Source organism: Hesperophylax consimilis, chromosome 10, assembly GCF_061612785.1.
Source record: "Hesperophylax consimilis isolate HC1 chromosome 10, BYU_Hcon_1.0, whole genome shotgun sequence".
Classification (NCBI taxonomy): Eukaryota; Metazoa; Arthropoda; class Insecta; order Trichoptera; family Limnephilidae; genus Hesperophylax; species Hesperophylax consimilis.
In genome coordinates this window covers 10,683,900-10,828,078 of record NC_142845.1, presented here as the reverse complement: position 1 = coordinate 10,828,078, position 144,179 = coordinate 10,683,900, and the positions used below count along the sequence as shown (strand labels likewise).

General features: G+C 35.6%; 3 protein-coding genes across 3 annotated transcripts; 1 reads left to right on the top strand and 2 right to left on the bottom strand.

The window, feature by feature from the left end:
* Positions 1-32,077: 32,077 nt before the first annotated feature.
* LOC149420271 (uncharacterized) lies at positions 32,078-39,028 on the bottom strand. The gene is made up of 5 exons (XM_089636334.1): positions 38,688-39,028; positions 37,709-37,924; positions 37,201-37,429; positions 36,130-37,150; positions 32,078-36,027 (listed from the first exon to the last, which is right to left on the bottom strand). The coding sequence occupies exons 1-5, from the start codon at positions 39,026-39,028 to the stop codon at positions 32,078-32,080; spliced, it is 5,757 nt and encodes a 1,918-aa protein (XP_089492460.1).
* Positions 39,029-53,537: 14,509 nt separating this feature from the next.
* Positions 53,538-54,185, bottom strand: LOC149420270 (uncharacterized). Its single transcript, XM_089636333.1, has one exon. It carries the CDS (start codon positions 54,183-54,185, stop codon positions 53,538-53,540), a length of 648 nt encoding a protein of 215 aa, XP_089492459.1.
* Positions 54,186-56,269: 2,084 nt separating this feature from the next.
* On the top strand, positions 56,270-116,216 carry LOC149420269 (uncharacterized). The gene is made up of 3 exons (XM_089636066.1): positions 56,270-56,650; positions 91,278-91,386; positions 114,991-116,216. Exons 1-3 carry the CDS (start codon positions 56,324-56,326, stop codon positions 116,214-116,216), a joined length of 1,662 nt encoding a protein of 553 aa, XP_089492192.1. The 5' UTR covers positions 56,270-56,323.
* The last annotated feature ends 27,963 nt before the right edge of the window (positions 116,217-144,179 follow it).

Sequence of the window (144,179 nt, the reverse complement as noted above, 5' to 3'; positions counted from 1 at the left end):
AGGATGGAAAAGAAACCGACAAATTATAAATGTTCACAGATGGTTGAATTATATACAACTGAGTATATAGTGAATGTAGACTAAAACATAAAAAAAACATGACAAAGTAATTAGTAACTTATCTCATCAAGGTTCTCGTCATATATTTCAATATGTTATAATAAGCCATATTCTAAAACTTCCGATAATTGTTTGGTTTCGGTTGCCTCCTTATTAGTATACCTTTTTAAAATGTCTGCTGAGAAGATTCTCATTTTTGAGCACAAACTGCCTCCTATTTTAAATTATGTTTTAGTTTTAATTTTCTTGTTTATTCCTGTCCTGCTGTGATTGTTATTCTAAGTTTTGTCATCACTTTGTGTAAACATTATATTAAGTGTTATAATATTAGATCTGTATTGGGTAAGGCACACTGTAGGAATACTTTTAAGAACATGACCACTAATACTGAATTACCGTTTTTAAGTTTGTTATAGTTAAGCGCACTTGAAGTGAAATGACACAAAACTGCGCTATATAAATGCCATGTTATTATTATTATTATTATTATATAGTTAACAAAACTATTCAAATGTTGTTGGTGGTTGGTTAGTATTAAGTAATAACTTATAACTACTAATAGTTAACCAATGAAGAAGCAGGGCTTTTAATTAAGAACCAGTTAAATTTTAATTGAACTAATTTAATAAACGACCAACTTGTAGTTTGAATGCCAATAAATGTTACTAGCAACATAAATCTGGAAAAGATGTATTTCTCCCGTGGCTGTTATATATGCATACCTTATAATACCTAGCATTAATAGGCTATCATACTCTGCAAGCTAAAATGACAACACAATTATATTATCATGGTTTGTTTCCGAAACTCTTTACGTCATTCGATTTCACACAAGTTAAACTATTATATACCTAGTCCTGATTAGATATTCCGTAGAGTCGTAGATAGTAGAGAGTAGTCAGATATTCCTTATTAGATAGTCCTGCGAGTCGCAAATAGGTTTAGCAAAACTATTTGCTGGTAAGCATGGAATTATCATAATTAAAAACCATGACGTAAATAATATTTTTCTGTATCCGGTAATTAATTTAAAATACTGTTTTATTTCAGAGTTCAAGGTTAATGATATTCTCAAATTGTATATGTGCTCATTATATTTGAGATTAATTATCTTAGACGGATTCTTCCGAAGCGAAGCGAAGCTAGCTGTCCACAATGGAGAGCTGGTACCTACCTGATGTGTGGTAAAGGCAGAGAACTGGCAGAGAAAGGATGAAAGTAGACTGAATGCTGTATAAATGAAATCCCTGAGGCGTATTTGTGGTAGAATCATGTATGAAGGTGTGAAAATTTGGAGATTTGCAAAGAATGCAAGGCTGATGTAAGCGTAATGAGGGCATGAATGAAGAGAGGAGTTCAGGGAGAATATATTACGCGAATGTGAAGGGTACAAGACGTAGGAGGGACATGGCACGATCAAGTGAACCGATTCTTGAGTCGGGTCTTATCAAGAATCAGAATAACGTTAGAGCATGTATTAAAATTAGACTGCAATATCTTTGATATTAGTATAAGAGCTCACCCATAGATTGCACTAGATATTAAACTGTCGAGTAATTTGGATCCCGACCGACCTACCAAGGAGGTGTTGTATCTCCGGATTTTCTCACAAACTTACTTCTTAAATAAAACTCCGGCTCAGCAAAACACTTGAACTTCAATGTGATTGGAATAATATGCATCGCGATCTGGAGGTTCCCACCTTGTTTATTATATTTCTCAGTCTCTACAATACTCGACAGCTAAAGGCCATCTACGGGTAACATAATATACTAATATCTACTGCCATTTATGGGTGAGCTCTTTCACTAATATTAAAGACATTACAAGACGATGTGTGAACGGCGTGATGGTTAGTTATTTAGTTTAGTTAGATTCTTCCGAGTAACAGATCAGTGGTCGATTCGGTAAAAAATATAACGAAAACTCACCTCAAGTTAGCTATATCGCCTTATCTTAAGCACCCACGAGGTGATCTTTCACAACAATAGAGATGCATAAATAAGTGACATTACCATACGTTTACTATTGAGGAGTGCACCTAAAATTACTACGACAGCGGAGAAAAAAGCGGAGCGAAGTAAACATATGCACAAACTCGTAGATACAAAAAAAGAAACAAAATACAGCAACGAGAAAAAGTGCTGAAGCATGTAAACTTTAGTTAACATTTTTCGGTCACAACATCGTGTCACTTCACATCAGATAAATCATAATTATATCACGTCATATTAGATAACTCATCATCGTATGACGTTATATCAGATAAATCATCATTGTATCATGTCAAATTAGATAAATCATCATCGTATCACGTCATATTGGTAAATCATATTAAATAATTCATCAACGTATGACATATTTGATAAATCATCATCGTATCACATCATATAAGATAAATCATTACATACTCACGTCATTTTAGATAAAGCATTATCGTATCACGTCATATTAGATAAACATGATAGAATCACGTCATTTTAGATAAAGCATTATCGTATCACGTCATATTAGATAAATCATGATAGAATCACGTCATTTTAGATAAATCATCATCGTATCACGTCATATTAGATAAATCATGATAGAATCATTTCATTTTAGATAAATCATCATAGTATCACGTCATTTTAGATAAATCATCACAGTGTCACGTTATATTAGATAAATTACACACTGATCCTAAAAAAAACTATTAATTTATTTTTATTTCAAAAAAATATTTATTTTATATATTACACACTTCACAAATATTAAGCAAAAAAGTCCCGATAACTTTTCCAGATACTTTTTAGCAGTTTGTCTAACGGGTTCTTAACATTATAAATCTTATTATAGTGACTTTACAGTTAATTTTTTAATTAAAATGATATTAAAAAAATGAAGGAATACATATCGAAGGGTATAAATCATTTTACGTTAAGTGTTAATATGAATTATGTTCAACGAGGTGACCGGATAAATCATCACAATGATAATTCATCACATCTTTAAAAAGTTATATAAAGTCATGGAAAGTGATGAAACAAAAACTTTATTAACTGGGTTAAGTAGGTTAGGTTAAAAAAAAAATCATGGTTTCTAATGACTATAATCACTTTTTAAAAGTGTGTTGAATTGTCATTGTGTTGAGTTATCATGGAACCGTTCAACAAATAATAGTCGAATAAAGGTTTCTTCCTAACAAGAAATTGTAGCCGAAAAGCTGCGACATCACATGGTCGAAAGATTTGGTGAAAAACGAATTAAGTCTTGTATTTGTAATTGATTATATTAAAGTGATCGGTGTTATCTGTTTATGGCAAAGGTAAAAAAAACTGAAAAACAAATTATTATTTTAGTCTGATTGTGGATATTGTTACAAACAAACTATCTACAGCGAGCTTTGAAGTGCAGCTTTTAGCTTTTACGAATTAAATTACAGTAAGAAATTTACTAAGCGAATTATGCGAAAAAAACAGTTAAACGACTGAGTTGTTGATTTTTATTTTTAGCAGCACATAACATTTCTAGAATACCGTTGGCTTCAATGATGTCACTACTTGTTAACAACTACGTTAATAGCTGTAAGGCTGTGTGCGGAAACACGTAATCTTAAATCCATTTGTCAACATGAAAGTACGACTATATAACATATTAGAAATATATTTTTACTACAGGGTTTTCCAATAAGAGGTGTTATTTTGAATAGCCCGCTATTTCGATAGATGTTACTTTTGAAGTTGTCATTTTTTAACATTTGACAAGTAGAAATTACGCCATTGATAAAAATTGGAATGATACACGCTTCAACAAAGCATTGAAATAATTAAAATTCACAAATGCAAATCATCTTGAGTGATGACGCCCATTTCCACCTCGGTGGCTTCGTCAACATGCAAAATTGTCGCATCTGGGGGTCGGAAAACCCAAGAGTTGTTGTTGAAAAGCCTCTCTATCCTCAACGTGTGACTGTTTGGTGCAGTTTATGGTCCGGCGGAGTCATTGGACATTACTTTTTCGAAAATGAGGCTGGAGCAACAGTTACGGTGAATGGATTGCGCTATCGAGAGATGATTAATGATTTTTTATGGCCGGAATTGGATGGTATTGATCTGGACAACGTTAAATAATAAACGACACACAAGCAACGAAACCATTGATCTTTTACGATTGAATATCAAAATAACACCTCTTATTGGAAAACCCTGTATTTATAAATGATTAGGTGACGTATACCCGGCGTTGCTCGGAGACTTATACATATTTTATGGTAAAGTTTTGAGGTCGTGAATTCTAGAGTACCTGACAAAGGAGTGCATTTAAAGTTGGAGATAATATTATTGTATTGTAGTAAGTATTTGTATTTGCTTCATTTGATCGTGCTATGTCTTCCTCGTTCGTCCTCAACTCACTAAACCATTCACTTCCAAGTCATCTTACACTATTTACTTCGTTTATCGTACGCCTAATTTTACCACTCTTTTTCGGGCGTTCCGCCTTTTTTTACTATTTACTTCACGTAGTATCACGAAATCCACATTGTTACTGTTAACATATTACATTATGAAGTCTCATTAAGTCTCAGTTAAGTCTTCCTCGGACGTCCCCGACATCTTCTATCATATAAAAGACTCTCTAAACACCCCTGACACTAATAAGAAAAAACTTTAAAATTTCCACTTGAAACCGGCCCAATAGGGTTTGAGTATAGTAGTAGGGGAAAAAAAACATTTTAGGTACTTATATTAATAAATAAAAATCACGTATCACTGTGTTCGTACACTCTAATCTCTGAAACCGCCAAACCGATTTCAATGAAATTTTGTGAATGTGTATGGTTGGTTCCAACTTGAAATAAAGGATAGTTTTGGACCCGATTTTAGACAAAAAATTTTTCAGATTTCTCATCCAAAAATAAATACATTCACAAATTTTAACTCACATAGAAGGCGGTCTGTGGCAGGATAACTTCTGCCCGGGCTCACTAGTATACATACAGATGAAACAACAGACCAAAATGACTGCGTGACGCCATTATATTTCGTAAAACGAACAATGCTGTGTTTTACCCGGTAATTTGTCAAAGTGTATAGCATTAGGAGAAGCAGGTACCTGCCTACTTAAATTTCACAAGCAAAACAAAACGTCTTGAATATTTGCAGGTGAAATATTGCTTTAGCGCAAGGGTCAAAGCGAATACATGGCTCATTACTCTTGTAAAAATAGCAAAATTTGATTACACTAGGACTAGGCCATTATAATAAATTATAATGCTTTGTTTCAGGCTCGCAAAACATCCATGACCATTAGAGGAAATTACATAAACAAATTTAATTCTTGTAATCATAAACATAATGTTCCTTAATAACTTTATAGGTACCTGCAGTAAAAATACACACGTATCTGTCTACGTCTAAAAGACACACGGTTGGTATTTATCAGTCTGCCGCGTCGTCCTGCATTTGTTGACTAATGTACCTATTTTTAAAAATATTATGAAATAATTGTACTTTGAATCGATGTTTAGATTATTGATCTACGTTCGTTAATGTAATTGACAATTAGATAGTGCAAGTGGATGGTAAAAATACACCTACTTGCTTTTAAAATTTTGTTTAAAGTTATGATATTTCTACATTTTTATTTAAAGTTACGATATTTCGACATTTTTGTTTAAAGTTACGATTTTTCTACATTTTTGTTTAATGTTACGATTTTTCTACATTTTTGTTTAAAGCTACGATTTTTCTAAATTTTTGTTTAATGTTACGATATATCTACTTACATTTTTGATTAAAGTTACGATATACACGGTGTCCGGAAACTCGTAGTACAAGCGGGAAACTGGAGAATCTACACCACATGGGGAACCCAAAAAAACATAAAGTTTTTTGATTTGAGCATTTTCACAAAAAAAAAAAAAAAAAACAAAAAAAAATATTTTTCATCTATTTTAGGGTTAAAGTTTTTTCTGGTGTTTAGGGTTAAACAACAGATGTTTTAACCCTGCAGAGCAGAAATATTTTATGATTACACCGGATTAAATGAAGGGTGATTTCAAAATAATGCTTCAAATCCGAGTTTCTTCATTTGTTTTACTTTCAAATAGTTTTAATTAGTTGGGTACTTTGATCTTCAGTAATAATGTATAAGAATTTGATTAAAAAAATAAAAAAAATAAATCAACTTCTAACTCGATTTACTCGATAACGAAAGCTCAAATCAAAAAAAAATCGACTCCAAATGTGATGTAGATTCACCAGTTTCCCGCTTGTACTACGAGTTTCCGGACACCCTGTATATACATTTTTGTTTAAAGTTACGATATTTCTACATTTTTGTTTTGTTTAAAGTTATGATTTTTCTACATTTTTGTTTAATGTTACGATATATCTACATTATTGATTAAAGTTACGATATATATACATTTTTGTTTAAAGTTACTATATTTCTACATTTTTGTTTAAAATAACGATTTTTATAAATTTTGGTTTAATGTTACGATATATCTACATTTTTGTTTAAAGTTACGACATTTCTAAATTTTTGTTGAAAGTTAGTTAGTAAGTTAAGTTAGTCAGGGGTGAAATGATTTTATCTGCATTCTGGTAAAGGGTACATTAGAGTTAGGTCTAATAATAATTTTCTAATCATATGACGTAACACTATGTAAGTTATTCTATATTCATATACCCACAAGTAGGATAGTATATATTTTTTTTTTACAACCCACGAACAATAATAATTATAACCCTAAAGCCAATCATTTGATAATCCCAATACGGGCAATAATTCCAAGACACCTTTGCGATGGCATTAGCGTTAGCTTGTTCCACTTGTGGTCAGCAGCGGGATCTTATTTGTTACCAGATCATTTACCATGTAGAAATGGGATTGAACTATTTTACTGATGCTGTTTAACAACCATTGTAGTATAAAAAACACGATGATCATCACACCTGAGCTATTTCCCTGGGCGAAATTCCTTTCAAATGGTTGTAACGGAAATAATTCATGTTACTAATGGTTGGTGTATGATATTAAGATTGGTCTCAGCAGTAAGAAATTTAATAACTCCATATCATAAGGTCATAAATAAGACTTCGATTGCGGAATGGGTTTGTTGTAAATCATTCTTTCCCATATTGTTTTTGTATTATGCAAATAGATGAAATCGCGCAAATTTGTCCCCAGTTAAATATACGCTTGAAATTCAATGTTATAATTTATAAAACACTGAAAATTTGAACAATTTCTGCTTTCTGTTTCCTGGTAATTGTCGCTGTGCGCTATAGAAAAAGAGATAGTAGAAGTATGTTATTAAATAATTAATTTGTTGGACAATTTGTATAGCGTCGCTTTTGTGAGATATCACCTCAGGGGCGCTTCACAATTGATGCAGGTATTACAAAAAATATAAATATTACAAAAATAAAGTTAAGTTAAGTAAAATGAAGAACAGGAACAGGTGATATGAAGATAGAAGATGGAGACTGTGCAGCAAGAATCCTAGGTGGTGAAGAAACTAGACCAGCTGCTGCAGCGAGAGGATCCACCAAGGTTTGTCATCCGTCCAGGTATGTGTCTGCTGCTAATAAAGCGCTGACACAATATCCTCAGATTCCTCAACAGACCTTGGCAGCACCGCTGTTACGTTCGACGAGTCCATCATATCTAGCCTGAATTAATAATAATATTTGGATGATTTATGTAGCGCCGTTTTTGTGCAAAATCACCTCATCTCTCCTAGTCAACAAAATGCCATTTGGTGCATCTTCTCGACCCTTTTAGGATTCAGAAATTCAAACAAACTGTGATGCAGAATATTCGTGTGCTGAAGGAATTTTAAGTAGCTAATTTCTTGAACAGCGTCACGAAAATTGCACATTTTTTTCTGTCTGCTATATACTAAGGAAAATGCAAAGTTTTTTACAAACAGAAAAAAAAGATAATATTCGCAACTGGGGATCGAACCCATGACCTTTGTCTTACCGGGACAACGCTCTAACGTCTAAGTCGGTCCGACTTGCAGAACCCGATATTTATTTATTTATTAATCTTAAGTTAGCTCACATCTTCGTGTTCTAATAGTTTTATAAACATATAAACACGTACATTGTTTGGCAAACATAATCTTTCTTTAAATATTTCAATAAAGTCACAAAAAAGAAACATTAATAATTGAGATAGACATATTTTCTTAATTAATTTTTGAACTTATTAATATTTTCTATCACAGCAATTTCCTTCGAGATTTTGTTATAGAGTTGAACGGCCTGGTACATCAGAGATTTTTGGGTGCTTGTTTTTTTTCTTGTTGGCAATCTAATTTGCTTAGAATTTCTCGTCCCGTGTCCGTGTATCTCGTTATTGTAATTTATTTTTCTTTTCAGTTCCTTAGACATCATCCCTATGTTAATTTTATGTATAAAAATAACTACATTCAAATACACAGTTTGCTTCACCGTCAAAATATTCAGCTCCTTTAACATGTCTCTTATCCGTGTGTATATGTTGCGCTTAAGTATTATTATTATAAGTATTATTCGCATTGCTTTATTTTGCAGTATTTGCATTTTTTAAATTTTCTCTTTATGCAGAGAAAAAGAATTTGTATAGCGATATGTCAAATCGCCGACCGAATTATTATTATCCGACGGCTCGACAAGGGAATTCACAATAACAAATAATGCGAAAGTTGCATCTAAAATTCTGGAAGATTGATTTCTTTAATGGTCTTTATTGTGTAAAAAATTAAAATACAAATAAATAACATCCGTAAAAGATTTTAAAACATTCTGATTTTTTTTTTTATTATTCAGTATTTAGTTGAGTAATTTGGTCTCAAATCCTAAAATAAGTTTTTTATTAATTCATCTATCCGTGTTAATAATAAAGCATATAATATATTTTCATTGCCCGCTATACAGCAATTTTTAATGTAGCTATACACAAGCATCCCAAATTCCCTAATGTCAGGATGCTGAAGAAAGTGGGGGAAAGTTGGGATATATTTTATTTTTATTTATTTATTTATTTATCGCCTAGAAGGCTTTTACAAGTAGGTGGTAAAATTTTAATGACAGTTTTGAAACATAAGAAAGAAATAATAAAATATAAATATAAGAAATTAAAAAATAATATATAATTAGTGAATAGTAATAGGAATAGTGTTGAAATAAGTCTTTTACGTGATTCACAAAATTCGCAAAGTTAATATTAAATACATCGACATCACCTAAGTATTAATTTCCCATAGGGTGAAACCGTTGTATTGGGGAGTTCGCAATGTAATTGCGCTTTTGTGTATTGCAGTGGAATAGTGTATTTTGTCGTGTTGTTATTGTAGGTATTCGTAAGTTCACGAGTTGCAGAAGTTCGCAACAGTCGAATTATAGGTATTTTTGTTATTTGTTTTTGGGGTGTTATGCCGTGTTGCGCTAACTCCTTCTTTAGCCAACGTTTCGGACAGCATTGCAGTGTCAGTGATGATGGACACTGCAATGCTGTCCGAAACGTTGGCTAAAGAAGAAGTTAGCGCCTCACGGCATAACACCCCAAAAACAAATAACAAAAATACTTTTGGCCGTGAAAATCTTAAATCATATTTGGATTATAGGTAGTTATAGATATAGGTAGTTTCTTGTATTCTAGTTCCGAGAAGTGGTTACAAATTACCTACATAATAATTTATCGTAAGGAATTTAAGTCATTTACAAATAAGTCGTATTAGCTACGTATAATAAACTCGAAACCGTTATATTGAAACAAATATAAGTCAATCATACGGAGATTTTAAAAAAGAACCATCAAGAACAAACTTTTTTGTGAACATCAGATTTACAGTATTTTAGATTTTTTGCTATTTATCTTCTTTTCCACGCTTTGCTTCTTCGCATTGGATACTTAAACTTTTTTCCAAATTACACTATAACAGAGATGAAATGCGTCAATATTTTTCGTCCATTCTAACATTCGTAGGATTACAATAACACGCTCTTTAACCGGAGCGAAGTCGTGATTTTAGTTTAACACTAAACTTTATAATAATTACTGCGTTTATCTTCAGAACGAAGCTTTGATATTGAATGCACAAGATAACTAGTGACAGAATAGCTCAATAGCTCAAGACAAAGTCTGAAAACTATTTCTGTTCCTTGTGAGAGGTGTTACACAATGTGCGTGAAATTAAATACATTGCGCGACTTTGTTGTATCAATTAACCGTGTATTTATGCATAGAAAATAATGTTAGAACTTCAGTGAATAATATTGTGTTTCAGGCTAATTACTATTGCTTATAATTATTTGTTATCCTTTGTGCTTTGCATAGAAGTGTTGTAAACATAATTTTACCTTTAATTAAAAAATAATAATATTTGACAAGTCAAAATATTTCATCATTAAATGAAGATATCTCGACGCCACCTAGTAAGAAGATTAGTATTTAACAATACCTTTCCTACAAACATAAAGTTGGTTATTTTCAAGGGAAAAAAATCAAAAAAGCCAAAGTTCTTGAATAAAATACTAGTATTTATTGAGTGATTTGGCGCTTAGAAATAAGCTGACGTTACACAGTGGTTCCGTGCTTTAAAACCTGACCGGCAATCAGAAGGTGCAGGTTCAATTCCTGGGGCATTTTTTTTTTCGGAAATTTTTTACAATTTGGCTAATAATGTTTGCATATAATAGTGTGTAATCTTTTGTGCTTTGTATAAAACCTTATCTTGTAAACATAAGTTTACCTTTAATGAAAAATAATAATATATTTTGTCTGAACATTTTGTTATATCGTTTTAGTTATTATTATTGTCCTGTGCGCTGTTAATGTTGATTTTTGTTCTCTTGTCATTGCTTTGTATACAGGGTGTATCGGCACGTACCCGACTAACTTTAACCAGCTATTCCTAAGCACATTTGGAGTAAAAAATGTAATGGGCGCTTTGCTGTCCGGTAACATTTTTTTTCCATTAAAAACAAAAAATAAATAAAAAATTCACACTCCGTCACTGTCATTTGCATTGTTTCTCGTGTTCAACAGCAAATGTGTCAAAAAGTGTCCTCGCTCTTTCGTACACACTAAATAATAATAGTTAAAAATGAGACGAATGGTGCCGTGCCATTTCGTTGTGATTGTAAAAGCGCGCCAACGTAGGTAAGTACGTACATTATTCAACGAAATTCGAACAAAATATTGCCAGATGGGTTTTCAAACTTTGACAAAGGATAAAACATTGGTGACATGTGGTGAAAATATAAATAATAATTTTTTTATTAAAAAAAATGTTACCGGGCGGCAAAGCGCCCATAACATTTTTTACTCCAAATGTGCTAAGGAATAGCTGGTTAAAGTTTGTCGGGTACGTGCCGATACACCCTATATATACTGTTAATTTTGTGTTTTATTATTTTATGTATATTACATATGTAAAGCGCACGGTAGGGGAAATTTTAGGACCACTGAACACAATTTTTTTACTTTTAATATTTAATTATTGAAGATAATACTGGCGATTCATAAACAAATATTAGAAACAGAAAATTCAGAAAAAGATACGGTCGCATCTAGGATCTAGGACTTGATCCTAGGACCCTTGCCTTGCCGGGGAACCGCTCTATCAACTGAGCTAATGGGACCCTGTCTCCTTCAGTCATATTTAAATGTATAATGTTTCGAATAAGAAGTTTATTGGCTGCTATCTTTTTGCATGATCGTATATTTTTACCGTATCCTTTTCTGTTTCAAATTTACGTTTTAGAATTGCTAATATTGTCTTCAATCATTGAATAATACAATTTGAGGTTTCACTCATTAAGTTATTCTAAAAATAACTATATTTATTTGTAATTTTATGTAGTAAAGTGCAATTGAAATAAAATAACACAAAACTGCGCTAAATAAATGTAATTATTAATTATTATTAAAACTAAAATTTTATAAGAAACTATTCAAAATATAGCGCATTTAAAAATATCATGTAGGTATTAGTGTTATTTTAATTCAAGTGCGCATTGATACCTAAACTTAAGAATCATATGTTTTTATTCAATTGCCATGTTCTTAAAATTGCTCCTACCTACTGTCTATTTAGGGCCATTATATTGTTTTTACACCTAACGTATAGCGTATAGCTTACGTAATATAATAACTTATCCTCGACGCAGAGTATTGTGTTCACACTTGACGTATTTCAGCTTATACTTGACGCACAATATTGTGTTCACACCTGACATATTTCAGCTAATCCTCGACGCTCAATATTGTGTTTACTCCTGAAGTATTGCAGCTTATCCTCGACGCACAATGTTGTGTTCACACCAAACGTATTACAGCATATCCTCGACGCACAATGTTGTGTTCACACCAGACGTATTACAGCATATCCTCGACACACAATATTGTGTTCACACCAGACGTATTACAGCATATCCTCGGCGCACAATGTTGTGTTCACACCAGACGTATTACAGCATATCCTCGTCGCACAATATTGTGTTCACACCTGACGTATTTCACCTTATCCTCGACACACAATATTGTGTTCACACCTGATGTATTCTAGCTTATCCTCGACGCACAATATAGGTTTTATGTTTGATATATGTCCATTATCCACTGTGCATATTTTGATACACTATTGCATTATTTGGCTAAAATCTGAAAAATCTGATAATTTTATTGCATCAAATGTATTCAACAATTAAATAATTAAATGCCGATTCTGAAAACAAGTTTTATTGATTCCACGGAAACTCGGGACAATGGCAATTCAACACACTTTCGAAAAGTGATTAAAATAAAACTTGGCATGTATACCTAACCTAACGTAACCTATTTAAGCTATTTTTTTATAACTTTATCTTCTTTCTCAATAGTGTGTTGAGTTGCCACTGTTGCCATGGAAGCGTTTTGGTATGTCGTTTTTGTTTTGATATTGAAAATGTATATTCTAAGTTCTGGGAAAATCGAAACGCGATTTCAAAGCGTTTCTATAATATTTATAGAAAATAGTCGATGAACAAAAAAAATACATGATAGAAATTAGATTAATTCATGGTTAAACCAAAACAAAACACCGAATTTATGATAATCTGTTTTAAATGTTATGGAGTTGTTGATTGTTTCAATATTTAACAACTTTGGAAATTTTAAGAGATATTCTTCAGACAAGAAACAACCGACTCTACTTTTTGAAAGCTCCCAGTCTGGCACGATTTTATATAAGTTAAGCTATCTCATTTTGAAATTACTGTGAAAAATATGATTTAAACAGTGTTAGAAAGAGAATACGACGCGTTCGGAATAAAAAATACCATAAACCCTCCCACTTCTTTGACATAATTATAAGAAAAAAAAATTGCATCTGAAAAATATTTTTGGAACAAATTTAATTTTTTTTTTTTTATATTAAACGAAAAATGAAAAAAAAACGAGAGATGTGAACACAGCTTTTATAATACTAATTGAATGTGTTTTTTAGTTTGGCGTAAAGCAAGTAATTACAGTTTACACGATAAAAACCATCGGTAAGAACATTAAAAACTCTCTATTTGTTTGCGTTAAAAAATTTCATATTTTTAATTGCACATTGAAATCTGATTCAGTCCTTATAATTGTATTTTATTTTGAAATAGTTAAAATATAGCAAATTTATCTGGAATCAAATGTAATACAAAAATATTTTCCGCGGAATTTATTTTCTGACGGTTCTCCTAAGGGAAGTGTACCTTGCAAAATGTTGAGACTTTAGGGGTGTTAACAGGAGGAGAGAAACTCTTTTATTCTATTTTAGTCAGGTTTAGTCATGCAGGGACCACCTAGAATAATATACTTCAACGGTAAGAAGACATTAGACACATTTATCATTTAGTGATTTTTTATTCTTTGATTTGCTGTCTGAACCGCGAATCGTGTTTTCGTGAATTTCTCATTAGGAAAGTTCCAGAACATCTAATACAGCCCATTGAGTCTATGGGCATTAGCCCCCCTGGAAAAAGCTCATCAAATTTGATCTCTAAAGGATGGTGATTAATTGTGACATTGCCCTTGTTTAACACTTTATGGCCTTTTGATTGATTCTAGCGGTTTTGGTTTAATGTTACAAAAAACAAATAAATGAAGCGTCTCGGATGAAAAGCGCACATGTAACTTTAAGAGAAAAATATTCCAGAGTCCCAGTTGCTCCTAACCGACTGGAGCTAGTGAGACTATGGGATCCCCAATTGGGGTATGTTGTGAGGTTGAAGGTAGTGGGGAGGAGACGGATATTCAGATCTGGTCACCAAACACGGCTAAACACATTTAGAGCAACGTTTAAATTCTTAATGGTGGTCTTACACCGCGGCGATACTGAGAGTATCTTCCACTCTGGAGAACGTGCCTTAAATATACCTTATATTATTTTAAACTAATAATTTGTGAAATAATAATTTACTTGCGCACGCCGGGATTTGAACTCGTGGTCTCTGGATTGCTAGACGAGAGCTTTACTCCTCGACCACGAAGGCCGTTAGGATATTAAATACGTATATGAAGATAAGCTCCTGGGCCCGTTATACCGTCTCATAAACCTTTGCAAATAGAAGGAAAAAACCTACGAATTTCAGATAGTGAAAAATACCTGGGACTTCATATCGATAAACACTTATCTTTTAAACACCACATACAAAAAGTAAAAGAAAAAATTATCCCACTAATTGGTGAATTTGGAGGAATAGCCCATCTTCTACCAATACAAGTAGAGAGGGGATTATAATTTAGTTTAATTCAATCCCATCTAAATTATCTCATAGAAATATGGGGAAACACAAACATCACATATCTAAACGAAATTCAAATAATACAAAATAAAGTTATAAAAAAACTTTTTAACTATAGACCAGATACCCCCACCAAAAGAGTATACCAAGAAACTAACTTACTTAAAATTAGAAAACTTTACGAATACAAAATAAGCCTATTAATTCACAAAATCCAAAATGGCCTCATACACACAAATACTTCATTTATGAAAACATCACAAGTACATGACCAATGACCACCACACAAGACAACATAATAAATTATACACAAATTCAGCAAAGACAGAGTGTGGTAAAAGAAACATAGGCCATGAGGGTGTACACATATATAATCACCTTCCTGATAGCCTGACAAACGTAAATAGAATAAATATATTTAAGAAAAAACTGTTTGCCCTCAAGATCAATGAGCAAAACCAAAATGCTCTTACTTAAGAAAAATATGTTACTTAGGTAGTAAACCATAATTATTAATAAATATATTATTTTTGTTTTAATCAATGTACACTTAAATTAACAAAGCAAAATATGTATTTCTTTTAACTTAATAAATAACTAAAAAAAGACCCAGAGGTCGTGTGTTCAAAATAAGACTCTCTCTCGAAAATTGGACTCTTTGTATCTTGAAACGTTTTTCACTATATTTAAATACAAAATAACTGTTATCCTATATTTTATATTAATTTCCACTGGCTTTAAATACTGAATCAGGAATATCATCGTTTCACTAGATCCGGGTATTTTGGACTTTGGTATGGTCATATAAAATATAATTTTAAGCGTTAAAATTGCTATTGGTATATAGATTTTATTAATTAAATCACTCGTCAAATTTCACGACCGACAATAAAATAGCTGAATTTAAATCACTATATGTGAAATATACATAAAAACTTGTGAACAAAATTGACGTGAATTAATTATGTCGTTTATCAAAGAAATATAAGCCCCCAATAAAAATGGAAAATAAACATTGATATGTTATTTTATTCATAAATCAAGAAATGAACTATCTAATTCTCCAATAGACAAAATTAGCTACTGGTTTTTGGCAATTTATTTTTATCACTCAATCACAAAAAAAATTGTAACTTGTTAGTTTTTGAAGCGTGTGCAGCTTTAAAACTAGACGCTTCAAATAGTGGGCTAAGATCAATTTACACGAAATTGAATATCACGTTAAACACGAAACGGATAAAACCGTTAATTTTATTTTTATTTTCAGATTGATCAACCAATTAAAAAGTAACCAAGTACCAATTTTATTTTTATATGACATATTTTAATTGACTGCAGACTTGTTAAAATCTGTACCCTATGACAGTTGGTAAATGTTAAATTCGAACTTCACAGAAATCCTTTTAATTTTGAGAACATTTTTTTACATATTTTGGATTTTAAATTGCATAGGCTGGATAGTGTTATCACACCTTCGAAAAAGTTTCGATTTTGACCTGCAAAAGTTGAAAACAGGCGGAGGTCCGTATAAAAGAATTGCATAAATTTTATTTTACCACTAAGTCTAATACGCCCAGCCACGATGGTGCCACATAACCAAATTGCCAATCGCCTAGCTGTCGCTCAGTTTGATTGGTGAAACCGACCCGCGACCGTGAGAAACTTATCAATTGAACCTTACCAGTGGCGGCTTGTAATTAGAAAATGGATTGTGGGCTAAAAACATTGTCAGTATGTCCACTGTACTCCTACGCCGGGTACAGAATACTGGTAATTCAGAAACCTAGACCGACTTGCTGGAATTAACCGAATGCAAACTGTGAACTATAGTGGTGCCATCTCGGCACGCCAAATAAATGTATCATGTCTTGGGGTATTTATTCATTGTTTTTCTTTATTTTAAATTTTTTTATTGAAATCAAATTTAATAATATAATTATTAAGTTTTGCAAGTATTTTTGGATTTTTTATTGTTACTGCTGTTTCTGCTTTCAAGTTAAACTGATTTAACCGGTAATAAATCATTTTAAATTGGGAAGGGATAAAATAGAATCATATAAATAAGTCGTCTAAACGTGGTTAAAACCACAGTTTGAAAATGGCCTTGAAAGCCGATACAGCTGTAACAATAAAAAAAAAAAAAATACTTGCAGAACTTAATAATTATATTATTGTATGTATCGATGTTGCCGGGCGACATTTTTTGGTGAGCGATATGGAATGCGCTCGCACCACGTGACTTATGGACACGTGATATAAAGAACTAAAATTCGAGCCGGTTTAATTACTTAATGATATTTGCTTTGATTTTTCGTGGTATTATTATTGGTTGGTAGTTATTATTTTTAGATTGACCGAAATTTACGGAGTGCTTAGCTCCAAGGCTCCTTGGTACGAGCCTCCACTGTAATTTACACCATTGAATATTAATTAATTACTGCAGTGTTTCATTATTCACATCTCTTCTCGCCGCCTCCTTTCATCTCCCAATAAATCGACGAAACGGAATAATGATTTCCCTGCCAATTGCACGTGTATATTGTTTCCATCTAAATGAGATCATACCAAAGCGATAGCACCTATCGCTACGTGGACTCAGTACGAGTTTAATTAAAACGAACTTTACATGGTTATTAAAAGATAATTAATATTATCAGACCACCAACCGAACTACAACACTGTTTATTGCGTGGGGTAATTAGGTTCAGCCATTTCAATACTTAGATGTTTTTATTTTCGTATCATTAGATCTTTTATAGGTAAGTAGATACAGAATAGATGGTATCTTGTAAACAAGGTGGAAATCATTTATTTATTAGGTACGTCTATATAAGTAGGGTTTACATATATTTTTTACTGTACCTATCTCACTAGGGATACTTTCTGTCGAAATAGGCTAGTTAACAAATATTTTTTTATAGCAGTAAGTACATTTGTCGATAAGGTTAATTTCGGTATGTACATTTTTTGTTAAATTGGAAGCAAAAATATTTGACAGACTTAAATCTGATTGGTACTGGTATCAATAAAGATATTAGAAAACTTCAAATTTTGATTTGGGCGAGGTGACTAATTATTGCACGACCTTTGTTGATGATTCAATGTTAAGTCAAGTTTTTTTTTAATTTGTTAAGGTTTTTTTTTAATTGTCTTGTTTTGTCGGGTAGATCTTTGTATATTTTAGTCGCAGTGTATTTGATATTTCTCTGTCCAAATGTTTATTTTAGGTATTTGTAAGAGTTCGTTCGCTTTAAGCAGTGTGTTTCATTTATTTGTTTTAAGTATTTGTAAAAGTCCGTTCGTTTTAAGCAGTGTGTTTCATGTGTTTGTTTTAGGTATTTGTAAAAGTCCGTTCGTTTTAAGCAATGTGTTTCATGTGTTTGTTTTAGGTATTTGTAAAAGTCTGTTCGCTGTAAGCAGTGTGTTTCATGCGTTTGTTCTAGGGATTTGTATGAGGTCGTTCGCTTTAAGCAGTGTGTTTCATGTATTTGTTCTAGGTATTTGTAAGAGGTCGTTCGCTTTAAGCAGTGTGTTTCATGTGTTTTGTAAAATTTACTTGTTTTGTTTTTAAAGAGATGAATTAAAATTGTTTTTGTGTAAATTTGTCGAACCTCTAGTACTTGAAATTAGTTAAATATAACAACTATAGTATTTGTTACTGTGGGGATTTTGATTATCTAAATCTTTAACGATTAATTTGTTATCCTTTGATAATGAATCTACGACTGATAGTGTTGCACCTCCCCAAAAAAGATATTCAGAATGAAAACTGTGTGAACTTGGAGAATTACAACATCTGTCAAAACTTTAAACAAAAAATACACATTTCAAACAAAGAATTACTAATTAATAAAATATTTTTTGTACCTACTTTATCGCATGTCTGAAACATTCCGACATTGAGTTTGAATTTTGAAAATCAGAACAAATCTCAATTCTAGATGCCATTGAACCGGAATTACACAGACACACCACCGAAATTATTATTTTTAATGGTAAGAAAGATAACTATTGATGAATTGTTTGCAAGAAATGTCTAGGCGATGAAAAGTTCAATAATTAACAAACTGAGTAGAAATAGTAAAAAAAACCATTACAAAATTACTTGACTTGACGATGAAATTTTTACTGAATATTTTTTTTACTATAAGGCAGAATACCATCCACGCCTCGTTCCATCAAAAGAAGTAAATTTTTTTGAGAGATGGATTTTTAAATACCGCGAACAAAAATCAATTTGATATAATTTATGAAGCTTTTGAACTTGTATGGACTCATCCCTTTAATCTTCATTCAATCATTAAAAGTTAATCCATCACAGGTTCACTTTAATGTGGTTGATATCATAGGTACAGTATTACCACACTTTACTCAGTGGTGTATTATAAAATACTAGAGTGGTCCGTGGCAAATATGAAAATCCATTACAGTTCCACTAAATTACCAAACTTTTGGGGCACCTGCTGTGTTTTATTATTTTATTGAAAAGTTTTATTTATGATATGTAAACTTATTTCTCATTCCTGTTTTGAAAGCTAGATGGAAATATCCCCTATTTTTTTGCAACTACAAATAACTGTGGATGTAATAATCTGCATTGTATAGTATTATTTTTTTATAATACGAGTAGTATAAAATAACTAACCCCTTTTAAACAACTCAAAGATGCAAGACTTGGGTTCGGACTTTGGAAGCCGTTTTGTCAAGTTCTAATGCGCCACAACAGAATGAATTTGTGGAACCGTACTAAGAATTATGGTCTCTAACTCAATCAATAACAAATCTGCAAAAAGTAATATTTGTAAAAAAATCATAACGCTTACGTGCACAAATGCAGGACTTCGAACTTCGAACTTTGATAGCCGTTTTCTTGGCTCTATAGCCCCGAACGCACTGACATTTCGGAATCGTACTTTGAAATGTGGTCTGTAGCGATATCAATAAAAAAGCCCCTTTCTCAGGCTTGATGGCGCGGAATGCTAGTAAATCTGATATTAAAATTCCAATGTTCAGTATTGTAAAAGTGTATATGTCAAACTGACAACAATTGACAGTTTGAAGCAAAAAACTGACATCAGCCCGCGCAGACCGGTGGGAATGGCGCCTTAAACTTTTAAATGAATAAAAATTTTCAAATACTACCTTCATATTTGTGGATATTGATAGAATACGAAGTAGATGAGGCCATTCCCAGAACTTAACAACTTATTCAGTACTTGTATGAGAGTAGTCGCGGTTTTTCGCAGTTGCAGATATGAGTTTTTTCGGACTGCAGTCTGCACTATCTGCAGGGTGGAGAAAGCTTTACTCCGATTGCAGAAGGGTCGATAGTAGGGCGCTCGAATAGCAATCGGATTGGGAGCGATCGATACTCACAGTGTCTTGTTTGAAAAAGTTGGAATATAATTTACAGCTCATAAAGTCTTTTTAAAATTTTGTGAGTACCGCACAAGCGTCCCAACTGCTCCCAACCATCTGAAACCAGAAGCAACGCCATCCCCAGTTGGAGTGTGTGTAAGGCTGAAGGTAATGGGGAGGAGATGGAGATAGGAAAGGTGGGAAAGTGTCTTTCTATTCATATCTGGTCACCAAACCCGATCAAAGCCTTTTAAAGCAATGAATGGTTCTTTTTCTCATTTACCACACCGCATTTCTGCATCTACGAGTCTACTGCAGAACAGTGAAATTTATTTTATTTATTTTTTAAATAGGTTGAAAAATATATATTTTTTTAAATTCGTTGGTATAAATAATATGTCAGATCAACGACACAAATAATAATTAGAGATTTAATTTATTTTCTGCGAAAGGAAATTCACGTCGTCTTTTATATAATGAAATACATATGTCCAAACTATTAAAATAAAATCGTTATATCAATCCAATATTTTACGGAGAGACCGTTCAATAACCTTTAGCGCCTATCGTAATCAAATCATAGAGAATTCATTAGCAGCGTATTAATTTAAACGAGTTTAGTTTAATGTGCCTGCTATCACGTTAATCCCAAAGGATTCTTTCGCCACCCAAAATATCAGGACCTAACTTATGGCTATCGAGATAAATGATGAACAAACAACTATTGATTGTTGCAAATGTTCCCAGCGTTTTAGATTTCTTTTGCAACAGTAGTTTGGATATATTAAAAAATGTGGTAATGACCATAGTAGATATTATTACATAATAGTTCCGTTTTTCTATATACGCATCGCATTGTATTTGACTTAAATAATGTTTGTAACCAATTAAAAAAAAAAATAATAAAAAAGGGAAGTTTTAAACACCTACGACTTGAGCCCTTATTTAGGTTAATGATAGATGAAGCGCAACATGGCATAATACCCCAAAATATATCACGATAATACTTTTAGTCGTGAATTTCTAAATCATAAGTATCAAAGTAATTTTTTCGATTTGTATAAGTAATTATTGGATTTTTGGATAAAGAAAATGTAGCATCACGTACAAAAATACACAATTCTCCGAAGAAAATCAACGAAACGAGTCGTTCCATTAGGAACCAGCTAGAACCTTTCAATTACAGGACGAATTTATATATCAAATGTCCGGTCAGTGGCTGGGTTGGCATCAATTCCTCGGCTAGCTAAGTCCTCCATCACAATACAAGCAACATTTTTCGCTTACTGTGGTGGTAGTAGGAGATTTTCAAATTTTGTCAGTTTATTCGTAACCTGGGAATGTTTAAATGCTTAAGGAAAAAAAAATTGAAATTAAAGCGTTGCCACTTTGTAATCCTCAGCATATAAAAATGCAATCAGTTTACACTGTACCATTCTAAAGGCGTCAAGCGGTTAATGGTTATCGCTTAGCGATACTTAAATACATTGCTTTGTGATCCTATAGTTTGAATTCAGTGTTTCGTAGTTCGAAACGTTCGAAATCAGTGCGGTATATGTGTGATAAAATCAAATGTGATCATGTGAGAAATAAGTACATTTGCAAAAAAAACAAAGGCTTGATGTAAGCGTAATGAGTAAGATTAAGAAAGGAATGTTTAAATAGTTTGGCCATATAAAGCGAATGGACGAAAGGAAGAAAGGAGTGTAAAGATAATATATAACGCGAGTCGAATGGTAGAAATCGGGGAAGCCCAAGGAAGATATGGCATGATCAAGTAAACCAAATACTTGAGTCGAGGCCACATAGTAAGAGTTCACAGATGGTTTTGAAGGGAGATTTGTAAATACGAATGTTAGAAGGTGTAATAGCGAAAATGGTGAAAATATTTAATAAAATACTACTAGTTTGACATAGAGCCAAAACCTCTCGACAAATTCTTTGGCTGAATTTAAAGATACACTTTGAATTTTTTCATGCCTATAACGTATTAAATAACAGAACAAAACGTGTTTTAAATAATTTTCGGAGCTTACTTTACGATTTTTTTATCGAGGGTATTTCATATAATTGACATTTCGGCATAACAAATATATGGATATTATCTTCAAAAATAGCATATTATTTTGGAACTTAAAAACTCAACGAGAAACTTGTCATAAATCCGTATAAATTGGGTATGCGGGGCTTAAGAGTCAGAATAACAGAAGTGTATGTATGAAACAATGTATGAATGCGAGTGAAGCAGGAAGTGTGTGCCAAGACCGAGTTGTTTGGCGGTCTGTCCTTTCTACCTACCCCTGCGGTGAAACGGCGAGACAACAATTTTTAAAAGTGAATTTAAATATTTTGATGAATTTAAAATTTCCGTTATCATCCGAGAACATCGTGTTAATTACAGTATATTGGTTATTATTCCGCCATCCCAACATCAAAATAGATCTTAAATGTGAAATGGCATTTTGCAAAAGATATTTCATTTAATGAAGCACCTTCCTCTAACAGGTCGCTGTTTCTTCCCACTTGAAAAAATCAAGTTTTGTCAATTAATTGTCGCGCTTAATATCACATAAAATTCCTGCGCTGATTAAGGAAGAAACTAGTTTCATAAAAAAGCTCGATGAATAAAAATCAGATTATGTTAGAAATAAAAGCTATTTCTAATAAATATTATTAATCCTAAAGTAGACTAAGAAACTCGTAACTTTGTAATTTTTTATTTTCACCTTTATAATTAATATTTTAATGTGAATTATTTATGGGTTTCTTTAGGCAGCTCAGCGATATAATTTGGTTTCTTATAAAATGGTCACTTCTCGCCGATCAATTACAAATTTACGAGTTTTTCTTCTTTATAACGGTAAACGTTCTCCGGTGCTAAATCTGTTTGGTGTAATTTAATGCAGTGACATTTCATGGGGCATCACTCATGTCATATCATTTTTCTTAAACGGACATTATAATAATACTAGCTGATGTTTACCCGGCGTCGCTCGAGGTTGTGAGGCCTTTTTAAGATATATAATTCCGCAGTACATTATTTTGACGTACCTCATCCAGCGTTAGCAATGTAAACATCCGAACATATTTTTTTACGACTTGATTACAAAACATCTACATTTAAAACCCTATCAAAATCCGTTGCGTCGTTTTACAGAACTAAGCGTACAAACAGACAGACGCGAATAGTGACTTTGTTTTATACTGTAGGCAGACTGATGGAACCTAAGCGCAAGCTTAATACTAAGTTTTGTGATCGCGCTTTCGGAGCATCTTGGCCAGAGGCGGATTTGCCCTTAGGCCTATGTAGGCCCGGGCCTAGGGCGGCCAGATATTAGGGGCGGCCAATCGTGACAAAAAAGTCACAGATGATAACAAGAAATTACTTCCTAAGTACCTAAATATTTTACGTACGAAATAGCGATATGCAAGAGCGTGTTCACACACAGCACACAGCGCGCCCCCACGCCCCGCAGCCGCCCTCGCCAGACCTATCATGCTCCGTCGCTCGCCCGCTCGCGTATTTCCAATCCCTACCGTGATTCAGTAGCGCTAGTGACTGAACCGCGTTAGGTATTGTTATGCATAATAGCGTGTTCACACACAGAGCTATAATATGCGTGGGATGGCGTATTTCAGCATATCGCTCGCCATACTTCCCAATTTGGAATGTACGGCGAGCGATATGATGCGATATGAATGTAGGTGATGCTGTGTGGAGGGTCTTTTTAAGGAAGGGAAGGATAGGAAGTTCTGAAAAGGAAAATGTATGAGTGGTGGGTAGGAATCTGGGGATTAGTGTGTCCAGGAGTGACATAAGTATGAATACATCCCTCCAACTGCGGTGCAAGGCGATGGGTCAAGATAGTCCGGCTGGAAAGGTCAAAAGGCCTCCCTCACCAATTCTCTCTCGATCCGGCCCGCCACGCAGCAGGTGGGCAGACGAATCCGCCACCAAGACCTGGACAAATCTCACCCCATGAACCATGAATGATAATGGCAGGAAAATTAAAACGGTTTTGACCCTAGGAACTTACTGAAAAGTTTGGATACTCCTGGTCAATATGATGGGTACTGAGAAAGGGGCGGCTACATGGTCTGGAGCCTAGTGCGGCCAAGACTGCAAATCCGCCTCTGATCTTGGCCGAAGGCTTGGAATAAACTCCCTCCGGAACTAAGATCCATAACAAGTCCAACAGTTTTCATGGCGAACATTAAAAACTTACCTTTTTAAGCTCATACCCTTAAATTAAATATATCATTCCTGAGAGAAAGTTCAATTATATACAATTTTACAATTATGTCCTAAATCCTATAACTAAATTTCGCCAATAAACAATTAGTTAATGTTAATTAAGTGTTAATCTCAAGTGACCTATCAGGTAAGTATTGTACTGTATATGATCTCCATATATAGTTTGTAGATCATTGTATAAGTGTATTATATATTTGTACAACGCCCTTCAGGTGATTTTGCACAAAAACGGCGCTATACAAATCATTCAAATATATTATTATTATTCAGAGATTATATCAACGTTTTACCGTATTATGATTTCACGCTTACCTTTCTTGTATTTCGTTAAAAATGCTTTATTATAAGTACCCAAATAGATGCAAGTTTATTGAAATATTTAGATAGTAAGTACCTATTGATTATCTTGTTGTACTTTCATCAATTATTGTCCAACAAACAATTCAGAAAATATGCAGGGGCTGTGCCAGGTATTATATCTGCCTTACTTTGCAGATTTAAGTATTGGGAACTCTTTGTTAAAAAGTAAAAGGTTCTACTTATAATTGTGTTTATTTACGTTACAAATAATAGGTCTGGATTTAGCTACACCGTTCATTACCCGAGGGTTGGTAATTCTCTGGTTCGAGAAGCTTGTTCCCTGTCAATCACATCTCACAAGTAATTGTTACACTCTAGCGACATCTGTCGGACTCTGGAGTAAGCTTTATTACTAGCGCCATCTATCGCTTAAATACTCAACTTATTACCATACATCACACATTCCACTAATGAATAAAAGTAAAGTGAAATTTTTATGTAATATTCATATTTTTTATTCTTAATTAAATTGCCAAAGCAGTTCATTAACATGTCAATTTGTCAAGGATAAATAATATCATATGAAAAAAAATTAAGTAAAAAAATAACAGGCAGGGATATTATTCATACAAACATGATTAATTAATGTGTTGGTAAATATGCAAAATAAAAAATCATTTATTGAGAATATTTGCTACCTAAGTGAGTACCTAATTTAAATCATCGTGTGATAATATGAACTTCGCAGTTAACGGTTTCTGTTTATTGGGATGCACATAAGTTCATCCAAGTCCGTTAGATATGGAAAATTTATAATACAAACCACCTCTTAACCTACATAAGGACAATGGAATTTACCACTCTGGTCAGTGTGGTTACGCCGAGATCAACAACAAAGCATTACGAGCACGCTTCCCAAACCAGATCAAATCACAAATAAATTATTCAAATTAGATCACACACAATTTATTAGTTTTTGCAGTCGCCGGGACTCGGACGCGTGACCCCGTGGCACAACCGCAAGAGCACGCCATTGGGACCGCCAATAACTTACACCAAATGCCAAATCGATACACGGGCCACCTAGATTCTTCTTGCTAGCTACTCGTTGGAAGAGTTTTTCGTAATCAGCGGTGTTGTGTTTTAAAAGGTTAATGAAATATGAAACGTTTTTGCAGGGATGATAACAGAGTTTCTCAAACTTTTCCACGAGAAATTAGTCGATTGGACCTAACGTTTAGAAAATGTAATGTGAATTGAATGTATTTTTATTGATATGGCTCCTACAAAAAAGCAATTGGTGCAGACTTTATGGTTTCCGGTAGCGCGTTGTAATATAATATGTATTACTTTGTACAGTTAACTATTTCGTGTATTGGCTTTGTCCTTTTTGGTAGCTTAATTTTGTTGAAAGTTTGTATATTATGTACATAAATGTTCTTGTTGGTTTTATAGTGATTTGTTTTTGGGGATTTTTTTTTTTTTTTTCATTTTCTAGATTCTTATATTCCATGAAGTGGTGAATCATTTAAATTTACTGAATTTAAAGTTAATGTTCTTTATACAAATAGAACGGCGTCATATGCGCCTCACAATTTTTACCTCATATGGGTTTATTTAAATATTACCTGGCTTTTATAGACTTAGAGGCCTTGTATTTTCTCGGTAGGGAAAAAATTTGTTACCTAAAAACCCTACTAAAATTGCATGTATCATCATCCAGCATCAGCACCAGCGGCGACCTACAGCGGCCATATACTACATACGTGTCTGTTTGTGTTGTGTTGGGAATGGGGAGGAAATTTTGGCTGCGCCCTTTTGTTGGAGTCCTTCCGCATTTGCCGTTGGGAGTAAGGAAAATCGCAGAAAACCTTACCCAGGAAGGAGCGGCCGAACGTCAACTTGAAACGTTTGCGGCCTTCAGTAACATCGGTATATGATGTCCTGCATTTTTGAGATGTGTGTGTGTGTGTCTGTTTTTATGTTAATATATACTCATGGGAAGATAGAAAATAAACATTCATATACATACAAATTATAAAATATTATATAAATATATAAATAGATATATAAACATTATTTATTTGGGAAGAAGGTCGGGAGTTTAGGAAATACCTACTGCTCGCTATTCGTCCGCGTCTAGTTCTGGTATGTGCCATATGTGGTCATGGTCCATGAGGATGTGTTTTGGTAGTCTATGTGTGTATCTGAATGTCAGGTCGCTCGGAGCATTGTATTGTCCTATGTCTCGTATTAGTGGATTTTTACTAAGTGTGAGTGATTTGTAAAAGCGTTCAGTCAGTCTGTGTGTGAATTCGTATAGAGTTGGAATTTGTTCTCGTTCGTGTAATCTCTTCAAGTTTGTTCTGAGTCTCGTGTTGTATGTGATTTTAATGCAGAGATTTTGAAGTGTCTGTAGATTCTTGTGGTCTGTGTGTGAGATGCTGCTCCATACAGGAATCGCATAAGAGAGTACCGGACGAATGAGCGAGTAGTAGACGAGGAGTTTGGTTTTGGGAAGTAACGGACTCCGTCTATTGAAAATTGGCTTCATCATGCCGATCGCTTGTCGCGTGCGCGTGTGCATCTTCGCTTGGTGAGATTTCCAGTTGAGGCGGGAGTCCATGGTCAGGCCCAGATATGTCACTTCATCTTTCCATTCTATGCTGTGTCCTCCCATTTCGATGTTGAAGTCAGGTGTTCTATTTACACGTTTTCTCGTGAACATGATGGCTTCAGTTTTCGCCTCGTTCAGTTTCAGGCGCCATTTTTTGTAGTACTCTACGAGCGCGTCGAGCGCCCTCTGTAGGTAAATAGCGGCCATATTCGCTTTCAGCGAGGAAACGTATAGTTTGACGTCATCTGCGTAGATAGACAGATTGCATCTCTCGTCTCGGGGGATGTCGTAGGTGAACAGAATGAAGAGAAATGGTCCAAGTAAACTTCCTTGCGGCACGCCTTTTCAAATTTTTCGACGGAATCTCACGCATTGAAGATAGCACGTTCCTTATGAACACTCTGAACGATCTATTCTTTAGGTATTCCTGTATCAGTCTCGTTAGGTATATGGGCGTGTTAGTGCGGTGCAGCTTATGCACGAGCCCGTCTATCCATACGGTGTCGAATGCCTTCTCTAGGTCGATGAGCGCAGCAGCGGTGAAGCGATGTTCGTTAAATTTTCTTGCGATGTATTCCGCTACTCTGGTGAGTTGATGGGTCGTGGAGTGCCTCTTTCTGAAGCCGAACTGCTCGTCTGGCAACGTTTTGTTGTCGTCGTGGTGTGGGACAAGCCTGTTGAGTATAATTTGTTCAAATACCTTGCTCAGCGTAGATAATAGGCTAATCGGCCGGTAGCTTGTCGGCTGCGTTCTATCTTTATTTGGCTTTGCGAAAGGCAGCACGGTCGCCGATTTCCAAATCTGGGGAAAATGCCCGGTCATGAGGCAGGCATTGAACAATTTTTTTGTGTAGATGATGGCTTTTTGAGGGAGATGTTTGAGTAAAATGTTGTGAATTTGATCGCTTCCCGGCGCCTTGTTTGTTCTCAATCGCCTGATTGTGACAGCAATCTCGCTTGGCGTAGCAAAGTGAATATCTTCAGCGAGAGTCAGCTACGATCCGGTCCGTAGCCGGGTCGGAAAGGCCGTCTGTAGCGGCGTAGGATCTCTCGAACCCGTCGGCGAGTGTTTCAGCTTTTTCTTGTAGCGAAAGCGCCGTCCCGGGGCCGTTCAATTTCTGTAGCGGGGGGATTGTGAAATCTTTATGTCTAAGCGCGCTAGCCATTTTCCATAGGGAATTATCCTTCGGCGTGAGTGATGCGACTTTTTTGTCCCAAAGTTCGCGCTTGAGTTCTGCGATTTCGGTCTTGATTTCCCTCTGTAGGCAGTTGTACGCTGTCTTGAAATATTCGTCGCGTGTGCGGTGAAACATGCGTCGCAGGCGATTTTTCTCCTTGATGAGCGATAGAACGTACTCGGGAAGCTTGATCGTGTATGGGTGTATTTCTTTTAGAGGAATGTGTGTATTTTGTGCTGTTTGAAGAATCTCTGTGAGAGTGCTTGTAGCTGCGTCGATTTCTTGTGGCGAGCGCAGAGTTCCCGAAGTGAGATGAATTCGTTCGTTGACTTCTTTTTTGAATCCTTCCCAGTTCGCATCCTTGTAATTGCGCTGTTTTCTGGGGGTCCTTGAAGTTGTGCCGCCTATAGTAAAGCTCACGGGCAGGTGGTCCGATGACAGCTCGTCTAATGTGCGCAGTGGAGATATTGTCTTAACATTTTTCTCGAGTACTATATCCAATGTACTCGGATATCTAGATAGTTGCGAGTAGTACGTAGGTCTGTCGGGCGCCATTATCGAATAGGTATTTGTCTGCATGTGTGTAAAGAGCGTATTTCCGTTCGCATTTCCTCTGTAGTTATTCCAATAGTTGTGTTTGGCGTTCAAATCGCCTCCCATCACAACAATTGGTCCCAGATTGAGCAATTTATTGAGATCTTCTCTCACTAGGTTACGTTGGGTGCAGTATACGGAGATGATGGTGTGCGCTCTTCCCTCTATGGTGACTTCGATAATCGTGGCTTCGGCGTACTTCAACTTCGGAGTGGGGATTCTTGTGGACGTCATAGATTGCCGAACGAATATTGCGGTTCCTCCGCCTGATCTTTCCTTTCGATCGTCTCAATAAATCTCGAAGCCTTGCACTCTCAGCGGTACACTTGCACGGCAGGCCCTTGATCACGGCCTTTTTCATTTTTTCGGCTTCGGCCGTGAATGTGTGGAAGCCGCGAGCCTCCGCTCGCAGTCCATTGGTGACCGCAGCTGTGATCTGCACGTGTGTCATGTTCCCCAGGGTCATCACAACCGGGGGAACACGGTCTCTCCTGCCGGTACCTGCGGGGGAGAAAGTATAATTAGTATTGGCACGCTTGTTACGCGGCGCGCCGGCGCCTTCGCTTACCTCGGGCAACTCTTCAAATCGGTCGCCACACTGGAGCGGTTGTGGTCCCCGTGGGGACATGGGTCGCTTCACAGGGTTGGACGGCCTCGTCCAGCCTCCATCCTGGGGGGCAGCCGTCTCCATCGGCTGCTGCGGTTTTGGGGGCGCCACGTAGGCCAACGCTGGGCCTATCGGGGGGCGCGTGGGGGCAGGACTGGGTCCTGTTGCCCGAGAGGGGCCTGCTACGGGCTCCGTCATCTCGGTGGCGTCGGGCGTCGTGGGAGCCGTGGTGGTGGATGGTCTCCGGGTCCTTGGGTCCTCGGGGCGGGGCTGTGGTGCGGGGATCGTAAGGCGCACGGTCCCTGTCTTCCTTCGAAGCGCTATTTGATGTGCGCCGGGCGGTACCACGACCAGGGAGTCCTCGTGGTCAATGGGGAGCATCCGGGTCGGGAACATGGTCATCTGTGAAGATCTGTGACTCCTCTTAAAAAGAGAGCACGTCTCGGGTGCTTGCGGGCGGTTTGTGGGGGCCAGCGTGGATCTGCGTTATTTGAGTGTTTTGCGTGAAAGGTTGCCTTAATAAAGGCAGTTGGGTGGGCGCGGGCGCCTGCTCGGTGGGCCGGCGGGATTCCTCCGGCCGGCAAAAGAAACGGGGCCTGGCTGATTACTCAAGCCAGACAAGAACGCTTTTGTGGTTGTATCACAAACCACAAATAAACTCCAACTAATCTCTTTCACCTATCTCATATGTAATCTAAGGTTGACATGAAATGTGTGTTTATGTATGAAGTTGCGATACCGTGTTGCTAGCTCCAAGCCTCCAAGAGCAGACATTAACGTTCTTGTTGGTTGTTTATTATTTTGTGTATAAATATTATCGTATTCAAGGTATCTGTTTCATTGTATGGCTATTAATAAGTACCTATATATTCTTGAGACGATGCATTACTTATAAAACATGTAATTGGATGTACTCGATGAAACTTTAACCAGCGATTCCTCAGATATTCGGAGTAAATTATGCAAAAAAATTGTCTGTTTCTAGTCGGAAAAAAATTTGAATTTAGACAAAAATGAGATTACGTTATATCTAGAGAAAAAACTTATATTAGTGGTTTTCTTATTGACGTTGTCGCCACCTCCCTTCTCCTCAATGGCCCCACCGTTCCGGGGATCTCTTCAGGGCCCCCAGGGGCGAATTCACCCTCTTTGACAATCACTGATTTAAAGTAAGCGTGTAGTTGCCTTCACCATTTTTATAGAAATATGGGTAAGTACTATCATCAGGTACTGTACGGGACGGCACTGTAGTCGCCGGCCGCACAGACGATATAGCGGGAGTGGCCGGCTGGCCGCTTCGACGCCTTGGAAGGGAAGGTCGAGAAAAAGTAGGGAGAATGTTGAAAAAATGGAAAAAATGGGGAAAAATTATGAAAGGGAAAAATGGGGAAAATGTTGGGGAAAAATGGGAAAAAATATAGGGAAGGGAGAAATGGGGAAAATGTGGGAGAAAGGTATAAGGCAGGGGGGAGGAAGGTAGGGGGGAACCTGCGCCCTGACTAGGGACGCTTCGACTATTGTGACAGTTTCTTCTTGATGAACACCAGGGAGCCGGGAGAAAGAAGAAGGCCAGGTTGCAGTGAAGGTCCAGGGCAGAAGAGGCTTGAAGGCAGTCAGGGCAGTCCAGGAGAGGTGTTGATCGTTCGATGGTTGCTGGCTCTCTGCCGAATTGCACAAGTTGTCCGCCTTTTAAAGGACCAACGGGCCTAGCTCTCCCTTTGTTAGCGACAAATTCCGAGAATTATTTTTGGGTTCCCGGAATTTGTCACAGGAGAGAGCGCCGTTGTTGCGTAACTTGGAAGGGGACGATTTTGACTAGGTCCTGACTGTTCTTCAAACCACTTTGCCCGTGTCATTTTTATTCAATTATATTTTGTGAGTTTGCACATATTACAGAGAGAAAATATTTTTTACAAGGCAGCTTTGCACAATATTTAATTTGTGCAAATTTACATATTTAAGAGAGAAAACATATATTTAAAAGGGGAAGATTTGCACAATATTCAATTTTGTGCAAACGGCAAGTTTTGTAAAGGAAACTGCGTTTGCACAATTTCAAAATTTTATGCAAATCTTCCATGTTTTGTACAGATGATAGGTATTTAATTTATAAGAGGGTGTTGGGGGGTCAAGCCTTTGTTTTTTGTCTATAATGATGACTGCTTGACCCCGTGGTTTTATTTATTAATCAACAGATAAGATTACAGATTTTATAGAGAGAATTTTGTTGCATAAATTCGAATATGCGCAGAGGTGAGTTTGTAAAGGAACTGCCTCTGCGTAAATTCAGATTTGTTAAAATTAATTTAAGTCGGTGGAGGTACGTCCGGTACAATTCTCCCCCCGGTGCAGTCACGGCTGCGCCTAGCGGTCCGGACGTGTAGGTCGGCGGCGTCCTCGACGTCCGGTTCCCCTGGGCCGCTGGGGGTTGTGGCTCCCATGCGGCATCCGTGGTCCGGGTGCTGTAGAGGGCGGCGCTGGTGCTGGTGCCGGTGCGGGCGCTGGTGCTGGTGCGGGGAGGATGAGGGCGAGTTTGACAGCAGGGCGAGTGTACGTTCCTGTGGCTGTTTGGACCCGGGCCGTCCTCACTTGGCCGTCGGCAGCTGGGATGGCCTCAACGATACGTCCGCGCGGCCAGCTGTTGCGTGGCAGCGCGGGGTCTAAGATGACCACCAAGTCTCCAGCTTTGAGGGGGTCAGTCGGGTGGTGCCACTTCTGTCGGGCGCCCAGGGTGGGGAGGTACTCACGGAGCCACCGCCTCCAGAACATATCGGCGAGCTGTTGGCTGATACGCCACTGGCGACGGAGACATACCTCCTCCTCCTTGCTGTCGTAGAGTGACAGATGTGGGCGGTTCCCGGCAGACCCCATGAGGAAATGATTCGGGGTGAGGGGCTCTTCGTCCCGCGGGTCGACAGAGACATGAGTTAGTGGCCGATTGTTGACCACAAACTCAGCCTCTGCCAATGCTGTGCGCAGGGTTTCCTCCCTTGGCGCCCTCTCCTTTAAGGTGGCGCTCAGGGCTCGTTTTACCGAGCGCACCAACCTTTCCCAGGCTCCCCCCATGTGGGGACTTAGGGGGGTGATGAAGCGCCACTCGATGCCCTTGGTAGCCATGGCGTCCGTCATCCTGTCATCCTGCTGCAGGGCTGCCGTGGCATCTCGAATTTCCGCGTCCGCACCACGGAAGTTTGTCCCGTTGTCTGAGTACAACACCTTGGGCTGACCTCTTCGGGCGGTCATCCGTTGTAGGGCCATAATGGCCGAGTCGGCAGACAGCGAGACCGCTAGCTCCAGATGGATGGCGCGGGTGGAGAGGCAGGTAAATAGGGCTCCATAGCGCTTCTCCCGATGTCTGCCGACGGTGACCTCCATTGGCCCGAAGTAGTCCAGTCCGCAGTGTGTAAAGGGGCGGACGTGGTGAGCCAGGCGGGTCGGCGGGAGAACCCCCATCAGTGGAGGAGAGGGCTTGCTCCGTCGTAAGCGGCAGGTGGGACATTCATGGCTGATTTTTCTGCTGATGGTACGGAGGCGCAGGATGAAGAAGCTGCACCGGATCTCGGCCACAGTTTTCTCCGTGCTTGGATGGTCCGCCTTTTCATGGTAGTGGCGGATCAGCAGTCGGGCGTACGGATCGGAGCCATCCAAGATCACGGGGGTCTTCGCCACGCTCGTGCTTCCAGTGAGCTCCCTCAGCCGTGAGCCCATCCGCAAAACGTCATCAGGTCCGAGGAAGGGGGCCAAACTGACGAGACGACTGGCGGCAGGTAGCGCCTGGCTGCGACGAATGGTGTGTAGGTCAGTGGAGAAGGCGTCTTCTTGGGACCTTCTCACCCATCTGCGCTCAGCCTCCGTCAGCTCGTCTGCTCGTAAGGAGCCTTCAGGGGGTCGGCTTGGGCCCGTCCGACAGCGCCTGATGAAGCGTAGCACCCACGCTGTAGCCCGGATCAGCCGTTGCCATGACGAGAACCTCTCGACCAGAGGTAGGGCCTCTCCGGCTGTGGTGATGTGCCCGACGTAGTGTCGGGGCCGGGTCTCGAGGGTCTGGTCGTCTGGCTTTGTGAGGGTGCGCTCCTTTGGCCAGTCGCTCTCCGGTGTGGTGAGGAAGGCGGGGCCGTTGAACCATCTTCCTTGGAGTGACAGGTCGGGCAGCTCCAAGTCCCGTGTGCCGATGTCGGCCGGGTTCTGCTTGGTGGGAACCCACCTCCAATTGGCTATGGAGGTGAGTTCATCTATTTCGCCCAACCTGTTGGACACGAACGCAGAGTACGTGCGCGGATCGGTGCGTAACCAGCACAGCACTGTGGTCGAGTCCGTCCAGAAGATGGTTGAAGCTATCCTCGCTTGGCTCTCCAACCGGATGGTTCTGGCCAATCTGGCCGCCATGAGTGCGGACTGCAGCTCAAGGCGGGGTATGGATAGCGGCTTGAGAGGTGCCACCTTACATTTGCTGGCAATGAAGGTGGCTTTTAGGGTGCCCTGCACTTCCTCCACGAAGTAGGCGACGGCACAGCAAGCTTGCTCCGAGGCGTCGCAGAAGAGGTGCAGGGTCACGCTGCTTGACCTCTGTCGGAGCGACCGTCGTGGGATGGAGACGCTGCTTTCCTGGAGCAGGCTCATCCAGTCCCTCCAGCGTTCAGCGTGCTCCGAGGTGATGTGGTCGTCCCATCCAACGCTCGAACGCCACACGGCTTGCAGTAGGATCTTCGACCGTATGGTGAGGCAGGAGACGAAGCCCACCGGGTCGAAGATCTTCATTACGATGGAGAGGAGCTGCCGCTTTGTAGGCCGTGTGGCTTCCTCTAGACTGGCCGCTTCCAGGAAAGTGTAAATGAAGCGGTCGGTAGATGGGTCCCACACCAGTCCCAGGACCCTCTCGGTCTCGCTGCTCCCGCTGCTGATAGCTACCGTGGAGGTGGCGCGGTCTTCAGGGGGTACATCGGCGATGGCGTCCAGGCTGTTTGAGGCCCAGTTCGTAAGGTGGAACCCTCCCTTTGCAAGGAGGGCCCTTACGTCTCGGACTAGGGCAGCAGCCTCGTCAGGGTTGTCCACTGCGTCCAGGTAATCGTCCATGTAAAACCGTGAACGAATGGCTGCTGCGGCGGCCGGGTACTGGTGCTCGTACTGACCGGCCACCCTGTCCCGCACGTACTGGGCACTGCTGGGCGAGCAGGTAGCCCCAAACATCATGGACGCCAGCTGGTAGGTGTCCGGCTGTTGCCGGTCCGGCGACCTCCACAGGTAAAGTTGCGAAGACTGGTCCTCTTTCCTGATTTGGATCCTCAGGAACATCTCCTGGATGTCGGCGGCGATGGCTATACCGCCTTCCCGGAATCGGAGGATGTTCCCCAGGAGAGAGGACAGCAGGTCAGGGCCAGTGAGCAGTTGGTCGTTAAGTGACGTCCCTCGGCATCGGCTGGCGGCGTCGAATACAACCCTTATCTTCCCTGGCTTGTTCGGGTTGGTGACGGCGAAGTGGGGAAGATACCACTTCCGTGGGGCAGGGAGCGACGCCTCATTGGGGGAGAGGCGTCTGGCGTAGCCTTTGGCGACAAGCTGCGTCATTTTATCATTGTACGCCGCTGCCAGGGTTGCGTCCGCTGCGAGCTTTTTCTCGAGGGACTGGAGCCGCTTCAGCGCACACTGCCGGTTGTCGGGTAGTGTGGCGTCAGGGTGTCTCCACAGGAGGCCAGTTTCCCACCGCCCAGAAGGTAGGGGGCGGGTGGTTTCTGCCATTAATGCCATGGCCTTTGTGTCCATGGCATTGACTCTCGCCGCAGACGTGACGCCGAGGGAGTCGACGGCAAAGTTGGATGTTACCAACTCCCTCAGGCGGGCATCTGCAGCGGTCTCCGACTGGAGGGCCAGTGTGGTAGCTGGCCCGTCATTGCTGAGGCTCGAGCCTCCGTGGGCGATCCACCCCAAAGCGGTCCGTGACACTATTCGAGTAGTGCTATTCTCACGGACCTCTCTTGACACGATAAGGTGGGCATTATCCTGCCCGATCAAGAGTTTTGGGGTGACGCGTCTTCCAGGAACGCGCTGCTCCGGCAGGCTCAGGTCAGCTACTGTGTGGGCGGTGATGGTGAAGGTGGGCTCCAATCCAGCGCCCCGGATCGTCAGCTTCACGCGTTGGGAGCGGGCGTCGGAGGTACACATCCCCTTCGCCCCGTGCAGCCGCAGACTGTGGACTGGGCCGCGTGCGCCGATCTGCGTTGCGGTGTCAGCGTCGATGAGGGTGATGGTGGATCCCTCATCCAGAAGAGCGAATGTTGACACTTCCCCGTCCGTGGGGCCCCGCAACACAACCGGCACTATTTTTAACAGCACGCGGCTGTCCACTGTCTGGCGTCAAAGGTTTACCTCCGCGACCGTCTCCCGGTGGAGCAGCCGATGATGCGGGTAGCGGCACTCACCCACACCACACCACACTGTCTCCTTGCAGTCCCTGGAGTGGTGCGCCTCCAGGCACTTGCGGCACAGATTGTTAGTACGCACTGTCTCCCACCGGAGGGAAAGCGATTTCGCAATGAATTCGCGACACTCCCGGGTTCTGTGTGGCTCACCGCACTGAGCGCACGCACTTTTCACTTTGTTTTTGTTTATTGTTCTCACTACGGGTGGTGGTGGGCGGTTGGCCTTCCCCTCTGGCGGTGTGGCCACAGCGTTGGCCAGCACATGTTCCCGGCGCCCTTTGCCGGATCTCAAGGGATCCACCATCCCGCTGACCGGGATCACGCCGGCGACGCCCCTCAGAAATGCTGCCAACTGGAGGATGGTGGACTGAGTTGTTTGCCCCAGCATCCGCAGCTCCAGCAGCCAGGCCATCCTTAATGTGCATGGCATCTTGGCAGTGATGTCGGCCAGCAGGGCGGGGTTGGTGAGGTAGCCTCCCGTCCTCAAGTCCCGCAGGGAAGCCACCAGGTTCTGGATTGTCCCGGAGAAGTCAGCAATCTCCTCCAAGGTGGCTTCGGCAGACAGGAAGGGCAGCTTCCTCACCTTGTCCAGCATCAGGTTCGCTATCGAACCCGATCCGCCGTACCGCTCCTCCAGGGTCGAAATGATTTCGGGCACGCGGTCCGGGTTCAGTAGGAGCGAGTATACGTTTTCCCTCGCCTTCCCCTTAAGCGCACGCTGCAATCTTATAAGATTCTCGCTCAGCGTGAGCTTGCAGGTCGAGGTGGATTGCTCGTACTGCGCAATCCAGGCCGGCCATTCGAGGGGGTCGCCTGAGAATATGGGGAGGTCCTTGGCGGTGGACTGCCGGGCAATGAGGGCGGTCATCCGAAGGTCCTCCTCTACTGAGGGACGAGGGCTGTCCTGGGCACGCGTGGAGCGGATGGCGTCAGCCAGCAGGGTGCTCAGCTGTGCCAGGAACGGGTCGGCGCCTTGTCGGACCCACTCGCTGGTGTGATGGGCAGTCTCATCGGCGGTCGGCTGCGGGGGAAACAGCGGCGAGAAGCTCTGAGATGAGGCGCCAGGGTAACCGGCAGGTGGTGCGCCAGGGTAGGCACCAGGATGCGCTGCAGCGGGCGCAGCAGGGGGCCCGCCCCCAGGGTAGGCGCCAGGATGCGCAGCAGCGGGCGCAGCAGGGGGCCCGCCAGGGTGCACGGCAGGGTAGGCGGCGGGATGAGCACCAAGGGGCGCGCCAGGGTGCTCGCCAGGGCAGGCACCAGGATGTGCAGCAGCGGGCGCAGCAGGGGGTCCGCCAGGGCGCTCAGCAGGGTAGGCAGCGGGATGCGCACCAGGGGGCGCGCCGGGGTGCTCGCCAGGGCAGGCGCCAGGATGCGCAGCAGCGGGCGCAGCAGGGGGCCCGCCAGGGTAGGCGGCAGGGTGCGCACCAGGGGCCGCACCAGGGTAGGCGGCAGGGTGCGCACCAGGGGCTGCGCCAGGGTGCTCGCCAGGGCAGGCGCCAGGATGCGCAGCAGCGGGCGCAGCAGGGGGCCCGCCAGGGTAGGCGGCAGGGTGCGCACCAGGGGGCGCACCAGGGTAGGCGGCAGGGTGCGCACCAGGATGCGCTGCAGCGGGCGCAGCAGGGGGCCCGCCCCCAGGGTAGGCGCCAGGATGCGCAGCAGCGGGCGCAGCAGGGGGCCCGCCAGGGTGCACGGCAGGGTAGGCGGCGGGATGAGCACCAGGGGGCGCGCCAGGGTGCTCGCCAGGGCAGGCACCAGGATGTGCAGCAGCGGGCGCAGCAGGGGGTCCGCCAGGGCGCTCAGCAGGGTAGGCAGCGGGATGCGCACCAGGGGGCGCGCCGGGGTGCTCGCCAGGGCAGGCGCCAGGATGCGCAGCAGCGGGCGCAGCAGGGGGCCCGCCAGGGTAGGCGGCAGGGTGCGCACCAGGGGCCGCACCAGGGTAGGCGGCAGGGTGCGCACCAGGGGCTGCGCCAGGGTGCTCGCCAGGGCAGGCGCCAGGATGCGCAGCAGCGGGCGCAGCAGGGGGCCCGCCAGGGTAGGCGGCAGGGTGCGCACCAGGGGGCGCACCAGGGTAGGCGGCAGGGTGCGCACCAGGGGCCGCACCAGGGTAGGCGGCAGGGTGCGCACCAGGGGCCGCACCAGGGTAGGCGGCAGGATGCGCACCAGGGGCCGCACCAGGGTAGGCGGCAGGGTGCGCACCAGGGGCCGCACCAGGGTAGGCGGCAGGATGCGCACCAGGGGCCGCACCAGGGTAGGCGGCAGGGTGCGCACCAGGGGCCGCACCAGGATAGGCGGCAGGATGCGCACCAGGGGCCGCACCAGGGTAGGCGGGAGGGTGCGCACCAGGGGCCGCACCAGGGTAGGCGGCAGGGTGCGCACCAGGGTAGGCGGCAGGGTGCGCACCAGGGTAGGCGGCAGGATGCGCACCAGGGGCCGCACCAGGGTAGGCGGCAGGATGCGCACCAGGGGCCGCACCAGGGTAGGCGGCAGGATGCGCACCAGGGGCCGCACCAGGGTAGGCGCCCAGGTGGGTGCCAGGGGGGTCCGCCCCTGGCAGGTACTGCGTCGCGGTGGGGAGGGCTGCGAGCAGCACAGCGAGCTGCCTGCTCATTGTCCGGTTCGCCTTCCGGAGCTGCCTGACCGTGTCCTCTGTTGTGATTGAATCCTCCTCTGCATCGGAGGACGGTGCGCTGTCAGGGCCGGCAAAGTGAGTGTCAGCAGGGCTGGCAGCGCGTGGGGCGGCAGGTCCGGCAGGGTCAGGGCCGGCAGGGCCGGCAGGGTGAGGACCGGCAGGGTGAGGGCCGGCAGGGCCGGCGGGGTGAGGGCCTGTCACCAGCTCCACGTCGGGTTGTGAATCTGGGGTGGAGGCTGAAGCCTCGCGGCCACTCCGCAGGGACGGCATCTTGGGACGTCACTGGAAGGCGTGAAGGAGTGAAGGCGTGAAGAGGCCATGTACGGGACGGGACGGCACTGTAGTCGCCGGCCGCACAGACGATATAGCGGGAGTGGCCGGCTGGCCGCTTCGACGCCTTGGAAGGGAAGGTCGGGAAAAAGTAGGGAGAATGTTGAAAAAATGGAAAAAATGGGGAAAAATTATGAAAGGGAAAAATGGGGAAAATGTTGGGGAAAAATGGGAAAAAATATAGGGAAGGGAGAAATGGGGAAAATGTGGGAGAAAGGTATAAGGCAGGGGGGAGGAAGGTAGGGGGGAACCTGCGCCCTGACTAGGGACGCTTCGACTATTGTGACAGTTTCTTCTTGATGAACACCAGGGAGCCGGGAGAAAGAAGAAGGCCAGGTTGCAGTGAAGGTCCAGGGCAGAAGAGGCTTGAAGGCAGTCAGGGCAGTCCTGGAGAGGTGTTGATCGTTCGATGGTTGCTGGCTCTCTGCCGAATTGCACAAGTTGTCCGCCTTTTAAAGGACCAACGGGCCTAGCTCTCCCTTTGTTAGCGACAAATTCCGAGAATTATTTTTGGGTTCCCGGAATTTGTCACAGGAGAGAGCGCCGTTGTTGCGTAACTAGGAAGGGGACGATTTTGACTAGGTCCTGACTGTTCTTCAAACCACTTTGCCCGTGTCATTTTTATTCAATTATATTTTGTGAGTTTGCACATATTACAGAGAGAAAATATTTTTTACAAGGCAGCTTTGCACAATATTTAATTTGTGCAAATTTACATATTTAAGAGAGAAAACATATATTTAAAAGGGGAAGATTTGCACAATATTCAATTTTGTGCAAACGGCAAGTTTTGTAAAGGAAACTGCGTTTGCACAATTTCAAAATTTTATGCAAATCTTCCATGTTTTGTACAGATGATAGGTATTTAATTTATAAGAGGGTGTTGGGGGGTCAAGCCTTTGTTTTTTGTCTATAATGATGACTGCTTGACCCCGTGGTTTTATTTATTAATCAACAGATAAGATTACAGATTTTATAGAGAGAATTTTGTTGCATAAATTCGAATATGCGCAGAGGTGAGTTTGTAAAGGAACTGCCTCTGCGTAAATTCAGATTTGTTAAAATTAATTTAAGTCGGTGGAGGTACGTCCGGTACAATTACATAGCTACAGATGTAAAAATTAAAAACACATATAATAACTTTAAGGCACTTGGAAGCAATTCACCTCAAATATCGACATATTTAATATAAGTATGTATATCATTATACAAGACGTGTTTGAAAAACATAAAAAATATAGCGTTATATTATTACTTGGGAGTATCGCGTAGAAGAGATTACATTTTTTTCTTAATATTCGTCTTATTGTAAATTACTTTTACTTAATTATTATCAACCAGTATTATTATTTTTATGCCATCTGCTCTTTTAAAACTGGTTAATTGATTTTTTATCCTTTCTTACATTATGTACATTTAAATGGAAAATTATATGTACTATGTTTAAGTTAATTTTTTTTTGTTATTTAAGGCTGGCCGCATACATACGTTTTCCGTATTCGATTTTCGAATTCGTTTTCCGTATTCGGAATTCCGTGAGACTAGCGCAAACGTTCGTTTTTCTTCATCCCCCCCCCCCCATGAAATTTATTTTTCTGGGGACAAATTTTATATTTTCTTGAAATTCTCTAGCCACCCTCCCCATGAATTTTTTTTTATTTTCTGGGGACAAATTTTATTTTTTTGAAATTCTCTAGCCCCCCCCCCACGAAATTTTTATTTTCACGTTAAAACATCAATTTTAAACATGTCCCACCTAACAGCAAATTCGGCTACTTTACGCTACCTTATGTATGAGAAACGGCGATATTAGGTCAAGATCCGTTTGCAACACTGTATTACGAACGGAAAGTTCCGTACGTTTGCGTCGGCACAAACAAACTGTATGCAATAGCTGCGTTCCACATGACGTCATTAGGTTTTTTCCATTCGTTTTCTCCGAACGCGCCGGCTCGCATTCGGAACGTGCGTAAGGAATTTGTTCCGTTCCGAACTAAAACGAACGTGTGCGGCAGTTAATGTATTTTCTACTGATTCCGTGCATTCGGATGTCCGAATACGGAAAACGAATTCGGAAATCGAATACGAAAAACGTATGTATGCGGCCAGCCTAAACATTAAAAAACTTTTGACGTTACTGTATTATGCAGTAAACTTTGTAAAATATATATAATGTAAAAGCCCATCATATAATATAAAATAATAATTTAGCTATCATAAAAAAAATATTCTGTGATGCCATTGCGTCACCGTAATTTGGGTCAGAAAAAGGCGTTTTCCTTTCTCTGTTACAGGAAACTTGTAATCGCCAGATTTCTGCACTTAACCAGGTTGGTGATTTTTTGGTTTGATGTCCAACAGGGCCCGCACTTGGGAAGAACGTTCGATTAATCTCAAGTAGTATTTTTCACATGAGCTAATGAACACAATCGGCGAGCATGTGCTACGAATAATGAGAGCAAAACGGTGGTTTTTCTCTTCGGTCTTTTGTCGATGACGGTTGGATTGTTACTTGCCGCACTTTTCTTAGTGCGGCCTGTCATGTACAAAAATCAAGAGCGTCATTTTAATTCCTGCTCTATGGTTGGTGGGAGCAGAACAAAGCTGATAGTGCCAGAAAAATGACAAACGTCATAACGAAACATGTACAGGGTTTTCCAATAAGAGGTGTTATTTTGATATTCAATCGTAAAAGATCAATGGTTTCGTTGCTTGTGTGACACGTAGCACCATCTTGTTGAAAGTAAACGTTGTCCAGATCAATACCATCTAATTCCAGCCATAAAATCTCATTAATCGATAGCGCAATCCATTCACCGCAACTGTTGCTCCAGCCTCATTTTCAAAAAAGTAAGGTCCAATGACTCCGCCGGACCACAAACCGCACCAAACAGTCACATGTTGAAGATAAAAAGGCTTTTCAACAATAACTCTTGGGTTTTTTGAGCCCCAGATGCGACAATTTTGCTTGTTGACGAAGCCACCGAGGTGGAAATGGGCCTCATCACTCAAAATGATTTGCATTTGATTCACTCAAGTGAATTTTAATAATTTCAATGCGTTGTTGAAGCGTGTATCGTTCCATTTTTATAAATGACGTAGTTTCTACTTGTCAAATGTCAAAAAATGACAGCTTCAAAAGTAACATCTACCGAAATAGCGGGCTATTCAAAATAACACCTCTTATTGGAAAACCATATATAATAAATAAATAAAGAAGAACACAAGAGATGCGCTTTGGGAGTGTTTCGCAATCCATAAGTCTGAAAATTCTTTGCTTAAATTTAAGATAAAGAACTGTGTTTCTTGGGTTCATCATCATTAAGTCAGTGGCGATAATGGTTTCCTTTCAAATCTACATGGAAGGCATCTCTAGTGGATATTATTTATTCAGTGTAAAAACAGTAACGACCAAATAAAAAGCTTGCATCATTTCGTTTCGCACCTCCTGCATCGCAGGATTAATGAGCTCTAGACACGCTTTACTAAACTACTTTTTACAACTTGATTCATTATCCCCAGTCCGAGGAAGAGAATCATGTATTGAATAGATTTTGAATAGCGTAGAGTGGAAGTCACCCTCAATATCTCCCTTGAGAGAAGCATTTCCCATTAAACCTGGCTTAATATGGGTAAAGCCATGTTTTATCTGCATAGTCAGTTACTTTTGAACCTTCCCGTCTTCTCATATCTTTTCTCTTCCCCGTGTCATACGAGTATAACATTTCCTTTTGGGAAAAGGTATAGACTATAATGTATTGTTATAATTGTTCACAAAAAATACCGTGGAAGGAGCAAACCGAATTGGTGGACTCCTTTTAGAATTTTAATATATTTCTTTCCTTGGAGACCGATAATTTTTATCCTTCGTACCGGATATCATATTTGTTTTTTGAGAGGCGAGAATTCTTTAAAGAATTTCTAAGACGTCCTAAAACTATATAAAAATTAATTTAAATACATGTTTTATTTTTTATCTTTTATTTTTTATTTTTATATTTTTTTTATATATCTTATTTTTTCTAAGTTTAATAACTATTATATTATTTAAGTTATATTTTTCTTATTTTCTTAATTATATAGTGTTATCAAATTTATCATCTAGTTTTATAGCTATTTGTTAATTTTTAGGTACATCAACTAGTGAAATTTTACAACCTATAAACCATAATGACTCACAACACTCCCCAACTCAAACACTAGAAATAATTTCTCAATTGAGTTGGGCAATTTTTTGTTAAAAATTTCTAATTTTTTCGCAATCAGCCTCGAAATATCTACATTTGTAAATTATTGTAATGTGTTTATATATTCAATAAAAAAAAATGTATATTGTATCTTCACATTTTTTAACACTCTTTATTATTATTTTTGTTTTTTTTTTTTCCATTTTATGATTTGTATGGCTACCATAAAACAGGCATTAGCCTAGTTTGGTATTTGAAAATTGTAATCTTTAAAAATCTGTAAAAGAAAAGATCACCTAATCTAAGAAACTCTAAGGACGTGTTGTTTCATAGAATTTGAATATTTCATTAAATTTGAAAGTTAAAATTTAAGTTCTGTGAAAAATTTGTTATTATTACGTAATGGGGTCGTTTTCTTCATGGTACTTTTAATATACAATTTGAATATGAATTTCACATAACTAGAATAACATCTTTGAAATTTGATGAATTATTCAAATTCTGTGTAACCCGTCCTAAGATTCATTGAAAACCATTCAACTGTGTTCTCATTTTTTTTAAATGTCACTATCGATGTATTTACTTTCTGCGAACTGATATTATTTACACGGATGATATTATCACAACGGACGGATATTATTTCCATTTCGCTAAATTAGAATAAGAAGCATAGCTACTTTACAATTTAAAAAAACTGTTTTGCAACATGACACCTTGTGAAATAATTTTAGATAAACAATATTTTTGCCAATCCCGTTAATACTTGTTCGTCCAGTTTGTCGTTCAAACCGTTGACCTAATGGTATCATAATGTCTTCATTTAATATTCTCTTAATATTGCAACTGGAACTTCATTTTCTGGTTTTGCAATACTAAAAACTTACCATGGTATGCGTCTTGGTTTCACAGTTGTCAAGAAATAAAGATAAAGTCTGTATATTATCGCAAAATAACAATTCAGATATATTACCCTTCACCAGGACGATACTAAAAGCACGGAGATGTCAGGTATTCATTAATTATAAATATAATGATGTCTAAATTGCGCATTGATGTATTATATTTAGATGAGATATGAAGCGAAAAAATAGGTTCTGATTTTTTTTACCTCTAACTGACCTCCAACTCTCCCAACGCTCTAACTAAAACTACCGAATTGGGTCTACTTGCACCGCTTATCGCGTTCTAATAGTGGAACAGGTTAAGACGAGATATTAATTCCAAAAATTCTCTAATTCAATTTTTTTTCCAAAGTTGTCAATCTCCTGTCACGGTGTTCAGTAAAATAATAATTTCAGAAGGCGTAACAGCTATCATACGTTAAAAAAAATTATTTAAGAAAGTTAAAATTTATTCAAGATTCTAAACTCTAAATTCGACTGTTGCGAACTTCTGCAACTCATAAACTTACGAATACCTACAATAACAACACGACAAAATACACTATTCCAATGCAACACACATAAGCGCAATTACATTGCGAACTCCCCAATACAACGGTTTCACACTATTGGAAACCAATACTTAGATGATATCGATATATTTAATATTAACTTTGCGAATTTTGTGGATGACGTAAAAGACTTATTTAAACACTATTCCTAAATGGGAGTTATATTTTTGTAAGCCATTCAAATCGCTGTATTTTTTTAATTTATGTTCTTTTATTTTCAATATTTCTTTCTCATGTTTCAAAACTGTCATTAAAATTGTACCACCTACACGTAAAAGCCCTCTGGGCGTTAAATAAATGAATAAAAACACTACATAAATTCGAATTTTATATAGATTTCATTCTGAAATGGCACCAACGGTAATAATAAATCGGTACAAAAAAAGTGGAACATAAATCTAACCTGAAAAAGTACGCGGACATTCGATACGTCTTTCAATAGAAATAATATACACAAATAGGTAGCAATTAATTCGATAAATGGAATTTTTATAACACAATATTTTGATTTTTTTTTTCTGGCGGGTTCACTAATTTGACGCCATCAAGTGGACAGGTACGATGCAATAAGAAGTACATCAGTTCGATTAGGTAGATACCGATAATAATCATGTCGTAAGAATTTAATACACGGAGTCCGGAAATTCCTGGTCCGGAGTTTGGACGAATGCTTTATTGATGTATCTCCGGGTTTTCTTACAAACTATCTTATTAAATAAAACTCCGGCTCAACAAAACTCTTGGACTTTTAACTTGATTGACAGTGGGCTCTGATATCTTATTTAGCAGGCGGATTGAATAATGTGGACCCCGACCTTGAGGTTCCCACCTTATTTATTATACACTCTATCTCTACAATGCTCAGCAACTAACACCATTTATGGTTAAGCTAATAGACTAATATCTATCTATGGGAGAGCTCTTACACTGATATCTAGGATGCTACATTTATCTTCATAGGAAAAATGAAAATTATCCGCTTTGAGGATATCACTGGAAGGTACTTACTTATTTTATTACCCGGTTCACCCAACATTTTAGAGCTATTTAATGACTAATGTGTAATAGTATTTATTTTATAAAAATAAATAAGTATAATCAACGCTTCCCAGCTCATGATTGAAATTAAATTACGAATCAAAATTATTGCGTTAATCAAATATTGAGAGGGTGTGATGATTTTTATACCAATTTCTCAGTTCACAGTTTAATGAAAATTGGGGGCTTTGTGTGAGCTCTGAGCGTCAAAAGAGTATTTTTACTTTTTTTAATTCTAAAATTAGGAAATTGGATACGAATATGCATCTATTTTTATGTTAAAGAATAAATTTTCTATGGCGATTTAAAATGTGCCATTTTCGATTTGCCGCCAAAACGAAAGGTTCGATTTTATTCGCGAATTCGGCGGCGTTGACGTCACGCCGGGCGACAACCCTCTGCCAAACATTGGCATTTTCCATATCATAATGTAGTTGTAGCCAGTTAGAACCGTTTCGAAATGTGTGATTTTTCCAATCAATAATTATGAATGAAAATATTAAAATTACACGTTTGAATAGTGATCAGATTTTAAAAAAATCACCTTATAACTTAACGGTATGGTGTTTGAAAATAACCCATGATTTTCAACTATGTTGTATTGGGATTGTGCACTTGAGGAAAAAAATTTCTTCGCGATGTTCAAATTCGATTGGTAAAGTTGCTTGATGATAACTCCATCTGAAACGCAAATTATTCGCCATACCAAGCCATTTAAAACTTAGAGAATCCATTACAGGGATAATTATTATTTAAAGCTCTCCAGAGAAGCGTCATCTGTACACTCAGTACATAATTTTTCACCTAAGCTCAAGTAATTCTTCGCTGATTTGTTTTCGAGTTTCCGGACACTGTGTATTGCGCCACAGTTGTTACTCGTATATTTAAGGTAAGCTGTACATCTTAGTAATAAATTGTTCAAGATGTTTAGATAATAATATATTTAGAGGCCCCACTAGACGAAGGTGTGCATAAATCTCAGGCATGCCACTCCGGACTGCTTTAATTAGAGATGCCGAGTGGCACGACCTTCTGATGGACATAAAACCGTCTCGGGCCTGGGAGTTATTGGTGCTAAATATATAATTAACTTGATTTAACGTATTAATCGTATTTTAGGTTCATAAAGCCATACATCAACATGATTATGTTATCTTCGGTGGCTGGTTACCATATCAAAACTTGCAGGAAAAATTGCAAGACTGTCAGTTAGGCAATGAATTAACTAACAATTAGAAACATTTTAATATTTATTTTGTTACTTGTTTTTGGGGTGTTATGCCGTGATCAATTTTTATAATCAAATATGATTAATGTAGAAGTAAAAATTAATGTAGAAGTCTTCTGTTTTTCCTAATCTTTCTTGATCAATTTTTATAATCAAATATGATTTAAGATTTTCACGGCCAAAAGTATTTTTTTAATTTGTTTTTGGGGTGTTATGCCGTGTTGCGCCAACTCCTTCTTTAGCCAACGTTTCGGACAGCATTGCAGTGTCCATCATCAGGGCAGATGTGTTATTATTTTAGCCTTATTTAGTGTTAATAACACATCTGCCCTGATGATGGACACTGCAATGCTGTCCGAAACGCTGGCTAAAGAAGGAGTTAGCGCAACACGGCATAACACCCCAAAAACAAATAAAAAAAATACTTTTGGCCGTGAAAATCTTATATCATATTTGATTATAAAAATTGATCAAGAAAGATTAGGAAAAACAGAAGACTTCTACATTAATTTTGTTTCTTCCCCTACAAATGATAAGAAAGATTAGGAAAAACAGAAAACGTACACTTTAATTCTGTTTCTTCCTCATCTAAAAATGATGAGAAAGATTAGGAAAAAAAGAAAACTTCGGCCATAAAATTCTGTTTCTTCCCCTAAAAATGGTAAGAACAAGAAGATGAGGACTTTTTTTAATGATTTTCTACCCCAATTTCAAGAAGACTTATTTTTAACATGTATTAATTTGTGTTATTAAATTACACATTAAAAATAACATATAGTAAATTTACGGCATGTTCCAGAGTGGATAATACTCTCAGTATCACCCTGGTGTAAGACCACCATTCAGATTAGAAACGTTGTTTGAAATGGCTTTGGCCGTGTTTGGTGACCATATCTAAATATCTAGGTATTTCCCCACTTCTCTCTTTCATATCTCCTTCCCCCCCCATTACCTTCAGCCTCACAACATACCCCGATTGGGGATGCTGTATTCTCACTGGATCCAGCTTGTGTGGCCTCACATACAAAATAAAAAAATAAATGTTATTCCGATTTCTCAATTCATATATTGGGTGCTTCATTGTGAGAGAACGCATAAAAGTTGTTATCAAGTTTAATTTGTAGAGTTTTTTAATAATAGCTTACCACGCGAATTTTTATTATATTTTAAAAAGATATTCGCACAACACTAGTCATAGTCATAAAAATATATTCATAGTTGATTTTCTACCTCTGTTTCATGTACAAAATAATGTAACATTGCCTTGATTTTATGAAAAGATTAAGATATCTTTAAGTAGCTTCCACTTACAGCATAATAATGTATAATGCAAAATTTTATATGAGAATAAATTGTTTTCTGCGTAATCTGATTAATTGGTCTATAAGATTTAAAATCAGTGCTTCTTCTGACGTGCTCAGTCTTCTTTTAATAATGGATAGTTATTTGCAAAAAGCTAATTAATCTACATAAAACCTATTTGTTTATCAAACTAATAAATTAATAATTGTCTGTTTTCACAACCAAACTAAGTTTATAAAAAAACACTAGGATTGACTGAAATTGTATTGCCGAAGTCATTTAAAAATTTTAAAAATTTTACCACATCGATTAAAAATAAAAAAAATGCGGTAACTTTATGGGCGCGCCAACCGAATGACGATTATTTTGGTAAAATAGGAATCCTTTATTAATTGTGTCAAACAACACTGTTGATAAAGACGTGATTTATTGATTGCCTTGTCGATAACTGAATATTATAATAATCTCGTATAAATTTATAGTCAAACGACAACATTAAAACTATCCGTTTATTGTTATGTTGCACATACCTACCAGCAAATTAGTTATATATTCAATAATTTTTTTAAAATCATTTATTTATACATGATGAATTAAATCACCATACTAGGCAACTGCCTGTTTAATGGTGACCAATGGAATATACGAGTAACATAAAATAATTCAAATAACAAATCTTTGTAATAATATACAAAGTACATAGAATAAACAAATGATATAAAGTACAGCTTATATTATGTACATTTCATTTCTTACAGTCAACCCAAATAACAATAACTAAGGCACATATTATAAAAATATTATTTGTGAACATTATATTATAGTGTAAATATTTCTACCTAAGAGACACACAGAGAACAAAAAAGAATAAGGATGGGTTGTTTCGGAGAATTTGAACAATTCATCAAATTTCAACCTTCATTTTCGGGTTCTGTGAACGTCCTATTCAAGTTCTGTTATTATATCATTATAGGCTAATTGCTTGACAGAACTAAAACCATAATAGAACTTCAAAAAAGAACTTGAAAATTAACTTTAAAAGATTTGAAGAATTGTTCAAATTCTCCAAAACCACCCGTCATAAGATATGTTAAATTTATGTGAAGTATTCGTTAATGAAGTGACATTTGATTATTTAAATATTTTTTAGATAAAATATAATTATTACAAATGATTTTTGCCTGATGTTTTTTGTAATTTCAACGATACAGATATAGATATATAAATAAGAGTAATACTAAGGTTAAATACAGTAATACTTCTTAATAGTTCTTAATCCACCTAGTATGAAAAATTTTAGCTTATATGTGCAAAACAAATATACTCTTGGGAGATCCCATGACCTTTTTTATGGTCTGAATGCGAGGACTTCTGTTTATCCGAACGCGCCAATCGACCTGCATTGTAAGTTTAATTCTGTAAATGCGAACCATAATAAAAAATGACAAACAAAAGATGTAATAAATTGGAAATAAGTTTATTTATTTATTTATTTATTTATTTGGAAAAGTTGACAGCAAATCTGTAATTATATAATGATACAATAATAATATTATTAATTATGCCAATTATGAACTTTCCACTGATGAATAGTTAATGGTGTTACAATGGTGTACAATGGCATAGAGATGTTCTCTTAAATTAATTTCTTGTTTAGTTAGGAAATATTAAAAATATTAAAATAAAGGAGGGTGGGGGGGAGGAGGGGGAAATATAGGATAAGGATTAAGAGGCAAAGGACGGGAATATATAGGAATTGAACTAGTTTGAGTTTTGTTGATTATTGAGTTTTTGTTTTATGTCGCGTAAAGTCGAGTTAAATATGTCAATATGGTTATAATTTAAGTTAAAAAAGTGTGTGGATCTGTAGATAAATGAGTTTTGTTTGGAATTTGTCTTACAATGAGGGAGATTAAAAGTAAGCGACTGTCTGCTGTTGCGATTGGGAACATGGAATAATAGGCGTTGAAGAAGATCAGGACTATCGATTAAATTGTGTGTAATTTTGAATAACATTACCAAATCTGCTACATTTCTTCGGAAAGTTAACGTCTGTATATTGAAGAACTTTGCAGAGTCTTCATTACTGATATGAGATCGAAAAGAGCGGAAATTAAGGTACCTTAAAAATCTATTTTGAACACTTTCAATTCTATTTTTATGTATTGCATAGCCTGGGTTCCACACTTGTGATGCGTATTCAAGGATACTACGAGCGTATGAGAAATACAGTGTTTTGAAAGTAGCAATGTCTTTGAATTGTTTACAGGAACGGATTATGAAACCCAGCATAGAAGATGCGTTAGTGACTACGTGGTCAATATGTTTATTGAAATTCAGTTTACTATCAAGTATAACCCCAAGGTCCTTAATTTCTGATTTGGTAGATAAAGGTTGATGATTAATTGAGTATTCGTGTATAAATATGTTTTTGTTTCTAGTAAAGCGTACGATGAAGCATTTGGATATATTTAATTCCAGACAATGGGCATTAACATACGCGTTTAAACGTTGTAAATCCTTTTGCAGCTTGTGACAGTCTTCGATTGATTTTATAGGTGAGAAGATTTTCATGTCATCTGCATATAGGATGGTCTGCGAGTGTAAAAAGCAGTGACCAATATCATTGATATAGATATTAAATAGTAACGGTCCTAACAGGCTGCCTTGAGGAACTCCCGATGTTACAGCAACAGAGTCGGATTTAAATCCAGCAACCACTACTATTTGACTACGGTTGGAGATATAAGAAGAGAGCCAACGATAAAGATTGCCGTGAATACCAATCTTTAAAAGCTTGTTCAACAAGGTTGAATGATAGACCTTGTCAAACGCCTTACTATAGTCGGTATAGACAGTGTCCACTTGTATTCTGTTATCCAAATTATCCTGCAGGTACTCTGTGAAGGTTAAAAGATTTGTGGTTGTAGATTTACCACTAATGAAACCGTGTTGGGTCGTATTCAGGCTGGGCTTAAGAGCAGAATATAGTTGGTCATAGACTATTTTTTCAAAAATTTTGTTAAATATACAAAGTTTGGAGATTGGCCTGTAGTTTTTAACGTCTGTTTTTTTGCCATTTTTGAAAATAGGAGACACATAAGCAGATTTCCATATAACAGGGACAGTGCAATCGGTTAGGGAACGATTGAAAATTAAAGAAAGGGGTAAGGCTAGATTGTGTGCACATTGTTTGATAAAGATTGAAGGTATTTCGTCAGGACCGGCACCTTTGCGAATATCAATTTCCTTAAGGTATTTTAAGACGATTTCTCGTGTCACCTCAATATTGCTTATATTGGATGTATGGTTCCCGACGTCAGTTGGATCAAGGGTAAGTGGATCGGAGGGTTTACTGAAAACTGAACTGAAATATTTTGAAAATAAATTTGCAATTTCCGTTCCATTAATGGCTTTCAGCTCTCCAAAATACATACATTTTGGGACACCTTGGGATGCGTTAGAAGATTTGACGTGGCTCCAGAAGTTTTTAGGGTTTGAGGAAATATTGTTTTCAATATTACTCAAGAAACGGGCTTTGCTTTTCCGACATAAGTCTTTGTGCCGTTTACGAAGCAGGGAAAATGCGTCATAGTCAGCCTGGTTCTTGTGTTTTTTATATTTGCTAAAGTATTTTGATTTTTCCTTAGTTACCTTAATAAGGGCAGCACTGTACCAAGGAGGATATTTCGAGTTCCACGAAAGTTTATGAGGAATATGAAGATTTATGAGGTATTTCAAAAACGTATAGAAACCGTCAAGCGCTGGTTCTATTTGAGAGGTAGAAAAAATGGAAGCCCAGTCAGCTTGTTCAAGGGCGAAATTAATTGAATCGTAGTCTCCACGATTATATAGAAAAACTTTTCTTTTCGCATTTGTCAATGAAGGAGTTTCCTGAAATGGCACACTAATGGATAGAGCTTTATGATGTTCATCTTCGGGAACTAGCGGGTCGTCATTAGATTCGACGGAGATTAGTAGATTTGACAGAATCAGATCTAGGATATGGCCGCTTGAGTTTAGTTCACCGTTATATTGAGAGAGGTTCAGAAAATGCATACAGTCTACGAAGTAATTACTAACGTGAGTAGAGTAATTACTAGCTGCATAGTGAGCAGATGGCGTAGTTTGGATCCATGAAATTTCAGGAAGATTAAAGTCACCTAAGATAATAAAAGAATCATTGGGGTTATTTGATACTACGTCTGATAACATGTTCAGGAAATTTTCGATTAAATATTGATGTTGAGTCCCTCCGGGGATGTACACGCAACATATATGGACCAAACTGTGAGGTGTAGTATTGGTGCGAATGGTGACCCAAATGTCTTCAACACAAGAAGTCCATTCTGGTCTGGCGACGCTGATCAGCTCCTGTTTAATAGCTATCACTACACCACCGCCAAGACGCTGACCGGTGGAAGCGTAATCGCGGTCTCTACGATATACATAGTATCGAGGATCGAAAAGTTCTTCGTCTCTGATACCTTTGGTGAGCCATGATTCTGTGAGGGCAATTAAATCGTAATCGTTTGAAAAGGTATTTTGAAGGATCGTCGTAGTCTTGGTACGAAGACCTCTACAGTTCTGGTGATATATTGCTAAAGACATGGGGAGTATTCGAATAAATATTAGTGAGTAGGCGGTAAGTTATACATATAAATGATAACTTCAATAAGTGAGTTCGTTTATAGTGGTCATGCAGTTTTACAAAGTAAGTACATCTAACACAATAATTTCTTGGTATGGGTGCATAAAGTAGTTTAAAATAATAATGGTATAAAAATCTTGTAATACGCATCTCTGGCTCGGCTAGTGATAATATTATTCTGATGTTGATATAATTAGATGGAGGTAGATATCCATATTTGAGGTAAGAGCGGTTAATAATACTATTCAGTTTATATTTGAGTGAAATATTTGTTGACAAATGAGTATACGGTAATTTGCTTACCACGGCGGAGAATATAATTAGTGTGTGTGAGACCGCGATTGTCCGTCGAGTAGGTCTGATTGTCGGGAGTGCAGGGGGTCGCCAACATGCGGTAAAATGTATTCCAGGTTGGTTCTTGAGAAGTGTTGACTGATTTAGAAAAGAATTAGAAAGTTTGTGGGAGAGGGTGAAATGGTAGAGGGAGGGTGAGTGTAATAGGAGTGGATAAAAGGAGGGGGGAAATGTATGGGGAGACACATGAGTATATGAAAAATCCATTTTACGACGCGAAGAGATTGCAGATCGACTCAGGCTATTTTCTTTAGGTCCTCTTCCTTGAAAATTGGTATGGGAGGCGAAGTGGGATTTTTTCTCACAAATATCCTGGTGTTTTTTATCCACGTGAACTGGAATCCCTTCTCCTTGGCAATACCCTTGGCCCGAAAAAGGAGGTTTTTGTTAGAACTAGTCAGATGGTCGTTGACATAGATTTTTCTATCGTCACCAGGGTAATTCAGGTCCTTCGTGCTTATTCCTTTCCTTCGTCGAATTTCGGTGATGAATTCATTTTTACGCGAGCGGGTGGTAAATTTAACAATTATTGGTTTGATTAATTTGGAATGAAGTGGGTCTTTCGCCGAGACTCTGGTGGCGAACTCAATTTCGTTAGTTTTAAAGTTGTGTAAGCCAAGTTTGTTTGCCATCTCTGATAGAATGTTTGGAATGTTTTCATTGTTATCTTGAGGTATTCCTTTTATTTCGACATTCTGTAGTCTCATCCATTGCTCCCTTTTGTTGGAATCTTCTTGTATTTGTTTGATGGTCGATTTAAGGGAGGAAACTTCTTGTTCCAAAAAGTCTACTTTGCTCATTGACTGTTCGAAAGCTTGGAATCTATTGGAAAAGTCATCCAATTTTGAGTTGTTGAAGTCCACAGATTTTTTCAGTTCTGACATGTCTTCCTTGACTTGCTTATTAAGTGTTTTGAGAGAGGCAAGTTCAGAAGATATTTTTTTTATTTCTACCATTACATCTTCTATTGGGTTGGTTGACGTAGCGGATGATTGGAGTGAAGTTTTGCATGCAGTGCAGCGCCAGCTTCTTCTTTTCTCGTTATTAGCCTTTCTGAATGTAGTTTCAGATGTTCCTCCGCATTCGTAATGAAACTGCTTACTGCAGGAGTAACACGTGATGCCGTCGGTAATAGTTAGTTGGCACTTAGAACAGTTCATGTTGAAAAGGTTGGGCACCTCTGGATTGTCGGGCACCGGCGATGAAGTGGATATATAGCTGAGTATGTATGTCTGTCAGAGCACGCACGGCACTGCACTGCCTCTAGTAGGTAGTATTAAATATGGCTACGCGGAACTGCACCTTACTGGACTTTATAATATTGGTTTCACAGCAAATTAACATCAACATTGTAGAGATTATATGAGAGTCAATTTTATGTGAGTTCACTGAAAAATTTTAGTTTTAAGATACAGTATTAATAGGTGTACATCTATTAGAAGTAAAGTTATATTATTGCAGAATTGTGTAAATACCCACTCGATCATATAAATATGTATAGTTAAAAGTAGTAGTTGTAAATCACTAGACATTAAATTTAGTTGTAAATCACTAGTTATAAATTATAAGCCTAAGTGATAGGAATAGATTAAATGCATAAATTAAGTTGTTAAGCTCACTTGAGGTGATTTTCTCACGAAAACGGCGCTATAAAAATAATCCAATAATTGTTATTATTATGCAAACTAATATTCACACCTAAGTATAAGTTTAACGGTAGCTTGCAATAGTTATAGGTAACATGATCGTAAACAAAATAATCGTAATCAAATGATTATAACTCTCGAATGATCTTTAGAAAAATGATCGCAGGCAAATAATACGATGCGCCCTTGAGGTGTCAGCGCCCTTGAGGTGTTTTTGCACAAAAACGGCGCTATAAAAGTCATCCAAGTATTATTATTATTATTATTAAATGCTAATTTGGGATCATTTAAGATCAAATGCGCTTACGATCAAATGATAATTACGATATTTTTGCATACGATATTTTGGCTTACGATCATTTAATTACGACCAAAACGTCGGTTACCGTTTGCAATAATAGGACCACCTATTTGAACAATACAATTCTTTAATTCAAAAGTTTAAAAGGAATGTTTTAGGGACGTTTAAATTGGAGTACATTATTTGTTTTCCCAAACTTCCTCTATCTTCTCTTCTCTACTTAATCCACCCACCTCACAACAGTGTTCCCCATAGATACACTGGTTGAGTACAAATAAATTCAATTATCACTGACGTATCTCCGTGTATATTAGCATTACTTTCTCACATGTTCATTTCCCACAACGCATTCTAATAAATTGTTTACAAGTCTAATCAATCTTCAAAGGCAATTAGTAATTCCAACAATACCCTCTTACAGGAGAAATACGCGAGAGACTTTACTTTCCGAGCACAATGTAAAGATTTCCCTGATGATATTACAAATAGGAAAAGTTAAACACTACGCGAAGGCCCAGTTATCTGACGAGAATATCTATAAAAGGCTATACATATTTATAGAGGGTAGGTCAACTGACGTAATATGCGACCAGTGCTTGCTCTTGGCGGTAAGTACCTGACTACTTTCTTCTAGCCGCCTGCGAACTATACAGCCTTATGTTATTACATTACGCCAGTCGATGTTTTGTACTTGGAGAGAGAGGTCGCGCATACCTTCTGCGCACTCGCGGGAAATTGCTCGCGCGTGTTTCAAATAGAAATTAAATATTTGAAGTTTTTGATTTCAAATTTAAACAATTGGTTTGATCTGCCTAAAAAATAATATTGCCACTAAACAAAATTATGATTTATTGGTAATGAGATAAGGTACCCACTCAGATTTTTATGTGAATACAAAATGTTTAGTTGATTTTTTCTATTGTTGACACTTTTGTGATAAAATAATGAAAATTTTGTGTTTTAAAATTAATGATAAAATTATGTGAAGTGCTCTGTGATATTTGGACAATGGACACTGGAATATTGGAGTCGCATCTTCATTATTTAAAAAAATAATAAATGTGCAAATTCAAATATGGATTTGAATGGGTCCCACCGAAAATGGCCGACTGCCGGCCGAAGATGTCCCAGTTTCGAGCAGATATTTCTATTGTTTGCTTCGATGAGCATCTTCAGTATAATGATGCTCATCAACGTTGATGTTTCGAAGGGCGGGAGCGGTATTCTGTGGGCGGGGGAATTGAGTCTGGAGCAGAACCCCCGCCTCCCAGCCATAAGGCAGATGGCCATGCCCGCCATGAAGACCATAGTGGCCTATTCTCCGGAGAAGCAGGCGGAAATGGACCGGAAGTTTCCCATCTTTTGCGATGTCCCGCCAAAACCCCCGACTGCACTGAAAAAGGTAAAATTTTACCTGTTACCCAAACTATTTTTCTGTACAAAATAAAAAAAAACATAATATAATTAGAATACACAGAATTTAATATTATATTATTTTCCATTTAAAGCAATAACAGTAAGTACATGTATATTATAATTATATCATATAATACGGCCATGATACAAAAAAAAATTATGAAAATATTTTTTTTATGTATTATAAATATCTAGAAAGTATCATGAATGTATTATTAATTTATTATGATGGATGTATTATGAATGGATTTCAAGCGTTTTATAAATACATTAAACTTTCAAAATAAATTATATTTATATGTATTCATGTGACATAAAAATAATATTTTGATACTGCATTCTTAATAAGTTCATTTGATTAAAAATTAATAAAATACTTCGTTTTAACCACTTTTATTGTTTATTACCAACATGTTTCATGAGCAACGCTCACTTCTTCAGGGTTTTTGATAAAACTAATTATAAATAATAGACATAAACAATGGTGTCAATAGATAAATAATATACATAGACAATGGTGTCATTAAAAAATAATAGACAAAAACAATGACAACAATGAAAAGATGTTGGTAATAAACAATAAAAGTGGTTAAAACGAAGTATTTTATTAATTTTTAATTAAAATGGTGCCACAAAATAAGTTTGCTGAGTTAGAAGAAGTTCATTTGAATTATAATTTCATGACACATTTACGATATACCCTAAAAAAATAATGTTAATACCTAACTATTTATAATACAATTATAATAAACGTTGAAAAAATGAATAAAAGGAACAAAAATCAGATTTACAGCTCTAAAGTTACGATTCATTATTTGATAGGTTACCTTTTCCTGTTTATTGAATGAAACTATTCGGAAATCTCTTTACGCTTATAGTACAATACGTCAGATAAAGTTAGAATGTATCAAATCACTCGTTCATATTTTTATTTGTTCGTTGGTCCGTCGTTCATCTTTTTCAATCCATGCACTTTTTTGCAAGTAAACACCCTTTGTATATTTTTTGCACTAGCATAACAGACGCCAATGAATTGGCGAAAACATAATTTCAATTATTCTTCTCTTTTGACTTCCACATTTTTATTTTATTCACCAAAGTTATAAACAGTCTTTGAAAATACACATTCTACGGTTTTAAGTATATCTTTGGCCAATAAAATAACGATATTTAAAATTGAAGACTATCGACGGGTTGTTTCGGAGAATTTGAACGATTCATCAAATTTCATCTTCATTTTCAGGTTCTGTGAAAGTCCTATTCAAGTTCTGTTATTATATCATTATATATTATTATTGCTTGGGAGAACTGAACTTATAACAGAACTTGAAAAAATCGTTCAAAGATCTTGAAAATTTACTTTGAAATTTGAAGAATTGTCCAAATTCTCCGAAACAATCCGTACTAGATAAAAACTGAGAATTTACTAATTTCCATTGTGGGTCTGCCTGTGAGTGATTGTAACTCTGGTTCAATAAACTCGAATGTGTGTCGTTTTCAAAATTGGAACTGATGTGCCAAGAATTCATACAAGCGATAAAGTTCCTACCTACCTATAATAAAACATTTTATTAGAAAGTTAATTAAAAATTGTATTTCTTTGTTTAAATTTCATTGGGCAATGAACAAGTAAATTCAGATTTCGCTTTTTACATTTTGAAAAACGCGATATTTACTTGCTAATTAGATTTTCTAACATACTGTCGCGTGATTTTGATAATAATATGTCCACAATGGCAAATAAACAAACAAAACAAAATCTTATAAATTTTCAGGATAAGTCTGTTGATTTTGGAGGAATTACACTTTGAAACCTTTATTTTGGACGTTTGTTGGAAATGTATTGTTTAGTATGTTTGCATAGAATGTATCTGTACATAGTTTAATAATAAAATTTTATTACAGAATGTATGCAGGGGTAGTGCAATGCAATACATTCCATATTTAAAAATAACAGACAAGTAATAAGAATACACAGATAGGCAGAGCAGAATTTTTTCTACTACTTTTTAAAACCGCTCGCAATCCTCTCTTACTCCGCAAATGCTCAAAGATACTAGGTGCCGAGCAACGCATCAATTTCGTTTAAATTTTGATTCGTGATTCAATTCAACAATATGATTATATATGTAAATGTTTTTATTTAATTTTTAAGCTTCTTAAAAAAAACTCTTTTTTTCATCTATCCAGTAATCCACTATAAAACCAAGTGTTTCTTTAAATTGATTACCTGCATTAGGTATGACCGGATAAATCATTACAATGATAATTCATCATATCTTTAAAAAGTTATATAAACTCATGGAAAGTGATGAAACAAAAACTTTATTAACTAGGTTAAGTAGGTTAGGTTAGGTTAGGTTTAAAAAAAATTTTTTTTCTTCGTTTCTAATGACTTTATATCACTTTTTAAAAGTGTGTTGAATTGTCACTGTGTTGAGTTATCTCGGAACTATAGAGTTATTGTAAAAAAACGTAGTTATCGCGTTTTTTTAGATATTTTATCATTTATCACTATATGAAATGATATTTATTCTATAATTCGTACATGTAAAATAACGTAAGTTTTATACTTATGGACTTAACGTAGCTATCTAACTTTTCAGCAGATTTTTTGTGTATTTACAGATGTACTTTTTTAATCTGAGGTTAAAACAATCTAAATGTTTAAAGATGTCATAATATTTAAGCTTTGCTACTGTTCCGCATACTTTTTTTTCATGTTTAGAGGCCAACGCACTGCAATTTTGCATCATCAATGAATTAATTAACTAAACATCGTTTTATCTCATGTTAATGAGGTCGTGATTCTCGCCATGATGAATGATCTCTGATGGAGAGATTGCACTTTGCAGGTCTTGTTGCAGTTAGCAAGATATCCCGCAACTACTAATTTATTAATGAACACATGGCCAACTAAAAAAGAACAACCGTGGAACTAGATTCTTCCTTTCCTTCCTGCATCATTGGAAATGTTACCGCTTATGAATACCTGTATTATGATACGTTTTTTGTACTATAACGAGTTCCACTTGATTTATACAACATAACATGATATATAACAGTAACATAGGTTAGAATGAATTCTGTAAAGCATTTTAAAACACCTTAGAATTTATTTTTGGAAACACAAAACTTCGATTGGTGTTTGTTGTGTTCCCACAAACAGTTCTCCAACTCGTCGTAGAAGGAGATTATAAATAATTGGTTATTTGTGATAAATAAATAGTTGGTTATTAATACTTTGAGTATTGCAGTGGTGACTCGATAGTCGACCTAACTAGAAGCTGGCTAATTGAGATCTGAAACAGTAAGTTTTTTCTGGGAGCATTCTCACTGGCCCTGGCGACTACTGGCCACTAGCTGCCATCTTGCGGACTTCCACGCAAGCTCTATGCTCTGCCCTCTATGAGTGCATCTGTGAAGCTCTTACTTCCCAACAGTGTTCTAGATCTGAAATATAATACTAAAATGTGAATGTAAAAATCTGAACAAGCCAAGACTTACACGGTGAGCTACGGGGTATTGAAATGTGTGTAGGTTTTTAGGTTTTCGCAAATATTACACATTGTAAAAAGTTTCATGAATATTAAGGCGCTTCATAGCTCATGATGGAAATAACGATGCATGCTGAAAATGATAATGTTTAAAATTTCAGAAAACAGAATATTTAATTTCATGACGCGAAAGCTCACTGTTGTTATTTTTGTTTTATACACACAGATTTTTTTCTTCATAAGTAACCTTGTAATATCCTTGGGTATTTTCGCAAACTATGAATATCGGTAAAAATGTGTGGAATTATAAAGTTTATTTTTGTTTAATGTTGATTTGAAAAACGGTATAAAACCGCATGTTCCCAAATGGTTCCAATTGGCAACAACGTTATTGAGACATAAAAAACGCCAATGTCTAGTAAGACGGCTGTCACATTATCTTTGGCTATCATAAACATCGTTCAACGTGACGTCAACGCCGCGTTTTATACTAATTTATTTATTAGCGGCCTCCGTGGTTGAGGGGTAAGGCTCTCGACTAGCGAGCTGCAGGTCGCGGGTTCAAATCGCAATTAATTAAAATAATATGTAGTATATTTGCGGCACGTTCCAGAGTAGAATATATTCTCGGTATCGCCCTGGTGTAAGACCACCATTCAGAATTGAAACTTTGCTTGAAATAGCCAGATACTTTCGTCTTTCCCATCTTTATCCCCTCCCTACTACCTACATCCTCACAACATACCCCGATTGGGGATGCCATAGTCTCACTGGCTCCTAACGGTTGGGACTCTTGTGCGGTTTCACATAAAATATATATTTTGTAGCTTCGTTGACGTAAGTATGCGTTTATAAATCTATGTAAGGTATTCATTTACTCTTGAATAAAACATACATTTTATAGCTTCGTTGACCGAGATGTTAATGTACACTCGTAAGTGTGCGTTTATAAATCTACGTTAGATATTCTTGAATAAAACATATATTTTGTAGCTTCATTGACCGAGATGTTAATGTACACTCGTAAGTGTGCGTTTATAAATCTACGTTAGATATTCTTGAATAAAACATATATTTTGTAGCTTCATTGACCGAGATGTTAATGTACACTCGTAAGTGTGCGTTTATAAATCTACGTTAGATATTCTTGAATAAAACATATATTTTGTAACTTCATTGACCGAGATGTTAATGTACACCCGTAAGTGTGCGTTTATAAATCTACGTTAGATATTCTTGATTAAAACTTATATTTTGTAGCTTCAATGACCGAGATGTTAATGTACACTTGTAAGTGTGCGATTATAAATCTATGTTAGGTATTCATTTACCCTTGAATAATGCAGAAGTGAAGTGATTCCGACAATCTTCGTGATTTCAAGGAAAAAAACTTATTCAGGTTTTAGAGATGATAATCTTTATTATTTCACCGTCACGCTATATCAACTTCAAATAGCTTAACGTTCAAGTTGAAGAGAATGAACACACAAACATATTTACTCAACTAATATTAATTAATCATTGAAGATAATATTAACAACGCTCAAACCAAAAATTTGAGATATAAAAGAAAAAAAAATGGTAGGATTTAGGATTCGAACCCAAGACCTCAGCCTTGCCGGGGATTTTCTCTAACAACTAACGAGCTAATCTGACCCTATCACCTTTGGCCACATTTAACTATATCATACATCGATTAAGAATTACAAATATTTTTTTAGTTTTGGAATAACTTAATAACTTCAAATTGTAATACTTAATCATGGAAAACAATAAAACTCTCAAACGAAAATTTGAAACAGAAAAATTAGAAAAATTTTCGGTCACATCTGTAAATTGAACCCAGGGCATCAGACTTGCCGAGGCTTTGCTCTAACAACTGAGCTAATCTGATTCTACTCCATTTAGCCATATTTAACTGTATCAAACATAGATTAAGAATTACCAACAATATCATTTTTGTACGCATATTTTTTGGCTGGTATCTTTTGTAAGGTTGCTGCTGTCTTGGATAAATATATTTATGCGACATCTATTGACTTTATTACAAGTCTTGGGTGAATATTCAATACTTTTATGGTGGATATAACTTATTGAGTAAAATCTCAAATTGTAATATTTAATCATTGAAGATAGTATTAACAACTCTCTCAAACGAAATATTTAAAATAGAAAAGTAAAGAAACCCAGGACCTCAGCCTTGCCAATATTAATTGAAGACATAGTAGAGAAAGGCACAGCATTTCATGGCTTCAACATCTGCGTGACTGTTACGAGTTCAAGTCCTAAGGGTGATAATTGAAAAACCTCCGATTGTAGAGGGCACTAGAAGAAAATATTTAATTATAATCAAATTTATTTTTATGAAAAATTATATTGTATGATTAAGTACTCGGGTTCAAAGGTTTTAACAATATTCACTGAATATACAATCACGTAGTTAGATACCTAATATTCACTGAATATACAATCTACCTAATGAAAATAAATTTTAACAGATCACAAAAAACAAACCAAGCTAACGCCAAAGTTTTGATTAATGTTGTGCTTGTCAAAAACTTCAATAGCAAAAATTACTCCCGCCAGATTTTGAACCTGCGACCCGAGGTCCTGGTCGAGCGCGTATCCTTGGCTCGGACCTGAAAGCGATCCGCTGATATATAATACTCAAGAGAGGTTTTTGGGCTACCAGCTACCATACAACTTACAACTTATAACACATATTCTGTCATGTAACGCAATTATTAATTATAGTTTTATTTATTAGAAGATGTCATCATTAGAGATCTGAATATTTTTAACTAAATCCTAAAGGTGAACGGATACGTGAACTCTGCCAGTTCCATGCCTCACTTCCATACATCAGGATGGGTACCAGCACTCCATTGTGGACTGCTAACTTCGCTTTTTGGACAATTTCTTGTTAGCGCCAACTGCGTTTAGTCCTCCATTAATGAAACAAAATCTAGGTTAAATAGGTTACGTAGGTTGGGTTTATAAGTTTTTTCCTCGCCTTTATTGAATTTTATCAATTTTTAAAGGTGTGTTGAATTGTTATTGGGTTGAGTTATCATGGAACCGGGGAGGTACCTGATTATTCAGATATTGTCACCAAACACGGCGAAAGCCATTTCAAGCGATGCTTCAATTCTAATAGTGTGAATGGTGGTCTTAAAAGCAGGGCGATCCTAGTTTAAAAAACGAGGTTTTTGCTTTCTCTGAAAATATGACATAAAGTACATTCTGCAGGCCGGAGAAAACATAATTTCTCTAATAAAGGCAAAAAACATTGAAAGGTTAGGCAATTTTTACATGGGTTTTTAAACTTATTGTGTGCCAAAAACAAAAAAGTTTGGTAAGTCCTCCGACTAATTCGTACACTATCATTATTGAGGGTTCTTCTAGTTTTCTTTGCTCAGATTCTAGATTTTCGTATTACGGTTGGGGTCATTCGTACATTTTACAATCAAATAGCACAGTAGGTATATAAAATACATCTGTTATTGTCCGTATTTTTCTGTGTGAGAACTGTGAGATCACTTTATTTTAATCGGCGTTATAAAATTAATCTAAATTTGCAATTAGAATAATCTTTTGTACTTACTGAAAGAATCAGAACTATAATAAAATGGCCTAGTAATTTAATTGAAATTACACTAATGAAGATTTATGGTGTAATTTTTTTGAACTCTTCCGAATTTAAGTCTTTACAATGGGTGAGTAGAAAGTAGGTACCTACCAAAATTTTTATTAATTGTTACATATGGACTATAAACTATAAATAAGGTCCTATGTCTGATGATATTTTTATGGTGAGAAAGGGCAAACTTTGGTATTGTAGACTTTTGCTTCCAGAGCAAGAAAAATACATTTTTAATATTATTCTGACGTTTATTTTTTCATCAATACTGTGATGAAATGTAAAATATCTAGGAATGCCTTTCTGTTATTAATTATGTCTTGATAAAAAGCATCTGTAATCTCGCTCCAAAGCCATTCTATTAAAGGAAGCTACAAGCCAAAATGTGTATATTCTTGGTATATATTATATTGTAGGTAATAGGTATTAAAATCGCTTGACAAACGGAGTCAAGAAACGTTCGATTTCAAGCAAAAAATTTGTTTTTATTTATTTTGTAAATATTTTTTTAAGAAGGCAAAAAAGTTAAATAAATGAAACTGTCACAGAAAATCTTAGCTATAATACTGTATTTTTTTAAGTTGTTACTTTTACGCGTTCATACATTTCTATTGAAAAAATTTTTTTTTTAGTAGTTTACATTTATATTTTTTATTGAGTAGGTAATTTTTTATTTTATTTGTATTTTACTCAAGCGAAATGATAGGAAAACCTTCAATTTATCTAAATCATATTTTTTGGTATTCATAATGTATACCAATTCCTTACAAAGATTAATTAAAATAGTGATTTAGCATTAAGATTCGCCTTAACTACGATTCCATCATGAGTGTTCAAATAAAAAAAGAGTATTACTGAAGATGGTTTAAAAGAAAGTATTTCAATTTAAAAAACAGTGGGAGAATGCTAATATTAAAAAAAACATATTATTAATAGACGTAAGTGACTGTTGTGAAAATAGTGAAAAAAATACTTATTTAAAATCGAGTAAAAATATCTTGATACGTGATTTAACTACGATTTAAATAAACACATTTTTTTCATACCTGTCTTAATGTTAAATAGCAGAATGTGTTTATATAATTTTCGGAATTTCATATAAATATTACTTTTTCAACTCGGCATCTGAATATAGATAATCTTAAATAATAACATATTTATTTTTAACCACTCGAGCGTTTATATACATTTATCGATATATATACATTAATCATATTATTTAATAAATAATATCATTCCTCAAAATAATAATATTGAAATATACAAACTGTTTACTGCGGTTTATCCCATATTTGAAGGTTTTATAAATATGGCACATTATGACAAGCGATTGCTCAAAACTTTTTTGTAAACTTGGCATAATATGCCAAAAATCGCTTGAATGGATGAGATTTTCAAAGTGTTCAAGGAAAGTTTGTTATATATGTCGGTAGAATTTCGGAATGCGGAATCTTGAAAGAGTCATAAAAACGATTCGTTTCAAAACAATGTTAACACGCTTGCGATACCGTCAAAGTGTCGTTAGAAATTCCATTGCAATAATCGAAGGATTAAACGGTCATTAAAACCCTTCTGTCGATTAATTTTCACGAAGTGTGAATGATGTATTCTTGTAATGTAATGACCATGGATAATTTCGACGCACGACCGATTGCACTTAGCACTTCCTACAACATGCTGATATCGCCCATTGTCCACGTTCTTGGGGTCGTAACACTCGAACCGGACTTAACCTACCCAGTAGAAAACCATACAAAGGATTCGTATTTTTTACGGAATACGTAATTATTTGAGTGGTTTTTACTAGTAGTTAGTACAGGTAAAATAAGGTTTCATAAATGACAAAATTCATACACACATAATTCTTTGCTAAAAAGCTGTCTTATCTCACCAAATATTACTATTCATTGGTTTCATTCGTTTTAAAACGAATGAAAGCTTGGTGAATGATTCACTCGACTTAGTTTGTAAAAATGTATTTTTCAAAAATCCTCACTCCCACTTCCCCGTAGAGGGGTGTTCCAACACATTTTTGGGCGAATTCTGCAGATCCAAGCAGAATTTATGAGCTATGTTTCTCGAATGCACGAATTTAGTAATTTATTTTGTGCTATTTGGATGACTTCTTTATAACTTTACCTGTATTAACTATAAATACCTATACCTTCAAATTATTAATAAAACGTATACGTATATATATAAACACGAGAAAGAGTATGTAAGTGTTTCTTTTACTCTAAATGCTCAAATTTATACTGCAAATATTCTATTCACGGTCAATTCAATTTGGGTAAGCTAGGAACCTCTATAAAACGCTGTGAGTAATGAATATATTAATCCACTTATATTGAAAGAGGTTAACGTGCCTAACAAGTATATTCGGTGAAGATCCCATGTACTTTTTTTTACTCTGAATGTGAGGACTTCTGCCTCTCAGAATGCGCCAATCAACAGAGCGACTCAAGTACTTCATAAGTCTGCATTGACCATTGACATTTTTAACGTCACTTACAGACAGAACATCAACCATCTATTGATGTATGTCCTAATATAGTAAAATTGCCCGATGTATTTTCACACTTACAAAAACCTCAAATTAATATAATAGTAATTTATAAGAGTAAAAAAAATATGGAGATGTACTAAATTAACTAGACATACTAATTGAAGACCAAACATTTCTTAGGTGAGGTAGAGCGGTGTAATGGTCCCTGCAAACATATTAATTATAATATGTCATAATAATTTGACTATGTTTTGTAAAAGGTTTCGAGATTTTAGCTGTCGCTACAGTTGTACTAACTGACAGCAAATGCCGCTGAGGTCTAAAGGTCCAAATTTGACCTTTTGATCCTAAAGTAACTGGATCAAATCAACAAGCATACTGACAAGAAAAATCGTGTTTATTGAGCCAAACAAATATGTTTGCATATTCTAGGTGTTGTAGGTTGCAGCTTGTAGCCTGTCTCTAACTGTTATTTGTCTATTTCCTTGCAAAATAGGTTTACAGCTATCGCGAGAAACGAGTGTTTGCTAAATAAATTTGCTGAAGTTAAATAATTGATAGAACGGTTTCTCGGGGAACTGCTTGGTTCCGAGTATTCACGGTTTTGTCGCGTAACTAATTGGTCAAGTCTCTTCATAGTTCACAGGTCTATCAATCTTATATTTGACAAATTATATTAACAGTTCGTAAAAATGTCTATAAAAATATTCCTAACTAAAGTAACATCTATTTAAATCAATTCTCAAATTTAATTAAATGAATATATTTAATAAATTATTATTTATGCAAATTTGGTTTTATGTCTTCATATTTTGTGACAGCTCGTTTTAACAGTATTTTAATGTATGAGTATTTTCGTTAACACCCATTTCCCACATATTAATGTCAAAAAGATCCCATTTTAATTGTGATTGAACGATTATGATTCCGATGAAACAACAGTTATAATAATCTTTCGATTGGTTACAATAATGTAGCAGCTACCATCTGTGGGATTTTTCTAAAATACATTTTAAAAGAGTCGAGGTCTTTGATTTTGTTAACGTCTGCCCCACTAAATAGTGGGCCCATAGATGTGTGATCAATATTTGTAAGAAAACCGATTTCGCCAATTTAAATAAGACCTAAGACATAAGACCAGAATTTTATAGACCTTAGATAGGTCAATAAAATTGTTCAAGAAAGGATATCGATAGCGAAAAATGTATGATCGTTTTTACCAGAAGTAAGGAAAAATAGAGCTTTATTTTTTAATAATAAACTAACGTTTATAAGACAAGGTTTTATGCATAGCATAAAGGATAACAAATAATTATAAGGCTATAATTAGTCATCCGAAATACTAATACACATTGAAAATATCTCCCGAGTAAAAATAAATGCCGCCAACGGGAATTGAACCCGTGCCTTCTGATGTCCGGTCAGGTGCTCTGTATCCATTGAGCTATGTCGGCTTATTTCCAACCCGCCAAATGATTCAATATGTACTAGTACCTCAATCAACAATTACTGCTTATTATATTTTTTCACCCGTAAACAACCAACTTTATTTTTGTAAGAAAGGCTTTGTTAGTGCTAAATTTCTCACTAGATGTCGTCGAGACATATGATATCTTCATTTATTGGTGAAATATTTTTTGACTTGTCAAATGTTATTATTTTTTAATGATAAACTAACATTTATAAGACAAGGTTTTATGCATAGCATAAAGGATAACAAATAATTATAAGCTATAATTAGTCATCAGAAATACCAATACACATTAAAAATATCTCCCGAGTAAAAATAAATGCCGCCACACGGACAATTGAACAAGCCCACATCGTATCTCTACGTGATTGAAACATTAGGAAAATTGTTACAAAGACAGATTTTAGCATTTGTCTTAGTAACCATATGGTCACAAAAATTAAGATTTTTTAAGTCGGTAGGTACCTTTTAACAAAGAAACAACATTTTCAATCAATTCACTTTTTATTAATTGTTTGAAAAGTGTTTAAAGAAGCTTTTATCGTATTCTCCAGTGGGTATACGTACCTAGGTGCTTCAAGAAAATACAAATATATATATGATGATATTAATTTTATGCGATGACCGTAGAACAGAGAGACGTGGGCGGAAATAAATGCATTTTAGTATATCACCTTAACGGCTCCAAACGGGATTTCTATTTACGTTTCGTCGATGGCCTGAAATTATTTTAACGCCGCTATAAATTCAGATAACGCGGCGCTTGTTTACCCATCGTGGGTGAAAGTGTCAAAATACGTGATAAATCAACTAGTACCTACCTTATGATAATTATGTCATATAAACAGCAGCGGCTCAGTTTTTAGATGCTAAGGGGTAATGTAGAGAAAAGAATAAAATAAAAAGTGGGTGTGTCAAGCCTACGCAAGACAGAAGTGAAACTTCTAGTATTCCTCTCTCTCTATTTTCATTTCATCAAAAATTAAATGAATTAATTAAATGAACTACAACTATAAATGTAAATGTAAACGCAACACAAAACGCGAACACAACTTATCACAGCGGGAGCACGCTGCTAACTGATTCACTGGCCGTGGTGGGCGTGGCCGCGCAAGTGCGCTACCGGCCGACCTGCTAAACCGAACTCGTATCTCGCTCGTAACTCAAAGCAAAACGTTCGTGAGCGGCTCCCCCACCTCAACAAGCGCATATGGTGAGAGAGGGACAGTGAACGGTGAGCGGTGGTGGGGGTACCCGCATTTTCGTGTCGATCCTGACTCGGTTTTACTCCGTCCCCGAATTACGCGCCTAAAGAAGTTTCACTTCAAAAATTATGTCGGTATGGAGTTTAGGACACCATAGGATTTAATGACATTTTTTTATGAATCGTTAAACTGTCAACATACTATTGATAGATAGATGCCGTTAATGAAAATACATATTTTGAAAAATTATGCTAATATTAAGATGAATTATTTGTTTGCGCCCGTACAGTTTGGTGCTTATAAAAACTCAATTCCTTAGTTCCAGTTTATAGCAAAAATAATAACAAGGATGAAAGGGGATGCTGACTAGAAGTTGAACGACTCTTGTTTACAGAATGTAGTGATCGAGCATAAGGGCTAATTGAGGAAATGACACGATATTGCTGTGTTACCCAACTCAGCACCAATGTCGAGGAGATCAATGAATAAAGCACTTAAAGAATTATTTTAAAATACAGGTAAAAGAGAAACAACATAAACAAATAATGTCAATACTATAAAATATAGCGTTCGGAATTCAATTAAAGGAAAATACATTTACGAACACCAAGGAAATGTTGAAGGAGAAATAGCATGCTTAAAATAATTAATAATCTGGCCTTTCATAGATGGCGGTAATCAATTCTTTCAAGAAAGGTATAAAAATACATAATTGGGTTGAATCACCCATACAATAAGTGTTTTTTTCCTAAAATAATTAAATTAGCACCATCTATGAAAGAGCAGATTATGAATTCCTCAAGTACTTATACCTTTACAAATCATTTACCACAATACTTTATAATTATTTTTATGTATAAAATAATGAATGGCTATACGTCAACTGAATTTCTTAGAAAAAATAGAAAACCTGCAACAGTGACTAGGAAAAGAAATCAAATAAGACTTCACTTAAGAAAAAAAAGTCAAAAGTCGTTGCCGTACAGAGCAATGAAGATATTTGGCAGATTATCTGAGGCAATTAAATTAGATGAAAAAAAACCAAAGTCGAAAGTCGTTGACGTACGGAGCAATGAAGATATTTGGCAGATTATCTGAGGAAATTAAATTAGATGAAAATATAAACAATTCAAAAGTCGTTGACGTATGGAGCAATGAAGATATTTGGCAGATTATCTGAAGAAAATTAAATTAGATGAAAATATAAACAATTCAAACGAAACCCCAAAATAATGTAACCCATAATGATATACCAGTTACATTATTATCAGTTACATTAACCTGCAACTGACCTTTGGGTGACTTTTTGTGATGACTCGACCCACAAAAGCACCTAACACACGAAATAACTTTTTTACACGAGTTTATGTAAATTATTTGTTAGTCACATTAATAGATAAATAAATCACTGTTAATTATTGTTTGGAAGGTTGATGATTTACTGCTTATTAGTTTAGGAAATTGAAGAAGATAATAAACTTTCGTTTTATTTTGATTGTACGCATTGGAACGCATAATGAAACGATTCAAATTTAAGCAAGAAAATTAATATACGTTGTAAAATGTTTCTAATTTCGAGAAATTAAGATATTAATTGCATATTGATTTCTAGTTCTCGCTTTAAAATTCCAAGTTTGAAATGTTGACTATCTAATGGGGTATAATCATATATATTCAGATACAGGTTCCAATCAATACATTTCATTAGATACTAATCATTTTTATATTTTCACAGGCCATCAAAATCGTATTTTAACGATTCCTAAATACCGTTTTTATGATCCGCGATTTGAATACAATCAAGCTAATAAACTTGCCATAATTTAACTTTTTATATTCCCTTTTTAATTGTTTTTTTAATCCTATGTTATATCAACCTGAATGATACCTCCAGCAACTTTGTGACTATGGTGTGGTAAAAAATCTTGGCACCTCTATGGCACAATAATATTAAAATTTTAAATAATAAAGAATTCCAAAGAAAAGTGTTAAGATTTAAAAAAATATGTTTTTCCAAAGATTCTCAAATTTATTTTATTCATCGCCTATTTACGAAGTTATTTTTTTATGGTCCACCACAGCCCCCGGTGTCGATATTGCACAACTTTGAGAATTGCAGACATATACATCAAAAAGTACCGAATCTGAATAAATAAGTTTTATTACATACAAATTTATAATGTTCTTGAGAAATGTATTAATTTTATATGAAAAATTAATTAATATAAATAAAATTTTACACAACTGATTAACCACAATTGATGTATCATAGTAAATGGTTGTATATCAGTTGGGTAAAATTTAAAACACGTTTATTAGTAGCTTGAGAAATATATTTATAATTACAATATATTTCTAGCTCCAGTTTTATGCAGTGTTTTTCGAAAACAGATGCAGACAGTCATTTTCTCCTTATTTTATAAAGGTCGAAGTGTACGTGATGAAGAAATATCAATGTTCTTCTTTAAGGGATGGGAAAAGAGGGTAGGAGTGGGGGTTGTTCATTGAAATTTCACGTGGACAGTAATTTTCCCACAGTTTTGAAATTCCGTCAGTATCTGAATAAAACTATAGATTTGTATGAAAAACAAACCACACCACCACATACACTCTTTTTTATCAATATAATATATCCTTCAGATATATAAAAGATTCTTATTTATTTATTAACATATCTAAACGCTCCGAATGCGTTCTAATGACGTCATAAAACACGCCACTAACCACGTCACTGAGAATGACAACTGATTTAAATACATGTGACGTCACTTACCTCTTCAAATATATAATTTGTCAGTTTTTACGTTGCATTGCGGAATGCTTGCATTCTGTTTGCCATGTTTCTAATTTAGATTGTTATTAATTATTATATAATAATAACTACGAACAAAAAGCTCATTCCACTGAATCATAGCTTCATTAATTTTACTCTCATTTTTCATTAATAATATAAAATTGGTTGTTCATGTAGACCAAGGCTGCCCAACCCCAGGCCCGCGGGCCACAATGTGGCCCGCGAACGAATTATAAGTGGCCCGCGTGAACCATTTTCAAATGAAATTGGATTCGAAAAATTGTTCTGGGGAATCACATGTGATGTTTTTGGGTGCGCGGAATTTTTTCTCAGCGAAGTTCTGTAACAACCCCCCCCCCCCCATGGATTTCAAATATTTTGTGGGGAGCACTCATTTTGAATTTTTTTGTGGGGAATTGTGTTTTATAGAAATTCTCTAACAACCCCCCCCTCCCATGGAAATAGGAACCGCCAGGTATTCAGTGGCCCGCCAGTGATTCAAAATCGTCAATTTCGCCCAACTGTTAAAAAGGTTGGGCAGCCTTGATGTAGACATTAGTTTCTCGAGATTGTCCGTACGTGAGAGAAGCATTACTGATTACAATAATCGGCACATCCAAGCGAGAATTGTTCGATTATGTACCATATTTCGCTCCTTAGCCGTACCCAGTAATTTTATATTTTAACAAGCAAAAAGATGTCTGAAGGTGTTATGTTGCTAATTTTGTTTCGCATCTCGTCTGATAATACACTTTTGCTTTCTGATAGTTATTTTATAAACTTAAAAAAATATATGATTGATGATCAAATAAATAATTCTTCTTTTGGGAGGTTCCATCATTGTGTTAAAATATAACTTTATGTTCAACAGTTTTATTACTAGTTTCGAATACAACTGTAATACTATGAAGCATAAACAGAATATGAATACTATTTTATTTTTTATTTAAACGGTTATGTATCACAAAGTGTCTTTTTTTCTTTTCAATTGAAGTATACCTTTTTTTTGTTATTTGTTTTTGGGGTGTTATGCCGTGTTGCGCTAACTCCTTCTTTAGCCAACGTTTCGGACAGCATTGCAGTGTCCATCATCAGGTCAGATGTGTTATTTAATAACATCTGCCCTGATGATGGACACTGCAATGCTATCCGAAACGTTGGCTAAAGAAGGAGTTAGCGCAACACGGCATAACACCAACGTTTCGGACAGCATTGCAGTGTCGATCATCAGGTCAGGTGTGTTATTTAATAACATCTGCCCTGATGATGGACACTGCAATGCTGTCCGAAACGTTGGCTAAAGAAGGAGTTAGCGCAACACGGCATAACACCCCAAAAACAAATAACAAAAATACGTTTGGCCGTGAAAATCTTAAATCATATTTGAAGTATACCTATCCGGCTTTCAAATAAAGATTTATTTTGAAAAAGCTAATAATATTCAAATACGATTTTGTAAAGCGCCTCTGACCTGATAAATATCGTTGAATTTACCGAGGAAGTTAACACATGTGTACATAACTTATGAATAATAATTCATCTATATTTTATTTGAATTGCAGGCTGTCACAGGTACTTCAACATTCATTGATTTATGTTGAACTGTTTTCCAGCAAATGTGAGAAGTTATATTAAAAACAAAAGTACTGAAGCGTGATGTTTAGCAAACATTCGAAATGGACTTGAACAAACATTGACATTTCCCGATAAGTCAAGTTCTGTTAACTTGTCTCCTGCTAATGAGCCGACGCAGGTCCGAGCCACGTACCTACACTACGCACAGTTGTACACTGTGTACTGAACAGTACCCACAAAAAAAAAATACCTGCTTGACACGACACTTTTTTCATACCGATCCCCGTATCAGGACCCATACAAAAATATTCGTTTTACATGATCATTATTTTCATACTTACGATATCATACAGATATGAGTAGTTGCCATTAGAGAAGAAATAGTATTGTGATACGGTACTAAATAGTCAAAAAATGGCAACACCTTGACCGTAAACATATATCACAACCATGAAAGCATCTGTCAATGTCATTTGCGAGCTGTGTCACGTGCCATTGTGAGTCATTATCTGATTGATGTTTTTGTTTACCCGTTCGTCTTTGAACCGTTATCATAATGATTTTTATAGGTTTACCGTATCTTGCTCTTGATCACCATATTTTGATAGGTACGATATTCGTATAATAAATGAGGTAAAACTACCAAAATGCAGATATCAGATCAGCCCAGATGCCAAAGCGATAGCTTTCACAATCCTGCATCCATTAATTAATTAAAAAGTATGTTACAATATAAAGTTAATACACATAGAAATTCTTTATTCTGCGAGTTAACAGTACGTATGTAGTTCTTGTGTATTATTTAATTAATTAATTAAATTAGTTCTTTATTAATGTTTTAAATATAAAACTGAAAAAATTCAACGTTTTTGCGATGTTAAATAATGTCCGCCATCTTAAACTTTACGAAAATCAGTAATACCAACACACGTCACTCATGGCACCAACTACCGAAATAGAACACTTATCTTTTTTCATCCCGATTATACAATCTGGATGAAAAAAGGTATCGTATAAAATGGGTACCTGTAAGTAAATGCCTCGGCACGTTGTGTCCCTTCTCCTCTATGCAAGCGCGTGTCTGCCAACCTGCGTGTTAAGTGTGTGCAAGCAATACCCTTTCATTGTAATATCTATTATGTTTAAGCAAATAACCTAGATTAATAATAATACGACCAACTCCAGTAAATTACTGGCAGTATTTACAAAACGCTGGCCCCATGCTGACATTTCTTCCAGATAAGGGCGCAAACTAATTGAATTTATATAGAACTTGGTAGAAATGTTTTGCTTACAACTATTAATACTAGTAATTCTGTGAACAGAAATTTCCTCTGAAATCATTAGGTTTGTAAGTAGGTACTTAATTACCTATCTATTTAATTAAACATATGAACGGCCACCAACTTGAAACCGGAACCGCAATGCAACGAACCTATTCACAGATGGATGAAATGCTCAACGTTCGAGTTAAAATAGGACATAAGCATGATAGCCGCTTTAATATTTTTATAAGCAAAAAAGCTTGTATGTAGGATACCTGATATTTTTTGGAATTTTGAATTCTCTAAGGCTCTCTGTCATCTCAGGGGAGTGTGGGGAGGGTATTTTTAATAAGGGACGTAGTTGACTTTCATTTTACAGTTGAACTGTTAATTGCATGAAAACGATCCAATCTTGCGTGAAAATAGTAATCCCATAAAAATGATTTAAGAAAACTATTAAAAAAGAAAAATCAACTCTGCAGGTTTAGCAAGGACGATAGACAAAGCCCTAAAAGTCAGTACGAAATTGACCACATTCGTCATCTTTAGTCAGTTAGCTATATTTGCTAAGTACTTGTTAGCCATAGTATCAGATAAGCTTCGGTTCGCGGTTAATATACAAATTTTTTTAAAAGTGTTTTTCGCGAGTTAAATGACGCTACATTGTTTCAGGATTGCATAAACAAAATTAGTTCACATAACAAGTTGTGAATAGACCTCATTAACTAATTAACTCCCTTTTAGTGCCAAAAAATGCAGACTTCCAATGCATTTATGTCAGCATTTCAATACAATGTTGCTAATTTATTAATATTATTAAGTAATTGCATGACGTTTGACACTATGAAATGTCAATTCATAGATAATACCTTTAGTGTTGCCAGCGTATATCGGTTTCTTATTTGTTGCGTTATCAATATCGTTCTCGCATTAGCTCATCAACAGCGCGACCGTGCTCGGAAAATTGGTACAAAATCATCGGTAGTTACTACATATCGAACCGACATCGTAAAGTTATCGATTTCACTGCGCTAGACCCTCTGAATAAGGAAAATAATAAACATCTTGTAATTATTAGTCATAAACATAATGTTATACAGACATAGATAATAGTAGGAAAAACCAAATCAGGACAACGAGTAACAAGTAAAACAGGATATGTAAAAGCAGGGGTAGTAAATGATGCCAATTTCTTATTAAAAAATAATATATGCATATATTTATGGTTTAGATTTCTGATTTTGAAGTAAGTGGATCCTTATCATGAGTTTTTTTGTGTGCTATAATATATATACCACTTAACTGCTAAGTGGTGAATGGCTCATTTAATAAACGATCCTAAATTGGTGACCCCTCGTGATTATCATAGCGGTAACCGAACTAGACACATAATTAAACAACATTACTTGTTTTCGTGTCTTTAAATAAACTGTAATTTGGCATTTCTATAAAAAGGTAGTTTATCTTTAAAAAAAAACTCATTGCAAATTAAATGTAATGGATCTCGTTGAAGTTTAGGAAACAATTAACATTTTAAGCTTAGTAACAGCGATAGTCGTATAAAAAAATTATATTATCAATATTTTATTGCGTTTAGGAATTGATTAACCTTAAATACCCATTGCTTAACATCGCGTGAAAACACACGATATACGTTCGATTTCAAAACGATTTAACGCGTTCATATTATATCGAGGATTGAAGAACGTAAAACATCCTCAAATCAGAATCAGGTCTAAACTAAAAACTTACCTTTTTAAGCTGTCGTACCCTTAGATTAAATATACCATTCCTAAGAGAAAGTCCAGTTATATTCAATTTTTCAATTAAGTCCTAAATCCTGTATCTAAATTTCGCTACCAAACAATTAGATAATGTTAATTAAGTGTTAATCTCAAGTGACCTACCAGGTAAGTATTGTACTGTATATTTTCTCCATAAATAGTTAAGTAATAACATAGATCACTGTAGAAATGTATTATAAGTTTGTACAGCGCCCTTGAGGTGATTTTGCACAAAAACGGCGCTATACAAGTCATCAAATTATTATTATTATTAAATCAAATACAATAATTAAATTATAAATAATATGCAGTCTGATCAATGCGTGCATCGTTAAATATCTAAAAATGTCATCATTAGTTTGAGGTTAACCCCTCAGCAACGTAAGCAGATATATGCGTTAAAAATACGACAGCAGTCAAGTACAATAAGCGTGTTTACACGTCAACGCGTGTCTCTCCATAGAAATCGTTCTTACTCCGTTATTATTTTAGTTACATCCCTCAAACAAAAACTAAAAGGTCGATTATAGATCAAGCTACACATCACTACCAAGTTGTCTATGGAAATACAAAACAGGAATCTGCTGACAGTCGCATAATTGACACAAAATTTTTATCCGCGCAAAATGTCTGCCGGTAGCGCCGCGCGCTTCACATATTAAATTTTTATAAAATATTTTTATATGAAATGATAAAAAAATGAGGTGATAAAAGTGTTTATTACACATATATACAATAGAATAAATATTTTTGTTTACATAATCTGTGATTTTAGTACCATTTTAACCTAAAAACATGACGTGAGTCATTTTTAACCTATTTTTCATGTTTCCATTCTAAATTTAAATATTTACAAATGTTAATATTTATTTATGATACAACAATTTGAAAGCCTATTTTGTAACCTTTCTAAAACAGTTTTTACTATTCGGCTCCGTTCAGTAATGTTTCATTTATAGAGCTTTGATTGTGAGGCGGTAATAAGACAACGTTTTCGTGAAATTGACATTTCGGTTAAGACATCTTAGCTTCAAGTTCGCGAAATGTCGGAGGGGTTAAACAGTTTAACCTTCATACCGGAACCTAGATTGGTAGTATTGACTGAACTGAATATTTTGCTCCTAATAAATTAATAGTGATACGTTGTGCTGAACCGGAATGGTTTTGCAACAACTGTATAAATTACAAATTCTAAAATTAAAATACTTTTAAAAATTAACCAAAAAAGTTTTTATTTTATTTTTATATTAACTCCACACAGGAGGCCCTGAAGAAAATAATTTCCCTGAGGGCCTATGTCATCTTTGGGGATGCTGTGTGGAGGGTCTTTTTGTGGAGAGGAAGGAGTGAACATGGGTCTTGAAGAGTCCCATGTTGTAGGAGGGAGGAAACACAGAGGCCGGCAGTTCGTTCCACAGCCGAGCTGTTGAACTTAAGAACGAATCGTAGAAGCGACCCGTTCTCATGTGACAAATGTCAACTGTGTACAAATGTTGGGCGCGCGTTTGGCGTGTATCCCGACTACGCACCGGTGCCGAAGGGATCAATGACGCTAGTTCCTCAGAGCATCTTCCATTGTAATACCGATAGAACAAGGACAGCATACCTACCTGACGCCTGTGCTCTAAAGATTGCAGTCCGTTTGTTAAGATTGGAGAATCTATCAAACGGACCGCCCGTTTTTGCACAGAGTAAAGGGTTTTTTTCAGGTATTTAGGGGCTCCGGACCAGAGATGGCTGCCAAATTCGACAGTAGGGCGCACTTGCGATTTGTACAGGGTCAGCAGTTGTGTACTATTAAAGTATCTGCGGGCCCTGTACAGTACGCCCAGCTTCTGAGAGGCCAACTTTACTCTGGGTTCGATGGAGCCCCCGTACCTGAGCTGGTCACTTATAGTTACACCAAGCATATCAATGGAAGGCCTGTTCGGAAGATTGCTTCCGTTGAAGGAGACTAGATTATCATTTGGATCCCTTTTAGACGTAATCAGACAGGATTGTTTTTACCCCAGGAGGAAATACTCTCGAGATAACCGTCCATTCTCTGCTTCAAAGCCCTCCGAGCCGTTGGAGTTTGTGTGCCCTTTGGGGGCTTGTCAAACAAAAAGCTATCATGAACTGTACTGTCATCCGCGTAGCAATGAATCGGTGCACATGTCAAAAGGTCATTGATGTGCAGCAAAAACAAAGTAAAAAAGTATTGCCTAATGAATTTTCCAAAATGATTGGTCAAGTGGTAACGAAAAAATTCTGATGAAAAAAAGATAATCAAAAGCAAATAATAGAGGAAAGATAATGTGGGGGAGAGAGGGGAGAACCACAACGAGATACCATTCATGTAAAGTAATTAAGTTGAGTTATTTAATTAATACACGGGACAAAATGAAAATTGTGAATGTATTGAATCATCTTTAAATTATTGGTAATTGCAGTTAAAAACGGGATTGCAGGCCTCACGAATGAATTAACATGTTTTCTGAAAAACTTTTAGTAAATTACGAATGGTTCCATGCTAACTCAACACAGTGACTGTTCAACACACTTTTGAAAAATGATATAAAGTAAATAAAAACAATGAACATTTTTTTTAACCTAACCGATTTAAGCAAGTTAATAAAGTTTTTGTTTCATCACTTTCCATGACTTTATATAACTTTTTGAAGATGTGATGAAGTATCATTTTGATGATTTACCCGGTCACCATTACAAATATATTATCATGATGCCAAAACACGCGCATGGAAATCCGAATACTTTTGCATTACAACTAAAAAAAATTGTTTCGTCATGATATAAAGGCAAAACATTCTTAAACTGATGTTTTATTAATAAAGCTTATTGATTATAAATATCGTGAGGGCAAAAATCAATTTCTCTCCGTGTATGGGTTAAGTTAAGTAATCAAAATGGGTTAAGTTTATTAATCAATATGGGTTAAGTTAAGTAATCAATATGGGTTAAGGTTATACTTATTTTGAGTGATTTGTTTTAGTGTTTTAACAAGGAGCGCTTCAGATGTTTTCATAATTATATTTTTTGATATGGGTGAATTTTTCAAAAGTGAAACAGCTGTCACAGGTAAAATTAATTTTCGTAGGAGATATCTGTAATAAGGATCCATAGTAAGCATTCAAAAAGACGAAGAATAAGACGGTTTGAAAGGAAGATATTGTGTAAATACGAATGATAGAAGGAGCGCGCTAATATTGAAAAAAAAACGATCATAATTATTGTGAATATATTTAATAAAGCGTGAATTATTTAAAATAGAGCAAAACTCTTTCGACATGTCTTATGTGGAATAATATAGTATAGTAATATAAAATAGTGGCATTCAAAGAAACCCTGTGATTGTTTTGATATCTTTATCAAATTTCATATATTTACTTTTTCAACTCGGCAAATGTAACGAGATTTTCTCCAAAAATAACATTCAAGTGTTCAAGGGAAGTATGTTAAAATTGGGTAGAAATTCGGAATGGGTTGTCTTAAATCGATTTTGATATGTAAATAATATTGATAATTATTTTTAATATGTAGAGACTAAAACAAAAACAAAAAAAAACAAAATATCTTGAGTACCTACATTCCTCAAAACCAGGTCAAAATAAATCGTGTAACACTTTAAACCTGAAACGCCGTAACTACGCCAACAATGTTCTTCGTGTTGTAAATTATCCATAATAAGGAGGCAGACTTCCATTGTAATGCCTATTATAGAGCATTCTAACTGCTGAACAATGTTTAAATTGGAATCTTTCCATGGCGCGTGGTAACCCACAAGGCAAGTGTAAGCACCGCATACTTTACCCAGCACCGAACACATTCTCTGTTCACCGGGTACCCGATACCCCGGCTTCCCGGGCAGCCCATGTTACCCGGGACCATTCCCTGCCTCAAGCTGTTATGGTAACTAACATTCATCTGGTAATACCAATCATTAGTCGTAATGGTCAGTTACGAGAGAATTTGTGCTTAGACCAAATTACATACGAGGTTTAATTATTGCAACACGGATTTGTGGCACTATAATAAGAGTTTATCGCGAAGTGGCCCATAAACCATATTGCGAAAGGTTCTCCCTTTCTAAGGATTCGTATAAAATTTTACTAACGTGAAATAAACGCATCCTATATTATGACCTTTAATAAGGTTTATAAAGAAATGAGTTAATGACTGTTAATTATTGTAGAATTGGTGAATCTGAATAATTAGGTAGACGAATAGAATTTTATCTTAGTTTTTTTTATTTATTTCAGATGATACACATCCACTTCACTTTGATTTTGGTTCAAGATTTTGTTTATGATAGCCCTCTAAGTCTGGGACAGAGGTATGAAATCGTGGACCACGACACAATGGAAGAAATTCTAATTTTTAATTTCTTTGTTAGTTTTTTAATTTTATTTAGGTATTAGAGCCAGGAAAGGGTCTAAAAGGGTCGAGAAGATGCACTTAGTGGCATGAATAGCTAAGAAGTGACTAGAAGAGACTAAAATAGACTAGGAGAGATGAGGAGATTTTGCACAAGAGCAGCGCTGTATAAATCGTCCAAATATTATAATTATTATTATTAAGACTCTCTCCCTGCAGCAGCTGGTCCAGTTTCTTTACCACCTAGGATTCTTGCTGCAGAGTCTCCATCTTCTATCTTCGTCGAACGTCACAGCGGTGCTGCCAAGGTCTGTTATCTATGTGAGGATATTGTGTCAGCGCTTTATTAGCAGCAGACACATACCTGGACGGATGACGAACCTCGTGCTGGCACTATTGGTGGACTCTCTCGCTGCAGCAGCTGGTCCAGTTTTTTCACCACCTAGGATTCTTGCTGCAAAGTGTCCATCTTTTATATTCATGTCGTCTGTTCCTGTTCTTCATTTTACTTAACTTAACTTCACTTTATTTTTGTAATATTTATATTATTTGTAATACCTGCATCATCTCACAAAAGCCACTCTATACAAATTGTCCAATATTATTATTATTATTATTATATTAAAGATCGTTAGATATTGATTCAGATTCAGACGGATTTAAATCGGTCAAAAATTTAAACGGAAGAAATACAAATTTTAAATATTAAATTAAATCATGATGGTGCCTTCTTTATCACTTGGTTCCCATAATCAGTTACAATTTTGAAAATTAACAGTGAATTATTTTACGCATCATTACATTCCGCAGGAATATTTTAGATCACGCACATCATCACAAAAAGCCGAAATTAGTATTGTTGATGATGATTAATTATTTTAAACAAATCATTGAAAAAAAGTACGCGATAAAGATAACCGTAGCTATTATGTTAAACTGTTATCTATAAAATAAAACACGTGAAAAATATTGCACACTTAATTAATAAATAAAGAAAATATTGCAAGACCTGTAAGTAAAATGTTAACTTTACTAATCAAAATAGTTATTACTATTAGTTTGTTATTATGCTCACGAAATCAATTTGTCTCTATTCGGAGCACAACCCGTGGTCGTTAAATTTATATGATTGCAGATTCACATTTTACAGTTTGTACAGTATGGCGTTACACCTGTCCATAATTTGATTATATTTCTGCCCTCTGGCTTCTATAACGTCAATGTAATATGAGCTGTCCAAGACATAATGACCATCATTTGGTGAATTATAGAGTATCTAGCACAAGATGGCCAGTTTAATAGTTACCAGAATTTAAAATACCGAAGTCAGAGTATTCAGTATCTACAGAACTATGGTATTTGCAATAATCTTTTGGTACGAAATTTTGCGGATTTGATTATGTCGCGTCGTCTAGTTATCATTTAAAGTAGGTATAAGTACGCAGATTCTTCTACGCTCTAAAAATTCATGCTTAATGACGTCAATTGTTTTGTATAACGATTTTACAAACATTGAATCGAGTATTATGTAATCGGTATCAAAATACGTTTTTTAGAACAAATATTACCAACACATGGTATTTTATGGAAAGGGCAAAAAATCCAAAATGTAACACTACAGGAGATGCTGTTTTGTAAATCTCTTGAGTTGTCAATCAACATTTAAAAATTAGAAGTTCTGCGAACGGTAGCCCTCGGGCTCATAAATTATGTTTCTAATTTTCCCCTATTCAATAAATCATAACCACAAATTCCTATGAAATCATACAAATTGTAAGTGAGCACATAAACACTTAGTATTTAATTAATAAATACGACGATTTAAAGATCGGTTGCTTTTGAAAAAATAATATTACTGAACGATTAAAACGGCCAACATCTTTAGCCGGAACCGGAACGTAACGAAAAAAATTGTAGAAAGACGAAATGCAAAACGTTCGAGTAGTCAGAGTGAAAACAGGACTAAATTAATTACAGATTCATGCCGTGTGCATAAAGTCAAAAGGACTGATTTGATGACATTATGAAGTATTTAAAAAAAATTCTGAATAATTTTCAGCCTCGCTTTAAGCTGTGTACAAAATACAAGTTGGTGTAATATTTTTCAGTCTCGCTTTATGACAACATTGTGTACAAAATGCAAGTTGGTGTTATAAATTTGCAATCTAAGCCCCGGCATTCCCAATTTCTGCCGATTTACAGTAAGTTTCTCTTTAACTTTGTTGTGTAAGTATCTGCGGGCCCTGTACAGTACGCCCAGCTTCTGAGAGGCGAACTTTACTTTGGCTTCGATGGAGCCCCCGTACCTGAGTTGGTCACTTATAGTTACACCAAGAATATCAATGGAAGGCCTGTTCGGAAGATTGCTTCCGTTGAAGGAGACTAGATTATCATTTGGATCCCTTTTAGACGTAATCAGACAGTCTTTGAAACATTAAATTCGATGAGATTATTTTTACCCCAGGAGGAAATACTCTCGAGATAACCGTCCATTCTTTGCTTCAAAGCCCTCCGAGCCGTTGGAGTTTGTGTGCCCTTTGGGGGCTTGTCAAACAAAAAACTATCATGAACTGTACTGTCATCCGCGTAACAATGAATCGGTGCACATGTCAAAAGGTCATTGATGTGCAACAAAAACAAAGTCGGAGACAGAACCGATCCCTGTGGGACGCCAGCATTTATGGAGTGTGAGGAAGAGGTGAAACCGTCAGCAACCGCCTGAATCGACCTATCCCTTAAAAAGTCAGCAATCCACGTACACAGGGATGCGGGAAGTCCGTAAGAAGGCAATTTGTTGACAAGTCCTCGGTGCCAGACCCGGTCAAAGGCCTTGGATATGTTTAGTGCGACCGTTTGGGTCTCACCGTGACGTTCCAGGCACTGCTCCCAAACATGCGTCACATACGCGAGAAGATCACCGCACGAGCGGTTTCGCCGGAACCCGTATTGACGGTCGTTGATAATTTTGTTCTTCTCGAGGTATGTGAGCAGTTTGTCGTTGATCACACGTTCCGTCACTTTGGACAGAACTGATGTGATTGCTATGGGGCAGTAGTTGGCCGGGTTGGAGCGGTCACCTTTCTTGGGAATAGGGTGAATGAATGCTTTTTTCCAACGAGAGGGTACAGTGCCACACTTCAGGGACATTTTGAAGAGCTTTGTCAAAACTGGAACTATTTCCGCAGCACACCTCTGCAATACCAGGGCAGGTATTCCATCAGGTCCACTAGCTTTGTTAACATCGAGCCCCCGTATGACGTGGAGTACATCCCGATGCCGGATCCTCAGCTTTTTCATATAGAAGCCGCAGTGAGGAACCGACGGCGGAACAGCACCTCCGTCCTCGAGGGTCGAGTTACCCGCATAATTTTCGGATAATTGAGAAGTTATAGTTATTGGTCTGTAGTTGTCTGTTTTGAATTGAGATCCGGATTTATGTATTGGAATGATGTGAGAGAGTTTGAAATCATTGGGGTAAATGCTATGTCTGATGCAGTTGTTGAAAATACTCGTATGATGTATTGGAATGATTATATGCTTTTTAATTGATTTAATTGTGGTATTGCTAATGTTATCTGGGCCATTTGCACACTTCTCTTTAAGGTTGTCAATTTGTTTTGAGATTTCAAGTTTTGTTATTTTTTTTAATGTAGATAGTTCATATGTAGTGACATTAGAATATGAAAGGCCGGGAGGAATTTGATTCGAGTGAATGCTAAGACTGGGATTATCATCTATAAGTGTTGAGGCGATGTTTGTAAAGAAGTGATTGAAATTGTTTGCAATGCTCTCAGCGTCTTCGATGGTTGTGTTATTGTCAGTAATGATTTTTTGAGGAATTTTATGAACTTTTTCGTTCCTGTTTGAGATTTCGTTTATGACGTACCATGTTTTTTTGGAGTCGTTGTGAGCATTATGTTGTTGTGTAGAGTAGTATTGTTGTTTTTGTTTTTTTATGATTGAGTTTAGGTAGTTTCTAAATAAAATGTATTCGTTTCGTTTGGTGTGGTTCTGTGCTTCGTTTTTGGATATGCAATATTTTTCGTGATTTTTATAGATCTTAAAAAGTTTGTTTCTGTGTTGTATTGAGATTATTAGTCCGCGCGTAATCCACGGTTTTATGTGTTTGTGCTTACTTTTTGGCGGTGCTATTGTTTTTTGACGTTTTTTAATATAATTTTGAAGTATTTCATAGAAGGTATTTTAAAGCTAAATTCGTATTTACATTTCTCCCTTTTAAACCATCTTTAACGCTTACTACGGGGCCTCAAGACAAAATTGTGTACAAAATACAAGTTTGTATAATAATTTGCAGTCTTGCTTTAAGACAACACTGTATACAAAATGCAAGTTGGATTAATTAATTTTAATGTTGACCTTTATTTTTTGTTTACTTATTAACATATGATATATATTTTTAATGAAGAGTACCCTACTGTTTTTTTTTCATCGTTGGCAACTTATTCTACGGATGTCATGATATGTTCTTCATATATTCTGGGTTACGCTATATTTTTCATATGATTTCTGCACAACAAGAACTTTTAGACATTTGCTGACTACTCTAACTTGTAACAGAACTTGAAGCATGACAACACTTACATCAAACAATGTTTATTCAAATATACATCCGGCTTTGTCACACAAAACAAAGAACAATCTATTATCTTCTTAGTAAATTTGTAAGACGCGCCTTTGTATACAAATTACACACATCTCGTATTCAAATACAGCGTTTAAGTTGTACAACAACATGTCATCTTCCTGCTCACAGCCTCTTGTTGAGATCGGGTGATTATATGTTACAGAGAATATCTACCTCCCCTCACTGGTTCCACTGTGATTAAATATAATATACAGGGTGTATCGGCACGTGTCCGACAAACTTTAACCAGCTATTCCTTAGCACATTTGGAGTAAAAAATGTTATGGGCACTTTGCTGTCCGGTAACATTTTTTTTTAATAAAAAATTTATTATTCCTATTTTCACCACATGTCACCAATATTTTATCCTTTGTCAAAGTTTGAAAACCCGTCTGGCAATATTTTGTTCGAGTTTCGTTGAATAATGTACGTACGTACCTACGTTGGCGCGCTTTTACAATCACAACGAAATGGCACGGCACCATTCGTCTCATTTTTAACTATTATTATTTAGTGTAACAGCTGTTGAACACGAGAAACAGTGCAAATGACAGTGACGGAGTGTGGATTTTTATTAATTTTTTGTTTTCAATAAAAAAAAATGTTACCAGACAGCAAAGCGCCCATAACATTTTTTACTCCAAATGTGCTAAGGAATAGCTGGTTAAAGTTTGTCGGGTTAGTGCCGATACACCCTGTATATAGATTTACATGATTAGGTTTAAGTGTGCATTGCAGATATGGGCTTTTTATGCGCTTGAAGATAAAATCTAATCATGAAGCAGCAATTTTGCCTGTTTATTCTGAATCAGTAGAATCTTCCAAACGGTCATAATATTTTTCTATCTAGGTCATTGCAACTATTTTTTAGCTCGAAACGACATAACGTTCTTGAGTTATGGACCTTTAAAAAATCCATTCAATTTAACTGTAGTAAAATAATGTAAATATGTGAGAAATAGTTAAGATGCTGGCAATTTCTCCAGTTAAGGCGAAGCGCTATGTAGTAATGCAAAATCATGTGTGTTTGGTTTGAAAATTTGACCTCTCTTTTAAATTTCAATATCTCATACTTACGAACCTAACGAAACAAACGTATAATGTGGCAAATTAAGTTTTTTAGAAAATGATCGTAAAACATTGAAATATTTGTGCCTGAACCTCGTAAATTAATTACCCTTTTCGCCGACGTTTTTGCTTCGCGTAATAGAGGCGGCTCGTGTTAAGCGGGAATTGAAATCTTATTGCCATCTACATAAGGAGTGTTATTGTTAACGGCTTGATTTAAAATGCTTTACATTAAAATTTTGGTTTTTACAGTAAAAAAGGCAATATAAATTATTTTAAAGAAGACGGAAAAATTTGAAACCAATTATATAAATACAAGGTTTTCCAATAAGAGGTGTTATTTTGATATTCAATCATAAAAGATCAATGGTTTCGTTGCTTGCTTGGCACGCAACGCCGTCTTGTTGAAAGTAAACGTTGTCCAGATCAATACCATCCAATTCCGGCAATAAAAAATCACTAATCATCTCTCGATAGCGCAATCCATTCACCGTAACTGTAACTCCAGCCTCATTTTCGAAACAGTAAGGTCCAATGACTCCGCCGGACCATAAACCGCAGTCACACATTGAAGATTTTTCAACAATAACTCTTGGGTTTTCCGAACCCCAGATGTGACAATTTTGCTTGTTGACGAAGCCACCGAGGTGGAAATGGGCCTCATCACTCAAGATGATTTGCATTTGATTCACTCAAGTGAAATTTAATAATTTTAATGCGTTGTTGAAGCGTGTATCGTTCCATTTTTATTAATGGCGTAGTTTTTACTTGTCAAATGACAAAAAATGACAGCTTCAAAACATACAGTAACATCTACCGAAATAGCGGGCTATTTAATATAACACCTCTTATTGGAAAACCCTGTATATTGAGACAGTGATGACTTACGTTGCTTCGGCTATACTCTTCTTAAAAGTAATGTACTAATAAATGAACTAGCTAAATAAAATTAAAAACTTTTTGTAAAGAAGTTTTGAGGATAGTCAAGAGTTAAAACAATTTATAAATACACCCACCATCTTTTTTAGAATGATGAACAGTGAAATTTATCTAACTGAATTAATTTAATGCATCGGTGATGGAAGTAATTGTATGCACCGATAAAATATTAGTCCCATTACCACCATCGCGAGACTTATCCGCTAAGCCCCTCCGTGGCTTACAATACTTCATCAAATCCTAAGTAGACGGTGGATGCACTGCGGCATTTTTATACCTGCAAGTCTTACGTATTACAGCGAGCTGGTTCGGAACGAGATTAGCAATACGTAATCGTTAATAGTTCGTGGACATTAATCATCGGCCGTATCGGACATCTTGATTGTAACTTTATAACTTCAACCGTCTGTTCTCTGCGCTCCTGATGAATGAGACACGATAATCGCCGATTGAAAAATTTATCGACAGTCGCTGATTGGATTGAAATGAATCGACAACTGAAAAAATGCTATGTGATTTTACCAAAGTTTACAATGTTATTAAAGATATAAAGATATCGACTGTCATGTGGTAAAACGTGTCAAGCCGCAAAATGAAAATTTTATGGAAGCTTGAATATTTAATTTAATTGGAATAACCTAGCAAAGTTATACATCATTGAATACGAAGAAAACACAAATAAAAAATACCGAAACATGGAAATAAGAAAAAATTAAAAGTACATAATATTTTTAATTCTGAATTTGAAAATGAGATCGACAAAAATGACGTAAAATAGTTAACTTGGTATTAAGAGGCAGCTACAAGCCAAAAATGTGTATAATCTTGGTATACCTTATATTGTAGGTAATAGGCATTAAAATCGCTTGACAAACGGAGACTATAAACGTTCAATTTCAAGCACAAAACTGGTTTTTATTTATTTTGTAAATAATTTTATAAGAAAGCAAAAAAGTTAATCAAGTGAAACTGTTAAAGATAATCTTAGCTGTAATACTGTATTTTTTAAAGTTGTTTCCTTTATGCGTTCATACATTTATATTGAAAAAATATATTGTTAGTAGTTTACATTTATATTTTTTATTGAGTAAACCATCAATTTATCTGAATCATATTTTTTGGTATTCATAATGTACACCAATTCGTTATAAAAATTAATCAAAATATCGATTTGGTATTAAGCTTTGCCTTAAGAGGTGTTGTGTACCGAATGATTAGTACTTGCTTTCTTCGAATAAGAACTTAGGGTAATAGAACAAAACAAGTGAAAAGGCAATTTAGGTAGGAACTGGATTGTTAGGATAACTATAAGAGCGTTTTAATATTAAATGAGGCGTTAAATCTTCAAATATGTTTTTTTTTAATAAAAAAATGTTGACCATTTAATTAAAGTAAAATATTCAAATGAATTTAATTACCACGAGTGAAGCCGGATGGTAAAACTATGTTTTAACTAATTAAATGACACAAAATCAACAGTAAATATTCACAATATACTTGACCAATCTAATACCCTAAATCACAGCACACTATTTGTATTCCACCAAAATATTTAATTTCTGTGAAATACATCCACCGCTTTGGTGTTCAGTGAAGTTAACCTGTTCATAAAAGCTCATCAGATATGTATCTTATAATTAAATGAATTACCTGACTATTATGAAACACGTTACGAATGATATATCGGTATTGCTACAATCTGCACATATTAATATGGGATTTGTGATAATTAATCGATATATCAAATTTTATTCCTCGATTATCGTGAATCAAACTGCCTTGATTGCTCTGGTATTTTTTTCAGATCAAACTAAATTAGTTTTATACTTGAGAGGATATTAATATGCAAATGAGACAAACCAGAAAGAACATAAAGACAACGTGTAAGATGTTATCCCTACGAAGTTTATTTAGTTTTTTTTTGTTTTTGCCGACAGATGCGCATTTTTTGTAGGTTGTGAAAGAGGGATTCTTGAACTTAAGTAGGCTGCTTCTATCTGCAAGTTTATTATGCCTCATGCTTGCCGTAGTGCCCGTAGTACCAGCCCAGAATTGAAACACTCATTGATAAAATAATTCATTATATATTTCGTCACAGGCAGAGATGAAGGTGACGTCAGATGAGAGATTTTTTGAGAAATGTGTGGGATTTTCTCTTTTAAATAATATCTCCTCACTGACGTAAAATACATCGTCATAATATTATTATGAAAGGATTTTTCCTTTTGAATATCTCTTCACTGACATAAAATTCGTCAATGTAATAATTTTATGGAAATAATCATCAAACGTTTATGTAAACGACATGATCCTATTCCATTTGTAATCAACTAATCTTCTGAAATTAAATATCTCGGTGTGATCATTGATCAAAACTTGAAGTTGAACAGCCACATTACAAAACTAGCAAAGAGAATAAGGACGTGAAATAAATATTTTTTTGTCAGGTTAAAAAATATTTTAAATGCGAAAACACTCAAAAATGTGTTCTATGCCCTTGTTCACCCTTTTTATATACGGAATTATAGGTTTGGAAGAATCATACAAAAACAATCTCAACTAAGTAAAAGTTTCGCAAAGAATCATCGTAAAAATAATACTTTAAAACAATTCTATCTGTTTCCAGTATCAAATCTCAATGTTATATTTCAGCAAATTTCAATTGTTCAAGTTTCAAAATATCGACAGCTAACTGACACCTTTAAGCTACCTGACAGCTAACTGGAGCCGGTACCTACCGCGATTTTCTTCTAAGTGGCTAGGTATATTTTTAAATTTTCAAGGAACCTCAGAACGCGTGATTCTTTACAAAAATCAAATATTTAACACGTAATTATGGATAATTTTTATTGTAATGTTTATTACATTACAATAAAAATTATAAATCCAATCGATTATAACTTTAAAAACATATTTTCTTCGATATTATCCAGAAGTTACATGAGCAGAAGAAATCTCGTATTACATGAGGCGATCCAAAAAATAGTACATTTCCTATCGGTATTACGGCAAAAAAAAATTTGAATATGTTTTTTGTAGGAAAGTTTCCTTGTCAAAACTTTTTCTGGTGATCCTGCCGCTTGGAAATATAACTACGGCGGAATTTCTTCGGTAAATTATGATAGATTCCAGTTTTGGTCGCCGTGGGGTGGCAGGTAAATTTTGTAACAGTATTTTAGTATGAAATGGGGTCTTACATTTTTGGGTCCGGTCGCCTGCAAACCGAAATGAACCTTACGGTCGGTTAAAATTGAGTGGCAGAGTGGTCGTTTTTTACCTGCAGACCCCCGATTTATTTTTTTTTGCGCGAAAGCTATGCGGAATTTACCCGAAACATACGATTTGAATTTGACCAATCAGAGGGCCGAAAACGTCGAGACGATAGCATAATAATATTATCAGATAGGAATCATCAAATGGTTTTCCCTTTAAAATATCTCCTCACTGACGTAAAATACGTATATGTATATAATATACTAAAAAGGAAATTATCAAGTAGTTTGCAAAACGTCACGACTGATGGGTTTACATGGGAAAAACCGATGGCTCTGTTATATTTTTTAATTGGCGCCTAATGCAATTCATTTCATGTCCTTGTAGGGACAATTTGGCATTAAACGGTGATGGAATACATCCCTGTTAATAACTGGAAATGAATTATGACTACGGCTTATAATATAATCCTGCCAGTTAGAGCTCCGTTTCAATCTCTCTTTCTACTACGTGCGTCTTCTAAGAGAAAGAAGGATAAAATTATGACTGATCTACAAGCGAAATTCCTATAAACGTTAAGCTTTTGATTTATAATATAATAAAGTATCTAACGTGTCTTGTTGGTTTGTTTTTTCAGGATGGCGTATGGCAGGACATCACCAACACGGGGATCTCGCTGTATTCCGGTTACTATGACGACAGGACTCCGGAGCAGCCCTTCATCCGGATCCTGGCGGTTACCAACGGTAATAAATCTCTATTATTTCTTTATTTGTCATCGATCGAGCAATCAACAATCAGCGGATCAAGTGATCGCTCGAACAAATCTCTGGGACTTCAGTTGTTGTAATGGGGAAATATGTCATTATAATTAAATTTATTATAATTATTAGATACCTTTACATGTAAACAAGTTGAATTGGTTTAACAAAATATATATTATTAACACTAGTTAATTTAGACAGGTGTAATATTACAATTTGGCTTTACCCTTTAGTACTTTCAACACTTTTGTTCGGTTTGCAATATTTTCTGTGTATTTAAAATGCGCTATACAGGGTGTATCGGCACTAACCCGACAAACTTTAACCAGCTATTCCTTAGCACATTTGGAGTAAAAAATGTTATGGGCACTTTGCTGTCCGGTAACATTTTTTTTTCAATTAAAAACAAAAAAATTAAAAATTTCCACACTACATCACTGTCATTGGCATTGCTTTTCGTGTACAACAGCTGTTATAAGCAAGTATGTCGAAAAGCGTCTTCGCTCTTTCGCACACACTAAATAATAATAGTTAAAAATGAGACGAATGGTGCCGTGCCATTTCGTTGTGATTGTAAAGTGCGCCAATAAAGGTACACACGTGCATTATTCAATGGAATTCGAATAAAATATTGTCAGATGGGTTTTCAAACTTTGACAAAGGATAAAACAGTGGTGACATGTGGTGAAAATATGAATAATAAATTTATTATTAAGAAAAAACGTTACCGGACAGCAAAGTGCACATAAGATTTATTACTCCAAATATGCTAAGGAATAGCTGGTTAAAGTTTGTCGGGTACGTGCCGATACACCCTGTATATATCTTCTTTATATATAACTCATTGAAATCCGTAGAAAAAAATTGTGTTAGAAACTAGATAAATTTTGCTTTGCGGTGTACGTATTCAAAATAAACATTAATCACTGAATAATACAATTATAACATCAAACGTGGAAAATGTTGTCAAAAATACTGACCACATTTTTACCAAATTTTTTACTAAAATCGTAGAAAAATGGAGAGAACTCGATATTTCGAATGTAGATACTTTCGTTTGTGTGGGGAATTTGTAAGAAAACTGTATGTTCACCTTTATCTAGTTCATATAATAAAAAAATAAGAAATAAATTTTAAAGTCAAACCAATTCTTACGATAGCGACGCAAAATATGAATATTTTGGTTATTTTTAGGATTTTATTAATGGCTTCCAGTATAAATATTTGAGGCAAACTGGAAAGAGTTAATATTTCTCTTTCGAACGTCAAAAATTAAGTATTTCTGCATGATAGAAAAAAAGATAAAAAATACTGATATAAAATATGGACGCCATTTACTCTGTTCATCATGGTCTATGAAGTAAGTATAATTGACAGTTCGTAACGCTCATGCGAACTCTGGCGGAATAAAAGATTACAAACCAACACGGCTACCACCTTGACAGGATTGACCGGACTCGGTACACGCGAACAAATTTACAGACAGACGAAAACTAACTATTTAATTAATATTTTAACTAAAAAAGACATTTTTAAATAATTTTTCTTTTTCACGTTCATGATAATTTGATTGACTGAATGAACGCGCGCTACTCATGCCTTAGAAAAGCAAAAAACCGATATTTTTATAAATTGATTTCCTAATCTAGACGCTGTTCGTTACTACAATACCAGTATAGAATCTTGTACTTCTGTGTTCATGTCTCCGAGAAGATCCGGTACAGTGCTTGCTACTGGCTACTGGCTTCTAGCGACGTGACAACATTCGTGATCTCATGTTTGATCTGCTGCCATCATTCCTGCTGCAAAACTACGAGAATGTCTAACAAGTTGCCGTGTCTTTCTCTGCTTATCATCAAGTAATGTGGAATCTGCGAACTATGCGCAACAGGGCCGTATTTAGACCTACACAAACCAGGCTCATGCCTCGGGCGGAAATTTTATTGGGGCGGCATTTTGCGAAATTCAAAATACCATAGGTTTCATATTTTACCCAAACTGATTCCAATTGAAAAATATTAAGAAGTTTATCACAAAATGCGGTCATAAGGTATAACCTCTTGCTAACATTGCTCTTGGTACTCATGCCAATGTTGTCGCTTATGTTATAAATCAGTGTGGAGACCTTATATTCGATATTATCCTATTGACTTTCTATTATGATCTTTACTTATTCATTATTATTTACTTTATTCACGTATTATTATTATTTTTTACATAATAATTATCTACGTAATGAACGTATTAATATCAATTTAATTTACTTGTTATTATCTACTTATATTATGCACGTAAATTTTATATTTTTTCAGATTTTATGTCCGGGTTAAATCTTTCCCCATAGGAAAAACTAAACCCTTCCACACACATTTCCACAAATGATCATTTAGTCAATCAACATTATGCAAGTGCATTATATAAGCAAAATAAATACAAAACAATACAAGAACAACACGTCAACTCACCAGAGATCAAATGGGAAAATAATTCACCGACTCCAGATATTTTCATATCAGAGGGTTCGGCTCGGTAGAACTCCTAACAGGGCCTATAAATCCTACTGATCCCTCAAAATAAATATTTAAAAAAATCTTTCGTTATCCTACATGTATTTAAAATGACTGATTTTTGTATTTTTATATATATTTTTTTTGATAGATCTAATACGCCTACATTTTTAATGAGAGAGCTAGGTATAATGCCAGTAGCCGAAATAACGAATGGTAATATTTTTATAGTCTGAGAATGCCAAATTCTTTTTATCTCATTTTAATATGCTTATAATTAGTTTCTTTTTAGTATATTTATTTACTTTCTATTATTTAGTTATTTTTACTTACCTGTCTAGAATAATATTACATTTACCTTTTTTATTTTAATTTATTTACTGCTATATTTTGAAAATAATTATTCATTCTATCCCTTTTGTTATTGTCAGTATGGTAATCCAATGATTGCGACTGATAAGCCAACACTGTTACTTTGTAATACTTATTTAGTTAGTACAATGTAATTGTTGCCAACTTTAAATACACTGTCCAACTGTAATTTTAGTTTGAATTACTGCAGTATTTTTATGAAACACATCACAATAGCGTCTGAAATATATCGGAACCTGATTTATTAATGCGAGTCTTGAAGAAGCCAGGATTATATGAAGGAGCAAAATCAGATGCCGGTAGCAACGGTAGGTACGAGCCGACTTCTAAAATAACAAGTCTTAGAAACGAACCCTTCTGATGAGCAAGGCAAGTGAGATTTAATCATCTTGTCGAATATGTACAATTTAAAAATAGTTTTTCTTTTAAATGTTCAATATTTTTGCCAAGGGCGGACCAAAACCTTAACACAGCCCTGTTCACAAAGTACTAACAACTTTACTTCTGTAAAGAAGGCAGTTAGTTTGGACAGCTAGAAGAATCCCGACTATTCAGACCTCGCTACTAACTGACATGGAAAGGCCATTAGTTCAATGTCTCCATTATGCAATTCCATCGTTTTATAACAATATATCTGAGCTTTCTCAGCTTGTGTATTTACATGCAATATTGTGGAATTTCTAATCTTTAGAATTATATGTATACACCAGGTATAGTAAGTAGAATTCATATCAATAAAAACGGTTGCTTTCTTCAAGGAAATGTCGGGGAATGCGAGGTTAACATTTTTTACAAATCGTTAACTAAATGCCAATAAATAAGTCAAAGAAAACACATTATTGGCAGAATGAAAAGAATTTGTAAAAATATGTTTGTTTATAACACGGAATGTATCTATGATGTTTATTTATAAAGTTCAGATTTTGACTAAGTTGTCGGTATGAATATTTAATAATTAATCACGGAAACAAATGTAAATAATTAATTTATTCTTACTCCTGTTGACACTGGATCCCAGTGTTTTAACAACGGACATATGAGGCACCAAAAAAACAGATTTTAACTTTTAATGAAAACAATAATATTTTTCTGATACCTCTTGTTTTTTGTTAAGCATAATGATATTATTTATGATACATAGTATAGTATAATTATATCTCAATTATGGTTTATTAAAATCTATGACTAAACTCCTAGGACCAGGACCCCTGCATTTGCAGTGTTGAAGAATTGTGCCGACGCACGGTATGAAGCACTGCAATTGTAGTGTCGAAATTGTATGGTCATTTTGCTATCGAATATTACCTCTACTAGGTGAATTTCAGATACAAATAAAATGTATCTTTACAACGTACGGTATTGTACAAGTCTTGACTTTATCAAACATATATTTTAATTGATTGGAGTTTCGTGTCGACCTATACGGTCATCGCTCTAAAACCACGCTGGTAAAATATTATAATACCAAAAAGATAAAAATTTTTTAGAGGCTTTGAAAAGCATGTGGGGTTTTTTAGTTTACCTTTTATGCCGTTTTTTTTTAAATTTATTTCATATGTGATATCTCACACGAGCGCCCCCGTTTGTACAGTGTAAAGGCAGGGGAACTATGTCGCCACCCGGTTGGGCAGCGTTGTAAAGCGGGTTAAGGTGGAGGTTAAGATAGTGCCCAGGATTATATATGCATTCCTTTTTTTTTTACTTCGCTCCTCACAGGAGGCCCTGAGAAAAAAAAAACCTCAATGTCATCCAAATGATTTTATATGAAGGAGGAGAAGCAGATCCCGGTAGCTTGTTCCACATACGAGCCGTCTTACACAAAAACGAGTCCATAAAGCAGCCCGTTCTCGTGAAGCCAACACCAACTGTGAATGGGTGTTCTGCTAGTTCCTTCGAGCACGCTCCATTAAAATACTAGTAGAACACACTCAGCATGCCCACATTGCGTCTGTGCATTAGAGATGGCAATAGGTCTTTTAACGATGGATTGTCAATCAGACGAACCGCCCTCCTATGCACAGATTCAAGTATTGTGGGGCTCCAGCCCAGAGGTGCCTCCCAAAATCGATTGGGCGTACTGGAGATTTGTATAGGATTAGTTACTATTAAAAATCTTCTAGCCCTATACAATACGCCGTTTGCAAGCGTACTTTCCTATTATAATAGAGGATTCTTCCTAATTAGTGTGGACTTATAATAACGAAAACTATAAACCACCAATGAATGCACAATATTTCATGTTGCTTGCTGATTTATTTCATCGTTGATTCATTTAATGAGAAAACATTTTCCTTTATTTAGAGTTAATGCGACCGACCGGAGACAATCGCACGCATTGAACTGTCCCCTTAATATGTAAATCCAGGAATTGAGATACGTCCATTTTGGGATCAGCGGAGCCTGTCAAATAATATCGGAGCAACGTCTGTCTAACGTCCGAGCAGGTAACCGACAGGTGATGCAGATAAATAGACTGCTCCACACGTGGATGCCCATATTCATACAATGGCCATATTCGTCCTGACAGTTTTGGCCTTAAGATGTCAACTTCACAAAGAACAACAGAGATATCTGAATAATTTATGGAATACAATGTGAGGTCTTTTTTACATTGGGTTAAGAGACATACGCTACCCTATTACTTCGTCTTTGTCTAGTCAGTTATTAAAATAAATAAATAATAAATTCTTGGTAACTCCTGTTCTGTGTGGCTTTAGTAGACAGAACAAACTAATAGATGATATATCAGCACCATTACTAAGTTAGTTTTTTTTAAATCGACAACTTAACACGCTTAAGTTTCATGGTTTCGATTGAACTTTAAAAGGCGATCGACTAAAATGCGAACTACTCGTGAATATTTTTACTTATTTAAATAATGTGCTTACTTGTGGAAGTTATGGTAGTGGTATGTAGTATTGCATTTATAAAACTAATTAATCTACAATAATAAAGGTAAGTAGATTGAGGATTAGCTGCAATTAATTGATAGCTAACGTCTGATTAATCGATTTACAAACACTTAAAGTTTTACGCCATCAGTAGGTACTGTTTTCTCTCTTATATATTCATGTTTTAGAGAAAATCTAGGTAAAAAACATCTCTTGTTTGAACGGATATACCTACATATATAGTTATTACACATGTTTCATTTTTAATAATGGCCGGTAAATGAGAGTTGTTTGTGTACATATTTAGAAATTTATCATTGGAAAAAAACTATTTGCCTTTTTTCCAATCTTAACATATATTTCGAAAAAATATTTTATCTAATTTATTTCACAAGTTGATCAATTATTTATATTTTAAGACGATTGCTTTAAGCTGGATTCACAACATATTGAGGAGTATGGAAATAATTTACGACTTCCGGATGATTAATGGGATTACCCTTTTAATTCACGATACGAAACAAGTTTTTTTTTATCGTCCAGTTTTGTTAATTGAATAAGAACCATATTTTTTCATTCATTGTTGTTAATTAAACAATTTGTACTAGTAACTTACTACCTAGGTGTATAAATAAGTAGGATTTGATAGTTGATGTTGTTTCTACATCTACAAAGGAGCACTCGTATACGTTCAGTATTCTAATAGATATAGTTGGGTATTAGCTATCCTTATTGTTTATTGGCAAGACAATCGCGATGTAGCCTGCGTGTCTTTCTTTCTTCCTCTCAATAAACACGCAGCACTGTTCGTTTCACTTTCAAGATCGATAAATAGCAAAGGAAGAAATTAATTGCGGCAGCAAACAGCTAAGGAACGGGCAGAAGTGAGAGCGCGACCATTAAATTGCACATTTAAATAACGACTTCGGCGAAATTTATAGACGATTCATTGGGAATCGTGAGCGGAGATCACAATTAGAAAGAGGATTAAGAGATGAGATGAGAGTTCACGAGGTAGTAAAGCAGGAACTTTTCAGGCCACTTTGTCTTCTTATTCACGAGCCTTGGAAATCGGTCTCTCTCAAATGTCACCAGTTTTGACGATTCTCAACACCACCAAAGTATTCAAAACTTTTTTTATCCCATCCCCTCTATAGTAGTATTGTAGGTCACTTATTTTTTTATCTTTCTCATTATTTATGGTCCTTCATATTGGACATCCAGCAGTCATGAGATGTGTTAGCCGTGTTTATGACCATGTATTATATTATTTTGCACTTCGCTTCAATTAAAATCTGACGATTAGCTTTGTTCTCTCTTTCTGACTAAATATTTGTCAAAAATGTAAAAAGGCGATACAAGACTCTAATAACGGGGGTTTGCCCGAGAATCACATTTTATCAATTTCGACGAATTCAAAAATAATAATACAAATAGTTTATACCGATCCCTAAGGATACAAGTTGTTTAAAATTAATATTAATAAAAACAATACCTTACCATTAAAATCTTTTATATAAAAACGAAATTGGCGGTAAGTACCAAATTTTCTTATTTTTTACAATTAATTAGTAATTTTCCGAGGATTTCCTCTAGAAATAACTGAAATTTTGTCATCATCATGGTTCATCAGAAAGAATTACAATGATCCCCAGGCCTGCCAGAGCAAATTCGGCCGTAAGTCCGTTCATTACGCCGGGCCGCGCGCCAATATTTTTACACGACTTCATCACTTATGTCGTTAAGATTCCCACCTTTGTAATACAACATCCTCTGAAGTTTTGTACATCGATCGTGAGGTGCAAGAAGAGTTAGCAGCGCTTTTTGTTCCGTTTTGCCTTTGCCGCGGTCCATCGGGGTTTCTGATCACTGAACTTTGCATACGTTACTCACGAAGCGCGGTCAAAGCATCAACACGACGCACGGGACAGGACCCGGTAAGGTGACACGGACGAACGTATAATATAAGAGAGTTACCGCTGATAGATCCGCCATAACCCATAGAATAAAGAAGAACACAAGAATTGCAACGTGGGCTTTAAATTTTTAATAAACAACTGTTCTTTATCAACATTATTAAATTAAAATAGGATAAAGATATACGATGTCAGGCAAGTGTAGGAGAGACGAACGCATGCTTAATGGGGTAGAACCAAAATGTATTACGTCAGTGGTGACATTGGTTACAATTAAAATCTACATGGAAGGATTTTCTAATGTGTGTTATCTATTCAATGCCCTCCTATTTCATAACTGAATCATTTAATAAAAATGGGGTTTAAGAAGTTGCAAGCCCGAACTTAATGTCATATTGTATCCACGGATTCTTCTAACAATAACAGACAGGTTCGGAAAGGGACGAACAACTTACGTCACATATGTTGAGTTATCGAGTAATGAAGCTTAGTGTACCGGCTACCGAGGTTATATGCAACGTGATTGGTTACAAAGGAAAAAATGTTACATTTGGCGTCATGCACAAAGGTTAAAATGTCAATAAAATATATGTTTATCTGCGTCTCTAAGAAAATTATTGATTCCTCACGATATCACGCTTTTTAATTGAAACATTACCTCGTTAAACCGAGGTTAACAACAGACTACACCAAAGGATGTATTATTTTTTAATGATAAACTAATGTTTATAAGACAAGGTTTTATGCATAGCATAAAGGATAACAAATAATTATAAGCAATAATTAGTTGCCTGAAATATTAATACAAATTGAAAATATATATAAAATAAATTCCCGTTATAAGCCATGATTATTTGTTACCAAAGGATGTAATAAATTTGGTTACTTACGAGTGTTTTATATGAAAATAACATATGGCAGAGATATTTTATTGGATACAGGATGGGTTTAGGCTGATAAAGGTCCAGGGTTTTTTGACACTATTCAAGAAGATTATTACTATTATTTAAACATACGATATTTTTCTTTACCAACATATATAATTATAACAGAATCAAAAATTTTGTTGTTCTCACGAAACCAACGTAGTTTCTTGCTCGAAATAATAAATGCGAACAGTAGGTATTTGCGCAGTACAACAGTAGTTCATATTGATGGCACCACGTTAAAAAAACCTACCATCCTTTCAAACGCGCACGGTCTGACGTCGTGAAACCTCCTTTATTATTTTTTGGTGAATAGAAAATGAGTTGTGAGAATGGATTTTTTCAATGACAACTTAATTGGTGTAAAAAACCAGTGGCAATCAAATCGTACACATTGGTTAGTTGCATATTGTGAAAGACGTGAGCAAATATTAAACAGATCAATAAAAAAGTATAATAATTACACAATACAAATCAGATCATAATATGGTGGTGCTGAACAATAAGAACGGGTAGTCAAAATGTTTTGTAATTTTTTTGCCCATGAGATAACTGGGTTTTTAACAAGACGATGAATGGCTATAATACAACCCATACTTGCTTCATCATCATATCTCGAAGTTCATTAAACTTGAATATTGAAAAAAAAACTTAGCGCATTAAAGGTATGAAATCCTTTTTATCCTGCCTCTTTGTTAATATGTAAGGATAATTAGAGATGACGAAGCATTCATGTCGCATACATCATAAAACATATAGTGTTCTGCTCCTACATGAGTTTTGTAACTTCACTGACAAGGTGACTTTTCGGTGAAAAAAATGCTTTACTGTGTCACATAACTGGTATTTGAAGAATGTATTACTACAGGAAGATGCCCCTCTTGATGGTTTCAAAACATACGTGGTACGAGTGCAGTTCTGAGTTTTTCAGACTACAGCCTGCAGAAAGAAGTTTGCCATGATGATAGCCAACATAGCGAGGTGAGTGGAAACCCGAAAAAGATTAATTTTGATAAGGACAGTTCACGTCTCTAGCTAGAGAACAATCATTTTTCTTATTCAAACTAATAATTAAAATTCTATCTTTCAATCAAAAATCAATCCAGTATGGGTAGGTGTCCCACAAAAAGATAATTTCCCAAAGTAAAAGTTAAAACATGAATCGAAATTAAAAACCGGGCCCAAGCCTTTAGGAAACGTCACAATTTATGAGTATTTACCCAAACCTACATTTAATTGGAAATTCCAGGTTATTAAATTAACACATTTGATCGATGAAAGCAAATAATTTGTGGCTTGACATTATGAAGAACTTCATGTTACTTTTTTAATTTGTATATAATTGAATACAATGTGGTCTACTCAACTCACAGCGTTTAACATATTCAGTAGTTTGAATTGACCTGAACTCACCGTATATTATCAATCGCAGCTTTTGAAGATTCTTTAAAAATCTTCAAGTTACGATATTGCGACTTCATATCGCGATGGTTGGAAAATGCTACTATACTTAGCTATGGTTTATAGCTTCCATCTTTACTCTTTGGTCCATGATCCTTAATGTTCCGGGGTTCGGTCTTCTGTTGTCTGTAATGTACTACACCACAGGATTGTAAGATGATTTAGTAGATGGCTATCAGAGTGCACCATTTGAACCCTTTGAGTTTATGTTGCACCTATCTATACTTGGGTTTCAACTAAGGATGTTGTATCTAGTAGTTTCCTCTGAAATCAAAGGATTTGTAAGTAGGTACTTAAATACCTACCTACTTAATTAATAAACACAACGAATCGACGATCGATCATATATTTGAAAATAAAATATTTACTGAAGCATTGTCCCGTCGAGTCCTAACGTTAAATTATCCCGGCACGTAGGCTGATTCTTTTTTCGTAATGTTTTTTGCTAAATGATATCTTTGTAAATTGTACCGTCATACCAGATAATATTTTCCCCAGAATAGCGACTTATATGCAGAGAATTGTCGGCTACTACGGTGCACGACAGGTTAAAACGGCCACCATCTTTATCCGGAACCGGAACCGGAACGTAACAAACATATTTACAGAAAGACGAAATGCCAAAAAACGCCCGAGTACATAGTCCATAAAACAGAACTTCGCTACGCCCAGTTAATTACATAGATATTTGGATATCAACAAAATATATTTTATGGCGTGGTTTTGTCTTAGGAATACATTCTAACAAACACGTCTCATATCTAAAATAGTACTACAGATGACGAAATAAACATAGAAATTTGCCAAAACTACCTACCTAATCATTCCCGACATTTAACATTTCCGACAGGTGAAGAGGGTAGAACGTCATATACGCGTCAAGAGTCGAGACATCACCCGGCTTAAGCATTTAATTGACTTTTCCATCCACTTGCACGCCATATATTTTCCGTACTTCAACAGTGAATATATCATACATTATTTAATAAGAGTTGCTTTCAACTGTCTTCCTTTTTAGATTACTTGAATTTTGTTCAGCTCTTTCACTTTCATTGGCATTTCATTTCAATCTGGCATTGCGAGATACGAAACAATGGAGTCTTCAGTTTGCAGCTTGCACGAGCACACGGTACGCTGTACGCCTGTGCCTGTACATTGGCTGTACAGAGACAACAGATAGTTTTTTCAGAGAATAGGCACGGTGCTGTACAAACTTCAGACTACAGTCCCGAGGTTGAAAAGCGCAGTTCGTGCCTAGTCTTTAAATAGCTGCACGTGACAGCCATATATTCTCGTGAAGTATAAATTCTGAACGGGCCGTGTAGAGCGACGCCGCAAGGGCCAGAGGAGATTCCCGAGACTGCTGCCGATATAACTCCAGGCAGCAAATGCCGCGGGATCACGGAATGGTTTCATTTCACCCAGCCATTTAAAACAGCCATGACATTTTAATAACTCTACAAATACCAATTAAGACATTGTTTTTAGCGATCTCAATGATAAAAAACACGAAAATATAGTGCTTCTTTGGAGCTTTTTGTTACTCCTGGTAACAATAATCAATATATTCTACCAATGTCTTTCTGTTGTTTACTATGGTATTTTATTCGTGTTCATTGACAGGGCGAATTAACGACATCATTAAGAAAATCTTGCCTGAAATGTTTATGCCTCTTCTGCTGAGGAATTTTATCTATGTTGTTCGCTTTATGTCTAGATGGTTCAATTTAATTACAGCCAAGATATCAGTACAATACGAGAAGAAATTCTCATAAGATATCTTCTTACTAATCACTAGAAGCTTTCATTTATTTAATTATTGGATGGCAGATTCATTACAGTACTTTCCACATTCCTCAATTCTTTCATGTTTCTTACATTTCTAGCATTTTTCAATCGAACATCTTATTCACGTGAACACCACACGCAAGTTACTATACTAGGTATTACTAGGAACGTAGGCCTATGGCACCCCCAATATTGGGGAATGATGAAAGGCTAATGGATTTAATGAATTTTATGAAATCGGTTCTTTAGTTTTTCGGATCTGGTAACAAAAACCATTTGAAGAAAGTTATCAATAAAAAATGGCTTAAAATTTTGGTGGCATCCCACCAGATGCCCTTGGGCAAAAAGGTTCTTTTCTCTATAGAACACTAAATATGTCCATATTTTCTAATTAAAAATATATATATATATATATATCTTTGGGTTTAAGAACATTCTATGAAAAAAACATATCATTTAGCAAAAAAAATCTAATTAAAATAATCAGGTAGAACCCTGTTGCTCTGGGTACAGTGTTTTTTGTTAAGTTGTTTGGATAAATGTCACGTGTTTTTTTTTAGTTCTTAAGTTCTTAAAGATCAGAGATGTGCAAAATGGGTACCCAAAACCATTTGAAATGCAAAATGGAAATGGGTCAAAACTTTTCCATTTGAAAATGCAAAATACCTATTTTCAAAATGCATTGAAAATGCAAAATGGTTTCTCAGGTCAAACAATTAAAATAATTATAGAATTTTATACAATTTTGTCGTTCAATAATGGACATCAATGTAGAACAAACATATTACATGATGGTTAATCCAAAAACACCACGACTACAGATTATGAAACCACAAAAAATTTGCGCGGGACTAATGTTGCCAACGTAAAAACATAGAAACTGCTATCTAACATTTAATATTACAGCGTCATGGCCCCATGTTCAGTATTTGAATCAATATTTTTTGTAATGGTATCACTCAATTGCCAGGGCTCCTACCAGGGAGCAACTTGACAAATGTAAATTATCTCTCATAGCGAGGTTGAGGACCGACTGATATTTGGGGCTTATGAAAAAAAGATGAGTGGAGATAGTAGGAAGAATATTGCAAAAAAGCATTTAAAATGGAAAATGCATTGAAAAAAGCATTTAAAATGCAAAATGCAAAATGGTTTTTAGAAAAGCATTTAAAATGCAAAATGGAAAATACCCATTTTGCATTTTGCATTTCCATTTGAAATGGATTTATTTGAAATAAAGCACATCTCTGTTAAAGATAAAGATAATTCAATAACAATACGTTCCGCACATTCATTTCACAAATGTAGTGACTATTTTATTCGGGATACAAACTTTGAACCTCAATAACTCAGTTTCATACCAATGGCATATATAACCCTGTTGTTCCAATGGGTCGAGATAACCGTAAACGCTAATAAAAGCTAAATTCTGAAAGAGTTTGTAATTCATTTATGCTGAATTATATTATAATTATTTAATGAGCAGGCAGCATTCTGCTGATGCGCTCATATCTGATTCCAAAATAAGTTCAACAATACCTGATTGAGTTGTTTTAAATTTAAAAAAAGGTAATACATTCTTCCCTCCAACTAAGAATCCAATCTTGATTTAAATTGGTTTATATTTGTAGAATCGATGAAACGTTGTAGAAGTTTGTTCCGTGCATTTATTAAGATAAATTTTTCCATCAAATACATGCACATGTGGAGGGTCTCATGAACTGTTTGTTCTGTGAATATAGAACTCGAACTAGCGCTTATCAAAACATGCCTGTCAGTACTGCATAGACCATTCACATTTTCATCGCTACGTACAGACAGTTTAGATCTTTAGATTCAAATTAAAAAAAAATTGTTAGTAAAACACCATAACTTCTTCATTATTATTTGTAAATGAATTCTCAAATGACATTTCTTGTTTTAGGATTGGGTACTTACATTAAAGCACTGTAGTAAGCGTTCAATGATGGTTTAAAAGGGATATATGTAAATATGAATGTTAGAGGGAGCGCGCTAATATTAAAAATAACGAAAATAATTAAGCGGAAATGTTGAAAATATTTAATAAAACACGACTCGTTTGAAATAGAGGAAAAATCTCTTCATTTAAAGATACACTGTGATTTTTTCATATCTATAACATATTAAATTAAAGAACAAAACGTATTTTTTATAATTTTATCGAGGGAATTTCATATAATTAAAGTGTTGGCATAACATATGTATATAAAAGACTTATTTTTGAAGATAATAAATAATCATCAAAAATTAGTGTTTTTTGGAACTTAAAAACTCCAATAGTTGAAGAAAATCGAGAAATTTTGTTATAAATCGACAGAAATTGGGTATGAGGGGGGCTTAACATCTTGTATAGGAACTCCTGCAAAGATATAGTGGAAAAAATCTGTAATGTGTAAAAAAAGTACATGTGCTAAATCACTAATACTCTTTTTTTAATATTATTTTTACAGGCTTGTTTTTAATGACCTTTTTCGTGACTTATATATAATTTAATAAAATTATGAAACAGAAAAAGATTCGGTCGCATCTGGGAATTGAACCCAAGACCTCTGCCTTGCCGAGGCATTGCTCTGACCACTGAGCTAATTCGACCATATCCACATTGATTATATTTAAGTTATCATACTTCGACCAATGTATATATTTATTTAGCTGCCACGGTTAAGTATGATTGAAATTCATTTAATTTAATGATTTAATATTTAAATAATTTACCAAAAGTTTGTCAGGAAACCTGTTAATTTTTAGACGGAATTAACAATAATTTGAAAAGACTTTTAATAAATTAGCAATAGTCATTTTCTCCGTGTATTTTATAATACAAAAACAATAATTCGAAATCTTGGCTTCTATTTCGGACGATACTGAAGCCTGATACCCTCGATCACTTTAAATGCAGTTACCATTATTTGTAAATTATTACTTACTAAATTCGATCCAGGGCCGAGTTCAACAATTGTCTCGGCCCTTATGATAGATAGAAGAAGATAACCCTAAGAAGGCATATAACCCTAGTCACCCAAAATTAAATTGTTTGAAATAAATGTGCTGCGGCAAATGAGTCTAACATCAGAATAGTCATTCGACATTATTATTTGTCGTGATGAGAACCTTTCGACTGTTTTCTGCGTCGTGTTGCTTTCGTCTATCTACGTGCCATATCTCAGACCGGCTCAACCGACAACAACTCCACCTCCTTTCTGGGGAACTTACTTGTAACAATCATCAGATGACAAATAATGATATCAATTTACATATCTGATAATTATAGTATAGTACCTACTTTATTAAATAACGTTTAAAACACTTATTGTAGAAAATCTGTTAGTAACCATTTCATTTATGAGAAAACACCAAAGATATTAGAAGAACGAGATGTTATGCTATGTTGGCCGCCGGACCGTAGGCGGAGTACTACCTAATTAGGGTACTTTGAATACTATCGGGACGTGTACGCACAGAAATCTGTTCTATGTATTAGTGCGGATACCTTAGCGTAAGCGAAGGTGTGCAGTAGTATTGGTGAACAAAACGGGCGACACTGGCCAAAACAATTTCACACAGTATGAACTGCTCATAGCACATCTCGTTCTTCTAATATCTTTGGAAAACACATAAACGGACAGTAATTAACAAAACGTTACAAACCAATAACTGCGGAATTCGCTTGCATCCTAACTATCTCTCCCAAATCAACATAGCAGCAGAACATTTATTTAGTCATGTTCTCCATAAAACCGCCATGCACCAATAAATCACGGAAAAGATTACAAATTTTAAATACAGGTAAGTATGAAAAGGTCACGGGGTCCGTATTACTGTGCGTCAAAAGATGGTTGCTGAACTGTCTATAAGTGACGTTGAAAATGTCGATGGTCAATGCAGAATCGCAACACAGTTGAGTCCAAAGATATTAGAAGAACGAGATATGCTATGTTGGCCGCCGGACCGTAGCCGGAGTACTACCTAATTAGGGTACTTTGAACGGTATCGGGACGTGTACGCACAGAAATCTGTTCTATGTATTAGTGCGGATACCTTAGCGCAAGCGAAGGTGTGCAGTAGTATTGGTGAACAAAACCGGCGACACTCGACAAAACAATTCCACTCAGTACGAACTGCGCGTAGCACATCTCGTTCTTCTAATATCTTTGGTTGAGTCGCTCTGTTGATTGGCGCATTCTGATAGGCAGAAGTCCTCGATTTCAGAGCATAAAAAGGTTCATGGGATCTCTCATCAGTATACTTGTAATCTGAATATAAATAAACCTTTAATTTTTTTACATAAATTTAAAAGAAATAAAACATACATCAGAAAATTATTTTAAAAATATGTAAAAATGGGATTACTGAACCATTAAGAAAAACGTAAATAAACGTTCACAAATAATTTTATAAACGTTTATTTATACATATTGTGCACTTTCTCTCTTTCTGAAAAAGGTTTCTGCACAAGTCATCCGTTTAGAAGGGCTCCTGCACGATGGAATGCAGATTAGTTCCACGTAGAGGAGATTGAATGTCTCAACTTACCAACACGATCCCCGACACTGCTCGATCCTTTAGAACGGTGTTTTCGTCCAGGATCGAGAGCTATGACCATGACCATGTTTGCACGTTTTAATTAAAGGGCTGGACCCGCTCTACACAGCCTGAGTATGCAGCTTACATTACTCCAGAGCAGATCGAGATATCTCTCCCGTATGGTATTAAGTAGGAATAAGAAAGCTTTGAACAGAAAGAGCCTCAATAAAGTTGCCATTACGGGATGTTTAAGAATTGATCAAATTTGTAATATGTAATTTATATGTAGTATTCAATTCCACAGTGGAGGATACTCTCAGTATCACCCTGATGAAAGACCATCATTTAGAGTTGATACGTTGCTTAAAATGGCTTTAAACGTGTTTGGTGACCGGATCTGAATAGCCATGTGCTTCCCCACTTTCCTCTCCTCCATCTCCTTTCTGTCCCCGCTACCTTCAGTCTCACAACATACCTCAATTGGTGATGCCATCGTCTCACTGGCTGCAGACGGTTGGGAGTTGCTGTTCAAATATAAATGTCCGTAGAGCCCTTCCCAAACAAATGCATCTGCCCCATTCACATTAATACACATTACAAAAAAACTTCGATAAACCTACTTGATTCTGCGCAAAGGAGGGCGGTCCATCTGATCGATAATCCGTTGCAGACCGATTATCATCTTTAATGAACAGATGCAATATAGTTTATTCAATATAGGTTTGCTGAGTCTGTTCTACAGATATTTCAATGGAGGCTGCTCGAAGCAGCTAGCAGCATGGACACCTGTGCACCGGTGCTTGTACGCAAAACTCACATTTAAGCGTTCACGCGTTCAAGCGTTGTTGGACACATTTTTTGTGTAAGTCGCTTGTATGTGGAACAAAGAAAGTTAAATAACATTCCAACCCTAATTAATTAATTAGACGTAATTGTTTTATTATAACCTCGTTCACTTGTTCATTGGCGTTTTTTATATCCTATCAACGCAACGAAGGCTTTAAGGTTATTAACAATGTGTACAAACAACGATCTTTGTCTTTAGAAGACTATAAAATGATCCTTATCTGCTATAAATTATTAATCGTCCTGGTTCGTGTAGTACTAAAAGCGTAATTAATTTCTTGGCTCACGTAAAAAACCACGCTCCCATAACAGCGGTTCTCAGACTTCACTCAGTTCCCGTACATTAAACATGGAGTATACAAATAATATTTTCTTGTAAATAGAAATAAATCGTAACTATCCGAGCAAATTTAACATTATATATTCAATATTTTTATGGTTAGTATTCTGAAACATTCGAATCAGCCGTTAGCGCAGGTGTAGTTGGCGATCATGCCAGCATTCAATCCTTCTTTGTTCAAATGCAACGACGATAGTTTTCTATAAAAGATTATTAATAATTTAAATTAAAATGCCCCAACGTTGTATTGTGCCTCTGTGCCCCTTGAGAACGTTTGGAAATAGGTTTCCAAGTGATGAAAAGTGGATTGTGCCTTAAAAATATATACATATAACCCTTAAAAACATTCTCGTATTTGGGTAAACATGTTGTTCTATCAGACTACACGATGTCTTCGGAATTTGTTGAAATCGAAAGAGTAGTCTAATGTGAGTAATACGATATTTTAATAGCACTAGTACCAACACTACTTTGAAAACTTGAGTTCCTCAATCTTGTTCTGGTTCAGAGACAATCTTTCGATAATTGTTATTTCTGTCGTACGCCGCACAGTGGGCTGAAAATCGCCTTTCATAGACATAGAGACTTGAATTTTCAAGGGTATTTTTTTTGGCTAGAAATGGATTCTGCTGATCATTACTATGCTATAAAATGTCGTACGAAGCAATTGCGTGTACAAATTAAGGAGTTATAATTTTTTTAAGAAAAATTTGTATGGCGCTGACATTAAAAATGAGGCTATCTCTGGAATCATAAGGTTGGCCGTTCTATCTTTTCACACAGATAATACTACTATTTATTTGTATTTTTTTGACATACTTCATATTGTGGCGCAAGGTCCGATTTTTTTTTTTAAATCCTAAAGTTGAAAAAAAATCTTTTTTTTGTTGATGAATCATTTTAATGCTTAAATGCTTTACATATGAGTATGCTTTGTCTAGTTTACAATATTTTATTTACACTGCAAGCCAAAACACTGTGCACAGTGGGCTGAAAATCGCCTTTCATAGACATAGAGACTTGAATTTTCAAGTGTATTTTTTTTGGCTAGAAATGGATTCTGCTGATCATTAATATGCTATAAAATTTTGTATGAAGGAATTGCGTGTAAAAATGAAGGAGTCATCATTTTTTTAAGAAAAATTTGTATGGAACTGACATTAAAAATGAGGCTATCTCTGGAATCATAAGGTTGACCATTATATCCTTACATACAAATATACTACTATTTATTTTTATTTTTTTGACATACTTTGTATTGTGGCAAAACTTGTGATTTTTTTTTTTTAATCCTCAAAGTTGAAAAAAAAACTTTTTTATGTTGAAGATTCATTTTAATGCTTAAATGCTTTACATATGAGTATGCTTTGTCTAGTTTACAATATTGTATTTACACTGCAAGCCTAAAAGCATTTAAGCATTAAAATGAATCATCAACATTAAAAAGGGTTTTTTTCAACTTTGAGGATTTTTAAAAAAATAATCGCACCTTGCGCCACAATATGAAGTATGTCAAAAAAATACAAATAAATAGTAGTATTATCTGTGTGTAAAGATAGAACGGCCAACCTTATGATTCCAGAGATTCTCATTTTTAATGTCAGCGCCATACAAATTTTTCTTAAAAAAATTATAACTCCTTCATTTGTACACGCAATTTCTTCGTACGACATTTTATAGCATAGTAATGATCAGCAGAATCCATTTCTAGCAAAAAAAAATACCCTTGAAAATTCAAGTCTCTATGTCTATGAAAGGCGATTTTCAGCCCACTGTGCGCCGCCAATCCGAAATTAAACAGAAAACTTATTTTTCTAGATACACAAGTTCATAGGAAAACAATCTGAAATAGTTTTTCCTTTTTCAAAATTTGTTTCGTATTTTTATTTCTCATTTCATTTTATAAATCTCTTTGACACTCCAACCACCAGATTTTTCAAAGATTTTATTTAAACACCTTTAAATCCAAACAAGATTAAACCGTATCATATAGCCGTCATGACATGCAAATGACCGCAGACCACATCAGCGCCATGATTACAAATTAACTGGTATTGAATAATACAAAACAAAGCAGATACTCTTATTTTATTTCAAAGCTCTGGAGTTACTCACAAGTTTTGCAAAAATGTTTTGAGCGATCGCTTGCCATAATGTGCAAAATATATAGAATCTAAAAATAAAGGATAAATAGTGAAATCTATCTAAGCAGTATTTTATATTAACATTTTAATATTTTGAGGAATGGTATTAATTAAAACATATTGTAAATGTGTATATATGACACCAATCGCTCGAATGGGTAGATTATGATGAGAATTACGTTGCGAACTTATAACTTACCTAATGTAGGGTTGATACAGAAATTCCTTGCAAAAACTCTGCAATTTTTTGGATTTGACCGTTCGTGAAGTTTGCTGCTTCAGAAGAGATATTTTCGTAGTTACTTTGTATAAAAAAAGAATAGGTAATATTGATCTGCGTTTGTTTTTTACCTTGTTAATTTCAATAACAGTTATCCATCAAAAAATCTTGTCAAAGACAGCAGGATAATATGTGGTGGTATAAATACTGAAATTAAATATAGATTCACGGTGACCCATTTATCCATGTAAAACACATATGTGCACACATAACATCGCCCACTATATGTATATTCGTACAACTATGATTTCCTAATGAACGATTGCGAAATAATAACCATTTATATCATGCTTAACCAAAGAACACCTTTGTTTACAGATGTTCCATATTTTCATTCGATTAATTCAAGCCCACCTTTATTTGTAAATCAGTGATTATTGTAGCATCTCAAGCGCGTTATTGTTAAAGACAGAATAAACATTTCATTGTTACGTTTACCCATATAATGGCCAGACACTCAACCAAGTATAATTAATGTGGTAATGTGTTGTTAACTGACAGCTGTGTGGTTAGTGGTTTTAGTTATCTAATTCGTACGTGCTCACTGTTCTGTGTCGTTATGTTAAGGCGACGTGTAGTGGCAGTAAATGTAATTTTATGGTTAAAAGTGATAAAAATAACATAGGTTCATGTTGGAGCATCATGTTAGTGTTGATGAAGTGTTAAGTTTGAAAAAAAAAGGAATAAAAACGACAATAGTACGTAGGTTCTTTTTTTATAGGTACATAAAATTGGTCATATAGGTAAAAGGAAAATACAGCAAGGGTACGATTACGTAATGATTGAGATTTTATGACGTCAGAAATCAATTATTATTTTTTTGGTAAACAAGATTTTTTATGCATAGCACAAAGGGTAACAATTATTTTACAAGTAATAATTATTCGCCTGAAACACTCATCCACATTGAAAAATCTCCTGATAAAAGATACATGACGCCAACGGGACAAATGTAACAAGCAGTAATTGTTGGATGAAACACTAGTATATATTGAATTATTTCGCGGATAAGAGATAAGCCGCCATAGCTCAGTGGTCAGAGCTGTCGACCGGAAATCGAAGGGATACGGGTTCGTGTCCTGTTGGCGTCATGTATCTTTTATCAGGAGATTTTTCAATGTGGATGAGTGTTTTAGGCGAATAATTATTGCTTGTAAAATAACGTCAGAAATCACCGTTTGAGAGTTTTCGCTGCTTCAGAAAAGATATTGTCATAATAATGGTCAAAATGAATCCTCTTATACATATAACTAGCCTTTTTTATTTTTAACATTTAATTATGTAAGGAGAAAACATAGATACAGACAGTAATTAAAAGATAAATTTGTAAAATAATAACTTGAGAATTCGCCTGCATCCTAACTACTTCTCACGGATTGTCTTGGTAGATAACAATTTAAAAAAAATTTTACATGTAAATAAAAAGTTTTACATGTAAAACGTATCTCAGAAAATTATTTTGTATATAGACAATGCTCAATGTCGAATAAAATGGTACAAATATTTTTTTATACAAGCTTAGAGATAAATCATAATCAATATTGTTAAAAAAAAGTACTTAAAGAGTATAGTGAATGAAGTATGTACAAATTTTCTTTTTTATATAGGAAAACATACTTCAATTTCCTACCAAAAGTACAATATGTATCAAAAAATATGTCGGAATATTTCAGGTTTTGGTTTTTATTATACAATTCGCACAATGGATCCCTGAAAGTCATCTTGTTGAACATGAACATACATTTTACAACAATTACAGCGAAAGGTTTTATTTAAAAATATATATTATATTAAAAAAAACACATGCAAGATAACTGTACAATTTATGATTATTGATTCAATAGTTGCAATAGTAATTATTCTGTATCCGTACTCTCATTTTTCTATTTACTATACATGCTGCTTCTTTTGATATTAATTTGCTTCGTCTATTGCTTACAAAAGAACACCGCTAAGTGCAGAACTGTCAATGTGTCCGTGAATTTAATTTGTCTTGCGCGATAGGCTTGCGTGTTCTGCGTCGATATTTAGTATTTAGCCTTCCCTAGAATAACCTCTATGTTTACTGAATAGATTGCCCTTTCATAAAATACGATATGATTTAGTATTGGATAAAACGTACGAGAATTATTTTCTACGGCTTACCTTGAAGATAATAAGCCGCCGGATTGAAGATCATGTTTTAGATTTGGAAGGAAAACACAACAGAATTATTATATTCACATTTATTTAATAACAATTTTTCTTCTTGTTTTTAATTTATTTTGAGGGTTATACCCAACAATATAATATATCATTGAAGAAGAAGATAATATTAAAAAAGTTAACGGTCACCACTAGGAATTGAACCCAGGATCTCTTGTCTTACCTGGACAGGCGTCTTAAACCACTCGACCACTGTGTCCTGTTCTGTTTCATGTTTCGTTTAGATTTATTAGTATTATCTTCTTACATTTCAAATCTTAAATAGAACAACTGACCGACTGCGAAGAAATAATAATTATTATAAAGGTGGGTTTATATGAACGCATTTTAAACTACTCAAAAATAAGAAATTTCTGATAGTTTTTGTCATTTGGGCACTAATGAAAAAATAATGTTTACATTTCTTTTTTTTTCAAATTTTTCGTAAATAATCATCACCACTCAAATTTTCGCCGTATGAGCGTGGAACACATGTTTGAAATAATAATGATGAATTTAGATGTAACTTATTATAAAGTAGGAATAAAATAAATATATTATGAATATACAAAAAATAATATAGCTGAAGTAATACAATTGATATTACAAATACAATGAAAAATAAATATGATGGAAATCGTATATATTTTATTTTATTACTCAATAAAACTTTTGCATATAACATACCTACTTAGGTTAGTAAGAGTTCATTAATTTCAAGTTTGTATTTTAGTAATCCTGATTTAAAAAAAATAATGAAGAAATTCTTGCTTGTATTTTGGTATATATGGGTATCTCATAATAACGCCCATCACTAATTAACGCCTTCACTTTATGACGCCTTTATCCCCAATTCTTTGAAACAAGTCATGCTCACATAATAATATTAAAGTAATTATGTGTGTATGTACAAATCTACATAATATGTAAAAGAAAGTACAGTGTGTTGTAATGAGCATTTTGCTCAAACGGGATGCATTAATCACATAATTAACGTACCAATTAACGCCGTGATACTAATTAAAAAAACATTTATGATTTATCAACTAATTGGTTGAACAAGTTGTATACTAAAAATGCGTGTTCTTTATAATAAAACATGTTCTTATCGGCACAATTTAAAAGATATTTCAATACAAAATCTCAGCGGCCTCAACGTAAATCTACACAGATCCCACGTTCTATATAATTCAGTTTATGTGCCTCATTTATCAGCGAAGCGGAGTCGCGATGTCATCATAAACTACAACCGAGATACATAGCATTTTAGTCCCCATCCGTTATTTGCTTTGTCGGCGGCTTTATTAGACTACCTCATACGCTTGTCTCATTCTAGTGAATACTCACCGCACACTTGTTCTGATTTGTATCTTCTTGTTGTTTCAGGAACACCAATCGAGGAGCTGGGGTCTTTCTACTGCCAAACCTGGACCACCAGTGAAAACGATGCTCTTCCCAGCAGTTTGGAGATAGTGGAAGCAACTGTCACACAGATCTGGTGGAGTGAGTGGGATCCAGGCACCAGAGACACAGTCACTCCACTCCTTGTGTCCTGTGCCCTGACTGCTCCCAAGGACACCAGTTTTATCACAACAGTTACCGAAGATCCTTGCGAATCCAGTTCCTTTGTTTTAGCTATTAAGCCACCAAATGTTAGTGATTACGTTAGGAATTTTACAGTGTGTGTAAAAGACATGAGTTTTCATAACGACATATCAGTCAGACTTGTGGAGTGGTTTGAACTGTTGAAGATACTAGGAGCTGAGAAGATAGATCTTTACGTGGGGTATGTTCCAAACATTGTTGGGCGAGTTCTGGAATATTATTCAGAACAAGGAATAGCTTCAGTTCGCGATGCTCCGCGTCCACTAGCTGCGAGTCTCTGGCAGAGGAGAAGAGACCATCTCCTAGCATATAACGATTGTCTTTATAGAAATTTACGCAATTCAAAATACATCGTTCCTCTTGATATAGACGAAATGATTGTGCCGAGAAATGTTAAGACTTGGAGTCAGTTACTAGAAGATTTACAACCACTCGAGAACGAAGCTCCAGGAGCGGCATCTTTAGCAGTCAGCAATGCCTTCTTCTTCGACTCTTTCAACGTGGACTACACAACCACCGAAATAACTAACAAAATGAAAACATCATTTCCAAAATCAAAATACAACTTGAAAGAACGACGGAAATATGGAGAACTAAATAAAAAAGGAAGTAAAACAAATGGAAGTTTGACGGAAGCTTTTGAAGTGAATCTTATTGCAATAGATACAAAAGAAGCCAGTAAAGAAATGGAAGATGTTCCTCATACTCTGAAGCATCTCCATCGTTCGGCTCTGGTGAGCCCAGCGCCAGAGTACAGTAAGAGTTTCGTGTCCACCGCCAGGGCCTTGACGGTGTTCAACCACTATGCCCTGGGGTCTTTGGCAGGAGCAGAGCGCGCTAGGGCGGTGCCGCCCACGAAGGCACTGCTGCACCACTACAAGGCGGCGTGCCAGCCCGCCCTGGTGGATTGCCAGCTCTACACAACCTTGAGTGTGAAGGACGACACGCTGCTGCGTCTCGCCGGTGATTTAGTTGTTAGTATTAACAAAGTCCTTAACAAAATCTAGTCAAATTTTAGAATAAACTAATTTAAATAATTCATAATTGTTTTCGTATTATTTTCTTAACCCTTTCCCCAAAATTAAAAAAATCGATGAAATATAATATGTTTACATTCAGAAGGTAGAAGAAGAATGTCGCAGTGTGAAGGAGTGTTATTTATTTATTTATTTAACGCCCAGAGGGCTTTTACTTATAGTTGGTAAAATTTTGAAACATGAGCAAGAAATAATAAAAATAAAATTACATTAAAAAATATTATTTGCAAGAAACAAAAAAAACAAGAGCATTATTTAAAAAAATACAGCTATTTGACTGGCTTACAAAAATAAAACTTCCATTTAGGATTAGTATTGAAATAAATCTTTTAAGTGATCCACAAAATTCGCAAAGTTAATATTAAATATATCGACATAACCTAAGTATTGGTTTCCAATACTTGGTGTTGCAGTGAAATAGTGTATTTTGTCGTGTTGTTGTAGGTATTCGTAAGTTTATGAGTGTTGTTGAAATGGCAAAAAAAAATAAGGCAATTAGGCAATTGTTTTATTAGTAGTTTTTCTGATTTTTCCATAGAGCACAGTTCGAGCAAACTGCACAGATTACTTAAAAAAGTATCAAAAATCGTAATCTTGGGGGCAAGCAGTAAATAAACACAAAAAGAGCATAGAAAAAGATTTTTCGCTGTTACCTAGGTTTTTTAAAAAATATTCAATTTGATTTTATTTCTGTGCTTTTTATTATAATTTATTTTAAATATTAACAACGAATTTTCCATCTTATTTCCACGATATTCAATGAATATAAGAAAAAAGACTGACAGCAAACGTTTGCCGAGTGTTTATCAGCGATAAACTACAATTTTTTCCTACTAGCGAAATATCCTCGTTCACAAAGAAATTTTGGGGCGACGCTTACCCAAAAAAGGCGTGACCACACATAATTTAAATTATAAATGGTGTCCAGAAACTCGCAGTATCTGAAAACTGGTGAATTTACGTTAACGTTTGCGTCGACTTTGTGATATAACTTTTGTGAATTGAGCATTCATTTTCGAGTAAATTGAGTCAGAAAATGAATGTGAAAAAAATCGGTCGCTGGGGGGATAATATCAGCTGTTTAATGTATTTGAAATGCATAGACCCGTCTTTAAAAGTTTTTTAATCATTTAGTTGCCGAGAAAAATAAAGAAAAAAAAACACAATGTTCAGATGGAAAGACAAAGTTTTTTGGATTATCTATGTGATGTAGATTCGCTATTTTGCCGAATGTAACACGAGTTAACGGACACCGTGTATACCTTTGAAGTGATGCCTTCATAAAAGTTATGTATGTTAAGAAACTCTAACTGTAATGGATCGAACAGGCTCAAAGAACATTCATAAATTTATTTTCGTATCTCCACGATTGTGAGAAAAATAATACAGCACACTCGTAACGAGACGTGATAATTTAATCAATAGTCCAAAAGTTATACAGTCCCGACCTGTAATAAATAACGGCTGACACTAATTACTCAATTATTTAAAGTCCACGGACCAATCTCGTGCGCTTATCCCATCCATCACTCATCCATCTCGCTGTCAATAGGAGTAGGCATTATCCTCTCTGATCTCTGGGGTCAGAACCACGAACCGTCGGCAAAACCACATTACATTTCAGCCTAATAAGGATGTTGCAAAAATTTCAAGACAACTTTGATGAGGAGATATAGCCAAAATACCCAGAGTGAAGTTAGTGTAAACATTTTACTTTTTTTCTTTTTTTTAATAGTGATAGTTCGCAATTGTGCAAGGCTGGTGTAAGCGTAATGATTAAGATCAAGAAAGGGACACTTAGATAGTTTTAGGCATCGAGAGATGGGAAGGCTGACTGAGATATTGAATGAAGGGTAAATGCAGGTAACTCCATTAATAGAGGAGTAAACGCAGTTGGCGCTAACAAAAAAATGTCCAAAGAAGCGAAGCTAGCAGTTCACAATAGAGTGCTGGTAAAGGATGAAAATAAACTGAATGCTGTACACATGAGATCCCTGAGGCGTATGTGTGGTAAAACCATGTAGGTATGATCGTGTGAGAAATGTTGAGATCCTCAAAGAGTGCAAGGGGCCTCAATGGGACGCTTAGATGGTTTGGGTATGTAGAGCGAATGAGCGGAGAAAGGAGTGTAAGAATAATATAAGATGCAAATGTGAATGAAGCAGAGGTCAGGGACACCCGAGGAAGACATGGCACGACCGAGTGAATTAGATACTTGAGTCGGGCCATGTCGACAGTCAGAATAATAGAAGAGTACCCTATGTATGTATGAGACGATGCATGAATGTGGACGAAGCAAGGAGTGCGTTCAAAGACCGTTTTTTTGGTGGTCTGTCCTCTCTGCAAACGGCGTGATTGTTATTTTGTTAGTTAGTTAGTGATGGAATTCCATTATAATAATATAATAAAAGGTTTTAAACTTTTTTCCACGATATTTTATTTTTGACCATAACCGGTTTCACCCTGTTAAGGCCTCCTTCAGTCTGAAAAAATCATTTTTTGAAGTGTCGAAAATTGAAAATATCTCCTGGCATTGGGGATGAAGTCCTGAAATTCAATGCCTGACTATCCTGTATCGGTCAAACAACCTTTCCAAACCATATTTTAGAAGTATAATTCGGGTGACCGGATAAATCATCACAATGATAATTCATCACATTTTTAAAAAGTCATGGAAAGTGATGAAACAAAAACTTTATGAACTGGGTTAAGTAGGTTAGGTTAATTTTTTTTTTCATTTCTAATGACTTTATATTACTTTTTAAAAGTGTGTTGAATTGTTACTGTGTTGAGTTATCATAGAACCGTAATTCGCCATTTTGCTCAAAACCGTGATTTTTTACTCATTGAGAAACCATATTATTTATTTTGGGAATAAGAATAAATGTATCAGTTTCTCTTTAATTCTTACATCATTGTCAAAGCACGAAATCAAAATACATCATAATATTGATCTTGCTAAAATGTTACAGAAAATGACCGATCAGATTTCAATCATATACAATTATCTCTATTAACGGAGAAAATCAATTGGTCGGTTAACTTTTTAATCATACTTTATTTAATAGCTTTTATCAAAGTTATGATAAATTATATAATGTTAAAATAATCGTGAGTAATCCATTTTGCAGATTCATGACGGGTTATTTGGCCAGCGAGCCATTATGAGATCGTAGGGTCATTAGATCATAAATTCTTAAGTCCACAATAATATCATAAGATCCGTATTTTTTGTCCGATTTTCAAGATATTTTACAATCTCTAATTTTTCTTGCAAAATTTGAAGAGTGCCACGGTCTAGCTCATAAAATGCTTTGTGTTAAATGTCTCTAAATTATAAATTACGGTTTTCGTTTCAGTTAAGTATGGTAATAAAAATCATGTTGTCTACACTAAAACTTAATCAATGACATAAAAAGAAAACAAATTGATCATTTTCAAAATCATAGTTAAACAACCAATGGACGTAGTTCAACAATGGCATGATGATTTCAAAATAAGTGGTAGGGAGCGCTTATTCCGGAGTCCGCGTCCTGAACTTATTAATATTTTAAGAGTGAATAGGTACCTACCAATTTTATTAATAGTACGGTACCTACTTATGATTTATTTAATTAAATTGTTTGGTAGTGCTTTCACACAAACGAAGTATTGAATTCTGTAAGTCTAAACATAACCTTTATCGTTCATGGAGATAACTTTCTTTTATATACCTAAAGGTTATCATTGTTGACGATAGCATTGACTGTTATTTAATTATCGTAAAGCTTGCAGGACTAACATGAAATATTAAAAAAAAACACAGAGTCAAAAGTCATTGATGTACGGAGCGTTGAAGATATTTGGAGAGCTACCAGAAGAAATAAAATCAGAAGAAAACATAAAAACATTTAAAATTAAATTACGAAAATATGTGATTGGTTCATTTTAAATGTGTTACTATTATATGTATATGTATATATAAGGATTGTATTAGGACATAGATAACTATGTACCTACTTAAAATACCACAATAAACAATAAAAATAGTGTGTTGAAAAGCTTTAGATATCGATGTATTTCATCATCATCACCATCACCATCATCGACATGTTTGCATATCAACGATGTTGCATTCAACAATCGAGCAATGTTGGGGGTGGTGATAAAAAAAAATTGAAATGATCCCCTTCGCACCAATTTTTACCATCAATAATTTGTTTATATATTATGAGTATAGCTTTTATGATCTGTTCACGTTTGCATAATTTTATTATGTATAGGTAAATTACTTCTTTAAATGAACTGAAGGTAGATTATACTGTATCCCAATGTCGTAACCTAAAAGTCTCCCACAATAATGCATATCACCAACTATTTTGCCTATCGAGATGTTGCAGCGCTACGGAAATGTTACAGGAGGAATCGTAACTGCCATGGCTGCCTGAATGGAGTCCCATGATGGCTCTCTGGAAATGAAAGACGGTCAAATATTCTCCGTAAAGAACTATTTTAAAATTAATAATTTTGAAATTTTACTCGAATTTTTTTTTTATTACCTTTGTAGGTTATACCCAATAATGTTATAATTTAATCGCCGAAGAAGATGATAGTATTAATAAATTTGAACGAAACATGAAACAGAACAAGACACCCAAATAACGGGTTCGATTTCCAGTCCTACTGGAACAACGTCTTTGACTACTCGGCCATTGTGACATGATTTAAAAAAAATTTATATATAATATTAAAATAAACTTTTTTTTAAATGTTTTGGCTGCTCTTTTTAAATGATTACAAAGTTCCGCACTAATTTATTTGTAACCTCAAAGTGGGTTCGATTCCCAGTTGCGACCGTTACTTTTTAAAATTTATGTGTCTTGTTCTATTTCATTCTTAACTGATTAAATATTTTTCATGCCTTTTCCGTTTTTATTTATTTTATTTTAATATATATATTTTTTATTCTTAATGTATAATTATAATCATAAGCACCCGCTAAACTGTCAAATCAGTTTGTCGGCAGGTCTATGTCACACTATTAATTATTGCAATAAAACACACATATAACAAGAAGCAACAATATAGAAAATATATATAATAGAATAAAATTTCAAATCACCACAATACATAGGCATAAAATACATAGACAGATAAATATAACACGGTCAACATACTCATAGGCATACAGTAATTACACACACTCAAAGGCACACAACATACTAAATCACACTTATAGGCATATTAATACAATTATTAGGCATAAGATCTATAGATAATAATGCATTTAACAACAATATCAACATTAAAAAAATTGGTTTAGTTCAGTGGTGCAATTTGGTGTACTTTTATATGCATTGAAATCTTATTAAATATAAGATCTGATTTATGAAATGTGTTGCATTGCACTAAAACCCCTGCACACTTTCTAGAATAATTCATTTTTATTATTTGAATTAAATGCAGTTGAATATTTGTATTTTTTAAAGGAGTGAAGTAATTAATGGTTAAAACGGAATATAGCTTACTGATTGATATTCAAGCGAACCTACCAGCGTGAGTCAGAACTAATAATAAACTGGTATAAATCTCCTTCTGTGATTAATAATTTGTATTCACAAGTGAATCTCGGAGTATTGTTGGCTTCAATACTTCATTACGGCGTGGTCGTGGCTTCATCAGTTTGAATTAAACTGTGGATTATTCCGGCTGTTCGTAGTTCACAGTGATTTAATTTATGAGAGGCGCCAATTTTAAATTAGACGTTAGGAACGTTAGAGGGAGTTTGGAAAAGTTTGTTCTGTAAAAAGTTGGCTATCTAACTAATTTGTGTAAATTAAAAATAATTATAATAAATGTTTACAGATCTAAAAATTACCGTGCGTGGCCTATATAATCTATAATATGTGCGTATGTATGTATGTATATTTTTCTGCAATAATTAGTATATGGGTACCTGTTTTTATGAACGTGTATATTCATGGTAGTATTCCCGAAAAACAGTTGGCCTATAGTTGATCCCTCTGCCAGTTGGTTCCTCGGACAGTTAATCCCCTAAAGAATTATTCCTTCTGTACGTCCTCGTCGGTAAAGTAAGTATGAAGAAAGGATGTAAGGCCGTGTAACAAAAGTCGATATACTACACTCTGCAGACCTCTTGAGTGGAAATTCGCTACACAAATATTTTCGATAACCATAATGCCCTAAAGGAATATGCCGTAAGGATATATGACCGAATAACGAACAACATAATAACAAATAACATACTTATATATGCAATTTGCTTCGGGGACACGTTAGTAAAAATGTTTGAATAACGGTTTTCCACTCAAGACATCTGCAGATATAAGTATGTCGACTTTGGTTATACGGCCGTATATTCTTCTGAAGGCCAACTGTCGGGCCACCATTAATTAACATCAAGAAACAAATATTATATATTTACCCTTAGTTTAAAAAAAATATTTAATTTTAATAAAAATATGTTATCAATTATGCATTTTTTTAAATAAAAAAAATGCGTTGCAAGTAGGTATCTCTAAATTTTCTCCATATCACAAAAAATTCGTATTTTTAAAATTAGCTTTGTGGTGGAACAATATTAAAAACGAATAACACTGCGTTTAAATGATTATAAAACAATAATTTTTCTTACTGTCTTAGGACGGGTTGTTTCGGAGAATTTGAACAATTCATCAAATTTCAACGTTCATTTCTGGGTACTGTGAAAGTCTTATTCAAGCTCTGTTAGTATATCATCATAGGCTAGTTGCATGACAGAACTGAAATAATAACAGAACTTGAAAAAATCTTTTACAGAACTGGAAAATTAACTTTGAAATTTGAAGAATTGTTCAAATTATCCAAAACAACCCGTCCTTAATATAACATTTTTTTATTTTTCTTTAGGGCAGAATAACAGTTATAGTTGCTTATCGAACATACTTATTACGATATTTGCAGAATGGATAAGTAATGTGATGGGTAACTAATTCTTGCGTAATGTTTAATAGTAATCAAGTTCAACGAACTAATCAATTTTTTTTTTAAATCGAATTGATCTTGGCTTTGACACAGGCTTATTTGGCAGGCCTATTTGGTAGTGGCCTATGCAGATTTTTTTTTGTTGAGGTGTCACAATACTCTATAATCTTCATTGGGAGAGGGGGTCAGATCAATTGGGGAACTGTCGCAGAATATCATTTCTTTGCATGTGATCTGTCACCTCGATAGGAGAGGGTATCGAATCATTTTGAAATATCACCTGTCTAGCAGATCATGGCGTATCATCATCGCCACGCCCACACTTATAACACATCATGTGTCAGGTTTGACAGGTCTGTATGGAATTGTACATATCAACATTATTTATCAATTATATTTGGTGATATAAATATTGATTTGCTAAATTATATTGACGCTATAACGATCAACTATGAAAACACTCTTTCAAATAATTATTTTACTAAATGTATCAGTGACGTTACGAGGGAAGCCATAGCTAAAGGTAAAGTGACACGTACGTGCCTGGATCATATATTTGTTAGGTATATTAATAAGCACAAAGACACGGACATGCTACGTGCTTGTGTATGTGACTTCATTATTGCTGATCACTTTACAACAGGTGTGAGCATTCCATATTATAAAATGAATAAACGTATTGTAAATGAAGTACGGCAGGTCTCAATTTTATCCCAAAAACGTATAGATTGCTCTATTAGAAATTATAACTGGAGTGCTTTACTACAGACAAACGATTGCACTAATTTATATAATCAAATAAAATCCAATTTAGCGAATTGTATGAAAATAGTAGATTAATTATAGATGTCAAACCTAAAGCTCGACCTTGGATAATAAAAGAATGGATGACCGAAGATATTTTATCACATATTAAAAAAAAAGATTTTTTATTTAAACGATGGAAAAATTCACCAACAAATACAATTTATGAAAAACAATATAAATCATTTCGTAATTATGTCACCAAATTAATAATCAAAAATAAAACGGCATTTTATAATGATAGATTTAAGCATCATTTTACAGACAGCAAAAAAACCTGGGATGAAATAAATAAAATTCTAGGACGTAACACAAAGAGTAACTGTGATGATGTTATATCTAGATATATGCTAAAAGATCAATCCGTGGAAATTGTGACAAACCAATTTGTAAACTATTTTTCAGACAGCATTTCTTCAATGGTACACAAATGTGATTTTAGGGCATCAAATATCGTCCCGCTAGAATTGCAACATAGCTTATATATACCACGAGCGTCACTCGCAGACATAGTGAGCATAGTGAAGCTCCTCAAAAATTCAAAGTCTCCTGGCATAGACAACATACGAATGTTTGACATAAAAAGACACATAGATATCCTAGGCCCTATATTAACACATCTGATTAACATAATTTTAACTCAGGCTGTAATACCGGATGAGCTGAAGTGTAGTATTGTCAGACCTATTTATAAAAGTGGAAAACATACCGATATAGGAAACTATAGACCGATTAGTATACTACCAACTATTGAAAAGATTCTCGAAAAATACTTATCTTTAAAACTAACTAAATACTTGGACTACTTTTCTATAATAGATCCCAATCAATATGGTTTCCAAAAAAAAAAAGTACCGAAATGTTACTACAGGATTTTTCTAATTTTATAAATAATGAATTGAATAACAAAAGACATGTTTTGGTACTGTTCATAGACAATTCTAAGGCATTTGATACTATAGATACGACGAAATTGTTAAATATTTTGGAGGCAATAGGGGTAAGAGGAAATACACTCAAACTATTCAAAAACTTTTTAACCAACCGCCAAATCAAGGTAAAAATATCAGATAAATTTAGTGAAATAAAAAATGTCAAAACTGGAGTTCCACAGGGGTCAATTTTGGGACCAACATTTTATATTATCTTTGTATCTCTTATGACAAAAATTTTTTCGTTTGTTAAATATTATGTATACGCTGATGATACTGCACTTGTCATATCCCATGAAAATTTATCTATTGCAATGAAATTGTTGCAGCAAGACTTTATTTCTTTATTAAGGTGGTCACATGATTATGGTATACTAATTAATTCTAAAAAAACAAAACTGATGCATATAAGATCACCACATGCCAAGTATAGCGAGGCACCTCTAATCATATCTCACTCTTTTGACTGCATTCACAACAATATCACACAGCCCTGTGCGTGTACAAATATCGAACTGGTTAACCACTATGTCTATCTAGGAGTTACAGTAGATTGTAACATGAAGTGGGATGTACACATTTCAAAACTGTGTAAGCGCCTTCGGTCTATTGTAGGAAGACTGTATAAAATAAAATATTTTGTGCCTTTAAAAACTATGAAATTGATTTATCTGTCTCTTGCAGAATCTACCGTAAGATATGGGATAACTTCATGGGGTCAATCGTGCAAAACCAACATAAAACATGTACAAATGATTCAAAATGCCATGGTAAAGTTGTTAGTAAGCAAAACCGTTTATAACCAGAGGAGAGACATTAGTATTATGTATAAATCAATAAATGTATTACCGATTCGTGCCCTTATGTGGCAAAAAATTGTATTACAGCATATATCTGACAGTCCGTATAAAACAATGGTGGATCATGTACACAATACACGTTTCATACAAAATAAAGGAATGAAAGTACCTGTGTTTCAAAACAAATATGGTCAAAGAACTCTTGAATACACAATACCTTTAATTTTTAACAAATTGCCATATGAATTAAAAGAAAATTGCTCCATTAATAAATTCTCTTTAATATTAAAATCATGGCTACTAAGGAGTAACCTCATGTATTAAGACTGTTTTTTTCCCCACAACACTGTTTCTGTATTTTCAAATTTAAGGTATAACACAATTTTTTATTTATTTATTTTTGGTATTTTTGTAGAAATGTATGTATTACTACGCTAAAGCGTTGATGATTATTTTAATTTTATGTACTATACTATTATTATAGGTGCAACTAATCTCCTGCTGACAAGCTACTTGCAGTAGCTTAGCGGGTATAAATAATATTGTATGTAATCTTTATACAAATAAAAAAAAAAAAAAAAAAAAAAATTCTTAATTCATTCTTTATTCGAAATGATTTGGTATATATTTTATAAAAACGTTTGACATATGCTTAAATGTATTAATAGAGTAAAGTTACGTTACTGCATAACACTCGTGATTTCACTGAACTAGGTCTAGAGGACATACTTTTAAGCGGCCCGTTCATATACATATTCTTTTAATGGATATCCCTTTCATAACCGGTACTACATTTTTTTCTTCAATTAGTACTAATAGAATAAACGTCGTAATTTTTCAAGATTGCTAACATTCGAAAAATGAATTTATCCTTTAAAAGGCAATGATTTACAGGCAATTTTTATCAAACTTTCAACTTCACAAATCCTACAACAATAATATCCCGTGATTTTTCACGGGCCTGAGCCAGTTAAATAATATTGTCATTTGAAAAAGAAAATCATGAACCAATTTTTTTCGTTATTTTTTTCTCAATCAATGTGTATCCTCGTTACTAAAATGCCCTGTTTGACTGTGGTTCTATCTAGGTCAGCGGTCGGGGAACCGGGGTAAATTACCCCAAATGGGGTAAAAATGTTTTTTTTTGGGTAATAAGGAAATTTTTCTAATTTGCTATTTTGGAAGACTGAAAATATTACGTTTTGATGACATCAAGGATACAGTTATAAAACATCTTACCAAACGCAGAGAGCGGTTCTCCGACTACTTTCCAGATCTTGACATACATACTTTCAATTGGGTTGTAGATCCTTTTAAATGTGAAATTGCTAACATACCAGAAGAACCTCCGGGTTTGGCAGAAACAATACTTGAACTTCGATCTAATACTGAAGCACGTATTCAATTCGAGAGCAAAGCCAATCTGTCGTCTTTTAGATGTCAAAAGCTACGAAGGCTTTCAAAATTGCACATAAGGTGGCGGTAAAAAAGTTGCTGCCATTTGTAACAACCTAAGGCTTTTCCACTCTGATGAACATAAAAACGAAGAACAGAAATCGATTAAACGCCGAAGACTGTATTCAAATTGCTCTTACATCAAAAGTCCCAATTTTGAATTAATTGTATCAAACATGAAGCAACATCATTTCTCCAAAAACTGAAAATCTCAATTTTCGTTTGATCCAATTTGAGAATTCTATTTTGTTTGTCTATTACATACTTACTATTTTCATATAACTTATTTTCCGTGTAAATTAATTCAATAAATAATGTTTATTTAAATTTACATTGATTGTATTCTTTTCAAAATGGGTGAAAGGGGTAATATCAAATTACGCAAAAATATTTTGGGGTAATGGTTAAAAAAGTTCCCCGACCGCTGATCTAGGTGTTCTAAGTGCCATGGGCCATAAGCCAGGTGACGTCAGTGGTCAGTGGTCAGTGGTCAGTGGCTAGTGGGTGGGCGCCATGAAAGCGGCGCGGGCAGGCCGGTATTACAGCGCGCGATTTATCCGCTTGATTTATGGCCATTGTGTCCTGCCAGGACTACCTAACCCAGTAGGTACCCATGCACTGTGCAACGTGCGGTACCTACCTGGTGCGAGCACCTCCCAGCAGACCCACCCACCGGACAAAGGGTTCTGACATTAGAATACCCAAGGTGGTTCAACTCATTCTTACCGAGCTACTTCTGGTTATTTCAGATAGTCTAGATTAAGTTATTGTTTTATCGGTAATTCTATTGAAGGTGCTCAGATGAACTATCGACCATACCTTCGCCAAGGGGTCCACACCACAGCCGAGAAACGGCAAATACGGGCCCCAACCAATGTAAGATTTTTCTGTATGAAATTTGATGGTTTATAATACACGGTGTCTGGAAACGATTAGTACAAGCGGGAAACTCGTGAATATAATAGAACCCAAAAAACCCGAAAAACCCAAAAAAAAACATTTTATTATTTTTTTCGGTAGCTAAGGATTAAAATACTTTTGGAGCCGGGTCTACATTTTGACCTATTTTAAAATACATTAAACACCTTATATTAACCCTCTAGCATCCGATTTTTCTGAATTTGGCATAAAAATATCAGTCCTCGGGCTCGATTTACTTGAATACAAAAGTTTAATTTAAAAATAGTCACATCCCAAAATTTACTCACAATTGATGTTGATTCACAAATTTCCCGTTTACACTACGACTTTCCAGATACCATGTTCATCTAAGAATTTTTTTTAATTGACAAAGTCATTTCTACATAAGTTATGAAGCTTTTAAATATCAATTTAGCTTAAAAGTGATTTGTTTTTGGGATATTATGCCGTGTTGCGCAATCTCTTTCTTTAGCCAAATTTTCGGACAGAATTACATCCATCATCACGGCAGATGTGACATCTAATTATTATACATCTGCTCTGATGATGGGCACTGCAATGCTGTCTGAAACGTTGGAAAAATACCCCAAAAACAAATCACTATAATACTTTTGGCCTTGAAAATCTTAAATCATATCAATTTAGCTGTCGAAAAACAAACTAGACCAATATTGTTTTGTTTCTAATTTTTCAATTGCTCGGTAAGAAAAAAATCATGAAAGAGACTTGTTATCATTCCAAAACAATAGTAAATTCTGGGTGAAACCATGCATTAAAAATTTATTTAAAAAATAAAATAAAAACGAATGGTGAGACTAGTAGTTATCTAGTTAATTCTATTTCGAGTAGAGGCTGCAATCAGTTGCAAAATTGTAAAACGCAACAATAGATTTAATTTATTTCAGTTATTTACTACCCGACCATTTTGATATCAGAAACGTCATTCAGAATCCTTTGTCGGATCCTTTTATGCTTCTCTACGTTTAACCTCCCGACCACCCCAGCTCTAGGGAATACGGAACAATGGAAAAGATTCGCTAGGATGATGGATGCATCAGAGAAAACACAGCAATTTAACAGCGAGAAATTCTATTTATTTATATGTCATGCTACATTTTGCTAATTCTATTTTTATAATTATTTATTTACAGTCTAATATATCTAAACAGTACCAAGCATATAATACGAACTGAAAAACAGTAGTAACGAACGAAGAGAATAATAGGTATCTAGCTAAAAATAAGCTATACCTGAATAAAGCATTGACAGATTGTATCAAAACACACATGAGTAATGTCATGATTTAAATAAGCTAATGTATTTACAATAAAAAATTCATTTGTACAATGTAAATTGCACCAAGTCTTAGACATTCTCGTGTTTAGCTGCTTTTGATGATAGATCTCTTAGATTTAAGCCACGGTTATGGTTACTTTCAATATTGCCAAGGGGAAATACCGTAATTGACCAGATCTGAATTTCAACCGTATTTATATTTCAAAATATCATATATCACCAGTAATAATAATAATATGAAACTAACATAACAACAACAGGTTTATAACTTTCACAACCCCCTTAGTACCCTTTACCACCCCCATTTGGCCACGTGTTCAACACCGCCCCCTCTGGAATCCTCCAACGCCTCTCCGGGGTCGCTACCACACATTTTGTGAATCATTAAGCTATAGGTACCCGATCCATTAATCGAGGAAGATCTACTCATGCAACAGTAGATATATACGAAAGCTGTTATTTTAAAAGTTAAGTAAGTATTATTGAAAAATTTTCATGAAATATAATAAGGACCCTTAAGCTGGGTCCAGACATGTTCTTTTCTCCGTACCGTACCTCCGTTTCGTATCAGCGTCGCGATCAAAAACGCTGGTTTGGACGCCCGTTCGGTACGGTACGGTGGTACGGCGTCTCGATACGGATAGAGGTACGCTCCGATCCATCGCGAGTCGGTTTTTCGACCCGTTCAAAGGCGATACGGTACGGGTCTGCGCCAGTCTGGACGTGTTCGCGGCGTCTTACATCTTTCTCTGTTTTTGAACAATTCTAACTCCCACCAACGTCGCCTTTTTTGTTTTTTTTTTCGTTATATTATTGTGAATAACAATGAAGGATGCGCAAGCAATCGTCAAATTCTCAAACACTTCCGCAGTCGACGACATGGTGGGAGGAAATGAACACGCGATGATCGCAGCGACGTTACGGAGATACGGGCTCTTGATCGCGACGCGGATACGAAACGGAGGTACGGTACGGACAAAAGATGATGCGTCCAGAGTTTTTGGATCGCGACGCTGGTACGAAACGGAGGTACGGCACGGACAAAAGAACATGTCTGGACCCAGCTTTAGAGAGCAATTGCCTGTTCACCGTTTTATTGTCATTGTAGATATTCAGTAACTTTTAAAGAAGCTAAGCTAGCAGTCCACAATGGAGTGCTGGTACCTACCCTGATGTAGGGAAGTGAGGCATGGAACTGACAGAGAAAGGATGAAAGTAGACTGAATTCTGTAGAAATGAGAAAATCCCTGAAGCCATACGCTGTGGTAAAACCATGTATGATCGTGTGAGTAATGTGGAGATCCGCAAAGAGTGAAAGGATGTAAGTGTAATGAGTAAGATCAAGCAAAGAACGCTTAGATGGTTTTGGCATGTAGAGCGAATGAGCGAAGAAAGGAGTGTAAGGAGAATATACGATGCAAATGTGAATGGTGGCAGAAGTCGGCGACACCCGAGAAAGACATGGCACGACCAAGTGAATCAGATACTTGAGTCGGGCCATGTCAAGAGTCAGAAAAATAGAAGAGTATGAGACGATGTATGAATGTGAATGCGGCAAGAAGTGTGTGCCAAGACCGAGTTGTTTGGCGGTCCGTCCCCTATGCCTACCCCTGCGGGGAAACGGCGTGATGCTTAGTTAGTTTAAGGTCGTATTAAGTGGCTCTTAAAATACTTAAGAAAGCGGTAAAAGTTTCCATGGGTCGGGTGGACACCGAGCAAATTATTTTCCATAGACCACTGCTATTCTTCTGCTAATAATAATGACTACTTCAAGCTCTCTTGGAGTGATTTAAATAACACTGTTGGATGCTCTATTTATGGAAGGTTATGGTGAACAATATCGAAGTACTGCCGTAGTACAGCGCGGGCGCCTAAATGATTTTCAATAACTATACCTATATTACTGCACAGTACATAGTCGTCAGTTTGTAAATCATTTATGTAGCTACCGGAAAATATGCAAACACCTTTTAAATTATATAAGACGGAAGAATGCAAGGAACCTACAATCCGTATGGGAAGATCGCCGATTGAGTAATGACGATATTAAAGGGGAAGAATTTTCAGATTGCATTGCGCAGATTGTTCGCTATGTAAAAAGGGAACTCGTGCTGAGTGCTACTTTATTGTGTGTCAGTTTGCTATCTCGTCTCGAATTGTCGCATTTGCTTGTTAGGATTGTATATTCGCTTGGAATTACACCTACCTACTAGTGGTTTTGCAGTATTTTTTTACGTTATACTGCACAACAGTTCCAACTGGCTTTGTTTGGAGTTCCTTATATTTTAACCTAGCTTACTTGTAAGTCAATTTATACAAACATTAGAACTAGTATATTTTTTAACTTATTTATTATGAATATTCAATTTACAAAAACCATTAAAATTTTATGAATATTTATAATTTACAAAATTAAAACTTATTAAAAATAAAAACTTTCTTCTACAACACATAAATACTTGTCACACCTATGCATAACCACGTAAACACCTCAGCACAGGTTCTCCTAGTGAAGTGTTCACGAAACATACAATATTACTCTGGTCTGAGGCAGTCAACTCTAAGATCAGCAACATCATCAGCTGTAGGCAGACTGATAGAACCTAAGCGCAAGCCAAATACTAAGTTTGGTGATCGCGCTTTCGGAGTATCTGGGCCAAAGGCTTGGAATAAACTCCCTCCAGAACTAAGATCCATAACAAGTCCAACAGAATTCAGGTCTAAACTAAAAACTTACCTTTTTAAGCTGTCGTACCCTTAAATTAAATATACCATTCCTAAGAGAAAGTCCAGTTATATTCAATTTTTCAATTAAGTCCTAAATCCTGTATCTAAATTTCGCCAATAAACAATAAGATAATGTTAATTAAGTGTTAATCTCAAGTGACCTACCAGGTAAGTATTGTACTGTATATACAGATAATATTATCTCCATAAATAGTTAAGTGATAACATAGATCACTGTAGAAATGTATTATAAGTTTGTACAGCGCCCTTGAGGTGATTTTGCACAAAAACGGCGCTATACAAGTCATCCAATTATATTATTATCTGATAGTATTATTGTCCCAGCGTCTGGACGATGTAGGCCCTCTGATTGGTCAAATTGAAATTGTGTGATTCTGATAAATTCTGCATAGGTGGTCTGCAGGCAAAAATACCAATCTGCCCCTAAATTTTAAGCAACCGTAAGGTTCATTTCGGTTTGCAGGCGACTGGATACAAAAAAAATAAGACATTAAAAATTAAGACACGATTTCATACTGAAAAAGAATCGCTACAAGTAATACGAATCTTAATTCTTCAAAAATATCGTTTCTGCTCATACAATTTTTGGATAATATCGAAGAAAATATGTTTTAGAAAGTTCATAATCCATTGGATTTATTAAATTACAGTGAAAATTATCCACAATTACGTGATTACGTTTGACGTTTGACAAAAAAAGCACGCGTTCATTCAATATGGCGGATACGCACCGCGGCAATAGCTGGCCGACAGAGCGCACCTCTGGCGGTGTAAGAACTAACCAAATAACTGGCGCGAATATTTAAATATGCAAAATTACTTGACCACTAAGCGTTTCATAAGAAGATTTCTTCTGGAAGTTTATTTAAACTTTGCAATGCACAGACATAGGAATTGATAGACGAGAAGATAATGGCAAGGGGTAAAATCAACTGTTGAAGAACGAAGGGGGTTAAGCTGACTGTGATTCGTCAATAAATCAATCTGACAGTAAATAGGCATCTCGCATTATAATATCACCATTTAGTTCTTAAAAGTAAAATCTGCTTTTGAATGAATAGACATTTTTACATGGGAGCGCAAATTACTCGCCACGTTATGAACTAATTTGCGAAGTCCAAATTCGGCAAAGTAAATTTCTTCTGTTGGCAGAGTCGTAGTTAGTTACAGAGTATTTAGTTAAGACACTTTTACGAATGTTTCATAATTTACTTACCCCAGTAAACAACGATGAGCACACTTGAGAATCGCTACATCGTGATGTGATAGTATATGTTTCTAAAACTGATCCATATAATACGGTGTGAATAAGCTTAAAATAAAGTAAAATAATGCTTACTTATGGAATGTAATACGACAATTGGGTTTATTCTCTTTTTCACGTCTATTTTTACAAGTTTTCATATCACAAGTCAACATTTTGCCGTGTTATTTCGTAAAATGAACCGATGATGCCTCGACCATAGTTCGCACAAGAATGATGACGTCACGTTTTCAAATTTCACTTGAGGCCATACGCGAGCCCAGCCGGCTCCAATGGAACCGGTATGGGGAGTGGGGATAATACGCTTTTAATCACTTAGGGCAGGTCTACTAATATTCATATGTCTATGTTGCAATGGCATTTTTCATTATTATTTATAATTTTTTTTTGCTTTTTAATTATATCTGATTTTATATTGACATGTTTTTTAATTTCTAAAATTTAAAAATTATTTACTTGCGATGTTTTAATCCTGATCCTGATTGAAGAGAATATGTTTAATTTTTTTATTTAGTATTTCAAGTATCAATTTATTAGAATAACCGATATTAAATGTTATTTGTCTTATGAATATATTGTTTTATGGTTACATGCTATTGTTTCAGGTCTTAAAATACTTCACACAGGATATAAAGCATCGCAAATAAATAATTTTGAAATTTTAGAAATAAGAGAACATGTTTATAAAAGCAGATATAATTAACAAGAATTTTTTTTATAAACTATCTTTTAAATATTTTCCCACATTTCTTTATTTAGGTCTTTCATATTGTAATTTCTAATTCTTATAAACCCAGCCTACTCTTACCCCTCCACCCCTCCTTCCACTTCTTTTTTTCCAATTGTAATCTATATTTAATTTTTGACTTCGGTGTATACTTTGTTCATGAAACATGTATTGGTTGTATATAATAAAGTGATTTAAAAAAAGTTATTTGTTTTTTAATAAAATAAAGTTTAATCGGATAACATTATTTTTATCTATTTCCGTTGTATATCAATGCATACGTACATAATAAAATGTAAAAATTATATTTATTTATTAATTGGACAATTTGCATAGCGCCGCTTTTGTGAGATATCACCTCAGGGGTGCTATATTGTAATAATCTACCTTTATATATAGATTTTTACTCTTCTGATGAAGGTGTATATATAATCTAACTTTTAAATTTATTGGATACAGTAACAGTTTTAGGTAAAGAATTACCACCAGTTGGAGTAAAATTAACACCTTTTAATTAAACCGACTGCTAATCTCATCGCACAATTACCCTCCTTTTATTCATAAACACGGGTACAATTAATCAATATGTAATAATCTATTATTTAAGTAAACTTTGTTATAACTATCTTTAATTGTGACAAACTATACGATATTGATTCAACTTATAGACATTGACGGTTGTAACACATATTTAAGCACTGCAAGTCTCCTATGAGCTAATTATATTAGGTACGGTAACAGTTAATATCAGTTGTAAACAATAATAGTGTTTCATTTGAAATAATCCATCACAAATACGTAAAATTTCATTTATTTAAACAACTGTCATTCTTATTATGCGTAAATTTAGCATATTATTATAAATTAACTCCTTCCTGTTCCGTGTTTTAACTTTATATACTGACCCCCTCTCTGTGAATGACCTGATATCTATCTATTATGTAACTGTTGTTAATATCACTTAAAATGGGCGAATTCTAAGTAAGTGCCGCCCGCAGGGCCTAGCTATTATTATTACTCACATACAGTTTCACCTTCTCAAACCTACCTTACACACAACATATTATAGTTATAAGTTTGAAATATATCATGTACAAATATAAATAATTATGTGAAATAAATAAATAAATAGTATATATAAAATAACTTTAAAATTATCTTACCTTTTGCGAAAATATTGAGATAAAAAAATAATTAAAAAACAAAACAAACGAAAAATCTAAATTGATTTTTTACTGAAGGAAGTAAAATTTAAGTAAACAAGTCTTTATATTTTTGATTAATTTTTATTAAAATATACATAAATTAATGTATTACAATTTATCATTATTTATCCATAATGATCCATTGCCGATTTTAGTGAGACGAGTCGAAGCTGGCCGAATAAATTGTCGCGCGTCGTTCCGTGCAAGAGCATCGTCCCGTTTCCATGCAAGAACGTTGTCTCGTCGTGCCACACTTTCTACGCAAAAAGAATTTACCCACCTAGACATGCCAAAAGACGTTTCGCATCAAAAACTATCTCCACCGGCTGGATGACTTTGTGGGGCGTTCAAGAAAAATGCTACAATAAGGTTATCTGTGTCTCAAGAGGAAAAGGATGAAAGTTTGTTTGCCACACAACTCCATCAGAATATTATCGCCTTGATTCGGTTTTACTTTTGATGATTCATTTAGCTCCCAAAAATCCTCTCTCCCAGCTTATACAGGTCAGCCAGCAAGTTGTCCAAAAAGATTTGTCTTGGTTTCTGTGATATTCTGGGGATTAGTTATTAATATATGTCACTAGAAGTTTAAGAGGATACCCATAATTGGCACATAGCAGTCGATTAAGACTATAATAAAAACTATAGCGACCTCAACGTCAAGGCTTACAATAATTACTACAGCCTGCTAAATACGACATTAGAGCTAATTGTTACCTATCACAGCGAAAATCCAAATCGTTTTTTTTGGCCGAAATACCTGAAAACTAGATGACTTGGCACCTTACAACGTCTTATAAAACGAATGACACAAAAAGTGCCTCGTGGGCATGTTTCGTGATCCAAATATTTCCCCAATTGAATACGTATATATATTTCCCATACAAAACTGTGCTTTCGAATTTCAAATGGGATGGAGATCTACAATTTAAGGCAAATGTAAGTGAGTGAATGCTGGACGGTTAAGGCGATGCCATACGTAGTAATGCAAAATCATGTGTTTTTGGTTTGAAAATTTGGTCACCTAGAAATTTTCCAGATGCTTTAATTAAATACTGCGAGTAGAATACATCTTGGCCTTTGAAATAATCGAGTAATTTTTAGATAAGTCTTTTTATAAGCCTAGAAAAAAAAATGTATAAGGCCTATGAAAACTGCTTTAAAGTTCAAAATCTGCTACTTACGAACCCATTTTCGGTTATGATTTTATTGTATAATGCGGCAAATTAAGCTATTTATAAAATGATAGGACAAAATAATAAATATTTATGCCTGAACATCCACAAAATAAAATAAAAGGCACTTTTTGGCCATGTTTTTTTCTTGCATAAATCAAAACAGGCGGGAATTTAAACTTTATCGCCATTTACGTAAGGGTTGTTATTGATAGCGGCTCAATTAAAAATATTACACAACGTAGTGCATCGCCTTAAGTTAAATTGAGCATTTTTGTTTCTATTGAAATTTGTATGGAAGGCAATTCTAGTGTTGTATTTTTTATTGTATGGGTTGCATCCTACTCCACAACTTCTGGTCTTTATCATGGATCATAGGGAGTATTGTGAACTCATCTTCTCTGTTCCCCTGCAGAAAACAGCTTCATGAACATTCAGTGTTCTGTATCTTGTACAGGTTTGATGATTTCATCATACTGTATTGCACAACGTTTCTATCCATATGCAATATCACCGCGACAATGCGTATTGTCCATATTCAAATTGCTTGCGGGTCTGTGAACAAATTGAATCAACCAAGAGAGGCCCGAGGTATTTTTGTGTTATTACATAATGCCATACCGAACTAAAAGACGAATGATTTCTTAGAACTCTTTGTTGAAACATCGTATTGAATATTTTGAATACAAACTAATTTAAGGTTTTGGACATGGCGTCTCTTTTTCAAGCGATTGCAAAGCAAGAAATGTTTTCAACGAGAAAATATGTTTTGTATTGAGTTAACTCGGTTTGAAGAAAGCCTCCTAAAGTTCGATCATTGAATTGACTGAGCGTTTGAGTTTGAGTGTATTTGATAGGAATACCACAATCTCCAGCCTTCATAACACACGTAACAGACAAAATTTAAACACATATCATTATAAATATTTTATTATTTAGTTCTTTTGCTTATCTGCTACTCTTTTAAAGAAGTACTTTGTTTCTCCATCAAGATACAAATAAATAAATAATACCATAAAATCAATAAAAAATCAGTTTTTTTTTTTTTTTTTATTTTTTTTATTTTTATTTTTTTTTATTTTTTTTTATTTTTTTTTTTTTTATATATACAATAATATTATTATTGGGTTTATAAAAACAGTTTATTTTTAAACAAGTTCTGCTGTGTAATTATTATTACGCGTGACAGCTGTTTCGCCCTCTGAAGGCATTATCAAACTGCCTTCAGAGGGCGAAACAGCTGTCACGCGTAATAATAATTACACAGCAGAACTTGTTTAAAAATAAACTGTTTTTATAAACCCAATAATAATATTATTGTATATATAAAAAATAAAAAAATAAAATGGAGTTCTACAAATTAAACTTAATAACAATAAATAAAAAAATCAGTTTATAAATAGGACATCCGAAAGTCCGAAGCATTTTAACAAGCACAGGTTTTTTTAACATATTAAAATAAGATATTATTTTTGTACCTACATCAGAATTTCGGCCATAACATGTCCTACTCGAAGCGATTTATGAAAATATTTCGATCAATTGCAAATTTTTTCATATTATTTAAAAAAACCAAAACCAACATGATTTTGTAGTTCTCTAAATAATCAAAAGCCTTTCTGTTTGAAACCCACTCCTCTCAACGTGTTAATTCGGGAAGGCTCTTATTTTCAGCTATTTCAAGTTCAATAAAAAGTCCACATGAAATTCAGGCTTCCGCAAATGACTTTTTACTGCGTTGAATCGTGGTTAATACTATCTGTGAACATTATATTAATGGATTATTCGAATAATCACGACCTTTAATAAAATCGCCATAGTGTGAAATGAACATTCCTGATAAGCCGTGGATTAAAAAACGCATTACACAATATAGCTCTCAAAAACTCGGATGCGGAAAAAACAAGATTAGTTTTTTGCCGTACAAAAATATCCGAAATATTTCCCACCAACAATTTTTATTAAGGCGACATAATACTCTAATAACGGGGGTTTAGCTATCGCGAATGTATCTAGAGGCATCCCTATGTAAGTTTTAAGATGTAAGTTATTTATATTTAAGCTTAATAAAAACAGGACCTTACTACTAAAATATTTGATGTAAAATGGTTTGAAAATTTTATAAATCGTTTTTAACTTTTATATTTTACATCACACTGTAAGCCCTGAGAAAAATAATTTCCCTTAGTCACTTCTGGGGATGCTGTGTGGAGGGTCATTTTGAAGGAAGGAGTTAACATGGATATTGAAGAGACTCGTATTGTAGGAGGAAGAAAACACAGAGGCCGGCAAATCGTTCCACAGCTGAGCTCTTTAATTCAAGAAAGAGTCGTAGAAGCGACGCGTTCTCATGCGTCAAATATCAACCGTGTACAAATGTTGGGCGTGCGTTTGGCGTGTTTACCGAATATGCACCGGTGCAGAAGGGATCAATGACAGTAGTTCCTCGGAGAATCTTCCATTGTAATACCGGTAGAAAAAGAACAACATACCTACGTGACGCCTGTGCTCTAAACATTTTAATACGCCTGTTAAGAGAGGGGAATCTATCTATATATTTTGCAGGAGTTTCGGGTCTCCCGACCATAGGTGACTGTCAAATTCAACAATGGGTGCACTTGCGATTTGTACAAGGTCAGCAGTTGTGTACTATTAAAATATATACGGGCCCTGTACACGTACAGTACGCCCAGCTTCTGTGAGGCTAGTTTGTCTGTGGTTTCGATGGAATTTCCGTGCCTGAGCTGGTCACTTAGAATTACACCAAGGATATCAATGGAAGGCATGTTGGAAATATTGCTTCCGTTGATGGACAAGATTATAATTTCAATCCCTTTTAGACGTAATCAGGCATGATTGGGTCTTTGAAACGTTAATTTTGGCTAGGTTATTCTATCCCAATTGGAAAACCTCTCGAATTAACCTCCATTCTCTGCTTCAAAGACCCCCGAACTGTTGGAGTTCGTATATTCTTTGGGGGTTTGTCAAACAAAAAAGCTATCATGGACTGTACTGTAATCCGCGTAACGGTGACTTGGTGCACACGACAAAGATCATCGATGTGCAACAAAAACAAAACCGAAGACAGAACCGATCCCTGTGGGACGCCATCATTTAATGAATGTGAGAAAAAGGAGAAACCATTGGCAACAGTCTGAATCGACCTTTCCATCAAACAGTCGGCAATACACGTACGCAAGGATGCGGGAAGGCAGTTTTTTTAACAAATCCTCGGTGCCAAACCAGGTAAAAGGCCATGGAAATGTCTAGTACAACCGTTTGGGTTTCACCGTAACGTTCCAGGCACTGCCCCCAAACATGCGTCACATACGCGAGATGATCACCACACGAGCGGTTCCGCCGGAATCCGTACTGACGATCGTTAGTAATGTTGTTCTTCTCTAGGAATGTGAGCAGTTTGTAGTTGATAACAGTTTCTACCTTGGATAGAATAGATAACAAAATAATAAAACGAGTATGATTTACTCACGTAGGAACGACACAAATTTTACCCACGCACGGAATGTTAATTCTGCAAAAAAATCCGTAATTTTGTTTTTATTAATTAAAAACCAAATTATTTCTTTTTAATATCATTTTTTACACTAAACCCTCCCGCACAAGAAAACATTTTCCCTCAGGGCTTATGTCATATTTGAGGATGCTATGTGGAGGGTCTTTTTAAGGAAAGGAAGGAGAGGAAGTACTGGAAAGGAAAAAGGTATGAGGGGTGTGCTGGAATTTAGGAATCAGTGTTTCCAAGAGTGATGGACCTATGAATCTATCCCTAAAATCAAGACTGCAAGGCCAACGTGGGCAGGCGCATCCTGAACACACCGCACCCAATGAACCCGGGCACCCCTGATAAATCACCAAACGAAGCGAACCACTTCGGATGACTAATAGCAGAGGTGTTGGTTATCCAATAAATGGTTCTCGGGGCGGCGGTACCCAAAACCGCCTCCCAAATTTGAAGTATTGCGGGAGGCGGGCGGGTTCCATATTGTGCAATAAAAGTAACTGAAAAAAGGTTCGAATGCAGGAAATTATATGTAAGCTACATTTAGAAGTTTCCAAAAATCACTTCAATGTAGTAGGTATAAATGTTTAAAAAAAGATGTTGACGGCTCCAAATTCCCATCTTCAAAACAAAACCATTGTTATTCTTACTTCGGCTGAGTATTTTGAGAGACCCCTTTTCAGGCATGACGCCCCGCTGGCTACGATAATTTTATCTTTAGATTAGATATCTACAAAAGCAAAAAATGTCTACAAAATCAAATTACTTTTGATTTTAGGATCTCGATGATCGGTGGGGCATCTCGAATCGCTGATAAGTTTATTATTTATAGTTGAACCAGTTTTTTTCTTCTCATTACGCTTCGTGCCTTATAAGCATCGAGGCTATATAATGTTGTTAAGATCTACCTTCTTTGTTACAGATTACTGCGATTACAATGTGACAAGTTGAGTACAGGTTGCCTACACGTAATACGGCACGCTTTGTAGATTACAAACATAACTTGACTATGAGAATATCTACACTGTAAAAAAAGTCATATATTTTCTTATAAAAGTGCGTACACGTGTAACAATTACAAAATACACATTATGATGGTAGTTCTGTGTACAGTAGACTTAGAATGTTGTTGATTAGTTGACAAATCACAACACTCACGATCAAACACGGCTACCTTCTTAACAGGATTGAACGGACACGGAACACACAAACTAGAAAGTGGTCGAATCAAAACAGGACTACGTTCAGTTAACAATTACAGTAAGTGAATGCTTTTGGAATAATATAATTGACTAAGGGTAGTGAGTTCCTTCGACCGTTTTGCATTTCGTCTCTCTGTAAATATGTTTGTACACCCTGTTTCCGGTTCAAGATGGTGGCCATCATAAATAAACCACTCACTAGATCGATATCTTCGGGCTTTTTGTTTGAAACAAATTGGTCCTAAAAAACCATAGATATGACAATATATAGACAGTACAATTAATATTCGGAGCATATTTATTATACTATACACCAATGAAAAACTCTTATGTTTATTCCGTTATGGAGTTTCAGAGTTTTTCATTGGTGGATATAGATAGGCAATCATATGACGTCACAATATTTCGATTCCAATTTTCAATCGGAGTTATGAGTTTCACTTTTGATTGATGAACAAACCGACAATCAGCGATTTAATAAAAATTTTGACATTTAAATAGTTTGAATGCCCAACTCTCACACCATTTCAGCTTTTGTGCCGGATGGTAGATTTAATTATCAGTTAAAACGGGCAGAGAATCAGGGTGGGGTTATTTAGCATAGTACATAGTGTTTTCCCCGGCCTCATATGCAAACTACTTTTAATTATTGGATACCAGAGATGAATCTCTGAGTACCCACCTACCTCTCTAAATAGTATCAAATAAAAAATGCCAAATAATGCACTATATTAAGTAAATAATTTAAATAACGAAAAGCGCCCACTTATATTGTACACAGGTTCCTATTTTTATAATTTTGTGATAATCTACTGTTACCAGCTCTGTAGCGTTTATGTTAAGTATGTTATGTTTATGTTTATGTTTATGTTTATGTTTATGTTTATGTTTATGTTTATGTTTATGTTTATGTTTATGTTTATGTTTATGTTTATGTTTATGTTTATGTTTATGTTTATGTTTATGTTTATGTTTATGTTTATGTTTATGTTTATGTTTATGTTTATGTTTATGTTTATGTTTATGTTTATGTTTATGTTTATGTTTATGTTTATGTTTATGTTTATGTTTATGTTTATGTTTATGTTTATGTTTATGTTTATGTTTATGTTTATGTTTATGTTTATGTTTATGTTTATGTTTATGTTTATGTTTATGTTTATGTTTATGTTTATGTTTATGTTTATGTTTATGTTTATGTTTATGTTTATGTTTATGTTTATGTTTATGTTTATGTTTTGTTATGTTATATTATGTTTATGTTATGTTTGGTTTATTTATGTTACGTTATGTTATGTTGTGTAATCAATTTTATCCTGTAATTTGTTTTATTTATAATAAAACAAATGGCTAATAACAAATGGCTAATGGCTAATGGCTTAGCAACGCTAGTTAAGGCATATGCTTTGCATTTGCTCTCTGATTATTTTTTGTAATATCATATAGAAAAGAATTAGCTTTGATCCCAAAACATATAAATATTTAAAGAAGAGTATATCAGATAACGCAATAAATAAACTGCCAGTAAGCCATAGGATATTTAGGTAAATAAATACGATTTAAAAAAAAATTATTATTTTAGTACCCCAGTAACCAAGGTAAACAACAATATTTGACATTCATTTGAAAAAATAAATTTTAAAGGTATATTTTTATGTTATCGTTTTTTCTGGAACATAATATTTCATAGATTTGTAATGTTGAAAGGTAGTTGAATTGGAAATTATAGATTTGTTATGTCGAAAGGTAGTTTGATTAGAATATTTAATTTGGTCATATTGAAAATTATTTGTTGATTTGGTTACTGGAATGTAGCAGTAACGATACAATCATCTTCTAGTTGTTTTGCCAAATGACAACAATGTCATTTGCAACCAACGTAGATGAACAGGGGATTATTATGTCATCTGTACAGATGAACATGGATAGTCTAAGACCCCAAAAAACAAAAGCAGGTATTCCTAGACAACGTATGAAATGGACGAACGATGTCAATATGTTCATTGTTCGTTCATATTTTTATGTAACCAAACTAGAAACAGATATGTTGTTATATAGGAAAAAATTACATTCACTTTTCTCACAAAATTATCCGATTGCCCAGGTAAACGAACAAAGATTAGCAGACCAAAAGCGAGCAATTTTCAAAAATAATTTAATTCCTGTAGTCACATTAGAACAGATTAAAAGAGAAGTAGCAGATAGATTGCAAATGGTAAATAATTTAGAACAAATTAACACAAGTACTGTCATATCAGATGCATTGAATGTAGATAATTTGGATAATATTCTAGTCGAAATGTCCAATGATATTACAGTAGATTCAAATAACTTAGACGTTATTTATAATCTTAGGGAAATCAACATTGCAAATTTAAAATTTGTTGATGATAATGTAGTAGAATTAGCTAACTTACTTCATAATAATATAAAAAGATATATAGATGTAGAGCCAACAGTTAGACCAAAATTACCAAAATTACATACGTCAAAGAAATTATCTAAATTAATTTTTGAATTAAATAACATAATTTTACCAAAAATCATATTTGACGAAATTAGTTTTTTAGATCTTCATACAATAGTATATGCTACTGCTATTACTGTTTGTAATAAGTTAGGAATCAAATTATCATCCTCTGATGATAGATCATATAGTCATAGTAAACCAGAATGGCAGATCAGATTAGAAAATGATGTAGTATTTTTAAGAAGTAACATAGCTAGAGTAATAGAATATAAAAATGGGAATAGAAGTAGGAAAATTTTGAGACATGTAGATGAAATTGGGAGAAAATTTGGTTATAATATAGATAGTCATAATAATGAAAATATAATCAATGATTTATTGGATTTATTAAAACAAAAATTAGGCGTAAAAGCTAGTAGATTAAAAAGATATAATTATACGTATAATAAAA

Coding starts and splice junctions, on each gene's coding strand:
- LOC149420270 (XM_089636333.1), bottom strand. CDS start 54,185: ATGTCAGAACTGAAAAAATCTGTGGACTTCAACAACTCAAAATTGGAT.
- LOC149420269 (XM_089636066.1), top strand. CDS start 56,324: ATGGATTTGAATGGGTCCCACCGAAAATGGCCGACTGCCGGCCGAAGA. Junction 56,651..91,277: donor CCCCGACTGCACTGAAAAAG/GTAAAATTTTAC, acceptor TTGTTTTTTCAG/GATGGCGTATGGCAGGACAT. Junction 91,387..114,990: donor GATCCTGGCGGTTACCAACG/GTAATAAATCTC, acceptor TTGTTGTTTCAG/GAACACCAATCGAGGAGCTG.
- LOC149420271 (XM_089636334.1), bottom strand. CDS start 39,028: ATGCCGTCCCTGCGGAGTGGCCGCGAGGCTTCAGCCTCCACCCCAGAT. Junction 37,925..38,687: donor GCCCTCCCCACCGCGACGCA/GTACCTGCCAGG, acceptor TACCCTGCTGAG/CGCCCTGGCGGACCCCCTGC. Junction 36,028..36,129: donor GACAGTGTGGTGTGGTGTGG/GTGAGTGCCGCT, acceptor TGTTAAAAATAG/TGCCGGTTGTGTTGCGGGGC.